The sequence below is a fragment of the Oncorhynchus tshawytscha genome, linkage group LG13 (genome assembly GCF_018296145.1).
Source record: "Oncorhynchus tshawytscha isolate Ot180627B linkage group LG13, Otsh_v2.0, whole genome shotgun sequence".
Classification (NCBI taxonomy): domain Eukaryota; kingdom Metazoa; phylum Chordata; class Actinopteri; order Salmoniformes; family Salmonidae; genus Oncorhynchus; species Oncorhynchus tshawytscha.
The window spans coordinates 72,584,792-72,728,970 of record NC_056441.1 but is presented as its reverse complement, the minus strand read 5'-3'; the positions used below and the strand labels follow the sequence as shown (position 1 = coordinate 72,728,970).

General features: G+C 42.3%; 7 protein-coding genes across 14 annotated transcripts in view; 3 read left to right on the top strand and 4 right to left on the bottom strand.

Annotated features, from left to right (window-relative positions):
* Window positions 1–23,140, bottom strand: part of LOC112265662 (glycerophosphodiester phosphodiesterase domain-containing protein 5) — a 72,290-nt gene extending 49,150 nt beyond the window's left edge. The window contains exons 1-2 of one of the 3 annotated variants that reach the window (XM_024443193.2): window positions 22,754–23,140; window positions 19,004–19,097 (exon numbers count right to left, since the gene is read on the bottom strand). The gene's annotated coding sequence lies outside the window, so the exon portion shown is untranslated. The remainder of the gene's footprint in view (window positions 1–19,003; window positions 19,098–22,753) is intronic. The other 2 variants (XM_024443191.2, XM_024443194.2) reach the window with 2 other exon arrangements.
* An 8,376-nt stretch (window positions 23,141–31,516) lies between these two features.
* Window positions 31,517–36,391, top strand: LOC112265661 (serpin H1). Of its 2 annotated transcripts, XM_024443190.2 has the most exons (6): window positions 31,566–31,665; window positions 32,666–32,709; window positions 33,823–34,445; window positions 34,588–34,686; window positions 34,811–35,043; window positions 35,211–36,391. In XM_024443190.2, the coding sequence occupies exons 3-6, from the start codon at window positions 33,860–33,862 to the stop codon at window positions 35,511–35,513; spliced, it is 1,221 nt and encodes a 406-aa protein (XP_024298958.1). In that variant the 5' UTR covers window positions 31,566–31,665; window positions 32,666–32,709; window positions 33,823–33,859; the 3' UTR covers window positions 35,514–36,391. The 2 variants fall into 2 exon arrangements, with proteins under 2 accessions (XP_024298957.1, XP_024298958.1); XM_024443189.2 differs by lacking the exon at window positions 32,666–32,709 and having other exon boundaries at window positions 31,517–31,665.
* An 815-nt stretch (window positions 36,392–37,206) lies between these two features.
* Window positions 37,207–71,055, bottom strand: LOC112265660 (retinal guanylyl cyclase 2-like). The gene is made up of 19 exons (XM_024443188.2): window positions 70,454–71,055; window positions 69,434–70,255; window positions 61,065–61,366; window positions 60,440–60,794; window positions 60,260–60,344; window positions 58,852–58,948; window positions 58,631–58,765; window positions 58,426–58,506; window positions 57,974–58,150; window positions 57,538–57,694; window positions 56,798–56,947; window positions 56,329–56,477; window positions 42,907–43,070; window positions 42,502–42,694; window positions 42,181–42,355; window positions 40,588–40,686; window positions 40,069–40,163; window positions 39,886–39,971; window positions 37,207–38,927 (listed from the first exon to the last, which is right to left on the bottom strand). Exons 2-19 carry the CDS (start codon window positions 70,176–70,178, stop codon window positions 38,843–38,845), a joined length of 3,330 nt encoding a protein of 1,109 aa, XP_024298956.1. The 5' UTR covers window positions 70,179–70,255; window positions 70,454–71,055; the 3' UTR covers window positions 37,207–38,842.
* A 6,010-nt stretch (window positions 71,056–77,065) lies between these two features.
* LOC112265659 (WSC domain-containing protein 1-like) lies at window positions 77,066–85,436 on the bottom strand. Its single transcript, XM_024443187.1, has 9 exons — window positions 85,093–85,436; window positions 81,263–82,074; window positions 80,931–81,045; window positions 79,536–79,720; window positions 79,231–79,352; window positions 78,892–79,066; window positions 78,501–78,665; window positions 78,098–78,298; window positions 77,066–77,894 (listed from the first exon to the last, which is right to left on the bottom strand). Exons 2-9 carry the CDS (start codon window positions 81,690–81,692, stop codon window positions 77,542–77,544), a joined length of 1,746 nt encoding a protein of 581 aa, XP_024298955.1. The 5' UTR covers window positions 81,693–82,074; window positions 85,093–85,436; the 3' UTR covers window positions 77,066–77,541.
* Window positions 85,437–109,691: 24,255 nt separating this feature from the next.
* LOC112265658 (E3 ubiquitin-protein ligase TRIM35) lies at window positions 109,692–112,734 on the top strand. Of its 3 annotated transcripts, none has more exons than XM_024443185.2 (6): window positions 109,692–110,354; window positions 110,580–110,675; window positions 110,855–111,085; window positions 111,519–111,541; window positions 111,625–111,743; window positions 111,939–112,367. In XM_024443185.2, the coding sequence occupies exons 1-6, from the start codon at window positions 109,950–109,952 to the stop codon at window positions 112,007–112,009; spliced, it is 945 nt and encodes a 314-aa protein (XP_024298953.1). In that variant the 5' UTR covers window positions 109,692–109,949; the 3' UTR covers window positions 112,010–112,367. The 3 variants fall into 3 exon arrangements, with proteins under 3 accessions (XP_024298953.1, XP_024298954.1, XP_024298952.1); XM_024443184.2 differs by having other exon boundaries at window positions 109,693–110,354; window positions 111,958–112,734; XM_024443186.2 differs by lacking the exons at window positions 111,519–111,541; window positions 111,939–112,367 and having other exon boundaries at window positions 111,582–111,716.
* Window positions 112,668–119,161, bottom strand: LOC112265657 (nuclear fragile X mental retardation-interacting protein 2). Of its 3 annotated transcripts, none has more exons than XM_024443181.2 (4): window positions 118,755–119,161; window positions 115,881–117,517; window positions 115,701–115,733; window positions 112,668–115,582 (listed from the first exon to the last, which is right to left on the bottom strand). In XM_024443181.2, exons 2-4 carry the CDS (start codon window positions 117,457–117,459, stop codon window positions 115,527–115,529), a joined length of 1,668 nt encoding a protein of 555 aa, XP_024298949.1. In that variant the 5' UTR covers window positions 117,460–117,517; window positions 118,755–119,161; the 3' UTR covers window positions 112,668–115,526. The 3 variants fall into 3 exon arrangements, with proteins under 3 accessions (XP_024298949.1, XP_024298950.1, XP_024298948.1); XM_024443182.2 differs by having other exon boundaries at window positions 118,834–119,161; XM_024443180.2 differs by having other exon boundaries at window positions 118,863–119,160.
* A 15,083-nt stretch (window positions 119,162–134,244) lies between these two features.
* Window positions 134,245–144,179, top strand: part of nlk2 (nemo-like kinase, type 2) — a 99,182-nt gene continuing 89,247 nt past the window's right edge. The window contains exon 1 of the mRNA XM_024443179.2: window positions 134,245–135,876. Within this exon, the coding sequence (XP_024298947.2) occupies window positions 135,422–135,876 (455 nt within the window). The 5' untranslated portion in view covers window positions 134,245–135,421. The remainder of the gene's footprint in view (window positions 135,877–144,179) is intronic.

Sequence of the window (144,179 nt, the reverse complement as noted above, 5' to 3'; positions counted from 1 at the left end):
AATCGCAGCACTCCAACGGATAGCAACTTTCGTCAAGTCCGATATCTCGGACAATCTCAAGTTTTAAATCGCATGAAACTGGAAATTAACCAATCCTCTGTTGTTCATGCAATGGAATGGTCAAATGCTTTATATATATATATATATATATATTTTTTTTAAGTGAATGGGTGACAGAAACAAAATGGTACAGTTTGAGGCATATGTGGCAGAAAGTGATAAGAGCGCTGGAGATAATCGTGGGGGCTAGTGGGTCTGGGCAGGTGTGATGTAGTGATGTGTGTATGATGTAGTCGTATGCATGTGTGTTTTGTATCGTTTATAAAAGATGAAATTAGATTTTTATTATAATTGCAGGAAAGCTATAGAAAAACAGTTCTTATAAAATCAATGTTAAAAATGGCTAAACAAATTGTACAGTGCACCAGGAGTACTTGCTACTGTGATTCCTGATGTGCAGAACCTGAGTATTTTTCTAATCCGAAATTGTTACATTGTTTGCTAGCTCAGATGGTTAGCTAGCTCAGTCTCATTGACCCCCAAGCATTGCTAAAGCTAGCTAGCCACTTAATATAACTTGTTTTTTTTCTAAAATGTACGTTAGCTAGCTAAGCTAGCTCCCATGTGCTGTCGCCCTCAGGATATGATTTGAGAACACTAGTTAGCTCCAAAAGTAGTTATAGCTTTGACTGCATGCTGACAGTGACTTAAGAGCCATTCAACATTGTAATGCAGTCCACCACAACATACCCAAGAGTTTCCCGATTAGGAAAGGGTAGTCGGTGTTAAATTGGGTATTAGAAACAGTTTGAGATCAGGGGATTTCGCAAGTGGTTGAATGGGGAATTGGGCTTCCCGGGAAAATGATGTCTGAGGTTTCAACAGTAACCAAGGGGGGCGGGGCTTAGCAAAGGGTCAATTGTTTAGAAGGAGCTCTGAGCTCCAAGCATGGATTCCATTTTTCAATTGATAGACGACTTTGGTCCATTTATTAGTAGCAGGCTTTCTATCATAAGACTACTGTACCTCAAAGGATTTTATTGGCTTTAATAAATCTCTCCTCGTTGCAATTAAAAACCACCACCATCTCCTTGGAGAATTGAGCTATGGCCATCAAGCTCATAGATGAATAGGGGAGGCTTTGGTTAATTAAATGCCCTTTGAGGAGTCCATTTTAACGAGCAGGCTGATAGTGCTCAGATCACAGACGTTTAAAGCAGCTCAATCTCGGGCAGAGTTGATCCATCAGCTGAGTGATGACAGTCTCACCCTGTCACTCAGTGCAACGTCTGCCTTCTGTGATTCATCAACACATTTAATTAACAGATGGTTGGTTTTCATTTGGTCAAATGAGAAACAAGTTACTTCCGAGTCAGTCACTCTCCCACACGGCTCCAAAACGCTGACACAGCTCCTTGTCCCACTCGCTCTAAAACCCTCGCCAGGAACTGTGACGCATATTCATGAGCCAGAGAGCTCACCGCGAGGCGCGGAGTGGCATGCTACGACTGCCTGTTTAGGTGTGTGGGCTCCAGCCTCACTCTGTGCAGAGTTCCATGTGCAGTGGGTGGAAATATTTGGTCTCTCCATTTCCCATCCTGTATTAGACTCTTCAGGCCTAGTAAAAGGCACCCAAGAATACATTAGGGAGTAGATATAGTGGAAGTATTCATGAGTGCCTACACACTCCACATCAACCCACTGAGGTACAAAAGCACCAGCAATGTGGTTTATTTATAATAATATGACAAATTTCTTCAAGGAAACATTCACTATTCTGCATTTAGGCATTCCATTTTGAAATAAAATTTGAACTTTGTCTATAATGGGACCACTTATAATGAAACAAGGGGAATCTCAAAAGGCACACTGAAACTTAGAGTAATTTGCATAAAACAGCAGATTGAGTGACACAGTGGAGAAAGCTATTATGTAGCCCATCCTCTCATATTTCAAATCCTCTTCCTATTTCAGGGGCAATCATTCTAGGTAAACCCTGTTTAGGGAATGTCCTTGTTTTTGTCCAAAATAACATCAAATTGATCAGAAATACAGTGTAGACATTGTTAATGTTGTAAATGACTATTGTAGCTGGAAACAAGAGGTTGACCGATTAATCGGAATGGCCGATTAATTAGGGCAGATTTCAAGTTTTCATAAGAATCAGTAATTGGCATTTTTGGACACCGATCATGTCCGATTTACATTGCACTCCGGGAGGAGACTGCGTGGCAGGCTGACTACTTGTGAGTGCAGCAAGGAGCCAAGGTAAGTTGCTAGCTAGCATTAAACGGATCTTATAAAAAACATTCTTAACATAATCACTAGTTAACTACGAGGTTGATGATATTGATAGTTTATCTAGCGTGTCCTGCGTTGCATATAAATCGATGGGGAAATTGTGTCACTTCTCTTGCGTTCATTGCACGCAGTGTCAGGGTATATGCAACAGTTTGGGCCGCCTGGCTTGTTGCGAAATAATTTGCCAGAGTTTTATGTAATTATGTCATAATATTGAAGGTTGTGCAATGTAACAGGAATATCTACACTTATGGATGCCACCCATTCGATAAAATACGGAACGGTTCTGTATTTCGCTTAAAGAATAAACGTTTTGTTTTCGAAATGATCGTTTCCGGATTTGACCATATTAATGCCCTAAGGCTCGTATTTCTGTGTGTTATATTATAATTAAAGTATATGATTTGATAGAGCAGTTTGACTGAGCGGTGGTAGGCAGCAGCTGGCTCGTAAGCATTCATTCAAACAGCACTTTACTGCGTTTGCCAGCAGCATTGCGCTGTTAATGACTTCAAGCCCATCAACATCCAATAGTCAAAGGTAAATGAAATTCAAATGGTAGAGAGAGAAATAGTCCTATAATAACTACAAGCTAAAACTTCTTACCTTGGAATTTAAGACTCACATTAAAAAGGAACCACCAGCTTTCATATGTTCTCATGTTCTGAGCAAAGAACTTAAATGTTACACATGGCACATATTGCACTTTTACTTTCTTCTCCAACAGTTTGTTTTTGCATTATTTAAACCACATTGAACATGTTTCATTATTTACTTGAGGCTAAATAGATTTTATTGATGTATTAAGTTAAAATAAGTGTTCATTCAGTATTGTTGTAATTGTCATTATTACAAATAAATAAAATGTTTTAAATTATCGGTATCAGCTTTTATGGTCCTCCAATAATCAGTATCGGCGTTGAAAAATTATAAATGGGTCGACCTCTAATTAAAAGCATCACTTATCCCATTCTTCTCAATTATGATGCCAGAGTTAGTCAGACAATTATAATTGTCAAAAAGAAATACAAATAGCTTTTTAGCAAAGAGCCATTTTTCAAGCAAGAATTTCACTAGGACTGTGAGTGTGGAGGGGAAAACTGAAAATGTGCTATTATTGGTTTGGAACCCTTATTGGTCCACTAAACAATTTATCACATGGTGATGTCACCATTGAAGGTCAAATCTCCACCCCACTAAAACAGGTGGAAAATTCAGGCAGTCTTTTCAAACAGCTTTTACACTTTAAAAGGGGCATTATCATTTTCATAATTTCATGTATTATCCCACCCTCTGTTTGAATTTTTTTTTAAACTCAAAATTCAGTGTTGACTGAACTGGGCCTTTAAATACTCACTGTAGATAACTATACTAATTGCACCTTACGTTTCAAGTGGGAATAATTACAATCTCACTATTTCAGCAAATTTTGAGAATGTCTCAGAAATTTGAGAACCTTTTGAGAATGTCACAGTAAGGAAAATGAATCACAATATGAACATCTTCAATATGAATAATTAAGGTTATGAGTCGTGTTTTGCTTGCTTTCCTTGAAGTGGTTGACTCATTACAAAGCTTTTCCTTCAAAACACAATCACATGAATGAATACAGATTTTATGTACAGTAAGACCGGTGGCATGGCAGTTCAAGGTACCTCAACTCTCTGACGTCTATACCCCACAACACTGGGTTGAAACAACAACTCAGTATTCAGAGTATTCAACACCAGCTTGTTCAGAAAACCCGGCTGTCAGAACAAGTTGGCCTCTATTGGAGGCCCATATAAAGTTGCATAATATGTCCTCCTGGATCTGTCAACATGTACAGTCTGCACATTTCAACAAGCAACGAGTCATTTTTATTGATTACTTATTCATAATCATGACCATTAGGTGAGGCTACAAGCCATAGTCTATTCTACCTGAGATCTTGTGCAAGATATCTAGTAGTGCTATTACCAAGTCATTTCGCTCACTGTGCACGCCCTGCAGACAGGAAAGAGCAATAAGTGCTTTAAGAGCTGTGTGCACTGTAAAGAATGAGTAACAAGCCTAATAGTTACTCGTTTGTGGATTGCTGCCTGGCATATTGAAAGCAGGCGAACAGGCTGTTGCCTTCAATATGCCAGCAGAAGATGAATCATACATCAATTCAAACTAACAGAAAGGCTTGTAGTCGAGGGAAATCAAGCCTCCCAGTCAGACCGTTGAGGGATAGCTATCTACTAGCTGTTACCAGGGCCAGGGCTAGCTAGCTACTACCAGAAGAATCAGGAAAGTAGAGTTTAGGCCGCTACCTGAAAGCAAAATATTCACCACCACTGCTCCTCATAGTGCCTATCCACACAAGCACAAAGGAGCCAGGGAACACTCTTCAAAGCTCAACTTTGTGGGTAAAAAAAAAAAATTACAAAAAAAAGAGGAATTGACTGAAGTGAAGATTTTGCACCGACTGCAGTGCTTGTGAAACACCTTTTTAGGAAGACTTGAGACGGCAGGGTCTCAAAAGTCAAAAAACAAGGGTGCCTGATGGAATAGGCCCATCTTATCGTGTGATACTGAAGGGTGACCAGATGATATAGACATGTTGATCTGTTTAGCTTTTGGTGAGGAAGGCAAATGTGATTGAGTCACACACACACACACACACACACACACACACACACACACTATATTCAATATAAGCATGTGAAAACAAAGTTCAAAGAGGTGGTGGGTAATTAGTTGTTTTGACACAGTTACTCAATATTGTTCACCACTGAAAAGGTGCAATGTTGTCCAACAAGTTTCCAGATATCTCTGCTAAAATTGTGAACATGAGACTTTAAGCACCTGTATTTACTCAAGATGAACTAATGATCCAGTCTTAGAACATCTCCAAAAATAGAGCATGTTAACCTCCATTTCGTAATGATCTAGACAGATATTAAATATGCAAAATCCTGCAAATTAAAGATATTCGAAGTAAAATAAATATTTTTTCAGCTACAGCTAAAAAAAAGGAAGTAGGCTAACAGTAGATTAACATGTGTGAATGCATTTGAACTCCACAAATGGAATATAAATGCACAATTTGTTTTCAAGTGTCACTGTCATAGGCAGGCATCCAGTGAGGAGAGTCAGGAGACAGACCGCGAGATGGTACATTCACTCAAATATCATTCCACAACTAACATCAAGCGAGGCATTACAGAAAGAGAACGTCCGAAAGGCACCGTCTTCAGATTGCCAGAAGGCACAGGAAACATCACAGTAACCTGAAGCACAGTCCCTCTGCAAGTAAAGCGTAATATTGCACAGAGTAGTCACAGGGAAACTTTCCAAACTGCTGACATCTGTGTGCGAGGGTATAACCTAATGTGTTGCAAACAGTGTCATGAGGATAGCTGGCAGCAACGTTTTTCCCTTGGCAATAATAACACTGAAGCAAGCAATGAAGAAGCATCTCCATTTCTTAAGATTTACAGTCAATTAGGTTTGTCTCATTAACAGATTCAACATTTGCAAGCACTGAATTTCCCCAGCTCTAAATTCTTCAAAAATACTGTACAGCATTGAAAGGCAAGGCTGAGACTAAACCAGATACATCATTCTGATAAATGGTTCAGTGCTAAGTCTGCCAAGTCTAATAATGTTTTGGTATTACTGAGAATGATTGAGGGTGTGCCACTGGGTCATTCATTTAATTTAATGTTAATACAATGAATCAATAAAGGAACAGCCGTCACCCAGCTCATTGGGAGCATGATGGCACGCTGGAAGTCTGCCAGGAAAGGTCAGCATTGGGATCATGATAGAGCACCAAAAGTATGCCAGGACAGGAGAGGTACAGTAGAATTGGGTCAAATGCCATAAAGAGATCGTCCTCTCAATTTTTATCAGAGAAAAGGATAAATCTCAGAGGAAGCGATCAGGACCGGTCTCCTCTCATGGGCCAAGGAGAGGTGTGATCTGACGCAGGCAGGAAGAGAAGAGCCGAGTCAGCCAGTTGGTAATGCTCGGTTATACTGCATCCAGGGTGCAATTGGAGTCTGAGCTCCAGAAGGTGATTGATGGAGCTCAGATCAGACAATAGACTTAGGTAAATATAGCCTTCTCCTTGGGGAGACATCACTTGCTGGGGCACCAAACAATCCGTTACAACAGGCGTCCTCATATTGCTGTGGGCATACACAGGCAGGCATGCAAGGCAAATATGCTGTAATCCAGAATTACCTTCCATATTTTCAAGGATAACATATGAAGATGAAAATTCTAAAATACGCACTAGAGTGGAGACAGATGGAGAAAAAAAAAACATGCAAAGAAGAATCACACACTGCTAGGTTTCAAACACAGTTTAGTTCTCCTTGATCAAACGGCCAATTAAATCAGACGGGCATTAAATCAGCAGTAGTGCACTTTCAGCCTGTAAAGTGGTGGTGCGTTTCAATGAGTCATGCAGTCTCAGTAACAGTGAGCCCATCCCTCCCAGCAGCCTCTCGGTTATCATGTGGGCACAACGTGTTTGCAGACACCTCGTCTCCCTGAGAAGTGAAAGCCTGTGATTAAGGCTACCACAGAGATAGCGGAGAAGAGCAGCGCTAACCAACAGGATGGTGCTAGGGAACACGGTGGAATGTTTGATTATCACATATTCTAAGTCAGAGCCGTCCAGAGTAGTGATGCTGGACGGGCGGGCAGGTGCGGGTGCAGTGATCAGTTGAAGAGCATGCATTTAGTTTTACTTGCATTTAAGAGCAGTTGGAGGCCACGGAAGGAGAGTTGTATGGCATTGAAGCTCGTCTGGAGTCTGTTAGTTAACAGTGTCCAAAGAGGGGCCAGAAGTATACAGAATGGTGTCGTCTGCATAGATGTGGATCAGAGAATCACCAGCAGCAAGAGTGACATCATTGATGTATACAGAGAAGAGTGGGACCGAGAATTGACCCTGTGGCACCCCGATAGAGGCTGCCAGAGGTCCGGACAACAAACCCTCTGATTTGACACACTGAACTCGATCAGAGAAAGTAGTTGGTAAACCAGGTGAGGCAATCATTTGAGAAACCAAGGCTGTCGAGAATGTGGTGATTGACAGAGTCGAAAACCTAGGCCAGTTGATGAATACGGCTGCGCAGTAATGTCTCTTATCGATGGCGGTTATGATATCGTTTATTAGAACCTTGAGCATGGCTGAGGTGAACCAGGATCAGCTCTGAAACCAGATTGCATAGCAGAGAAGGTTTATTTGCAAATTATGGTGGAAAATAAGTATTTGGTCACCTACAAACAAGAAAGATTTCTGGCTCTCACAGACCTGCAACTTCTCCTTTAAGAGGCTCCTCTGTCCTCCACTCGTTACCTGTATTAATGGCACCTGTTTGAACTTGTTATCAGTATAAAAGACACCTGTCCACAACCTCAAACAGTCACACTCCAAACTCCACTATGGCCAAGACCAAAGAGCTGTCAAAGGACACCAGAAACAAAATTGTAGACCTGCACCAGGCTGGGAAGCCTGAATCTGCAATAGGTAAGCAGCTTGGTTTGAAGAAATCAACTGTGGGAGCAATTATTAGGAAATGGAAGGCATACAAGACCACTGATAATCTCCCTCGATCTGGGGCTCCACGCAAGATCAAGGCTGGGTCTTTCAGCATGACAATGATCCCAAACACACCGCCCGGGCATTTCAAGGTCCTGGAGTGGCCTAGCCAGTCCCCAGATCTCAACCCCATAGAAAATCTTTTGAGGGAGTTGAAAGTCCGTGTTGCCCAGCAACAGCCCCAAAACGTCACTGCTCTAGAGGAGATCTTCTTGGAGGAATGGGCCAAAATACCAGCAACAGTGTGTGAAAACCTTGTGAAGACTTACAGAAAACTTTTGACCTCTGTCATTGCAAACACAGGGTATATAACAAAGTATTGAGATAAGTATTTGGTCAATAACAAAAGTTTATTTTCCACCATAATTTGCAAATAAACTCATTAAAAATCCTACAATGTGATTTTCTGGATTTTTTTTCTTCTCATTTTGTCTGTCATAGTTGAAGTGTACCTATGATGAAAATTACAGGCCTCTCATTTTTTTAAGTGGGAGAACTTGCACAATTGGTGGCTGACTAAATACTTTTTTGCTCCACCGTAGGTCTGTAGCAGTTTGGGTCTAGAGTGTCTCCACCTTTGAAGAGGGGGATGACCGTGGCAGCTTTCCAATCTATGGGAATCTCAGACAATACGAAAGAGAGGTTGAACAGGCTAGTAAAAGGGGTTGCAATAATTTCAGCAGATAATTTTAGAAAGAGGTTCCAGATTGTCTAGCACGCCGGATTTGTTGGGGGTCCAGATTTTGCAGCTCTTTCAGAACATCAGCTATCTGGATTTGGATAAAGCAGAAATGGTGGGGGCTTGGGCGGGATGCTGTGGAGGGTGCCGGGCAGTTGACCGGGGTAGGGGTAGCCAGGTGGAAAGCATGGACAGCCATAGAGAAATGCTTACTGAAATTCTCAATTATAGTGGATTTATCGGTGGTGACAGTGTTTCCTAGCCTCAGAGTAGTGGGCAGCTGGGAGGTGCTCTTATTCTCTATGGACTTTAGTGTCCCAGAACGTTTTTGAGTTTGTACTACAGGATGCAAATTTCTGTTTGAAAAAGCGAGCCTTCGGAACAAATATACAGACAGTTAGGAACGCCAACTTCCCTGAAAAGTTGCATATTACGGGGGCTATTCGATGCTAATGCAGAACGCCACAGGATGTTTTTGTGCTGGTCAAGGGCAGACAGGTCTGGAGTGAACCAAGGACTGTATCAATTCCTGGTTCTACATTTTTTTTAATGGAGCATGCTTATTTAAGATGGTGAGGAAGGCACTTTTAAAGAATAACCAGGCATCCTCTCCTGACGGGGTGAGGTCAATATCATTCCAGGATACCCCGGCTAAGTCAATAAGAAAGGCCTGCTCGCAGAAGTGTTTTAGGGAGCATTTGACAGTGATGATGGGTGGTCGTTTGATCGCAGACCCATTACGGATGCAGGCAATGAGGCAGTGATCGCTGAGGTCTTGATTGAAAACAGCAGAGGTGTATTTGGAGGGCGAGTTGGTTATGATGATATCTATGAGGGTGCTCGTGTTCACGGATTTGGGGTTGTACCTGGTAGGTTCATTGATAATTTGTGTGAGATTGAGGGCATCTAGATTAGATTGTAGGATGGCCGGGGTGTTAAGCATGTCCCAGTTTAGGTCACCTAGTAGCACGAGCTCAGAAGATAAATGGGGGGCTATCAATTCACATATGGTGTCCAGGGCACAGCTGGGGGCAGAGGGTGGTCTATAGCAAGCGGCAACGGTGAATTTCTGGAAAGGTGAATTTTTAGAAGTAAAAGCTCAAATTGTTTGGGTACAGACCTGGATAGTAAGACAGAACTCTGCAGGCTCTCTTCGCAGTAGATTGCAACACCGGCCCCTTTGGCAGTTCTATCTTGGTGGAAAATGTTGTATTTAGGGGTGGAGATTTCAGGGTTTTTGGTGGTTTTCCTAAGCCAGGATTCAGACACGGCTAAGACATCCGGGTTGGCAGAGTGTGCTAAAGCAGTGAGTAAAATGAACTTAGTGAGAAAGCTTCTAATGTTAACATGCATGAAACCAAGGCTTTTAAAGTTACAGAAGTCAACAAATGAGAGCACCTGGGGAGTGGGAGTGGAGCTAGGCACTGCAGGACCTGGATAAACCTCTACATCACCAGATGAACAGAGGAGAAGTAGGATAAGGGTCCGGCTAAAGGCTATACGAACTGGCCGTCTAGCACATTCAAAACAAAGAGTAAAAGGAGCAGGTTTCTGGGCACGATAGCATAGATTCAAGGCATAGTGTGCAGACAAAGGTAAGGTAGGATTTGAGTACATGGAGGTAAACCTAGGCATTGAGTAATGATGACATAGATAGAGTCTGTAGAGATGTTTTAAACCAGGTGATGTCATCGCATATGTAGGAGGTGGAACAACATGGTTGGTAAAGGCATATTGAGCAGGGCTAGAGGCTCTACAGTGAAATAAGACAGTAATCACTTACAAGAACAGTAATGGACGAGGAATATTGATATTAGAGAGAGGCATGTGTAGCCAAGTGATCATATGGGTCCAGTGAGTGTTTGGGCTGGCTGGGGACACGGCGATTCAGACAATTAGCAGGCCGGGGCTAGCAAGCTAGCAGACCGGGGCTAGCAAGCTAGCAGTTAGCAGATCGCTGGTCCTTTTGTGGCAGGGCTGAAATGCAGTGGAAATGTTTTGGGGGGTTTCAGTTTATTTGCATGGCAAAGAGGGAGTTTGCAATTCATCTGATAACTCTTCATAACTTTCTGGAGTGCAGTCGTGGCCAAAAGTTATATGAATGACAAATAAGAATGACAAATATTAATTTTCACAAAGTCTGCTGCCTCAGTTTGTTTGATAACATTCTGGAGAAAATGCAAATTGCTATGAAAAGTGATCAGATGAATTGCAAAGTCCCTCTTTGCCATGCAAATGAACTGAATACCCCAAAAACATTTCCACTGCATTTCAGCCCTGCCACAAAAGGACCAGCTGACATCATGTCAGTGATTCTCTCGTTAACACAGGTGTGAGTGTTGACGAGGACAAGGCTGAAGATCACTCGGTCATGCCGATTGAGCTCGAATAACAGACTGGAAGCCTCAAAAGGAGGGTGGTGCTTGGAATCATTGTTCTTCCTCTGTTAATCATGGTTACCTGCAAGGAAACACGTGCCGTCATCAATGCTTTGCACAAAGAGGGCTTCACAGGCAAGGATATTGCTGCCTGTAAGATTGCATCTAAATCAACCATTTATCGGATCATCAAGTACTCAAGGAGAGCGGTTCAATTGTTGTGAAGGCTTCAGGGTGCCCAAGAGGACCGTCTCCTAAAGTTGATTCAGCTGCGGGATCGGGCACCACGAGTACAGAGCTTGCTCAGGAATGGCAGCAGGCAGGTAGGTATGAGTGCATCTGCACACAGTGTGGCGAAGACGTTTGGAGGATGGCCTGGTGTCAAGAAGGGCAACAAAGAAGCCACTTCTCTCCAGGAAAAACATCAGGGACAAACTGATATTCTGGAAAAGGTACAGTGATTGTACTGCTGAGGACTGGGGTAAAGTCATTTTCTCTGATGAATCCCCTTTCCGATTGGGGCATCCGGAAAAAAGCTTGTCCGGAGAAGACACGTCCACATGCCAGCAGCATACCACCCTGCATACCACTGCTGGCTTGCTTCTGAAGCTAAGCAGGGTTGGTCCTGCTGGAAGTGGTGTTGGAAGGCCGGTAGGAGGCACTCTTCCCTCTGGTCTAAAAAAATATCCCAATGCCCCAGGGCAGTGATTGGGGACACTGCCCTGTGTAGGGTGCCGTATTTCGGATGGGACATTAAACGGGTGTCCTGACTCTGAGGTCATTAAAGATCCCATGGCACTTATCTTAAGAGTAGGGGTGTTAACCCCGGTGTCCTGGCTAAATTCCCAATCTGGCCCTCAAACCATCACGGTCACCTAATAATCCCCAGTTTACAATTGGCTCATTCCTCCCCCTCTCCCCTGTAACTATTCCTGAGGTCGTTGCTGCAAATGAGAATGTGTTCAGTCAACTTACCTGGTAAAATAAAGACAAGGTGAGCGCTACCATCAGTCCTGTGTCATGCCAATAGTAAAGCATCCTGAGGCCATTCATGTGTGGGGTTGCTTCTCAGCCAAGGGAGTGGGCTCACTCATAATTTTGCCTAAGAACACAGCCATGAATAAAGAATGGTACCAACGCATTCTCGGAGAGCAACTTCTCCCAACCATCCAGGAACAGTTAGGTGACGAACAATGCCTTTTCCAGCATGATGGAGCACCTTGCCATAAGGCAAAAGTGATAACTAAGTGGCTCAGGGAACAAAACATCAATATTTTGGGTCCATGGCCAGGAAACTCCCCAGACCTGAATCCCATTGAGAACTTGTGGTCAATCCTCAAGAGGCAGGTGGACAAACAAATCCACAAATTCTGACAAACTCAAAGCATCGATTATGCAAGAATGGGCTGCCATCAGCCAGGATGTGGCACAGAAGTTAATTGACAGCATGCCAGAACAGATTGTAGAGGTCTTGAAAAAGAAGAGTCTGCAAATATTGACTCTTGGCATCAACTTCATGTAATTGTCAATAAAAGCCTTTGACACTTATGAAATGCTTGTAATTATACTTCATTTATTATTTAACTAGGCAAGTCAGTTAAGAACAAATTCTTATTTCCTATGGTGGCCTAGGAACAGTGGGTTAACTGACTGTTCAGGGGCAGAACGACAGATTTGTACCTTGTCAGCTCGGGGGTTTGAACTCGCAAACTTCCGGTTACTAGTCCAACACTCGAACCACTAGGCTACCCTGCCGCCCCATTGACTCTTTCCATAGTAACATCTGACAAAAATATTTAAAGACAGACACTGAAGCAGCAAACTTTGTGAAAATGTATATTTTTGTCATTCTCAAAACTTTTGGCCACGACTGTACTTGAGGAAAATAGGCACGTTTCTCAACATATACCGTTTGAGAAAGGATTGCGTGACGCAGCTTGATAACATGAATGAGATTGTCGACCAGTCTGCTGGGTGGGGCATTATAAATTCCTTCATTGGATTCCTATGTCCTATAATATCTCTGGCAACGGCACCATGCAATGCACCCTGGATTAAAGGGGCAGACAAATAGGAAAAATGTGCTAGACCCGTTAAATTACATATTTCCCATTCGAGAGAAGACATCCTCCCAAATTATGACAATGAACAGTATTGAAATCTGACATGTACGATAGACGTTTCCGCGGTCCTACGTCATACTGGACAAATTTATGCCTGCTTGAATGCCAATAACTCACATACACATGAAAACATGAAATGACCCATGGAATTGACAGAATATCACTTAGAAATGCACAAAAACAATATAACATTCCAAATGGGTGAACCTTTCCTTTAATGATCGTTACCCTCAGGTATTTTATAGGCCGTTTCTGCCTGCAGGCTTATATGAGACCTGCAGCCTTCCTCAGCATCAACCAGACATGATGTAACATGCGCTGCTGGCTGGCAAATTCCATGCAGAACAGAAGTCAGTCTGGTGTGTTCAAACACTGTCCTGCTGGCCTGTGGGCAGGCTGGCATCTGCCTCTGTGGCTGCTTCTCTACTATACCAAAACTGACAGCAGGTGCAGGCCATCTGGGGATCCCTCCTCTCCACCTGAGCTTCATAACAAGGCTTGTATTTATATATTTTTTGCAGTCTCAAGAAGCTATGAAGTATTTGAAATCGTATTGCTACAGTAGCAGCAGTTTGTGTGAGGGGATGTTCACCGTGGTTGGTTTTAGAACTCTTTTAGATACGGTGGAGGATTAGGCTACATGGCTAAAGGAGACTTAATAACACGTAAAAATACGTGTCATGCACCATGAAGTTTTAGGTTTGAAATTGAATCCGAAATTACACTTGTTTTTGGATACGCAGGACATAGATAGTGGAATGGAAATTAAATCATTAAATTATGCTATGGTGGGGCCTCCCAGGTGGCGCAGTGGTTAAGGGCACGTTAAGGGTTACGGAAGCCCACTGCACCAATGTGTCGGAGGAAACACCGTGCACCCGTCAACCTTGGTTAGCGTGCACTGCGCCCGGCCCGCCACAGGAGTCGCTGGTGCGCGATGAGACAAGGATATCCCTACTGGCCAAGCCCTCCCTAACCCAGACGACGCTAGGCCAATTGTGCCAGCTGTGCCACCAGAGACCCTGGGTTCGCGCCCAGGCTCTGTTGCAACCGGCCGCGACCGGGAGGTCCGTGGGGCGACGCACAGTTGGCCTAGCGTCGTCCGGGTTAGGGAGGGCTTGGCCAGCAGTTGTCTCATCGCGCACCAGCGACTCCTGTGGCGGGCCGGGCGCAGTGCACGCTAACCAAGGTTGACGGGTGCACGGTGTTTCCTCCTCTGACACATTGGTGCAGTGGGCTTCCGTGTTGGATGCGCGCTGTGTTAAGAAGCAGTGCGGCTTGGTTGGGTTGTGTATCGGAGGACGCATGACCCTCAACCTTCGTCTCTCCCGAGCCCGTACGGGAGTTGTAGCGATGACAAGATAGTAGCTACTAAAAAACAATTGGATACCACGAAATTGGGGAGAAAAAAGGGTCAAATTCAAAAAACAAACAAAAAAATGATGATATGGTCCATTTTATAAAACTACAAATTATATAGCAATTCATAATGTGTAATTGCAACAATTTGCCCAGCCACTCCAGGACTGAAGCAGTAGGACTATTGTTCAGCAAGAACTCTTTACAATTATCGATACACTCTTCCCAACGGGCGATTCGCCTCTCGTTTTGACCTTTCTCCACATAGCTGGGGATTCTTACCTAACAAATCCTTAATGCTCGTTTACAACAAAAAAGGCCCTTGGTTATGCCAGCAGAGAACCCCTGTCAAAGACTGTAGAGATGTAGTGTCTCAGTGACTGGGTTATACCTCCACATGAAAAAGAACCCCTAGAAAAATCTTCCAGTTTTTACTGCCTCTAGTTCATTGGCTGAAGCAGCATCTCAGATGAAGGAGCAACAGAACCAGGCACTCCGTCTGAACAAACAGTGCTTTGACTGGCCGGTCTCAAGTTGCATACCACCCCCTCCCCTCCACCTGGGGCGCTTCCTCAAACCTTGTCCTGTCTGCCTCACACAATGTTCCCAGTGTCTCCTGCTGGTACTGCCTGCTCAGTATTAAAACAATGGCTCAGCTCTCCCTCCCAGTTCGAGCTAGGACAGAGAAAGTAATTCTGGTGTTCGCGCCTAGTCATAGGTGCTGATACTATGGCCTAGAAAGGAAACTGCTGACAAAGGCCTCCGTGGCATGCAGGCACCAGGGGAACTATTGTTGTGTGAATGAATGAAAGCCATTCGCCGTTGGTGTTTTACGGTTCTCATTAACTCATTGAGTGCTCTACAGTACAGCCGTGTTTTACTGTACTGAATGTAGGACGCAGGCAGTATCTGTTTGCCTGGGTGATAGATGGTTGGTCTGTACGGTAGCCATCTGTCTGTTTTTGGCATCACACAGAGCTATGTCCTCATCAGGTGACTTTCTCCTCAGAGTTGAGGAAGACAGTCAGGGACAAACAGACAAGCCCAGTCTGTGATGCAGTCCTTGTTCATCTCCCTCTCCCCCTTTCCACTGGTCCCATGCAGAGAAAGATGGGGCACTACTGACTGTTCAATTCATTGGAAGGTTCATTTCATCCTTGTTTTACAGGATAAACATTTGCATCTGCAAAGACAAGGAACACACTTGGCTCAGACTTACCATATGGTGGGAATTTTACCACACTCCTTCTCAGGGTGAAATAAAAACAATTATCCTTGATATTCTGTTGAACTAGTGTTGCCTTTCACCTTGGGGGTAGAAATATGACATAATTGGGTGCCTCTTGCTTTGAGTCTAGCTAATATTCTCATTAAGCTATGGAGACATGAAAACATGTCGATTAGTGATGGGTGATGGGGAAAAAAAATCTATACAGAAACATATCAGGATATTATTTGACAATAAATCGTATTGACAATATTGCAATATTATTTTTGCGCTAGTTGGCTATACCTGCAGCAAAACTCCAGCATTTTTCCTTTGTCCTTCGAGCCAATTTGTTTTTAGCACTTTTATTTCCATGACAGGTGAGAACTAATTTTCTCATGGCTCTCGTCCTTGTGCAGTAGACAGGTGAGCAATTTGTTTAGAACATCAAAACGCAATAAAAATCATAGTATTGAATCACAACATATAGAAAGAGGGAATCGCAATACATATATTGTGAAGTCCCTGGCAATCCCCAGCCTTAATGCCAATGTCACGGTTGTTCAAATAAGCTTCAATTTCTGGCAAAAAGCAGTGCAAACTGTACTGATCTAATAAGGTAAAGGCTTAGAACCCCCTACTTTTGACCAATCACCAACGAATGGGCATACACTTCGCTTGCCTCAAGAAAAAAAGTGTGTAGATTGCTGAGGATTACCATTATTTGTTATCCATTTTTGAATAAGGCTGTAATGTAAAAAAAAAAATGTGGAAAAAGTCCAGGGGTCTGAATACTTTCTGAAGGCACTGTGTGTAGCCTAATTGAAAATGGACTGGAAATTCAATGACAGCTAATTTGAATTCCTCACCGTATGTGTAGTACTTTCAATCATATAGGACTTCTATCTTTGGTTTTTGCTCTGAGACAAACAGCCTGTCTTAAGGCGTCCGCTTGCTTACCAGCCGAAACAGTTTGAAAGAGTTCCTGCATATATTATGACAACATTTTGTGACATTGTTTGTTTGTTTTGACTTCAGTGAAGAGTTGTGTGTCTGTTCGGGCACAGATTTTTTTCGAGGCAAGCCGAAGTGTATGCCCCTTCGTCGGTGATTGGTCAAGAGTAGGCGGTTCTTCAAAAAAGTATTTGTCATGCAACGAGAAACGACTAGTTTTCTTACAAATTCTTTCATTGAAAAATACTGCACCAAACATCTTAGACGTAAAATTGTGCGACTAATATCTCCTCGGCAAAAAAAAATCAAGAAATCTGTCATTCATTTTATCTTAGATTAATTCTGACCATTTTGAAGAAACACGCAACGAAGGAAGCCTTAAATTTTAGAATTTGGCTGTAAATGTAACAAAATGTAGAAAAGGGGTCTGAATACTTTCCGAATGTACTGTGTGTATGCATGCATGTATACTCACACTACCGTTCAAGGTTTGGTCACTTAGAAAAGCACATTTGTCAATTGAAATAACATCAAATTGATCAGAAATACAGTGTAGATATTGTTAATGTTGTAAATGTCTATTGTAGCTGTAAACAGACGATTTTAATGGAATACCTACATAGGCCCATTATCAGAAACCACCACTCATGTGTTCCAATGGCACATTGTGTTAGTTACTCCAAGTTTATAATTTTAAAAAGGCTAATTGATCACTAGAAAACCCTTTTGCAATTATGTTAGCACAGATGGAAACTGTTGTTCTTATTAAAGAAGCAATAAAACTGTCCTTCTTTAGACGAGTTGAGTATCTGGAGCATCAGCATGTGGGTTCGATTACAGGTTCAAAATGGCCAGAAACAAAGAACTTTCTTCTGAAACTCGTTAGTCTATTCTTGTTCTGAGAAATGAAGGCTATTCCATGCGAGAAATTGCCAAGAAACTGAAGATCTCGTACAACACTGTGTACTACTCCCTTCACAGAACAGCGCAAACTGGCTCTAACCAGAATAGAAAGAGGAGTGGGAGGCCCTGGAGCACAACTGAGCAAGAGGACAAGTACATTAGTGTGTCTAGTTTGAGAAACAGACACCTCGCATGTACTCAACTGGCAGCTTCATTAAATAGTACCCGCAAAACACCAGTCTCAACGTCAACAGTGAAGAGGCGACTTCAGGATACTGGCCTTCTAGGCAGAGTTCCTCTGTCCAGTGTGTGTTCTTTTGCCCATCTTAATATTTTATTTTTATTGGTCAGTCTGAGATATGGCTTTTTCTTTGTAACTCTGCCTAGAAGGCCAGCATCCCAGAGTCACCTTTTAAAATAACAAACTTGGATTAGCTAACACAGTACCATTGGAACAGGCGTGATGGTTGCTGATAATGGGCCTCTGTACACCTACGTAGATATTCCATTTTTTAAAAAAGTGCTTTTCTTTTAAAAACAAGGAAATTTCTAAGTGACCCCAAACTTTTGAACAGTAGTACACGCGCACACACACAATGAAAATATAAACCACGTAAAGTGTTGGTCCTGTTTCATTAGCCGAAATAAAAGATCCCAGAAACGTTCCATACACACAAAGTGTATTTTTCTCAAGTGTTACGCATAAATGTGATTACTTCCCTGTTAGTGAGCATTTCTCCTTTACCAAGATAATCCATCCACCTGACAGGTGTGGCATATCAAGATGATGATTAAACAGCTTGATGATTAGAGGTGCACCATGTGCTGGGGACAAAAGGCCACTATAAAATGTGCAGTTTTGGCACACAACGCCACAGATTTATCAAGTTGAGGAGAGTGCAATTGGCATGCCTAATGCAGGAATGTCTACGAGAGCTGTTGCTAGAGAATTAATGTTAATTTCTCTATCATAAGTCAACTCCAACTAAATTTGAGAATTTGGCAGTACGTCCAACTGGCCTCACAACCGCAGACCACGTGTAACCACGCCAGTCCAGGACCTCCACTTCCAGCTTCTTCACCTGCTTAATCGTCTGAGACCAGCCACCCGGACAGCTGATGAAACTGAGGAATATTTGTCGGTAATAAAGCCCTTTTGTGGGGAAAAAAAAAATCATTCCAATTGGCTGGGCCTGGCTCCCAATTGGATGGGCCTATCCCTTCCCAGTCCCACCTATGGCTGCACCCCTGCCCAGTCATGTGAAATCCATATATATATTAGGGCCTAAAGAATTCATTTAAAATTGACAGATTTTCTTCTATGAACTGTAACTGCATAAAAGCTTTGAAATTGTTGCCTTTATATTTGCTAAGGGGGTGTGGTTTGGCAAGCTGTGACTCCCTTCTTACATTAGGCCTACTCATCACACCAGGATACATGGGGGGGGTCAAAAAGAGGGTGTGTCTAAACTAGAGATAGGGGGTTGGAGAGAGGGTGGGTGGTGGAGGGCTTACCTCCCACAGGACAGGCTGTAATAACAGGCTCTCACCGTCTTCCGCTCCCACATGTTAATTAGGATAATACCACACTGCCATTTCATCTCGCCTGCTAAATTGAGGGAAACAGTTGTCTTAGTGATAGAAGCTTTTATTATAGATGTAAGACCAACAGCAGATCTTGACTGTTGTCTTTCTCAAAGAACACACAATGGCGATAAACAAAAACGAACGGTGGCACCATTTATGGGATGAACATTCCTCCGGCAGTTTGCGTCCCCAAAAGCAATTATGAAAACAAGATGGGCTGCATGATATTCTTAGATAAAGATAAATGTTGAGAACCGCACAAGTGCAATGAACACGGCTCAAAATACAGAAAAACCTATAGTCTGAGAAAAGGCTCCACATATTAGTCCATCATAACATTTCATGTAATCTTAACATTTGTATTATGATATTTATAAATAAACAACGGATAGTGAGACTGATACTCTTCTTCAGAATCAATTACTGTGAAACTCAAACTGTGACTCAAACTCCAGTCAAGGAGTGGGCTTTGGGCACCCCTATCAGTGTGTCTGGTGTGTGTGTGTGTATGGAACACATAATAGCAATAACTGTTGAGGACACCGGTGCATTCCATGGAATGTTCTAGTCCAATCTCCTACAGCATGTCTGTTCTAACCAGACTGCTGCAATAATACTGAGTTAAGCATGAAAAACGAAAGATTTCAGCATTTAAACACAAATATCTATAATAAATGTTTTATGTTACGTTTTGACACCCGCCAATAACTTTAGACATCTGGTCTGTTTTCATCTGGAGTGGAGAAATTGCCATCAAACACCTGAGTTGTGTGCGTCAAAATAAAATGCATTGCTTCACACAACAAATATGATGACTCACTGTCAGTCAACGCTGATAGCATTCTTGACAGAGTATATATCGCATAGCTTCAAAAGCTCACAGACAGTTTTATAGCCATAGATGTGTGGTTGGTGAACTCTGCAGTTTGTTGTTATACATTTTGAAATTCTCCATATCTTAGTGGTGGCCGCTGATTGGCTGAATACCCTGGGCGCGATGTGGTTGGAGTTGTCAACAAAGCATCATGACAGAAATATTATGCCAAGTTTTCAAACTACTGGAAGTTTGAGAAGATGCATAAAGCGATCTGTGCATTTGAACAACAGCATAAATACACCTATTTCACGTTTGCGTGTCAAAAACATAATGCTCACTGCTGCCACTGTTTTGAACAGATTTAGAACGAGCAGCCAGCAAACGGGTGCACCAGGTAGAACACAATAAGCATGCAAATACAATAACTGAAAACACATTATCTAAATGGGGGTAATTTTATTTATTTATTTTAGCTTTATTTAACTAGGCAAGTCGGTTAAGAACAAATTCTTATTTTCAATGACGGTCTAGGAACAGTGGGTTAACTGCCTGTTCAGGGGCAGAACGACAGATTTGTACCTCGTCAGCTCGGGGTTTTGAACTTACAACCTTCCGGGTACTAGTCCAACAACTAGGCTACCCTGCCGTAAACTCGTACATCGCCTTGGTCCGTACAATTGCCCTTATTTTAGTGCCCCAAAAACGTAATACTTCCAGATAAACTGTAATGTCAATACCATTGTAAAGCACAATTTCTCCCCTTTCCAACAGAATCAATTACATTACCTAAACACTGCCCGTTTCTGCATAATTCAAGCAGGCAATGAGCCCTGTCGGGTCTTTTAAAAAATGGCAGTTGGGGAATCGAAACTAATGCGTGATAGTGAGAAGGAGAGATGTCGTGTGGGAAATGTGCTTTTTTTCACTCAAACTGTCCAACTTATCACAGTATCGCCTCTAAAATGTAAATAAAACGTGTCATTACATACCTATTTGAAGGTTTGTGTTGAATTTGAGTCTGGTTTTTAGGACGGTGCTAAAGTGATCTTAGAAGTAATCAGCAGCTTTGAGAATGATGATCGCATGCAAGTGTAGTCGATGTGAAATGGCTAGCTAGTTAGCGGTGGTGCGCGCTAGTGGCGTTTCAATCTGTGACATCACTTGCTGAGACCTTGAAGTAGTGGTTCCCCTTGCTCTGCAAGGGCGGTGGCTTTTGTGGAGCGATGGATAACGATGCGTCGAGGGTGACTGTTGATGTGTGCAGAGCGTCCCTGGTTCGCGCACAGGCCGGGGCAAGGGGACGGACATAAAGTCTATACTGTTACACAATGATGATGCAAAAAATGGACTAGGTATCCCCCCTTACCCCTGTCCATTTCTTGTTTTTAATCGATGAGAGAAGTGCTACACCTGGTGGAGAGAGATTGTAAGACAGAAATAGTAGCTTTATGCGTACTGTACATTATGACATGACACGTCAAGATGTAACGGAGGGTCCGTTTTTTCAACTTTTCTCCAATACTATAGAGCCATTACCATGTTGATCAATGCGTGAATAGAAACCTAGTTCACACTAGTCAACACAGTCCCATTAGTTTTCTTTGTAGCCTCGTTTGAATGTTACGGTTGTGCACATTTGTACAGAATGGGGTGAGTTTAAGTTAGCTAGCTAATCATGTCACAAAGCATTTTGAAATAACTTCATATTTCCGAGTTAGTCAAATATTAGTTTTGAAAGACTTGAAATTGGCATGGTAGCTAGCAAGCTACCAACTAGCTAGCTGTTTATCAAAGGTAGATTAAACTAAAACTTTAAATAACATTTTTTTATTTATGTTTCTCAAAATTACTGTAGCTGCCTAATTAATTTGATCATGCTTTGTGATACACCCGGTTTTATGCGGTTTTAGTCCACACAACATGTCACACTGTCACCAACAGTACAACCTGATGAGGACTAGAGCCGACATAGAAGTTCTGACTAAACGCCCATTTGAGCGACGCAGGACGGTCCATTTACTTTGTGCGGTTATAATTTATACTAGCAGTTCCCTCCAAAGCAAATAGCTGGCATAACAATCCAAGCAATGTTCGCACGCACAGCCTATGCGCCCGTTGAGGCAGAACTGCTGCTGCTGGCAGTCACTGAGCGGCAGTAACTGAACAGCTTGTTTGAACCATATATTTTTGAAACAGGAAAATGTACACATTTACCACACTTGTATAAGCATTTAAACCAGAATCCAAGAATGATATAATATATAGATTTTGCCATCACAAGTGGGGCGCCGCACCTAACGAACTAATAGGCGTTAGGATAAAAGCCACCACCTGACAATATTTTATTGCTGCTTCATAACATCCATAGATCTGGAAGTGAAACCTGCATGTTCAAGAATAGTGAAAGTTGCTGCCAGATCAATTTGACTGTAAAATGGGCAGATGAAAATGCCTGTATATGCTGGTTGTCTGAGGTGGTGTGTAGCCTATAAATAGATACATAATACATCCATAGCTTAATACAGTCAGTGTTTTCCACCCATAGGCTATGTCTCGCCATACACGGGCGTGTCCTTTGTAGCCTATTGGGTTTATACAAGGTGTGAATTAATTTAATGATAAGTATACCCTGCATGTAAACTTCTGAATTACAGAAATAAAAAGGACATTTGTGTGAATGGACGAATAGGTAGGTTATTTTGTCACAAAGTAAATAACCACCGTGTTTTGTTAATTTTCAATAACAAACTACTTTTTTAAAGTAAGTGTTTCATACCATGGCATGGCAACCACTTACTTTAACTGCTCAGATACTCTAGTACTTCAAACGCTACACGCCGTTTGGATATGACAAGTCTTACCTCTTATCAATTATTTCAGGCTTTTTCTCCCAAGTGAAGTTGTAGGAAAATGTTACGAAGTCCTCCGACCAACTGCCCTCACACCACTCAACAAATGGGCTGCTGCCTGTGTCAAACGTGTTGAGGTGGGTGACCGCCAAAGGTTGTTAAATACTACCGAGGACAAAAGGAAATGTGTCCAGCCACAACAAAGGTAAAAACATTAGACCCAGAGTTATTCTGTTAAATTCCACTTCGTGGGTTTATGCTACATTGAAGTGTGTATCAGTTTAACATAATTATCTCAGTAAATATTCCAGGGTCAGTCCTCTGAGTTTAACGCATGCCTCGTCTATGAACACCGGGCGAGTAAATCAATTGAATGACTAGCAGTGGGCGGAGTTGTAGCTTTCTCGCCTGCCCTCTTGTAGAACTGGTATTTACAGTGAAAGAGCGTCCCCCCTCTTCCGGCACGCGACATCTCCCTTTGTAGGAAGCTTCAAAAGGCAAAAAAACAAAACAATGGATGGGGTTATGTTAATGTTAAACTAATCAAATATAGCTCTATAACCCACAACATAGATACAGTACAATTTTATATAAAGTGTCTCTGATTGTGGCTCTGGTGGGGCATTGCCAAAATCATCACTGACTCAATATCCATTTAATAAAGAAAAGGGTTAAACACATCCATGGCCCGATTCAGACCCAAGTTAAGTGTGTTTAAATGGAGAGTAATTACCTTTTTATGTGCTTTTCTCACTATGTGTATTCTGACCATGAACTTCAGCATGAGAATAGCATTTTATTGACCCACTATTCGTTTGAGGTGAAGTTCGAATAAATGGTGTGGCAGAGGTGTCTCCACTACAGATACCTGTATTCCGACCTTGACTTAATTCCCTCATATAATTCCACCACCTTTACACTGAATAAATCATAAATAAGGTTGAGTGAAGCTGCTGGTTCTAAGTGGGAAATCATCTACTATATTTTTCTCATAGAAATAACACCATTCTCCATGCACTATAATTTATAAATTGATAAGAGCTACTGATAAGAGCAAGGTAAAGGAGTAATCCGATTGGAGAAGGGGATTGTAAATACACATCGCAATTGTTTTAGATTATTTTTTCCTAATGATCCCTGGAGATTAATGTGAAACCAGCCATATGGAAACAAATGTATTGCGGACCCTTTTGCACAGTGAAATAGAATATTAATAGCTGTGCCGTAATTCTGAATTTTAATTGTGTGGCCTCATAATTTGCGTGGATGAAATGGAGACCCAAGCTATTGGCTTCTATAGGGATCTGCAGAGTTGATGTATGCGCTTAACAATGTTTTGATTATATGCCTGGGCTTTACTCTGTTTTCTTTTACAATTTGTATCATGTTAACTGTTAGCCACTATCAGGAGCCACAGTCACTAATACCTACATGCATTTCTTTTTTAATCATTCCATTCCATTCTGTTTAAATCAAATCAAACCACATTTTATTTGTCACATACACGTGTTTAGCAGATTTAGCAAAATGCTTGTATTATCTTTCTTTCCTCTGTGTAGTTGTTCCTGAGGGTCGCTAGCATTAGTGGATCATATTAGGCTAACGTTGTGCAATAATTTGGGACATATAGCCTTTTGAATCATTATGGAACTCATACCACACGTAGCAGGTTAAACCTGGAGCCTGGCGCACGGTTCATGAAGATTGGACTGTTGTCATACAGTTCCATGATTAGTGAGAATTAGGGTGGATTTGTAGGACTATTGTTCAACCCCTATTGTACACTTTTTTTCCACCTTCCAATATTTTATGGATTGAGCTTGAATATAACCATTTTCAGGGTGAATCAAACCACTGTATTTTTTATTCCTAACCAAAAAAATGTGCCTAAATAATCTACAAGATCAGAGTATTTTTAAATCTACCAGTTGGTGCTAAAACAGACAAATATGCATAGATGGCTTTTTTTCATTGATCCTTATATTCTGACCTCGTTTTCTCAATGTATTCTTTTGAGTCTGTAGACAAAATTATAATTAATGGTACACCGTATTCAAAGGGATGGCTTAAAGCCACATTGAATGAAAACTCCACAAGAAAATCTGTTGGCCAGTAAGGGTGAGAGTTTTCAGTGGTTGAATGAAATGTATTCAGGATGTTCAAGGTAGCCAGAGCTGCAGGGCTCCCTTACACAACTAAAAAACATAAGTCTAAATACCAAATACTGAGAAGTGTGTAGGAAAGGTGTATGTAGGAAAGGCATAAATTCCTAAGTCGGGATAAGGCCCATCATGCAGGATTGGGTGGCAGTGATTGAAAGCTTTTTTTATTCAAAATGTCCACAACCTCAAACAGTCACACTCCAAACTCCACTATGGCCAAGACCAAAGAGCTGTGAAAGGACACCAGAAACAAAATTGTAGACCTGCACCAGGCTGGGAAGACTGAATCTGCAATAGGTAAGCAGCTTGGTTTGAAGAAATCAACTGTGGGAGCAATTATTAGGAAATGGAAGACATACAAGACCACTGATAATCTCCCTCGATCTGGGGCTCCACGCAAGATCTCACCCCGTGGGGTCAAAATGATCACAAGAACGGTGAGCAAAAATCCCAGAACCAGGAGGACCTAGTGAATGACCTGCAGAGAGCTGGGACTAAAGTAACAAAGCCTACCATCAGTAACACACTACGCCGCCAGGGACTCAAATCCTGCAGTGCCAGACGTGTCCCCCTGCTTAAGCCAGTGCATGTCCAGGCCCGTCTGAAGTTTGCTAGAGAGCATTTGGATGATCCAGAAGAAGATTGGGAGAATGTCATATGGTCAGATGAAACCAAAATAGAACTTTTTGGTAAAAACTCAACTCGTCGTGTTTGGAGGACAAAAATGCTGAGTTGCATCCAAAGAGCACCATACCTACTGTGAAGCGGGGGGGGCATCATGCTTTGGGGCTGTTTTTCTGCAAAGGGACCAGGACGACTGATCCGTGTAAAGGAAAGAATGAATGGGGCCATGTATCGTGAGATTTTGAGTGAAAACCTCCTTCCATCAGCAAGGGCATTGAAGATGAAACGTGGCTGGGTCTTTCAGCATGACAATGATCCCAAACACACCGCCCGGGCAACAAAGGAGTGGCTTTGTAAGAAGCATTTCAAGGTCCTGGAGTGGCCTAGCCAGTTTCCAGATCTCAACCCCATAGAAAATCTTTGGAGGGAGTTGAAAGTCTGTGTTGCCCAGTAACAGCCCCAAAACATCACTGCTCTAGAGGAGATATGCATGGAGGAATGGGCCAAAATACCAGCAACAGTGTGTGAAAACCGTGTGAAGACTTACAGAAAACGTTTGACCTCTGTCATTGCCAACAAAGGGTATATAACAAAGTATTGAGATAAACTTTTGTTATTGACCAAATACTTATTTTCCACCATCATTTGCAAATAAATTCATTAAAAATCCTACAATGTGATTTTCTGGATTTTTTTTTTCTAATTTTGTCTGTCATTGTTGAAGTGTACCTATGATGAAAATTACAGGCCTCTCTCATCTTCTTAAGCGGGAAAACTTGCACAATTGGTGGCTGACTAAATATTTTTTGCACCACTGTACTTGATTATTCTCAAAGAGTTGAAATTACTATAGGATCGTAAAATGAAATGATCTTAAGCCAACACTCTACTGACGAAGACTCTTATAATGCCTTATCATTTTACTTCATAAATCCCTGCAAAAAGAACACCATGTTGTTGAGTGTCAGATTGTTGGTGGACAGGCAGCACCAGCTAGAAGAGAAACAGGAACCCTACTGCCGTCACTACAGCCATGAGTATTTCTTCATATTGTGGTAATATGAAGTGCTAATAAGCTGTCAGCTCTCTTCATTCATTATGTAAAACATGAATGTAGACCTTTAGAAAACAATAGATGATGCAACTCTCAGGACAATATTATGCTGTTTTATTTGGATAATGAGGTTAATAAAAGCTTTTGTCATTGATTCTCACTCACCCAAACGGAACTGATTGTAGTTAACAGAACCGGGCTATGATAAACAGCAGCTTCTGTTCTGGTTGGGGCTCAGCTGTTAATTTCAAACCATGCCATCTCTGTCCAAATTGATTCATGCAATTGCACACATCCAGATTTCCCACACAAAGAATAGCAACATTAGAATGCCCTAAAAAGTGCAGAATAAAATTATCTCTATGTTTCATCTTATATGTTTTCTATATGTTCGCAGTGTTTCATTTTCCATCATAGTTAAGGCCTGAAGTTAGACGCATCACTACAGTCCCTGGTTTGAATCCAGGCTGTATCACATCCGGCCGTGATTGGGAGTCCCATAGGGAGGTGCACATTTGGCCCAGCGTCATCCGGGCTTGGCCAGGGTAGGCCATCATTGTAAATAAGAATTTGTGGTCAGAAAAGGAACATCTATTTATATGTATCTAAGCAAACAGCAAATGCTTCCATTGCTATCATTCTGACATCAATTCAATTTGACAGAGGGAGAACCTTAAATGAGAACTGCAAAGTGATTGTTGTCAAGACATTTACAAGTGGATGGCACCCAAAATGATTGAACTTCATGTTAGTACTGTAGTAGTGTAGATCCTTTATGCATCCATCTGGTTCATTTATACTTTGTAATTCTCAATTAGCCAGAGGATTAACAACCCTCGGATGGAAGTAATGGAAAATAAATAATTGAAATCCAATTAATCTCCTCACATGAAATTATGCATGACAGCGAGTGGATCCCCCATCTACATTTCACAACACACACACACACACACACACACACACACACACACACACACACACACACACACACACGGCTCCACTTACTGGCTGGGAGCTTGCAACGGCACAGGGGACGGGAGGCAGAGTGGTGTTCAGACTACTTCCTGTGACATTTCATGTGTGAGGGAGCTTCAGCAGAGTAGCAGACCCCCTGCTCTCCCTATGCAGGCATTAGTCAGAGACTCCAGCTGGTTTGATGATTCTGTATGTCTCTCCTCCAAAAAGCCAAGCAGCAGGGAGGGTGGCTGGGTGAGGGAGGCACTGGGGAAGTCACAGACTAGGGTCTTTGTACAGGTGAAGGTGTGTGGAGAGAGGGTAAAATTATAACGTAACAGCTTGTGATCGCTCAGGTGATGGAGAACTGGGCTCTTTTTCAATCGTCCTTCCTTGATTTCTCACGTACTCTCTCCTGACCTCTTTCTCAAAACGTATTAGAGGAGAAGATACAAGGTTCCTTGACTCTGACCTTCTCCAATTGGATCAAAAGTGATGTCTCAGTGCAAGAAACTTCAGATCAGACAAGGCATTTATTTGTTTTGATTGCCATCTAGTGTCTATGTATAGAATTGCATGGGATTAGTCCCATTGTGAATATTTACACGTTCATTTTGCCACCCTCTTTAATTTGAATGCTTATCTAAATGGGAAAAGAAACAGATTAACGAGTATAATTAATCAAATATGAAGTCCATATTTAGAAGACAGATAATGAGAATAGGAGTTCAATCAGAGCTAACCTCAGGGTTATATTAAAGCCGCAACAATATATTGACCATTCTTTTAAACTGCCAAAATGTGACCTCAATTAAAAATTAGCAAAACTTGAGTCTCCCTCAAGTTTAGCAATTGCACTGTTAGGAGGAAACTTTGTTTCCGTTTATGGAAAATGTGAACCTCTTTAGACCACCAGAGTGCATGCTAATCCAATAGCCAAGTATTACGAGCCCTTCCCTAGATGACTATTTTATACAGTCTTTGAACCCACCCCCAGGCAGTTATTAGCCTATTCTGCCAGCTCAGCACAGTCACAGACCTGAAGAGGAGTTAAAGTGAATCAAATCATAATTAAAACAAATCAAATGTAATATGTTGAGCTCTAGAGTTTGGATGAAGCGCTGGATGTTGGAAACATTTTTACTTGATTGATTCTAAGCGATGGAAGTTTAGTTACTTACTTGACAGACATTCAATAGTTGTTTTTAAAACGTATTGTTGTTGGTCAATGATTGCACATACTATCAACCACAGTATAAACATTTATTGATATGGCATCAAAATGCCTCCTGAAAGATATCCAGTACATAGATGTGTTATTCATGGTAGACTATTCGCGATATGTGAATTGCATGATTGTGATATTCTTTAAACATGCTGCTCTCTACCCATCTTCAAGACGCAGATCTAAAGGTAATGCCACAGAAATTTACATCATTCGGCACCGTGGCAACATCACTGAGGTCTGACATCATACGTTAGTCTTGGCAGCACCCCCCACGTTTCCTTTAACTGAATAGATCCCTGGTGTCTCTCATGTCGCTGAATGAAGGTACAGAATCCTGCACAGCGATACTGTTTCACATATCCAATCATGTTGAACATCTCAAGCACCAAAAACACCGTTAGTGTATCTGTAACGGCCGTTGGTGGAAGAAGGTGAGGACCAAAGCGCAGCGTGGTACGTGTTCGTCATTTATTAAATACAACTGAACACTAAGTACAAAGTAACAAAAAGAACAACCGAAACAGCTCCGTCGGGTACAAAACAGAAAGCAACAACCCACAAAACCCATGTGGGCAAGAGCTGCCTAAGTATGGTTCTCAATCAGAGACTACGATAGACAGCTGTCCGATTGAGAACCATACCCGGCCAAAAACAAAGAAATACAAAAACATAGAAAAAGGAACATAGGATGCCCACCCTAGTCACACCCTGGCCTAACCAAAATAGAGAATAAAAGCCTCTCTATGGCCAGGGCGTGACAGTATCTAACGTCAAACAAGCATGAGAGCAAAATTACAGTTCAGCTGGGTTGTGCATGGGAAAAAAATATGACACTGAAGAACATTAAGATTAAACAGGAAATTAAATGTTTAGGAAACCTCTTCAGTAGCAGCTGCAGACTTCTGTTTCTTGTCCTGAACCATTTAACTTTGTGGGTTTAGTAATAATTAGTATCACCCCAAAGGCCTTTTAATTTCCTATTTAAGTGTTGTGTACAGAGCTACAGAAGAGCGACATAAATATGTTTTTTTTTTAAATGCCCCTATCTCCACCAGGCATACTAGTCTCTCCATCCTTTCACAGGAGTTTCCAGTTGTATTAGTCCTATGTACAGGATACACATGGTATACACTGGCCAACTAAATGCCCCTATCTCCACCAGGCATACTAGTCTCTCCATCCTTTCACAGGAGTTTCCAGTTGTATTAGTCCTATGTACAGGATACACATGGTATACACTGACCAACTAAATGCCCCTATCTCCACCAGGCATACTAGTCTCTCCATCCTTTCACAGGAGTTTCCAGTTGTATTAGTTCTATGTACAGGATACACATGGTATACACTGGCCAACTAAATGCCCCTATCTCCACCAGGCATACTAGTCTCTCCATCCTTTCACAGGAGTTTCCAGTTGTATTAGTCCTATATACAGGATACACATGGTATACACTGGCCAACTAAATGCTTACGTGAGGGTTCCTTCTCTACAATGCAACAACAAGAAATAAATTATAAGAATATGAACATAAAGTAAATGGCTCAGTAGAATAAAATCAACAATATTTCACAGGAGCACCTTTCAGTCCATGTTGGTTTGCTGAATTAAAATGGATTATGCATGTATGAGGCCCTAGTGAGTTTTATAGAGTTCTCACTAAAAAACGAATGTATTGCTAATCAACAGGATAGGGGCATCTTTGCATTAGATAAGATCCATTGGGGATTGGACCAGGCTAGTTTGAACTAGGCCTGGCCTGCCTCATGCAGGTGCTGAGGAATTTCAGAGTATTTAACTCCTACAGAATTAAAAAACGGAGCCTGGGGGAAGGTGTGGGGACATTCTCAGTGCATGGGTGGCATGGGTGTGGGAACGAGGTTACGTTTGTAGAAGCTTCAGGGAACCTTCTCCCCCGATCACCAAAAGGCAAGGCTCTCATCAGCTGGCATGTGAGGGCAATTTAAAATAGGGTTGCAAAAAATGTGCGTTTCTGGAGAAAAACTAGCTACACACACAGTGAAATGATGTGAACTGATGGCATCAGAATTACATTTCACTATATCTATTTCAGAGAAGTTATTCATGGTACCGGCAGAATTTCACATTGTATTACAATAAAAGATTACTTTTCGTTTAAATGGTGTAAAAAGCCATTTCAGTTGCTTGTATTCGGACTGGTGAGGACGTGTTTAGGACAGAGCTTGATTTCTACAGCACTGTTGCTATAGCTCCTACTCCACAACCCCCATCCTAAACAAGCCTGCAATCAGCTGAGGAAGACGTGGCAGTATGGGGGAGGGGTGTGTGATGGAGAGGCTGAAACTGTAACTACTTTTACAAACTTATAGTAACTACGGTTACAACTACTGTTATAAATGCCATGTGTATTCCCTTCCATAGTCATTGCTTTTGAACAGGATTATTGAAAATACAATACACGTATACGCATGTATATGAGCATTGTGCCCGGTGTGCCTATTCACAACTACAAGAGGAAGCCAAAGGGATATCATCACTGACATGCACGTATCCACACTATTGTACTGTACTTTTCTTGCACTTTTCTGTATAAAAACAAAATGACCACATTCATACCCATATCTATTGTGCTGGTGAAAGTTAGAAAATGTGTGAAAGTTAATATGATGAAAGCTGTGTGTGTGATTGAGTCAGCCTACAGCATTAGGACCATGCAGAGCACTGCATCAAATGGATCCAGGGGGAGGTCTGAAGTCTCCGCTCCAAGACACATAGGTTTTTACATTTGCATAGCCCATTCCCAACTTCCAGAAGTTTCTTTTCCATGGTCTATAAAGGCCAGAGAAAAAAGTGTAGGATCAGTCAACAGACGAGCGAACCCAGAGAGTGAGGGCTGAGAGAGATCGTGCCAAGCTCTGCCAGGTAAGGATTGGGAGAGTCTGGGAGAAGGCTTTCTTTTGACCATGGTTTGTTGGGAAAGCTGTTTTGTTTTAATGTTTAAAGTCAAAGTACAGTGCATGCATTAAGGTTCTGAAATGGCACTCTTTTTAACATAACTCTGTGGAATGTATTCTGATTCAGTCTTTACGTTTAGTAAAATGACATATTTCCTATTATCTCAACTGTTTGGTGAGAACTGGAGTAGCTGATAGGATGCCACATTGATGTTCATGCAATGTATCTGTAAAGGGTATTAGATATGGCAGTTATACGTGTACTTTAAGATAATATCGTTGCTTGATGATGCATGTTGATTGTTTTTTAAATTATTCAATAAATTAAGAGGGAACTACAAATCATTGCATTTACTTGATTAACTATATATAGTTAATCAAGTTATAGTGAATGCAATGATTTTTGGTTCTCTCTTAATTTATTGAATAATTGTAAACCAAACATCAACATGCATCATCAAGCAACGATATTATCTCAAAGTACAGTTATAACTGCCATGTATGTATATATATGTATGTGTGCCAGTAATTTATTGGGTAAAACACCAACGTTTCAGCACCACTGTGCCTTTTTGAGGGTAATTGCACACACAAACAAGCAGAACTGCTACTGACTAACATTGCATAGATGATTTTGGGAGTGGTGGGATGTTATAAAAAATCCAAACTTGGTTCTCTGTGGAACTGATGCTGTTCCACTGTGGCATTTCTGATTGGATGGATGTTTTTCTGGGACATGCACTGACCAATGAGAGAAGTTTTGCGTGTGTGTATGCATGATATACCTAACTACGGATCATTATTCAAGAAAATATAAAATACAAAATGTTTTCAACAATGGACCCTATATCAAGGGAAGATGGAAAGAATATTAAAATTTAGAAGTAATAAAATAACTCCGTATGAGTCTGACTAATGCTTTATCACCTGCTCTATGGAGATTACCACATGCACCTCTTTTCTTTCAGAATGAAAAACGAAAACCTTGACATCAGTATGAAAACATTTCAAGGTATCCCAAGAGAATGATGTAAAGACATACAAAGTGAAAAATTCAGAATCTGTGAAAAAAAGCTACACAGCCTATATACTGCCATGTTTTTGAAGGCAGGAAAGGAATTTACAAGTAGTGGAAAATCAAAGGATTGATCAGAAGCCACTCCTCCACATGTATCCTGAGGGCTACATATTTGTTCCTTTTGTTTGAACAAGTCGGGCAAAGAAAAGAGGGCTCCTGTTAGTAACAGCTAAAAAGTACCTCCATAGGTTCTATGTTGACATGATCTATTGACAAATGTGCTGTAATGATATCTCTGAGAAATTCTGAATATCATATTTTATTTTAGAAATTGTGTGCTTTTTTGTTCTACAATTAACAAGAGCACAGAGAGGAATCAAATTACACGCTCAGTCAGAGCCCAGCACTCCTGGCTGCTGCTATAGCTCAAGATTTCTACAGCTGCTGACGTGGCTAGAAACATGGCTGCCTAAAATTGGAACCCATTCATTTATGCAGCCAACGTGGTGGCTAATGTCATTTAATTGCTGAATATGTGGGACCTCATTCTAAAAACACACTGTAATAACACATTACACTCAGTAAACAAAACATTAAGAACACTTGCTCTTTCCATGGCATAGGTTGAACAGGTGAATCCAGGTGAAAGCTATGATCCCTTATTGATGTCACTTGTTATGAAGAGGAGACAGGCTAAAGAAGTATTTTTAGGCCTTTAGACAATTTAGACATGGATTGTGTTTGTGTGCCATTCACAGGGTGAATGGGCAAGACACGATTTAAGTGCCTTTGAAATGGGTATGGTAGGTGCCAAGAACACCGGTTTGTGTCAAGAACTGCAACATTACTAGGGTTTTCACACTCAACAGGACATCCAGCCAACTTGAGACAACTGCAGGAAGCATTGGGGTCAACATGGGCGGGCATCCCTGTGAAACGGTTTCGATGCCTTATTGAACCCATGCCCTGACAAATTGAGTCTTTTCTGAGGGCAAAACCTCAACATACTCAGCGTATACAGGCTATACAAAAATAGACCCTTTGAAACAATGGCCTCAAATACCAACACAGGATTTCCAACATTATTGTATTTTTGTCTGCTTTCAGGCTTCTATAGCTGCTCAACAACCAGAAGACAGAAAGGATGTGGGTAACCAACGTTGTAGTTCTGTGCCTCCTGGCCGTTGCGGCCTCCGGAGAAGACAAGAAGAAGCTGAGCAGCCATGCCACCACCATGGCTGACAAGAGCGCCAACCTGGCCTTCAGCCTCTACCACACGGTGGCCAAGGAGAAGGGCCTTGACAACATCCTGATATCCCCTGTGGTGGTGGCCTCCTCCCTTGGCATGGTGGCTCTCGGGGGAAAGGCATCCACCGCTTCCCAGGTCAAGTCTGTCCTCAGCGCTGATGCCCTGAAGGATGAGCACCTGCACACAGGCCTGTCAGAGCTCCTGACTGAGGTCAGCGACCCAAAGACCCGGAACGTCACATGGAAGATCAGTAACCGCCTCTACGGCCCCAGCTCGGTCACCTTCGCCGACAATTTTGTGAAGAGCAGCAAGAAGCACTACAACTATGACCACTCGAAGATCAACCTCAGGGACAAGAGGAGCGCAGTGAACTCCATCAACGAATGGGCGGCCAAGTCGACAGACGGCAAGCTGCCTGAGATCACCAAGGATGTGCAGAATGCTGACGGAGCAACGATCGCCAACGCTATGTTCTTCAAGCGTAAGTAGAGTTATTCAAAAACACACAGTAGCCTAGTAGTTAGTACCTTTGACTACTGTTATTACTGTTTATATTGGGGCGTATTAAACAGTAAGATTGTGAGATGTGAATATCTTTAGTAAACATTATCCTCTGTCTCCAGCTCACTGGGATGAGAAGTTCCATGAGAAGATGGTAGACAACCGTGGCTTCCTGGTGACCCGTTCATTCACAGTCTCTGTTCCCATGATGCATCGCACCGGTAGGTTTCACTAACCTTTTGAATAGAGACATACCGTACTATAAGCCTTAATATAAGACATTATCTACATCATTATCAAGAGAACTTGACTCATCTATTCTCATCCCATGACTGTGTTCCACAGGTCTCTATAAGTTCCATGATGACACAGAGAACAGGTTGTTTGTGCTGGACATGCCACTGGGCCAGAAGCAGTCCAGCCTGGTGTTCATCATGCCCTATCACCTGGAACCCCTTGACAGGCTGGAGAAGCTGCTGACCCGCAAGCAGCTGGAAACCTGGATGGGCAAGATGGAGGAGAGGGCCGTGGCCATCTCTCTGCCCAAAGTCAGCATGGAGGTTAGCCACAACCTACAGGTAATTACATCATTGCAATTATATTGTTTGCAATAGATTTAAGGGTCATTAAAGACTTATCTCATAAACTATGACTCAACTCGCAAGCTTGACTTTGAAAGAACATATTTGACTTACATATGAAACGTTTCTCCATATTTCACTGTCCATTGTACACTTCTCTCCAGAAAACTCTTGGTGAACTTGGTCTGACCGACGCTGTGGACAAAACCAAGGCCGATCTGTCCAACATCTCCGGCAAGAAGGACCTGTACCTCTCCAACGTGTTCCACGCCTCTTCAATGGAGTGGGACATCGAGGGGAACCCCTTCGACACCAGCATCTTCGGAAGTGAGAAGCTGAGGAACCCCAAGTTGTTCTATGCTGACCATCCCTTCATCTTCCTGGTGAAGGACAACAAGACCAACTCCATCCTCTTCATCGGCAGAATGGTGCGACCCAAAGGAGACAAGATGCGTGACGAGTTGTAATAGTTAATGGACAGTTTGAGAGATACGGTTACTGATTGAATCATGCCAGGAAATAGTATGTGTATTATGGTTTGACTGTTACTCCAAGAACACATTCCAATAGGGCATCTGTGGACTGAATATCTAGACCTACTATTGTATCAGACACATTAAGCACTCCCAGGGAACAGGAGTCTATTATCGTATGACTGTTACCCCAAGAACACATTCCAATAGGGCATCTGTGGACTGAATATCTAGACCTACTATTGTATCAGACACATTAAGCACTCCCAGGGAACAGGAGTGTATACATTCAAATAAATGCTGTTTGGCCTTTACAATGCGCCATAATCAATAACATTGTCAGTCTGCATTTCAATACATTTCAGGAAAAATCCGAACACCACAAGTGCCTTTTTAGAGTACCTGAACATTGAATAGCAGACGACCCGACAGCATGCTTATATTAAGTATGATCTCTCTGATTTTTGCCTTCCATAAAATCAGACATTTTCCACCATTCTTTTCACCAGTATAGGTTTGGCTTCTCTCTCTTATTGGGTTTGTGATATGCATGATTAGTTGCATTATCTTTAATGTTTAAAGAGAAAAAGTTTGTTGCACAAGTGTACTACAAGCTAATTTCATGTCATACTATTTTCCACTTTCCACCCTGCAAAGTACATTTCTCATGCTTTCAGTTGTTTTTGCCTCCCAGCTGCACTGAAACTGTTCCTCTGCAATCTTTGATTTGATTGAATTATCTATGCCATTTGCCAACCAAACTGTATGACTGTTGTAGGCATTTACCACTAAACCTTGGAATGTTGCCATAATGCAACGTGGTGTCCTTTTTGACTCTTTTTTTTTTTCAATAAAAAGAAACCTAAAATAAACTTGGTGTCTGCTTAACATTGAGTTTATCCAAGTAAGACTCTGGTCAGTTTCCTCAAACATACTGATACATCATGATCAAGAAAGGGTTAATGTTGCATAGTAAAGGGGCCATAATCAGGATGCAAGCCTCTGAAATGAACTACATTTTGCAGTGAGTGTGCAATTGTGCAGAACGTGTCTTAACTGTCTGGGTTCAGTGAGGAGAATGATACTCGTTCCAGTCGGCCTGATGGCCAACATTCCTCTGTCTACAGAATAGATGTGGAGATTCTTTCCCCGGAGACCCTAAGTTGCAAACCTGCGAAAGGCACACAATTCCAAAAGATTCCCCAATCTTACAGACCATACCCACTTTTAACACAGTAGTTAGTACTGTCAGAGTTTAAGTTTTGTATAGAGCTCACTAAGTTAGGAAATCCCAATTATAGAGCTAATAAACCTAGCTGGGTGAGATTGGAGTGCAAGGTTAACATGGTGAACAGGGAGAAAGAGATCTACTCAACAAGGAAGTCAAATTTATGACACATCTCTATTGTCAATTGACAGACCTTAGACACGAAACTGTTTCAGAAACTGTTCATCAACCATAAATAATTATAAAAAACAGACATTTAGTAGAATCTGGGGTGTTAGAAACAAAGTTGCACTCCATCATCATATACCGTAAACAATGTAGAGAGTAAAGGACAAAGAGAATGGAGGGGACAGAAAGAGCAAGAGGTTATCTCAGCGCCATCTCCTGGTGAATAGAGGAACCATGTGGAGAATACTTTCCCTTTCCTTGTCTGGAAGAGCCATTGAAATAAGTGTCACATACATGTAAATAAAACAGATTTAATTAAATATATAATATTTACATTAGTCTTTGTGTCTCATAAATATCCAAGACTTATAACATAATGAATACATCTTTACGTTACTGATTACAGATTACATGATTGATTACTTTAGTCATGTGACTGTAATCAGTAACAAATGACATTTTTCAACACTGTACATCTTGAAAATTAAAGTTGCATACTGTATATTATTTTAATTCATTGTTCTCATAGTCTATGAAGTAGATGAAATAATAGAAGACAATAAAAGTTCACCAATATGTATCATCAAACATCCATCTGCATAGATCATTGCTCATGTTATTTGGGAATGATCTATTCATGTTTTCAGCTGCATAGGTAACCCTAAAGTATGAGCTCATAGCGCCTGTAATGGACGCTCATTCATTTTCATTTATACAAGTCATACCTTCAACCAAACAAGAGATGGTACTCTTGTCCATGAAGGCGTAGACATCAGACATGACAATTCTTTGGAGAATCAGTATACTCCGTGGCTCCAAATGCCCTGCTTAAAGGAAAGACGTTTTACAGAAACATTACATAGACAATCTATAACAACGGGACACAGCATGCATATACTAATTATGTTTTGAATTTCTAAGTCAATGTAAAACATAGAAATCCAGTGTCTGTCCTTAGTTTTTGCATTGTATCATTGTCCTCAAATAGCACTCTTTTTTTTCATACAAAAAAACATGATTAATATAGGGAATTATTTACCTAGATGCCAACAAACTTGTGGTCCATTAACAATACAGTAGATATATATCCGGTTTCCTTTCACAACTGTGGAACGCTAATCTTACACCCGTACAAAGCTTTTCGGCCATAACTTAAAAATTGAATATCATATTTTGCCATAACTAACAAAATGTCTTATTTCACCCCACAACTCTCATCAAGTGGAGAGAAGTGCTCCTTTAAAAACGTTTAGAAGAGTGATAAAATATATATATTTTTTTATTTGACATAACTCCTATTATGCATGTGATTAAAAGCTACAGTACAGTACGGGAGTGGAGTGATACAGTAGTACATCCTGTTGAGCACTGGGGCCTCAACTCCACTGGCCATGGGATACAATTTATGTCACATTGACGTCCATAGTTGATATGTTTTGGATTTTAGCTAACCATAAACCTAACCCTTTTCCTAACCTTAACTTAATTCTCCTTAGCTGCTACATTAATTATCCTAACATGCTGCGTAAATTCTCCTAACCTGCTACGAAAAGTCCATTTTGACATAAACTGTATCCCATCTAGACAAAACCACTCCACTGACACAAAGCCACTTAGTGGCCAATGGGAGACCAGAGACATAAGTGTATGGTTCATTAAGAAGACACGCACTATCCCTGTCGCAGGACGGTAATACAACAACCTTCATTTCATTAGTGCTCTCCCTTTCTGCTGTGCTGGCCACAAGCAGATTACACAGACAGAAGCCAGGAAATCCTATTAAAGGAGGCCACGTAATCTGCAGTGAGCAGGCCGGTCCATGCCCTCTGTCCTCCAGTTCTTCATCATCCCTTTCTCTTCCTCCCTCTCTCTCTTTGGATGTGTCCTCTTCTCCCCGTGTTTGTCTCTCTCCATCTGTCTCATCTGCTCATATTTTAGGCTTGTCCACCTCCCGGTTGGCCTTGCGAAATATCGTCTTGATCTCATCTGTCACCATCTCTTGCCAGTTGTCCCTGAGAATGGAAGATCAAATAACATTTAAAAATATTTCCACTTAAAACAGTAGTCTAGTAGGCCTATCAGATCATAGTAGACAAGACAGCTGGTGAGATGAGACGAGAGGACATGGCAGAAGAAACATGACTAAGAATGTTAATTGTCTTAGAGAACAAGAGGCTGGAGAGGGAAGGACAGCTCATAATAATGTCTGGAATGGAGTGAACAGAGTGAATTCCATTAATTCCGTTCCAGCCATTTCTATGAGCCCGTACTCCCCAATTAAGGTGTCACCAGCCACCAGTGTCTCAGAGGTGCTGCCTCAAATGAGAGGGTGAGAAGAAAGGAAGGACGGAAATGAGGGTGAACCACTCACAATGGAAAGAGATTATCCAAAATGAATAGAGCTTTTCTGGGATGGTCAAGCTCTGCTTTAACGGTATTGAAGGTGATAAGATCAGAATATTAGAGAAGAGATCAAATCAAGAGACTATGATTAGACAGTATAGGGGGCGGGGGGGGGTAGTGGAGGGGGCTCAACAAAATCCCATAGATTGAGAAATCCACAAACTCCATGCAACAGAAGAACCCACACAACAACAAGCATTCCACCATGACACAACAGAGCACGGCATGCAAGTTGCTAGCTACCTCCTCGAATCAAGCTTTTTTCTCAGTTTTTTTCCCCTTGTACGCAGCTATATCCTCTGGGTTCAGTCCATGATTGTCATCCCTAAAGTAGGCAAAACATGTAATGCCACCATAACAGCCTCAATCCCATCCTAGTTTCCAATGGGGTTCCATTTTGCTCATGTAGTGAATGATGAGAAAATGTGTGAAATGACTACACATAAAACTGCTGTATAATCAATGCAAATATTCACCAAATGAAATGTAGACATGTTAAGATTCACTTAGGGTGGTTCTCGCCAGGGTGTCAACATAAGGTACTCTGTTGTGAGTGTGAGTTCTTACCCTGGTTTAATCTCTGGAGGGTTCGGTAAAGGCTTTGTGAAGTTTTCTTTCCCAACCAGCCAGTATGTCTCTTCAATGCCTTTACCCTGTAAGAACACATCATTATTCATGATTTATTTATAAACAGTTGAAAGAGATCCTACAGGTGAACACAGAGGATAATGTATTGTGAGGTGTTTATACCTTCAGCTCTGTCATGCCCCTGACGTCTATCTTGTAGCCCTCGTTGAGGGAGCGCAGGATCTTCACAGTGCTCATGTTCACATGAATTCTATAAGCTGAACGGAAATAACACTGTCACTACAAACCATACCATAATGCAGACATCCTGAGCAGAAATACACTGAGTGAACAAAACATTAAGAACTGTTCTTTCCATAACAGACTGACCAGGTGAATCCAGGTGAAAGCTATGATCCCTTATTGATGTCACTTGTTAAATCCACTTCAATCAGTGTTGATGCAGGGGAGGAGACAAGTTAAAGAAGGATTTCTAAGCCCTGAGACAATTGAGACATGGATTGTATATGTGTGCCATTCAGAAGGTGAATGGGCAAGACAAAATATTTAAATCCCTTTGAACGGGGTATGGTAGTAGGTGCCAGGCCAGGTGCACTGGTTTGTGTCAAGGGGGTGCAACTCAATATTAAAAAGGTGTTCTTAATGTTTTGTAAATCAACACCAATAACCTCTGATACTCACGCAGCCCAGTGGATTCCATACGAGAGGCAGTGTTGACTGTGTCTCCAAAAAGGCAGTACCGAGGCATGGTCAGACCCACCACCCCAGCAACACATGACCCTGTACACACACAACACACATGTGCATCACATCTCAGACATCACATTGAGAAACCAAACCTTGGCCTGCTACTGTTTCAGCCATCCTCATTATGAATGATGGATCCCCACATACAGACAGTTAGAAAAGGAAATAGAATCAAAGCGATTGATTGTGATATGAAGAGTTTATTTCCAAAACGTTATATCCACACATTTTTCACGTTTTTTTCAGCAGAAATGATTGCTGGTTATGGGTACCTTCATGTGTGTGTAAAATATGACTGTTTCAATTAATAGATTTTAAGTGTGCATTCAAATGTAGATATTTTTTTTGTTGCAAATCGCTATATCCATTGTTTAGCTAGAATGGAATGTTTTCATACTGTATATTTGACTGTGATATTTGGTTGTCTCACCTACAGTACCAGTCAAAAGTTTGGACATACTTACTCATTCAAGGGTTTTTATTTGTACTATTTTCTACATTGTAGAATAATAGTGAAGACATCAAAACAATTAAATAACACATATAGAATCATGTAGGAAGCAAAAAAAAGTGTTAAACAAATCAAAATATATTTTATATTTGAGATTCTTCCAAGTAGCCACCCTTTGCCTTGATGACAGCTTTGCACACTTGGCATTCTCTCAACCCCAGCTTCATGAGGTAGTCACCTGGAATGCATTTCAATTAACAGGTGTGCCTTGTTAAAAGTTAATTTGTGGAATGTATTTCCTTCTTAATGCGTTTGAGCCAATTAGTCGTGGTGTGACAAGGTAGGGGTGGTATACAGAAGATAGCCCTATTTGGTAAAAGACCAAGTCCATATTATGTCAAGAACAGCTCAAATAAGCAAAGAGAAACGACAGTCCATCATTACTTTAAGACATGAAGGTCAGTTAATGCGGAAGAAATGTCAAGAACTTTGAACATTTCTTCAAGTGTACTCGCAAAAACCATCAAGCGCTATGATGAAACTGGCTCTCATGAGGACGGCCACAGGAAGACCCAGAGTTACCTCTGCTGCAGAGGATACGTTCATTAGAGTTAGCTGCACCTCAGATTGCAGCCCAAATACATCTTTACAAATGTATCACAGTTCTTTATTAAAAATGTATTTATTTGTTACAGTACATTTGACTGTGTAAAACCTGGCAATACTACTTATTTATTTGTGAGTGAGGTGCAAAAAAACATGATTATTTGTCTCTGAAATGAAAACATCAAGTGATAGATTTCAAACAAATACATGTGTCATTGAACAACCCAATGTCATGATTAGATAGTGAAAAAACACACCAATCGCTTTCATAAGTTCTTTAAAACTGTAGAAGCTAATTTACCAAGATTTCTGAAAATGTATATATAGCATTTTGGAAAGAAACTCTTCGTCTTTATTAACAACTCACATTGGGATTCAGCCATTGAGCAAGATTGATCAACTAGCTAATATATGTGACCTAACTTCAGAGTATGTCTGCCAGGCAGGGACAACCCAATGCCCTCTCTCACCTGAGTGTATCCCTATTCGTATCCTGACGGGAATGCCGGGCATGTGGCGCATCTGGAAGGTGCCCACAGAGCTCAGGATGTTCAGGGACATGTTGGCTATCTCCGCTGCGTGTTTGTTGCCATTCCTCTTGGGTAGACCTGACGCCACCATGTAGGCGTCACCAATGGTCTCCACCTACACAATGAAAACAAACAGGCATACAGTAAATCATTGCCACATTGATACTCAGTGATGCTTCCCTTGCACCGCAACCCAACCCGCAACTATGATGCTCAGCTTATTTCGGTTCAACTCAGTAGTGTGAAAATAGTAGAACTGACCTTGTATACGTCGTGGTTGCTGAGCACAGCGTCGAACAGCGTGTACAGGTCATTGAGCAGGTCCACCACCTCGATGGGATCACTGAGGGAGGAGATGGTGGTGAAGCCTACTATGTCACTGAAGTAGATGGTGACCTGGTCAAAGTACTCTGGCTCCACTGTTGCACCCGTCTTCAGAGCCTCTGCCACAGAACTGTATTGTGACATGGGACATTTTGTATTTGTGGTAATGTGACACAGAGCAACAAACAATCATTAAAAGTCAAAAGTATGGTACTGTATCATGTTATGAATGGATAATACCCTTGGCATTGTACAAGAATGATATCTTGAAATAACAAAATGGGCATTGTCTTCTTTAGTTGTCTGTGTGTGTGTGTGTGTGTGTTATAACATGAAGCTCACGGAGGCAGCATCTCAGACAGCAGTTTCTCTGTCCTCTGTTTCTCCACTTCCAGCTCCTCTGTCCTCTCTCTGATCAGGTCCTCCAGATTAGATGAGTACTGTTCCAGCATCCGCAACATGGAGTCAATGATGTTGGTCTTCTTGCCCTTGTTGATCAGCTTGAACTGTGACACAACACCACCATCATCATCATTGGTGCACCACTACATTATGTAATATTATGTATGACTTATGCTCTCTGTAAAAATCTATAAAGCTATAAGCCAAGACTTTTCCCGTGTCTGAATAGCCATACTAGCGATTGCATTTTATTTGTATTTATTTTTTATTTATTTTTTAGGGGTGGATCAGCTTTAATATTGAGGATAGATTGTTGCTTCCATCAATTTAATTGTCTGCATCATTTCCAATCCCCCAGATATTATTTGGGTAAACACACATACATTACATTACATTACATTACATTACATACATACATACATACATACAGTGGGGCAAAAAAGTATTTAGTCAGCCACCAATTATGCAAGTTCTCCCACTTAAAAAGATGAGAGAGGCCTGTAATTTTTATCATAGGTACACTTCAACAGACAAAATTAGAAAAGAAAATCCAGAAAATCACATTGTAGGATTTTTAATGAATTTATTTGCAAATTATGGTGGAAAATAAGTATTTGGTCAATAACAAAAGTTTCACTATACTTTGTTATATACCCTTTGTTGGCAATGACAGAGGTCAAACGTTTTCTGTAAGTCTTCACAAGGTTTTCACACACTGTTGCTGTTATTTTAGCCCATTCCTCCATGCAGATCTCCTCTAGAGCAGTGATGTTTTGGGGCTTTTGCTGGACAACATGGACCTTCAACTCCCTCCAAAGATTGTCTATGGGGTTGAGATTTCAGCACTGCCACAAAGGGACCAGCTGACATCATGTCAGTGATTCTCTCGTTAACACAGGTGTGATCTCCAGTTCAAGGCTGGAGATCAATCTGTCATGCTGATTGAGTTCAAATAACAGACTGGAAGCTTCAAAAAGGGGGTGGTGCTTAGAATCATTGTTCTTCCTCTGTAAACCGTGGTTACCTGCAAGGAAACAGGTGCCATCATCATTGCTTTGCACAAAAAGGGCTTCACAGGCAAGGATATTGCTGCCAGTAAGACTGCACCTACATCAACCATTTATCGGATCATCAAGAACTTCAAGGAGAGCGGTTCAATTGTTGTGAAGAAGGCTTCAGGGCGCCCAAGAAAGTCCAGCAAGCGCCAGGACCATCTCCTAAAGTTGATTCAGCTGCGGGATCGGGCACCACCAGTACAGAGCTTGCTCAGGAATGGCAGCAGGCAGGTGTGAGTGCATCTGCACGCACAGTGAGGCGAAGACTTTTCGAGGATGGCCTGGTGTCAAGAAGGGCAACAAAGAAGCCACTTCTCTCCAGGAAAAACATCAGGGACAGACTGATATTCTGCAAAAGGTACAGGGATTGGACTGCTGAGGACTGGGGTAAAGTCCGTAAAAAAGCTTGTCAGGAGAAGACAAGGTGAGCGCTACCATCAGTCCTGTGTCATGCCAACAGTAAAGCATCCTGAGACCATTCATGTGTGGGGTTGCTCCTCAGCCAAGGGAGTGGGCTCACTCATAATTTTGCCAAAGAACACAGGCATGAATAAAGAATGGTACCAACACATCCTCTGAGAGCAACTTCTCCCAACCATCCAGGAACAGTTTGATGACGAAAAATACCCTTTCCAGCATGATGGAGCACCTTGCCATAAGGCAAAGGTGATAACTAAGTTGCTCGGGGAACAAAACATCAATATTTTGGGTCCATGGCCAGGAAACTCCCCAGACCTGAATCCCATTGAGAACTTGTGGTCAATCCTCAAGAGGCGGGTGAACAAACAAAAACCCACAAATTCTGACAAACTCCAAGCATTGATTATGCAAGAATGGGCTGCCATCAGTCAGGATGTGGCCAAGAGGTTAATTGACAGCATGTCAGGGCAGATTGCAGAAGTCTTGAAAAAGAAGGGTCAACACTGCAAATATTGACCCTTTGCATCAACTTCATGTAATTGTCAATAAAAGCCTTTGACACTTATGAAATGCTTGTAATTATACTTCAGTATTCCATAGTAACATCTGACAAAAATATCTAAATGCACTGAGGCAGCAGACTTTGTGAAAATTAATATTTGTGTCATTCTCAAACTTTTGGCCACAACTGCATATATAAATATATACATAAACATTCATACATATACACATACATACATACATACATACATACATACATACATACATACATACACACTTTTTTTTTATATACCTTCATTATTCCCGCAATCCCCACCACCCCTCCCCCAATTGGAGTAAACAATTAAACAATAACACGTAGGCTTCTACCTTAAGTTTATACATATTATACACATTTTACAGACAATCTATTTTTCAATAGTTATATTTTGTTTGTTTTTAGTCCTTCCTCTATTTCTGATGTCCATCCAGTTTGATTTAGATTTGTAACTGTGCTATTTCACAATATTTCTGAACCTATTTTACATTGGTTATCTTGTAGTTATTAGTCCCACCCTTCAGCTACATTCAACCCCTCCCATCTATCTCTTAACACCATCCATTTTGGATTTATATTTTCCATACATTTTTCAACTGTCCTGTGATGCTTCACAACAGTACTGAACCTTTCTATTCTCCTATCTTTAATTTACAATCTGTAGAAGCTAACATGTTTTGCAAAAATAATTATTATATTATTGATCGATAATGACTTTTCAAATCAACCAGAATTGCTATCTGCAGCGTTAGTTCTAGGTAAATGTTGCAATTCTTCAGCCATTCCTGGCTGGACCTGTGACATAAAAATGAGCTACAAATGAAAATAATTGATCTAATGCCTCCTTGTAGCAAAATCTGCAGAGGTGGAAAGATTGTATCCCCCATATACAGTTGAAGTCAGAGGTTTACATACACCTTAGCCAAATACATTTAAACTCAGTTTTTCACAATTCCTGACATTTAATCCTAGTAAGAATTCCCTGTCTTAGGTCAGTAAGGATCACCACTTTATTAAAAAAATGTAAAATGGCAGAATAATAGTAGAGAGAATGATTGATTTCAACTTTTATTTATTTCATCACATTCCCAGTGGGTCAGAAGTTTACATACACTCAATTAGTATTTGGTTGTATTTAAATTGTTTAACTTGGGTCAAACGTTTCGGGTAGCCTTCCACAAGCTTCCCACAATAAGTTGGGTGAATTTTGGCCCATTTCTCCTGACAGAGCTGGTGTAACCGAGTCAGGTTTGTAGGCCTCCTTGCTCGCACAAGCTTTTTCAGTTCTGCCCACAAATTTTCTATAGGATTGAGGGCAGGGCTTTGTGGTGGCCAATCCAATACCTTGACTTTGTTGTCCTTAAACCATTTTGCCACAACTTTGGAAGTATGCTTGGGGTCATTGTCCATTTGGAAGACCCAATTGGGACCGAGCTTTAACTTTGCTTCAAAATATCCACATAATTTTCCTTTCTCATGATGCCATCTATTTTGTGAAGTGCACCAGTCCCTCCTGCAGCAAAGCAACCCCACAACATGATGCTGTCACCCCTGTGCTTCACGGTTGGGATGGTGTTCTTCTGCTTGCAAGCCTCCCCCTTTTTCCTCCAAACATAACGATGGTCATTATGGCCAAACAGTTCTATTTTTGTTTCATCAGACCAGAGGACATTTCTCCAAAACGTACGATCTTTGTTCCCAACCATAGTCTGGCTTTTTTATGGCGGATTTGAAGCAGTGGTTTCTTCCTTGCTGAACGGCCTTGCAGTTTATGTCGATATAGGTCTCGTTATACTGTGGATATAGATACTCTTGTACCTGTTTCCTCCAGCATCTTCACAAGATCCTTTGCTGTTGTTCTGGGATTGATTTGCACTTTTCACACCAAAGTACGTTCATCTCTAGGAGACAGAACGCGTCTCCTTCCTGAGCGGTATGACAGCTGCGTGGTCCTATGGTATTTATACTTGTGTACTATTGTTTGTACAGATGAACATGGTACCTTCAGGCATTTGGAAATTGCTCACAAGGATGAATCAGACTTGTGCAGGTCTGCAATTTTTTCTGAGGTCTTGGCTGATTTCTTTTGATATTCCCATGATGTCATGCAAACAGGAACTGAGTTTGAAGGTAAGCCCTGAAATACATCCACAGGTACACCTCCAATTGACTCAAATGATGTCAATTAGCCTATCAGAAGCTTCTAAAGCCATGACATCATTTTCTGGAATTTTCCAAGCTGTTTAAAAAGGCACAGTCAACTTAGTGTATGTAAACGTCTGACCCACTGGAATTGTGATACAGTGAATTATAAGTGAAATAATCTGTCTGTAAACAATTGTTGGAAAAATTACTTGTGTCATGCACAAAGTAGATGTCCTAACCGAATGGCCAAAACTATAGTTTGTTAACAAGAAATTTGAGGAGTTGTTGAAAAACGAGCTATAATGACTCCAATCTAAGCGTAATGACCGACTTCAACTGTATGTAACATTCTAATTGTTTTTTTAAAAATTCTCTATTAATTTAAATAGAAAAATTAAAAGTTTTGAATCCGCTGTTGTTTTATGTGTCAATTCATAAACCATGTGCCATGGAATCGGTACATCAGCAATATCTTCCCAACTATTCTGCAATTGATATGGCACAGCTGTCCATTTTTTGGTCCTTAAATTAAATTGGTATATGTTTTTATTTCTCACAATTTTCTATAACCATTTATGGTCTTTAAAGCAGGGCCGACAGACAAGTTCCTTACTTTTTCCCACTTCTACTTGCCACTTCCATTTTTGTGGTAATGCTGAAATTAGTTGGTTGTAATTTTGGGTGGAGCAGTGTTAGCTGCATGTGTGACATAACTCCACCAGTCCTATTTGTGATATAATTTACAAAAATTACACCTTTTTTTTAAATGTTATCGAAAAATATGTTTTTTTTTAATCAATTAGTATATTTGAGATTAACCACAATATTTGTTGTATTATTTGTTCTGTCTTTTCAGGTGGATTAAACTGAAATTGCAGCCAACTTTCATTTTCAAATAACCCGAAAGTGAGTGGTTGTAATCTGAATAAAGGAGAAAAGGCCATTATTGATCATGGGGTGAGACGTTCTTACTAATATACTAGTGAACCATTTCGGATTTAAGTATAACTTTTGTATGACTGATGCTTTTAGTAAGAGGTCTAATGCTTTAATATTTAATCATTTCTGTCCTCCGAATTCATATTTGTTATATAAATAGGCCCTTTTCATTTTGTCTGGTTTGCCATTCCAAAATTGAAAAGGTTTTGTTCATATCATTTAAAAAGTAGGAAACCTTTGTAGGCAAAACCATAAGCAAATAGGTGAACTGTGATATGACTAAAGAGTTCATAGGAGTGATTTTTCCACAAATAGACAGATATTTTACTTTCCATGGTAGCAAGATCTTATCTATTTTTGATAACTTTCTCTAAAAGTGTATTGGAGTGAGATAATTTCTTTCTTTTGGGATTTGTATACCGAGTACGTCCACATCTCCGTCAGACCTTTCTATTGGGAAACTACACGGTAATGTAAAAGTTTGATTTTATTGTGATCCAATACGTAATATAGTACACTAATCATAATTTGGTTTTAATCCAGAGAGGTTAGCAAAAGTATCTAGATCTGCTATGAGGCTGTGGAGGGATTCTAATTGTGGTTTTAAAAGAAAACATGAATCATCAGCGTACAATGACACCATTGTTATTAAGCCACGGATTTCTAATCCCTTAATATTATTGTTGCCACGGATTTCTAATCCCTTAATATTATTGTTGCCACGGATTTCTAATCCCTTAATATTATTGTTGGACCTAATTTTAACAGCTAACATTTCGATGGCAATAATAAATAGACATGCCGATAGTGGACAATATTGTTTTACAGTTTAAAACTTTCTGAGATGTAGCCATTTTTTTGTATTTTACACCTAGGGTTACCATACACACCTTTGACCCATTATATAAGAGATTCTCCAAAATTGAAATATTCTAGGCATTTATATATAAACTCCAGTCGTACTTTATCAAAAGTCTTTTAAAAACAGCTATGAAAACCAGGGCTGGTGTCCCCGATATTTCATAATATTCTATTGGTTCCAGTACTTGTCTAATATTATCGCCAATGTACCATCCATGTAAAACCTGTCTGATTAGGTTGAATAATATCTGACAATACCTTTTTAATTCTATGGGCCAAGCATTTAACTAGAATCTTTGCATCACAACATTGAAGTGTAAGAGGACTCCAATTGTTTAAATGGAATGGAACTTTATATACAGTGGCTTGCAAAAGTATTCACCCCCTTGGCATTTTTCCTATTTTGTTACCTTACAACCTGGAATTAAAATATATTTGTTGGGGGTTTGTATCATTTGATTTACACAACATACCTACCACTTTGAAAATGCAAAATGTTTTTATTGTGAAACAAAAAAACAGAAAACTTGAGCGTGCATAACTATTCACCCCCCAAGTCTCTTGGGGTATGTCTCTATAAGTTTGGAACATCTAGCCACTGGGATTTTGCCCATTCTTCAAGGCAAAACTGATCCAGCTCCTTCAAGTTGGATGGGTTCCACTGGTGTAAAGCATTCTTTATGTCATATCACAGATTCTTAATTGGATTGAGTTCTGGGCATTGATAAAGCCATTCCAAGACATTTAAAGATTTCTTCTTAAACCACTTGAGTGTTGCTTTAGCAGTATGCTTAGGGTTATTGCCCTGCTGGAAGGTGAACCTCCGTCACAGTCTCAAATCTCTGGAAGACTGAAACAGGTTTCCCTCAAGAATTTCCCTGTATTTAGCTCCATCCATCATTCCATCAATTCTGACCAGTATCCCAGTCCCTGCCAATGGAAAACCATCCCCACAGCATGATGCTGCCACCACCATGCTTCACTGTGGGGATGGGGTTCTTGGGGTGATGAGAGGTGTTGGGTTTGCACCAGACATAGCGCTTTCCTTGATGGCCAAAAAGCAACATTTTTGTCTCATCTGACCAGAGTACCTTCTTCCATATGTTTGGGGAATCTCCCACATGATTTTTGGCAAACACCAAACATGTTTGCTTATTTTTTTCTAGAAGCAATAGCTTTTTTCTGGCCACTCTTCCATAAAGCCCAGCTCTGTGGAGTGTACTGCTTAAAGTGGTCCTATGGACAGATACTGCAATCTCCGCTGTGGAGCTTTGCAGCTCCTTCAGGGTTATCTTGGTCTCTTTTTTGCCTCTCTGATTAATGCCTTCCTTGCCTGGTCTGTGAGTTTTGGTGGTTGGCCCTCTCTTGGCAGGTTTGTTGTGGTGCCAAATTCTTTCAATTTTTTTATAATGGATTTAATGGTGCTTAGTGGGATGTTCAAAGTTTCTGATATTTTTTTATAACCCAACGCTGATCTGTACTTCTCCACAACGTTGTCCCTGACCCTTGGATTGTGCCGTGGCGGAGATCTTTGTGGGTTATACTCGGCCTTGTCTCAGGATGGTAAGTTGGTGGTTAAATATATCCCTCTAGTGGTGTGGGGGCTGTGTTTTTGCAAAGTGGGTAGGGTTATTTCCTGCCTGTTTGGCCATGTGTGGGGGTATCATCGGATGGGGCCACAGTGTATCTTGACCCCTCCTGTCTCAGCCTCCAGTATTTATGCTGCAGTAGTTTGTGTGTCGGGGGGCTAGGGTCAGTCTGTTATATCTGGAGTATTTCTCCTGTCTTATCTGGTGTAGCGGCTTCATAGCAATATGCATGCACCACTTTTCCGTTTACAATATATATATATTTTTTTAAACAAGATATATTTTTCATTTCACTTCACCATTTTGGACTATTGTGTATGTCCATTACATGAAATCCAAATAAAACTCAATTTAAATTACAGGTTGTAATGCAACAAAATAGGAAAAACGCCAAGGGGGATGAATACTTTTGCAAGGCACTGTATATCACTTGGTTCCTGTTTCAGTAATAATGAAATCAGACCTTCTTGTTTGCGTGTCCGATAATCTACCATTTAGATAGGAGTGGTTAAAACATTCTAATAATGGTCCTCTGAGTATATAAATTAAACTTTGGTGTACTTCCACTGGTATGCCATCCAGCCCTGGAGTTTTCCCAGCCTTAGAGGCTTTAATTGCATCAATAAATTCCTCCTCTGTAATTTGGCCTTCACATGAGTCTTTCTGTACAGATGTTAATTGGACATTATTAATAGGAAAAAAATCCATACAATTAGCTTCGGTTAGTGGAGATGGAGGCGACTTAAACGAAAACATATGCTTAAAGTACTTCCTCTTCCAAAATATAATTGTGTGACTATCACTTGTAACAAGTTTCAATAAAACAATTTGGTAGCATTTCTATGTTGAAGATAATGAAAAGTAATTTGGTGCATTTTCCCCTACATTTCATCCAGGTCGACTTATTTTTTTATAATATATTACACTGGATCTTTCTTGAATATGTTCCTCAATTTCTTTTTGTTTTTCCTCTAACTAATTCTGTGCCTCTATGGTACAGTTTCTATTGCTATCTATCTGTTCCGTTCGTCCTTCAATTTCCTTTGTTAATATGGACTCTTTCGATCTAAATTGCTTTTGTTTTATAGATGAGTACTGAATTGCCTGGCCTCTAAAGGCACATTTATAAGTGTCCCATACAATAAGGGTACCTATGTTATGTCGGAAAAAGTCAGTTATAAATGATTCTGTCCTAGTTATAAACATGCTATCATCCAGTAGGCTTTGATTAAATTTCCAATATCCTCGCCCATGTGTAAATTCTGTAAGAGTAATATATATGACAATTATGTGATGAGGCGGCAGGTAGCCTAGTGGTTAGAGTGTTGAGCCAGTAACCGAAAGATTGATCTAGCAATCAAATCCCAGAGCTTCCAAGGTAAAAATCTGTCATTCTGCCCCTGAACAAGGCAGTTAACCCAATGTTCCTAGACCGTCATTGTACATAAGAATTTGTTCTCAACTGTCTTGCCTAGTTAAATAAATAAATGTGATGATCTGACTGCATTCTGTCCCCTATCAACACTTTTTAAACTTTTGGTGCCAGAGAGAATTACATAAGAAGGTAATCGACACAACTAGCATGACTGAGCCTCCGCCATGTATATCTCACTAGTTCACAGTATTTAAGCCTCCATATATCCACTAATTCCAATATATCCATGACATTCATGATTTCCATAAATGCCTGAGGGTGATAGTTTGTAGCGTGATGTCCTTTACGGTCCATAGAGGTATTTAAAACTGTAATAATATTGTGGCTTGTAGAGTTGATAAATTCTTATATATATTTTCAAAGAAGCTTGGATCATCATTATTTGGACCATATAGTTTAATAAGCCATATATGTTTATTGTCCAATAACATATTATTTAAAATGATCCATCTACCTTGATGATGTTTGGACAATTTGCATATTTGGATCAAAATTACTGTTAATTAATATCATCACCCCTATTGAATTTCTTTGCCCATAGGAGAAATATATTTTGTCCCTCCCCCCCAGTCCTTTTTCCACAAAACTTCATCTAAAATTGTTGAATGAGTTTCCTGTAAGCAATAGATATATTCCTTCTCTTTTAGCCAGTTAAATTGTCACATTCCTCATAACGAGGAGACCAAGGCGCAGCGTGAGATGAATACATTCTTCTTTATTTAAACGAAGAACACTAAACAAACAAAATAACAAAACGAACATGACGCTATAACACGAGTGCTGACATGCAACTACACATAGACAATAACCCACAAAACCTAAATGGAAAATGGCAACCTAAATATGATCCCCAATCAGAGACAACGATAAACAGCTGTCTCTGATTGGGAACCAATTCAGGCCACCATAGACCTACATTTACCTAGACAATACCAAAACCCCATAGATATACACAAAACCCTAGACAAGCCAAAAACACGCATACCACCCTCGTCACACCCTGACCTAACCAAAATAATAAAGAAAACAAAGATAACTAAGGTCAGGACATGATCCCGGACTGTGGCCCGGCGGCGGCGGCCCCGGACTGTGGCCCTTCGTCGGAGGTTACGGACTGTGGCCCTTCGTCGGAGGTTACGGACTGTGGCCCTTCGTCGGAGGTTACGGACTGTGGCCCTTCGCCGGAGGCCCAGGAATGTGGCCCGTCGTCGCAGGCCCCGGACTGTGGCCCGTCGTCGGAGGCCCCGGACTGTGGCCCGTCGTCGGAGGCCCCGGACTGTGGCCCGTCGTCGGAAGCCCCGGACTGTGGCCCGTCGTCGGAGGCCCCGGACTGTGGCCCGTCGGAGGTGGTTCCGGACGCTGTCGCCGGATGCTCTGGACTGGGTACTGTCGTCGGACACTCTGGACTGGGTACTGTCGTCGGACGCTCTGGACTGGGTACTGTCGCCGGACGCTCTGGACTGCCGAGGTGCACAGTAGGCCTGGTGCGTGGTGCCGGCACTGGTGGTACCAGGCTGGTGACACGCACCTCAGGGCGAGTGCGGGGAGGAGGAACAGGGCGTACCGGACTGTTCAGGCGCACTGTAGGCCTGGTGCCGGCACTGGTGGTACCGGGCTGGGGACGCGCACCTCAGGGCGAGTGCGAGGAGCAGGAACAGGGCGTACTGGACCCTGGAGGCGCACTGGAGGCCTGATGTGTGGTGCCGGTACTGGTGGTACCGGGGACACGCACCTCAGGTCGAGTGCGAGGAGCAGGAACAAGGCATACTGGACCCTGGAGGCGCACTGGAGGCCTGATGTGTGGTGCCGGTACTGGTGGTACCGGGCTGGTGACATGCACCTCAGGGCGAGTGCGGGGAAGAGGAACAGGGCGTACTGGACCCTGGAGGCGCACAGGAAGCCTGGTGCGTGGTGTTGGCACTGGTGGTACTGGGCTGGTGACAAGGATACACTGGACCGTGGAGATGCATTGGAGATCCAGAACATAGAGCTGGCTCAATACGTCCTGGCTGGATGCCCATTCTAGCCCAGCAAATGCGAGGAGCTCGAATAGATCGCACCGGGCTAGAATAGCGCACTGGAGACACCGTGCGCATCTCTGCATAACACGGTGCCTGACCAGTTACACGCTCCCCACGGTAAGCACGAGGAGTTGGCTCAGATCTCCTACCTGAATCCTGCAATCTCCTCGTGTGCCCCCACCAAAAAAAATCTTGGGGCTGCCTCTCGGGCTTCCGGGCTAGTCGTGTACCTTCACATCGTTGCCGTTCCTTTATTCTCCGGTATTTATCCTCGTAGTATCGCCGTTCCACTTTCGCTGCCTCTAACTCCTCCTTAGGACGGCGATACTCCCCCGGCTGTGTCCAGGGTCCTGCTCCATCTAATATCTCCTCCCAGGTCCATTTCCCCATTAAGCACTGTTCCTTCTTTTCACGCTGCTTGGTCCTGGTTTGGTGGGTTATTCTGTCACGTTCATCATAACGAGGAGACCAAGGCGCAGCTTGATATGAATACATTCTTCTTTATTTAAACGAAGAACACTAAACAAACAAACAAAATAACAAAACGAACATGAAGGTAAAACACGAGTGCTGACATGCAACTACACATAGACAATAACCCACAAAACCTAAATGGAAAATGGCAACCTAAATAGGATCCCCAATCAGAGACAACAATAAACAGCTGTCGCTGATTGGGAACCAATTCAGGCCACCATAGACCTACATTTACCTAGACAATACCAAAACCCCATAGATATACAAAAAACCCTAGACAAGCCAAAAACACACAAACCACCCTAACCAAAATAATAAAGAAAACGAAGATAAGGTCAGGGCGTGACATAAATACTGATTGTTTTTTCTTATTATCTGCTAAGCCATTCCAATTATAACTGGCTATACTTATTTCACCACTTACCATAATGAGAAATAACTCTCAATTCTATTTATCAAAATATATGTTTGTAAACGTAACATTAAAAAGTAAAATGATGATTGAGTGTCTATATAGCTGTACCATGATATTTGCATTGCTACTAAGTAAACCTCCAATTGGTCCCCACTATCCCACTCGCTAAAAGCCCTCCTCATCCCGAGTTGGGTTGTCATCCAACTATCCTGCAGACCACCCCTGACGCCCCGGATCCCATAGCCCCGGAGAGACACAGTGCCACACACAGAACAGAAGCAGATCAACCACCAGATGCATTTCCATCGCCCTCACCTCGATTTGTATTATATATAGCCATTTAAAAAAATATATATATATATACACACAGATGCATACATTCAAAATCCTGTTTATCTTATTTTCCATAATGAGCTATTAATATTTGTAGTAATGTAGACAATTTATGCAAAGGATTTTTACCTCTCACAAGACTCACCATTACCAAAATTACATTATGGCAAGCAATTATTATATTAGCAAACAGTTAGTGAATGATCCTATATTGTCCCTAACATATTTTACCCCCGTCGCAACAGTTGCGGGATACAGACACACACACACACACACACTCAACCCCTTTCCTCACAACAACCATAGACTCATATTCTCAACAATTGCACCATCCTAGAGCCCAACTCAAGAAAGGTCTTGATTTACAAATGCATATACAGTTGCAGCTGTAAGAGAAGGCCTGCAAAACTGCGCAGCGGTTGCATTTTAGGTATACAAAAATAAAACGTTTTATAGTACTTGAAATGTCGAAAATAAAGTATGCTTTATACGCCAGGATGTTAAACTATATGGCTTTTCATCTAGTAGAATACGCTGCACACTTTTGAGGAAGAGAATTGTCTTTTCAGACGAGGGTTGCACAATCCTGTGAACTTTCAATAAATTCTCTGGTTTTCCAGAAATCCTGGGTGGAGGATTCCGTATTTCCTGCTTACTCCCTCCTGATTCAGTGAATCCTCCAACCGGAATCTCAGGAAGACAAGGGAATTTATTGAAAGTTCTTTTAATTTTGCCTTCCCTATTCCAGACTCATGTGTGTTTGACAAGAGCTGATAATCAGCTGATAATGAGATAAGGGAACACGCTGTACCAAAATAAATGAATGATTGGGAATCAATGCAATTGAGCATTATTAGATGACATTCTCAGGATGGGTGAGAAAAGATGGTAATATTTGTTGCTTACTGCATTCATTTTTCCTAAACAGTACATTCTGAACAGTATGTAATATGATTAGTACACAGTATATTGTTTTATTAAGTAGTAGGCAAGACAGATTTCGGACATGGCCAATGAGTGCTGACAGACCAATTTCTGCTGTCCACAGCTCATAATTACCCAGACATATTCCCTGCATTACCCTTCTATGAGACTGGCAGCAGATAACCATGGAGACAGTTGAGGGTTTCTGACCTGGTCAAAGATCTCATCGAAGGCTGGTCTGCGGTCAGGCTGTTCGCTCCAGCACTGTTTCATCAGCTGGATACACTCCAGAGGAGCCTGATCTGGGGCCACCGTGGGCCTGCACATGGGAGGAGGCTTCTTCACCTTACGGATGATCTCTGATGGTGAGGGAGAGAGGTTATACTGTACAGCAGCAGCACGGGAGCATAACAACTCATTACACAGTTTATTGTCTGCTGGTACTAGACAGCTTGTCAAAGCAAAGCAGAAATTCTGTATGTACAATATGTAGCTACATTATACACTGTAGATAGGGGAATTATTGTGATTTACAACTTACTCAATAGATGCCAGTATAACAAGTCAATCAATTGATGTTGATTCACAGATGACAGAAAAATGACCTCAAGCTAAAACAAAAAAATGCCTCTAAGAGTGGATTGTATGTTTTTACTTGTTTTGTATCCCCCAGACCTACCCGCAGGAGTCAGACCCAGCATGCAATATGGAAGTCCTCGGACAACCACCTCTTGGAGTATAATGGCAAAACTGTACACATCTCCTTTATAGGTCCCCTTCCGAGAGTTCTCCACGTCTCGGAGGAACTCTGGAGCTGTCCAAAACTGATCTGAGATAGAGGCACAGGGTCACGATATTGGCATGGTAGTTAAATGCAGCACCTGGGAAGCATATAGAATCTAAATGACATAGATTATACTCACAAACTTGAAATACAAATGAATGTGTGTCAAGTCCATCTTTAAAGGTCCAATGCAGCCATTTTTATCTCGATAACAAATCATTTCTGGGTAACAATTAAGTACCTTACTGTGATTGTTTTCAATTCAAATACTCAAAAACAAACAAAAATAGCTTCTTAGTTAAATGCTATTTCTAAGCAAGAATTTTGCTAGGACTGTCATGGAGTGGTCTGAGAGAGGGGCCTAACTGGAGGAGCCTAGTGGGAGGGATGTGTAACCTGCAAACTAACTGCTATTGGCAGAGAGGAGGGCAAACTCTCTTTGTTATGATGTCAACGAGTGGTCCAAAACCCCACCCATGCAAAACAATCTGAAATGTAACTATCAATTATTTTCAAACAACTCTAACAAGCCATTAACAAAAAAAAATTGTTGTTGACCACACCGCTCCTTTAACGTGATATGGAAGAGTGAACATTTTCAAAAAACAGTGTGCAGATCTAGGCATAGATGTTACCTTCAGGTGGAACTAGATTTTTGGGAGATTTCTGGGATTCCAGCAGCTCGTTAAAGCCGTAGTCTGTGATCTTGAGGACGAAGCGACCGTCCACCACACAGTTCCGTGACTTCAGCCGACCGTGAGGGAACTCTCGATGGTGCAGATACTTCATACCCTGAGAGGCCAATATGATCAGAACTGGTAAACCATTGGTGTTACTTATGACAAAGTGCCAGAAAAACATTTTAAACGTTTGATCTGCTGGCTGAAACATGATCTGCTGGCTGAAACATGATCTGCTGGCTGAAACATGATCTGCTGGCTGAAACATGATCTGCTGGCCGAAACATGATCTGCTGGCCGAAACAGTTTTTAGATTATATTTTTTAACTTATTGGGACAAATTAGACTTGTGGAACTAGTTTTGCAACATGATGTGTCAAACATGTCATACCTTGATTAGGTCCAGCAACAAAGAAGACTTGAACATCCATTCCAGCTTGACGTCATCGTTCCTCAGGAGGTCCTGCAGGCTGCCACGGGAACAATGCTCCGTCACCACGGCAAACATGTCACAGTCTGTGAAAAACCCCAGGAACGGATTGATGTTCTCATTTCGCAGATCCTTCATCTGGACACATTCACACAAAATGAAGACCCCAAAGTTAACAAAAACAAACTCACATCCCAGACATGAGTCTATACATTGTAAATATGGTATTGGCACTGACCCTGTATATAACGAAATCTCTTATTTCTCATGATTTCTTTATTTTTTATACACAGTATATATTTATTTTAGATTTTTATACTATTTTAGATTTGATTACTGCACTGTTGAGTAGAGGTCGCAAGCAATTCACTGTACTTGTGCTTGAACTTACTGTTGTTATGTTTTGGTTTTACCTTTGTAAAGATCTTGGTGGTGCTCTGCTTGACTTCCTTGAAATGGCCTTCTTCAAACTTTTTCAGCCACACCCAGTCGCCCTTTGAAGCCATGAAAGAAAATGTGGTTTTATTCTGGCTCCATTCTCTACAAGTCACATTGAAATATTTTAGGATAGGGATGAAAAGTCGACTTGTGGTTCAACGGTCAACGTCGTCAACCTACCTCATAGACAGCTACATTTGTGGTGTCATGTGTTGCGGTAGTGATGCTGTTCACAGAGTGGTGCAGGTCTCCTGAATGCATACCGTTGTTGTCTATTGCACTTTTAGATTCACTCAGGTCCTCTAGAGTGATTTTCTATGAGGCATAAAATAGATGACTGAACATACAGTATATCAGAAAGAAGTCATGTAGTAGAGAATCACATGGGAAAATATATTTACCCTCTTGCTAAGTTGAGGGTTGATGAACGTGAGGTCCTCTAGAGTCAGTAGGATCCGATTGGGCCCCTTCACCAACTGGATCTGCTGGATTCTCCTCCTACCAGCCAATCAGAGAGCATGTCAGCCATGTTAACAGAAAAGCAATAGCAACTATCTCTGTCTAGGTTTTTAGTCTCTATGTATCTAAACAGCAGAGGTGGGACCAAGTCATTATTTTACAAGTCACAAGTAAGTCGCAAGTCTTAGCACTCTAGTCCCAAGTCAAGACCGACAAGTCTCAAGTCCTGTCTCAAGTCCTAAACTTTGAGTTTAGAGTCCTAAACAAGTCATAATGTGCTCTTCACCAAGTGTAATACCACTTCATATTTTTAACAAGAGAAATAGTTAGTATATTACATTGACACAAATCATGAATGCTTTAAAAAAAAATATGTATATTTATTACTTTCCAAATAAACTTTATATTTTCACGGAAATGCATGGTTAACCATGAGAAAGACCCCCCATAGCGATCAACTATTGAGGATCGTTATGGGGCGCAATCGGGCGATGTAACACACACACACACACACACACACACACACACACACACACACACACACACACACACACACACACACACACACTCTCTCTCTCTCTGTGTGTGGTTACAGTAGGCTAACCTATGTCAATGGTTTTAGGAACAGCAGTAACATCAGGCAGGATTTAGGCTACCAACTGCCGAGCCAGTTGTAGCTCAATCTTGGGTGCAATGTTTACGTTCCCGCACTGACTGACTGTGTGGAGGCTCATTGATGTAATGTTATGTTAGCCTACATGCTACACTAGCAAATATATAAATTATATAGCTGTCTGCTATATTAGCCACGACTTACCGTTTTTTGTGCAGCTTCAAATGTTGAACGAAGTTGGAAGTTGTTGCGCCTCCGTCTGTAATTTTCTTCCCGCATGTTTTGCAAGTTCCAATCCGTTTTTTATCGATACAGCGTAGTCTTTATATCCCAAAATAATCATTTGGGGTATCAATCTTTCCAAGGGCTCCATCTGAATTCACCGTTCCTCTGCACTGCCACGCGCAACTTTTTCTCAGCTGGCACAATTTGATTGGCTGCTGTCCGATTCAAACTGTAATCTGTTAAATGAAGAGTTGATGCGCTGCACACTTTTTTTTAATAGCATCATTTTTAATATCTGGGCTTGGGGAGGATATCAAATCAGGTCGAGTCAAAAGGCTCAAGTCCAAGTTAAGTCACGAGTCATTGGTGTTAAAGTCAAAGTCGAGTTGCAAGTCATCATATTTGTTACTTGCGTCTGACTCGAGTCCAAGTCATGTGACTCGAGTCCACACCTCTACTAAACAGCATACAAATACAGTAAGAAACATGAACAGGACAGTGAGAAGAGTTACCTTACGAACAGACTTAGACCAAGTCCTCCCACGATCAGAATGAAGATGATCACAACCACCACTATGACGTAGGTTATCTCCACACCTGAGACACAGGTAAGACATGGAGACTAAATACATAGTTTGGTTGTGTGATGGAAGAAGGAAAGACACAAACTAACAGGCAAACAGGTTCTCTACCTCCAGTGCAGATAATGTTTGGTTCAAACCAACAGCTGGAGTCTGAGGGGGGAGGGGAACCCCCAGGGAAATGAATGGATTTGCCTGCGAAGCGGACCATGTCAGCGCTCAGGTCCACCAGATAGGAGCGGTACAGCTGACCCTCCCATCCGTCGGAGTCCAGGATGACATAGTTGGTCTGGCTCTCCCCTTCAGTGTCTATCTGGATCTTCTGGTTGAAGCCAGAGAACGTCATGTTCCTGGTGAAATAAGCTAGGTTGGTCCCGGAGAGCCACTGGCCAGCTCTCCTGGCATTGTGCATGGCTTTGGCAAGGAGGTAAATACCGTTGTAGATGGTTCCAAACAGGGGGTTGACCTGGAATGCAAGGCCATTGATAAATCGTTTATTTGGTTTAAATTATTAGCTTTTCTCAAACTGATCTAAAACTCACCCCCAAAACAGTTATATATCAAATGGCCTGAAGACTATGGTGTTTCTCTACATAACAAATGTTCAATAAATACAATCAATGACATATTTATAATACTATTGTAATAACAATGTAATAACATAACAATCAATTGAAATTCAGATGGAATCCACTCACATCCCACAATTGAAAATATCAAGAAACACCCTCCTCACCTGCTGTGGGACCAGTGATATGGTGAGTTCCTCAAACTTCTTGGCCATGTTGAACGCCTCGTTGAATGACATCAGATCTGAGGACACAGTGATGGTGAGCACGGCGTCGTAGGCCTGCCGCAGCTTGGTGTTGTTTTGCAGGGGGAAGTAGGATGTGTTGGCATAGGGCAGGCTATAGAGGAGGGTGTCGTAGGGGACAAAAACATAGCGGCCCTTCGTCAGACCCATCTCATGGGCCTTCAGCAGGAAGGCTGTCTGCTGCTCCCCACCAATCAGAGCAGAGTGCATGCACATGATGATCACTGGAACACACAGGACAGAGACAGTGAGGGATCGCCACCTTAAAGGGGCAATCTGCAGTTGCTACATAACATTAGGGACATGAAAATAAATTATATGTACAATGCCTTGCAAAAGTATTCATCCCCCTTGGCGTTTTCCTATTTTGTTGCATTACAACTTGTAATTTAAATTGATGATTTTTATTTGGGTTTCATGTAATGGACATACACAAAATAGTCCAAATTGGTGAATTGAAATGAAAACATTTACTTGCTTCAAAGAATAAAAATAAAAAAATGGAAAAGTGGTGCGTGCATATATATGATGCCCCTAAATAAGATCTAGTACAATAAATTACCTTCAGAAGTCACATAATCAGTTAAATAAAGTCCACCTGTGTGCAATCTAAGTGTCACATGATCTCAGTATATATACACCTGTTCTGAAAGGCCCAAGAGATTGCAACACCACTAAGCAAGAGGCACCACCAAGTAAGTGGCAATATGAAGACCAAGGAGCTCTCCAAACAGGTCAGGGACAACGTTGTTGTCACGCCCTGATCTTAGTATTTTGTGTTTTCTATATTTATTTGGTCAGCCCAGGGTGTGACATGGGTTTATTTTGTGTTGTGTTTATGTATGGGGGTTTTTCGTAGGTTTTGGGATTGTGGCTTAGTGGGGTGTTCTAGCAAAGTCTATGGTTGCCTGAGGCGGTTCTCAATCAGAGGCAGGTGATTCTCGTTGTCTCTGATTGGGAACCATATTTAGGCAGCCATATTCTTTGAGTGTTTCGTGGGTGATTGTTCCTGTCTTTGTGTTAGTTGTCACCAGATAGGCTGTATAGGTTTTCACGTTCCGTTTGTTGTTTTTGTATTGTTCGTTTTTTCTTCGTTATTAAACATGTATCTAACTTACCACGCTGCATTTTGGTCTGACTCTCCTTCGACGGAAGAAAACCGTAACAGTTGTGGAGAAGTACAGATCATGGTTGGGTTATAAAAAAATATCCGAAACTTTGAACAGCCCACTGAGCACCATTACATCTGTTATTAAAAAATTTAAAAAATATGGAACCACAACAAACCTGCCAAGAGAGGGCCAACCATGAAAACTCACAGACCAGGCAAGGAGGGCATTAATCAGAGAGGCAGCAAAGAGACCAAAGATAACCCTGAAGGAGCTGCAAAGCTCCACAGCGGAGATTGGAGTATCAGTCCAAAGGACCACTTTACACTCCACAGAGCTGGGCTTTATGGAAGAGTGGCCAGAAAAAAGCCATTGCTGAAAGAAAAAAATAGGAGACTCCCCAAACATATGGAAGAAGGTACTCTGGTCAGATGAGACTAACATTTAGCTTTTTGGCCATCAAGGAAAACGCTATGTCTGGCACAAATCCAACACCTCTCATCACCCCGAGAACATCATCCCCACAGTGAAGCATTTCTTGTTTTATTAAGTAAGGCATGCTGTGGGAATGTTTTTCATCAGCAGGGACCAGTCAGGGAGGGCATCAATTCTGAAACTGGTCAGAATTGAAGGAATGATGGATGGCGCTAAATACAGGGAATTTCTTGAGGGAAACCTGTTTCAGTCTTCCAGAGATTTGAGACTGGGATGGAGGTTCACCTTCCAGCAGGACAATGACCATAAGCATACTGCTAAAGCAACACTCGAGTGGTTTAAGGGGAACATTCAAATGTCTTGGAAGGGCCTAGTCAAAGCCTAGACCTCAATCCAATTGAGAATCTGTGGTATGACTTACATATTGCTGTACACCAGCGGAACCCTTTCAACTTGAAGGAGCTGGAACAGTTTTGCCTTGAAGAATGGGCAAAAATCCAGGTGGGTAGATGTGCCAAACTTATAGAGACGTACCCCAAGAGACTTGCAGCTGTAATTGCTGCAAAAGGTGGCTCTACAAAGTATTGACTTTGTTGGGGTGAATAGTAATGCACGTTCATGCGGTTTTGTCTTATTTCTTGTTTGTTTCACAATAAAAAATCATTTGCATCTTCAAAGTAGTAGGCATGTTGTTTAAATCAAATGATACAAACCCCCAAAAAAATCTATTTTAATTTTTGGTTGTAAGTCAACAATATAGGAAAAATGCCAAGGGGGATGAATACTTTCGCAAGCCACTGTACAACTGTTGTACCCCATCAGAACCCCAAATATAAGCTTGTTGTTTCATGCAGACCACCTTAGTCCCTGTGCCCAAGAACACCAAGATAACCTGCCTAAATGACTACCGACCCGTAGCACTCACGTCTGTAGCCATGAAGTGCATTGAAAGGCTGGTCATGGCTCACATCAACACCATTATCCCAGAAACCCTAGACCCACTCCATTTTGCATACCGCACCAACAGATCCACAGATGACACAATCGCTATTGCACTCCACACTGCCCTTTCCCACCTGGACAAAAGGAACGCCTACTTGAGAATGGTATTCATTGACTACCTCTAGCGTTCAACACCATAGTGCCCTCAAAGCTCGTCACTAAGCTAAGGACCCTGGGACGAAACACTTCCCTCTGCAACTGGATCCTGGACTTCCTGACGGGCTGCTCCCAAGTGGTAACGGTATGTAACAGCACATCTGCCAAGCAGATCCTCAACACAGGGGCCCATCAGGGGTGTGTGCTCAGTCCCCTCCTGTACTCCCTGTTCACCTATGACTGTATGGCCATGCACAAATCCAACACCAACATTAAGTTTGCCAATGACACAACAGTGGTCTGATCACTGACAACAATGAGACAGCCTATAGGGAGAAGGTCAGAGACCTGGCAGTGTGGTGCCAGGACAGGAACCTCTCCCTCAACATGATCAAGATTAAGGAGATGATTGTGGACTACAGGAAAAGGAGGGCCGAGCGCGCCCCCATTCTCATCAACGGGGCTGTAGTGGAGCAGGTTGAGAGTTTCAAGTTCCTTGGTGTTCACATCACCAACGAACTGTCATGGTCCAAACACACCAAGACAGTTGTGAAGAGAGCACGACAACACCTATTCCCCCTCAGGAGACTGAAAAGATTTGGCATGGTCCTCAGATCATCAAAAGGTTCTACAGCTGCATCATCGAGAGCATCCTGACGGGTTCATCACTGCCTGGTATGGCAACTGCTCTGCCTCCGACCGCAAGGCACTACAGAAGGTAGTGCGTACGGCCCAGTACATCACTGGGGCCAAGCTTCCTGCAATCCAGGACCTCTATACCAGGCGGTGTCAGAGGAAGGACCTAAAAGTTGCCAAAGACTCCAGCCACCCTACTCATTGACTGTTCTCCCTGCTACGCATGGCAAGCGGTACCGGAGCGACAAGTCTAGGTCCAAAAGGCTTCTTAACAGCTTCTACCCCCAAGCCATAAGACTCCTGAATGGCTAACCATTACGTTGCTGCTAATCTCTGTTTATTATCTATGAATAGTCACTTTACCTCTACCTACATATACATACATATTACCTCAATTAACCGGTGCCCCCGCACATTGACTCTGTATCTGTACCCCCTGTATATAGTCTTGCTACTGTTATTTTATTGTTAGTCTTTAATTATTAGTTATTTTCAATTTTCTTCTTTTTTTTTATTTATTTATTGTTTACTTCAGTTTATTTAGTAAATAATTTTTTCTTAAAACAGCATTGTTAGTGATGGGCTTGTAAGTAAGGTACAGCTGTTTTATTCGACACGTGACACATTTTATCTGATTTGTTGTCAGTGGCGACCTGTCCTTCATACCTGTTTTGAGCCCCACCTGTTGTTTATTTATTGTGTGTGTTTTACATGTTATTTAATTTGTGTGAAATTGATTGAATAAAGCTGCATACGAACAAGGTCTCTTTCTTGTTTTATTTAGTAAGGCAGCTCCAAAAAGCAGGTGTTTCAGCCTAGCTCAGTGCTTTCTGTGGTGGAGGGGCAGCCAGCGGAAAATACAGAGCGTTGGTATTGTTAATCTTCTCTAGTTGCGCCATGATTGGCTCAGGATTCTGTCACTCATGGGGGGACACAATGTCTCTGCAGAATCTACAGGGAGAGCTAGCCAGTTCAAGCCAATTTCAAATCAAATCAAATCAAATTTTATTTGTCACATACACATGGTTAGCAGATGTTAATGCGAGTGTAGCGAAATGCTTGTGCTTCTAGTTCAGACAATGCAGTAATAACGAACAAGTAATCTAACTAACAATTCCAAAAAAAAAACTACTGTCTTATACACAGTGTAAGGGGATAAAGAATATGTACATAAGGATATATGAATGAGTGATGGTACAGAGCAGCATAGGCAAGATACGGTAGATGATATCGAGTACAGTATATACATATGAGATGAGTATGTAAACCAAGTGGCATAGTTAAAGTGGCTAGTGATACATGTATTACATAAGGATGCAGTCGATGATATAGAGTACAGTATCTACGTATGCATATGAGATGAATAATGTAGGGTAAGTAACATTATATAAGGTAGCATTGTTTAAAGTGGCTAGTGATATATTTACATCATTTCCCATCAATTCCCATTATTAAAGTGGCTGGAGTAGAGTCAGTGTCATTGACAGTGTGTTGGCAGTAGCCACTCAATGTTAGTGGTGGCTGTTTAACAGTCTGATGGCCTTGAGATAGAAGCTGTTTTTCAGTCTCTCGGTCCCAGCTTTGATGCACCTGTACTGACCTCGCCTTCTGGATGACAGCGGGGTGAACAGGCAGTGGCTCGGGTGGTTGATGTCCTTGATGATCTTTATGGCCTTCCTGTAGCATCGGGTGGTGTAGGTGTCCTGGAGGGCAGGTAGTTTGCCCCCGGTGATGTGTTGTGCAGACCTCACTACCCTCTGGAGAGCCTTACGGTTGAGGGCGGTGCAGTTGCCATACCAGGCGGTGATACAGCCCGCCAGGATGCTCTCGATTGTGCATCTGTAGAAGTTTGTGAGTGCTTTTGGTGACAAGCCGAATTTCTTCAGCCTCCTGAGGTTGAAGAGGCGCTGCTGCGCCTTCCTCACGATGCTGTCTGTGTGAGTGGACCAATTCAGTTTGTCTGTGATGTGTATGCCGAGGAACTTAAAACTTGCTACCCTCTCCACTACTGTTCCATCGATGTGGATGGGGGGGTGTTCCCTCTGCTGTTTCCTGAAGTCCACAATCATCTCCTTAGTTTTGTTGACGTTGAGTGTGAGGTTATTTTCCTGGGTGCTACCATAGATTTACATTAGAAGTGCCCATCCAGCATGACTTCTGCCACATTGAAAACATCTGGAAACTCGGAAATAAGTGAGTTCAAGACAACTGGGAACTTGGAAAAAAACGAGCTCCGACTGGGAAAATATGCTTTGAGCGGACATCCAACTCGGAATTGCAAGTCGGGAACTCTGGTCTCTTTCTAGAGCTCTGACCTGAAGATCACTTACATCATTTCGACCTTGTTTTTTCAGAGTTCCAGGTGTCTTGAAAGCACCACAAATCCAGAGAATGTCAGACTTTGATAACAAAGTTTGAAGACAAAAGAAAGATCACCACGCCACCTTCCTATTTAAGTGAGCACAGCACAACAACTCTGAGTTCAAAAATGTCTTGTATGCTGCTGCATAAATTATGTAATATGCCAGGGGGATATTGGGGGATGTTTTTCAGAGGCAGGGACTGGGAGACTAGTCCGGATCGAGGGAAAGATAAACAGAGCAAAGTACAGAGATCCTTGATGAAAACCTGCTCCAGAGCGCTCAGGACCTCAGACTGGTGCGAAGGTTCACCTTCCAACAGGACAACAACCCTAAGCACACAGCCAAGACAACACACAAGTGCCTTTGGGACAGGTCTCTGAATGTCATTGAGTGGCCCAACCAGAGTCCAGACTTGAACCCGATCGAACATATCTGGAGAGACCTGAAAATAGCTGTGTAGCGATGCTCCCCATCCAACCTGACAGAGCTTGAGAGGATCAGCAGCGATAACAGGTGTGCCAAGCTTGTAGCATCATACCCAAGACTCAAGGCTGTAACTGCTGCCAAAGGTGGTTCAACAATGTACTCAGTAAAGTGTCTGAATACTTACGTACATGTGATTTGTTTTTTATTTAATAAAATGTGCAAAAAAATTCAAAGAAATGTGCTTTGTCATTATGCTGTAGTGTGTAGATTGATGAGAGGAACAAAATGTAATCCCTTTTTGAATAAGGCTGTAACATAACAAAATATGGAAAAAGGGGTCTGAATCCTTCCCGAATGCACTGTACTGTATTACACTAATACTAAGTGTCTGTTGTGTAGTAAGCTGTTAGTAACCCATGTGCCTATTTTGGTCCCTTTCCCCCTCAGAACTTAGCCTACTGTTCTTACTTGGTGGTGCACATGTAGCGGGTAATCTGTTACTGAGAAATGTAATTGAATACTATAAGAGCTTTTATTTTTCTGCTTATACGCCCCCTATTTATCCTACAGTTCTGACTTGGTGTACAGAGAGAATAGTGTAAGAACGGCCCATGTTCTGAATTCTGTCGCTGTACATTTCAAAAGTGCTGAACAAAGTTATATTGACTAGTCCATCTTAGCTTACTCATTAATGTCTTTATCAAAATTATGGATTGCCTCTTATGCCCTCATCGTTCCCTTATGCCCTAGTTTGTACATCTCAATTGTTATAGGCCTATTGCTTATATAGGTCTCTCACTAGTACCTTGTTCATCAATTTAGGCAATGTTGGAATGATTTCATTGTTTAGCTTACTTTATGTATTATAATTAGCTCATGTGCTTTTCTTGAGGAGATACTATATAATGTTGTTGGGTCTGTAACCATGTTTGCCAGTGACATTCTCACCGTTCAAATATTTGTTATAAACACTAACAGACCCATGTAATTCCAGTTGATATTGCAAGGGTTGTTTTGTTTGCGCAATATGCTGTGATACAACCTGGTTCAAGATAGTAACAAACAATGGGAAACCACACACTGAGTAACAACATGAATTAATTCCATAAATAAAGTAAACACTCAACAATAATCAGATGAGGCATGGAGGTCAGTAAATTAGGTCTCAACTGCCAAAGACACAACGAAACAACCAAAGGTATGCATGGAGAGAGGAATCTCTTGCTGAATGGGGAAACAGTGGCTTTATGTCACAGCTGAGCTTTCACAGGTGTGCCGCCTCAGCAGTGACAACCCTCCCATCTCACACACCTCTCCTAAGCTGCACAAATGTGTGTGTGGTGACTTAAAGCAGAGTAAAGTTAAGGCCTCAACATCTTGTTGAATTTATCTGAAATAATAATCTGAATTTTTGTTGGTGTCCAACTTGAAAGTGCTGAACAAATAGGCCTAGCTCAGCTTACTGAACATAAATGTAATCATTTTCGTGTATGGTTCAAAAGTCTAAACTCATTTTTGAGTTTGTTATTATTGAAGGAGAATGTGGTTCTTATCGACTTACACAAATCCACAAGGAGTCAGTCGTAACCACATTTGTTTAAGCAAGTCAGCCATATCAGCTATGGTTTTTAAAAGGCAGTAAATAATAAGGCTCCACTGATAGCCATGTGTAGCAGTGGTAAGGATTCACTCCATGGTGCTGAAAGGAAAGCTCTGCTGGTGGGATAGCTTTATGTAGGCCATAACCGTTTTGGGGCACCTTGGTCACCGTTATAATGCAATTAATGTATTGTTTAGTGTTGTGTAGTGGCTTTGCTGACATGCATAAAAAGGTTTGCCCCACCAAGATTTACATGATAAAATCACCACTGCTTGTTGTACTCCAATGTTTGTAAACAAAGTAAACAAACACTTTATAGCCTCAACATGGTTAAAACTATAAAGTTGATATCATATCTTATAACCATTGCTCTTTCTATGAATTTGAGAGTGGTTACAGTTCTCCAGCCCCATCCCTCAGTGATTTGTTATTGTTTCAACTGTGGATTACCCCTTTAAACTGATCAGGCTCAGATCTTCTGTTGCCTAGTTAAATCAAATAAAAATAAAAAGCAGTCTTGTGAGGCTTGATAGCATAGCCTGCATTTATTTCACTTGTATCTTTTCAGTAAACAAAACATAATATAACAAAATAGAAGGTAAATATGTTCTTAAAAACACTTGCCTTTGATCTCTCCAGCAGCCTGGATTCTGCTCAGTGTGCTTTCCATCTCCGTCTCGTTCATTCCCGCCGAAGCTACTATGCCAACGGGAAGTCCCTGGCTCCGCAGGGAGTTGGCCACTTTACCGGCGGTGTCTATCCAGATATCTTCATTGGAAGACACGATGCCGATGTTGGCCCAACTGAAATACTTCAACACGGTGAACAACACCCGTGTAGGTGACGGCAGTGTCCGTGCGAAGGTTGGGTAGCTCTTGATTCGATCCAACTCATAGTTAATACATGCCCAGGAAAAGATAGCTTTATCCCAGTTTTTGCCCAAAAGTGAGGCTGCGTCACAGTATCCTGGATTCGTGGGTCCGACGAAACCGTCCACCATCTTCTCGTAGTACACAAATGTTGTCAATGCTTTAGACGTTTCACATGCTTCTTGCAGGATCACAAAGTCCAATTTGCTGCCCAAATCTAAACTGAAATCCTCGTTTATCCTGCCCACGGCCAGTTTAGCGGCCAGCGCAGGTAGGGCCTTGGAGTAGACCGGGTCGCAGTTCCAGGGCCCAAGGACCCCAACTTTGAAGATTAAACACTGGACACAGCATGGAAACGTCAAAACCCCGAGCAGGACCCATAGCAGAAAGTTATAGAATGGCAGAGTTGCAAGGCTATGTCTGCTCTTGAAGATGGGGCCATAGGGATAGTTGGATAAGTCCCATAGCACACCTCTAACATTTAGAGGAATATGTTGCATTATCCTGCTGGAGTATCCGTATTGGTGAGCTGTGATCTGATCCTACATCAAAGCATTATACACCAAACCAAAAACACCTGCAAAAAAAGATTAGGTTAGCCTATTAATTTTAACATAATTTATAACAAGGGTTAGGCTACTTCAAAGTTTTATAAACTGCATAAAGTTAACACAAAGTAGGCTATGTGAGAGTGAGATCACTGTATTTGATAGCATGTTATCTCAAAGAGACACTCTTGAATAGCATAGCTTTAATCATAATATGTTGCACTTACCATTGCTTTCTTTGGCCTTTTTGTAAGCTGTGAAGTCTGAGGATAGTTTTTTTTCACACTCCTGTTTTTTTTGCAGTAATCCTCACCTCACCATTCCAGTATTCTCTATATTTTCACTCATGTGAAATATCATACTGTTGCCCAGTTGAAGCCACAACACCTCATTATCTTTCTGGTCTCTACCATAAAGTGAGGCAGAGGCAGGAGCCTCAGGAGCGCCGTTGTCAGTCAACTTCAGCACCCTGGAGAGATCCTTACATGCTGTTGTTGGCGCTTGAAGAGGCTAGCGCACCTTACACAGGTCTGCTCCACCACACACAAGTAACATTTTTCTCACCTTATAATGTTAGCTCATTAGAATCAAACAGACTAACATTATGTATCCGTGTAAAGTATCCTTCTTGACAAGCAAAGGTTACCTGATGCTCAACAGGTTGCAGAAACGTAGACTACAAAAGCATGCAAAATAAAGCGATATTTTCTTCAATGTAAAACGTATTTATATTCAATGTCTAATGAATATATATTATAAATTATAGCAGGCCAAGATCAACCACGCCAATTCAATCAAAGCCCTTTCAAAGTGACCTGTAGGCAAAATGGGTGCTGCACCCGGACCTAATCCATATTCGGTAAGGCACACTATAAGAGGATTGTCAATGTACGTTGGAGTCTCAGAAACACATAACCCTCGCACAACGCCTTGTCAAGATAGTAGCCTAGGCCTATATTCTGCAGAAAATCACATTTGAATTTAAATAGAGGGCTCTAAAGAAATATAATTATACGTTTTCTATTTGGCACTAATAACAGTGATGAAGATGAAAAACAAAGTATTTTATCTAGGGTCACATAACTTATTTATTTCCTTTGCCATGGAGACAGCTTGTTGCATGAACACTATGCACCGAACAATAATTGGTCAGATGTGTTTATGTGACAATGATAGGCCCCCCACTTAAGTTGAATTTGCTCTTAGGTGTAGAGGGAATAATTAACGTTAACGAAGGGTTTTCCCTGCGCCTGTATCCCCTGAGCTCCTCAATATTTGCCTGTGTCAGTCATTTCAGCTGTTTTGACGACGTGTTTCAGGAACCCAGTGCCAATTTAGACAGATTAGGCTAGTGGCAGGACCCCCAAAAAAAAAAAATTATACCCCTACCAGAGGTCAATCAAAACACAACCATATTTTTTCACACCTCTAATGTCTCCCATGTATGAAATGGATGGTTGTGTAAAAATATTTGACTCCAAAACTAAACAAAAGAATCTCATCTCTCCATAGAGGGGTCAATGGTATTGCGGCAGCCATATTGCATTTTGGACTCCATTATGGATTTGGAGACAACTCTAGGGGGGCCCCCTAACATAATTGCAATAGGCTAAACATATAAAATCCAAAGAGGAATATTAGACTGAAAAGAAATGACCGTTTTCACCATCTCAGCCCACTTGTTTAACTTAAATCCGATAAGATTACAATAGTCACAACATCAAAAAACCTGTAACTGTATGTATTTTTGTCAGGCAGGATCATACAGCACTGAATTAGAGCAAATCTGACTTGGCAAGTTCTCTATCAAAGATATTCTCTGGTACTTTTGTAAACTTTTTAGCCAGTAGTTCTGAAACTAGTGCCCACTAGCCAAAAGTGGTCCCTGAAAATTTCACACTACACCACGCATTGCCAGTTGTCACTCAAATAGCGAGGGGCTAAAGCTCATTGGTTGGAACTCGAATTGCTAGTGGGCTGGCCCGCGTGGGGGAAAATGTAGGGAAATTGGCGCCACACAGCTTCCAGTAAACAATCACTTTCAAACTAGGGATTTTGTGGCTAATTGAGGTAAAACAGTAATTCTGCTCATAGATTATGCATGTATGAACCACAACCCCCCACCACCTCCAGCCAATATTTATTCTGCACTTACCTAGTTTAACGGGTGTTTTCCTTAGAGATGATTACAATAACCACAACATCAAAACACATGGGTAACTATGTATTTTTGTCAGGCAGGACCATACAGCACTGAATGAGATCACATTTTTAGCAATATAGCAATATCTTGCAATATTGGGTTACATGAGTTTGTGGCCCATCTCCTCTTGGCCCCTGTTTTGCACTTTTTTACACAACCATCCGTATCCTAAATGGGAGACATTAGAGATGTAAAAAAAATACAGTTGTGTTTTATCCTACCTTTGGTAGGAGTATTTCAAAAGCTAAAGCCCTTTTTGAGGATTGGCCCTAGCCTAGATACAAACATCTGGCTTTTGGCATCGGGACTCGCTAAAAACACTGCACTTCGAGTGACTTTTCGTAGGCAGGTCAGGAGAGCATTTTTGCTAACCCTAACCCTTTTCCTAACCTTAACATAATTCTCCTAACCTGCTACGTTAATTATCCTAACCTGCTACGAAAAAGTTGTATCATGTTTTTAGGGAATCTCTTTTGACATGACAACATATATTTGAATATGGACAGGCCTACTATATTTGAACCCGGATAAATATAATGGATTATCTCCTATGACTAGATAAGCCTTTACTATTTCATTTGAATCCTGGGTGGTAGGCTATGGCTGTGTGTGAGTGTGTTTACGTTTGAGAGAGAGACACACAGAGAGATAGATCGAGAGCGAGAGAGAGAAAGCGAGTGAAAAAAAAGAGAGAGAGAGACAGCTAGACAGAGAGAGACAGTGCTGGGAGGTGGGTCGAAAAGCAACTCCACCTTTGCTGACCCATATCCCGAGTAAGCTGATGAGCCTCTTAAATGCAACACCTTGACACCTCTCTCCTGCTGCCAGAAATAGGGGAGAAAAATGACGCTCAGCAGAATACACCATGCAACTAAACATACAAAATCACCACACACAAATCATACTCATGAAATTAATGTGTACACATGCTTTTCTATCGTGCAGTTCTGTCAAAAACTAGTCCATGGATACAACTAATATTTATTATTGTCATACCTGGACAATGTATGCCTATGGAATGGCTATAGTGTGCATTACTTGTCCTGTTCGAATGCTCTATAGGTCTTACCCTGACCCAATCTGGTGGATTTTATATATAATCACTGATAAAGACAGGAGAATGTGAACTGGTGAGTTAGGTCTGATGTCCCTGGGACAGCATTTAGGTATATATATTTATTAATGTTGAGGTAAATTGCAGGTTCAGACATAACACGTCTTAGTAACCTCTTGATTAAACGTTTGCTTATTCTTCCATAGTCACAGTAGTGGTATGGCGATGGTGAATCGACCACAGACAAGATAAGCGGAAAAAAGTCTATTTTGATAGAACTATCCCATAATCCCAAAATATTATTTAATGTCCACATGATGGCGCCAAGTGTACATTAGACTGGAAAAACAACAGACTTGCACATACCAATACCAATCTCCAATCTGTATATTAGCATTCCATTTCACCAAGTGGCACTGGATAATATTAACCTGTAGCGGTGAGTGACTAAAATCACTGGGGAAGCCAAGCCATGTTACAACCTACACTGTATGTGTTGTGATAATTGTGTTGTTTGCTGTCAAATCATATGCCTTACAGCCGTGATATATAGGCCTATAGGCCGAGACAGTAAGAAGACAGTGGCAGAATAAATTCAACCACACCTTTGTTTTATGATGAAACCGGATAGCAACTTCTGTCCAGTGAAGTCCACGACACATATTGCGTGTAACAGACAGTTAGTTACATGACAGTCAATCATTCAATCAAATGTATTTATAAAGTCCTTCTTACATCAGCTGATGTCACAAAATGCTGTACAGAAACCCAGCCTAAAACCCCAAACAGCAAGCAATGCAGGTGTAGAAGCACGGTGGCAAGGAAAAACTCCCTGGAAAGACCAGAAACTAGGAAGAAACCTAGAGAGGAACCAGGCTATGAGGGGTGGCCAGTCCTCTTCTGGCTGTGCCAGGTGGAGATTATAACAGAACATGACCAAGATGTTCAAACGTTCATAGATGACCAACAGGGTCAAATAATAATAATAATCACAGTGGTTGTAGAGGGTGCAACAGGTCAGCACATCAGGAGTAAATGTCAGTTGGCTTTTCATAGCCGATCATTCAGAGTATCTCTACTGCTCCAGCTGTCTTTAGAGAGTTGAAAACAGCAGGTCTGGGACAGGTAGCACGTCCGGTGAACAGGCCAGGTTTCCATAGCTGCAGGCAGAACAGTTGAAACTGGAGCAGCAGCACGACCAGGTGGACTGGGGACAACAAGGAGTCATCAGGCCAGGTAGTTCTGAGGCATGGACCTTGGGCTCGGGTCCTCCGAGAGTGAGAGAAAAAGAAAGAAAGAAAGAAAGAAAGAAAGAAAGAAAGAAAGAAAGAAAGAAAGAAAGAAAGAAGGAGAAAAAGATAAAGAGAGAGAGAGAATTAGCGAGAGCACACTTAAATTCACACAGGACACCGGATAGACAGGAGAAATACTCCAGATATAACAGACTGACCCTAGCCCCCCGACACATAAACTATTGCAGCATAAATACTGGAGGCTGAGACAGGAGGGGTTGGGAGACACTGTGGCCTTGAATGGCATTGGTGGTACAGCATGGTTAAGCAAGTTAATGTTTCAGACATTTTCAGACCACTAAACAACTATTGATTTAGAACCACAGAGTTACCGCAAGTCGCAAAGAAATCAGGAGATGCCTCCACTATTCCAGCACCATTTCAACTTCAACATTTAAACATCATCAAATCACCTATGCTTAGTCTAATACAAATGAAAGAAAAAAACATGTTGACTCACCCTATGGTTCTGTTTCTGTTTGCGCGTGTGGGCGGGAAAAACATGTTGACTCACCCTACTTGTAGAGAAACACCAATGCCATCCTCCTCTCTTTCATGCTGATGAAACAGTCTTTCACTCTGTCATATAGTACACACTTTTATTTTATGTTGTCCTAGGCTACCTGGCTAAAATGCTTGCTCACTACTGGTAGCCTAACTTCCATTCATGGGCAACATTAGCTAGTTAACATTAGCCTTCTACATCTAGCTGCATATTGTATTTGGATCCTCTCAGGCCAGGGGCACAACAATGTATGAATAAATGGTGGATCAGAATTGCTGTTAAAATCATTGGCCAATACAGAGAATGAAGTAAAACTACAAGTCCAAATCCCAATCTCCATCCATGGCTAATTTAGGAATAGCCACAGGAGGACAACAACACAACTAGATGCAACAATTCAAGTTGTTTCTATTAATGACGTATGCTCTCACAATTCTTTTTCACTGCCACGACCATTCACAGTTGAGCTCGCACAGATCAACACTGATTGGAAATTTTTTATTTTTCGTCAAGGGAGGCCAAATTCTTGTTGGCTTCCCTTGCATTCAATGCTACGTGTGGCAACAATGTCATACTCGTTTGGACCAGACAGCATCAGATAGATGGCCTACACGTAGAGAGACAGAGGGGCGCTGTTCACTCACTCTGATGCTTTCTCCTGTGAGATACATTCAGCCTCTTGCGAATTGAAGGAAAATTATGAAAGACAGAAAGATTGTATCTTTTGTTTGTACTTTGTTTGGGAAGCCTGGCTTTCCTTGGCATACATGAATACACACCACTGATAATAACAACCTTACTTCGGCCCCCAATAGAAAAATGCGCTCAGCATGTATTCCCCATTTCCCAGAATCCCACGTTAATATTTTATACCCAAGGTTTCTGCTTAAATATACCTTTTTATTTTCAGGATATACACACGTTATAATGTGTATTTGTGTAATAAGGCCTAAAAGGAATACAACATGTAGTTCTGTATTTTGAACTATCACTTTTATCTCTTTTCAAAAAAACATTTAGCAAAAATATTTCCCATCAGTGTATCGAATATATGAGAGAGAGAGAGAGAGAGAGAGAGAGAGAGAGAGAGAGAGAGAGAGAGAGAGAGAGAGAGAGAGAGAGAGAGAGAGAGAGAGAGAGAGAGAGAGAGAGAGAGAGAGAGAGAGAGAGAGTGAGTGAGTGAGTGAGTGAGTGAGTGAGTGAGTGAGTGAGTGAGTGGTGAGAGGAGAGAGAGAGAGAGAGAGAGAGAGAGAGAGAGAGAGAGAGAGAGAGAGAGAGAGAGAGAGAGAGAGAGAGAGAGACAGAGAGAGCCATAGAGAGCCATATTACACAATTGTAAATCCAGACACTCTGGTACATAGTGCATCGCCCACACAAGTAGTGCTGCTGCGCTTATCAGCTCAGTACAGATTAGTATAGAGGACTAGAGACTCGCCCCTCTTCCCTGAGCTAAACCTGCAGGCTGGGACTGTATGTCTGGTCTTGTCCAGGGCTGCTCTCTTGAGCTGGGACAGATCATTCTGTCATGGGCCTGCTCACTCTCCCTCTCCCTCTTCTTCTCTCTGGGGATGTAGCCCTCAAAATACAACCTGACATCATTTTCCCACTTCCCTTGTTTGTAGTGTAGTTGATCCCTCAAGATAGTTTTTGAATAGTGGTATATTTTGTCTAATTCGGTTACTTTATGGTCTAATTATGCTTATGTATTAACACCACCTTGTAAACACTCCAATGTTAACTCATATTACAACAGTATCCCTTTCTGAAGACGTTGCTTGCATTAAATAATTTAAATGTCACTTTATTATGTTGTAATCCAATATATAGTTTGTATATTTTAATCACAATAACAAAATTCAAAAGTGGGTTGAACCACAGGATGTAGCCTATAGTTCTTATAGGATGTACCATTTATTTAGAGTTTATTTAAAACAGAGGAAACCGTTTCCATTGTTTGGTACACTTATAAGTTCACCCCCAATGAGGCAATGTCCCAAAAAGCCTAACAATTCTAAAACAGAAAGACAGTTCTTTGATAAACCAGTGCTTCTAAAACATAGAAAGTGTTCTGTGAGAATAGCCTCTGTGTATATGACTATGTTTCCTTTGCATGGCACGCTCCTGATATGAAACACTTTCTCTTGGGTTGGATAGGTGGTACCCATCCATCCGTGCCACCACAGCTAAAAGGCAGTGTAAACCGAGGAGGGACAGGGTAGTGGACGAGGTGGAGATCAGGGTTATCAGAGTTTAACTGTCCATCATCTGGGCAGGTACTCCAGTGGAAGGCCTGTGTGGTTGCTGTCCCGGAGAGCCTGGTCCACCGCATGGATCAGTCCATCTATCAGTCCTCTCATGTCGGGTGTGAAAGGGTCGAAGGTGGGCTGCCGGACCCCGGAACGTTTGAAGTGTCCATCCTGGTTGCTCTCGGCACACAGCAGTTTGTCCTCTGTCACTGTGGTGTTGAGGAAGGAGGTGATGGATCGTAGCTGGGGCACCAACGCTGTCTGGAGTTCCTCAAAGTGGACCACTAGGACCCGCCGGCCGAACCGCAGCCAGTCCAGTACGTGCGACGCCCACCAGGAGGCGTAGCTGCCTACAAACTCAGGCCACTCTACAAGGGGGGGAGCATATTATTGTGCAGTACTTTTCAGAAAGAACAATGTCAACTCACACAATGCAGACAGACACACAGACCCTCCCTCCTGCAATAAAAAAAAAACGGTCCCAGGAGATCTCCTACTTTGGCTGGTGTACTATACTGTACATGACTAATACATGCCACAATCAAACCCAGATTCCAGGCTGGCTCTGTACCTTTGGTCTTCCAGTGCTGATCAGAGGCGTATCCCAGATGTCCTGCACACTTCCTGTTGAACTCAGCCATGAGGGAACGGTACGGGCTCCTGATCAGCAGGATGACAGAGTCATACATCTCTATCTCTCTCCTCCCACTCTCATGTGTTTTCACACAGATGGTCCGACCACTCTTCCAGTAATCCTTCTCGCCTTTGAAGCCTACACAACACCAAGACACAGATACACACACCATATGGGAAATATTTTGTTTTCGTCATTGGCCGTATAGGCCAAGCCAGACAGAGGGGTATGGATGATAACTTCATTTTTTTAAATCTTGAATTTATTATGGACTGAGGCAAATAGCTGGATCTGCACAACAGGCCAAGGACAGAAGTGGCTGTACAGTATAGGAGCTGACCTCTGTTGTAAAGGGTTCCATCAAAGTAGTAGCTGCCTGTGTAGTATCCTGTGGCCAACTCTATGAGGTGTCTGACCCAGGTGTTGCCTGCTCCTGGGAAGCTGGAGAGCGCTACCAATGAACTGGACTTCTCCGGTAGGAACTTCCTCTCTGTGCATCTGGAGTCTGGGAGAAAGAAGGAATTTAACATTTTAAATCAGGATGGGAATTGTACATAGTCTGCTCAGAAACGTACTGAATTGCAGAAACACAATTTTAACATCTTGAGTGGAATTGCGTGGTGCAAAGTGGAGTTTGGTGTCATGCCGGAGTGGTGCTTAAAATTATTTCACAAGGTTGGCTGTATTGGATTTGAAGGAAGAATGCTTTTTTGGTTGTCTGACTGTGTTACCTTGGACAGGTGTCTGGTAGACCTGGTAGAAGCGCTGGAGGGTTGATGGTAAGGAGGCCTCAGTGGTGTTGCTCTGTGAACAGTGCTCCTCCTCAGCCGGCTCATGGAGAGTGAAGTCAGTAGTAGCGTAACCACAGAAACAGTCCGAACTCCTCAGCATAGCCAGAGGAAACTCCTAAGGCCAGGCAAATGTGGTCACACTTCAAACAAACTAAAACGTATAATGGGTTTATAAGACATTCAAAAAGTCTTCATAAGCACGTCGTAAATGCTGAAACAATGTATTTATAAGCATCGTTATACTGTAATATCCTGACAACGGCACCCTAGGGGTCCAACCTTGTTCATGCAGGCCTCTATGCAGGACTGGGAGGTGAGGTTGGGCTGGAGCACATGGACCAGAGATGTAGAGGAGCTGTTCTCAGGCTCCCTGAAGCAGCCGCGGTAGCGCACGTTCCTGTCTGCAAACACAGAAGAGGTAGTTTGCATACCTGAACATTCCCTGTAAGCAGAGCCCTAGACGTGTCTGTGTGGGTGTGTAACAGATGTGTGTTCTCCTGACAATGAATGCGATGCTTTATCAGCTTGACTCAATCTCCTGCTGTTCCCCAGCTCTTAGATTGGACCAGGTCCCTGATACTCACATCTCCTCTGGCCTGGAAGCACATCCTCCACCGTGAACACTGACAGGCGCCCAACACCTCCACAGGGGGAGCCTTTCTCCCCTTTACAGTCCAAGTTACACTCCTCGTCTCTCACACGCAGGCTGGTGATGTGGTTGCCACAGTAACACTCCGACCCATACTCCAGACCAGCAAACTGGTAGCCACTGTAATAAATGACATTCAGATAGATATAAAACTCTGGTAAAAGTTAGCATCAACTCACAAAGTATTCACAACACATCCGTAATCACTAAATAATCTGGTTCTTTGTAAAAGAAACGTATTTCATGTATTGACTTCCTAAAAAGTATTATTTTTCAAGAGTAATCTTTGTCTATAACTATGCTGAACCATACGTGTATCACGAGAACATACAGTATGTTAATAATGAATTCAACAGCAATGCAAATGCAGCACGCTCCTCAACCCTAGGGGTTAATTAGGGGAGCACTGAATGTCTCGCTCCCTTTGCTCTGCTGCACAATTAATACTGACAGAGACTGAAGCAGTCTGCCTGCCTGTCGCTCCCTAGTCCCTCACTGATCTCTCCATCTCTCCAACCCCCCCTCCTCAACTCCTTCAACATCTTCCCTGGGAGACCAGAGACTACAACACTCCTCACTGCTCCTCTGCTCACACATCCTTAATTCGGAGGCTTCAATTTCTCACCCTGGGACAAACCAGCTAGTGCTCTGCTCCTGCAACTGTAGGTCTGTGCTCACTCTCTTCCCCCCAAACTCTCTTCCATTACTAGTTAATACAAGTAAAGTATTGTGGAACTCCTCGGGTGAGTCTATGCCTATGCTATGCTAATTGTATGGTCTGCCTACCTGTGGGTGCATTCCAGATACACCGATTCTGTGCAGTTTAATCTGCAGAGATTATAGGAGGGGAATGGGGGTTATATAATTGTCACGTTCTGACCTTAGTTCCTTTGTTTTGTCTTTTGTTTTAGTATGGTCAGGGCGTGAGTTGGGTGGGTTGTCTATGTTAGTTTGTCTATGATTTTCTATTTCTGTGTTTGGCCTGGTATGGTTCTCAATCGGAGGCAGCTGTCAATCGTTGTCCCTGATTGAGAACCATATTTAGGTAGCCTGTTTTCCATTGTGTTTTGTGGGTGGTTGTTTCCTGTTTAGTGTTTTTGTTTCACCTTTCAGGACTGTTTGTTTGTCGTGTTTGTTGTTTTGTCTAGTGTTGCATATTTCATTAAATAATATGAACACTTACCACGTTGCACCCTGGTCCTCCTCTCCTTCCCCAGACGACAAGCGTTACAATAATGTTGATGATATGCTCCTCCTGAGATGTGAAATACTTCCTGTGTTATGAAAGATCTGATAATAGTGTGTTGAGGCAGGATGGAGAGACAATTACCTCGCTGAGCAGGTATCCTGGCACATGGTGCTGGTCATTTTGCGGAAATCAGTGGATACAGATCCTCTCAAAGCCCGCTCCTTGGAATTGTCCAGGAAGCAGCCCATGTAAGAACCTTGCCATGAGAGCAAACAAACACACATACATAAAATAGCAAATCATTAGTTACAGGTTAAGTCATTTGTCATTGTGTTACTTCATTTTGCCAACCACTTTTTCAGATAATGTCTCCAAAACTTGAGACAGCTAATTTATAGAATACAATAGCCCTTCAGAATCTCCATTCTCAATGGCAGAGAATAATTTTCCTAATTTCTGGGATAGGTAGGTACCTTTCTGAGGCACATTCCTCCTGGGGGTGCTCCTCTCCACCTGTGACATATCCTTCTCCGTCATCAGGCTGTGGAACCAGCGCCGCCGCAGGTGTCGGATCTCCAGATTCCTCGACATGAGCCAGCGTGTTCCAGTCCTGTCATCCAACGGGCTCCCAGGCTGGTACCCCTGTCCCCTGGAAATGATCTGTGAGCTCCTGCCCCCGTAGCCTCCTACCCTCACGGGTGGCATCCTCAGGGTCCAGGGTGGTGAGGGTAAGGAGGGCAGGGAGGACAGTGGAGGGCTGGTGGCCCCTCGCTGGGTCACCACCAGGTTGGCCCGTTGGAGCAGCAGGACGCTCCCTGCCATGATGTAGGCCACACCCAGGAAGAGCAGGAACAGCTGGGTCCTCCGGAGGAAACGCTGCAGTCTGTAGAGGGGCTTGGCCATCGATCCCCTCTATTTCAGCCTGCCGCTGGCTTCAAACATATACAGAGCTCTGGTGTAAACCATTCTATCTCAGTAACATACTCTCTTGTCTAGTCATCTCAGCAATACGATTATTGTGGACTACAATACTTCTCACCACGAGAGGAATAGGAATCAGGAGTTGGTGGAGCCTAGTCCTTAAATGTCCTTAGATGTACCTCGACCATGATCCACTCAAGCAAGAGGTTCCGCTCCATAGCTTGTTGCTGTACGTATCTTGACTGTAATGCGAAGACACAGCCTCTTGAATCAGGATGATTCAGCCCACCTTCTCCAGAGCCAATGGAAGGCAGTCTGAATAAGGTCAAGGTTCAGCTTTCTCTTCTTATCCTCAAAGATGAAACTACAGATAGGAGACACAGGAGAAATATTGTGTTACTGAGGCAGAGTGGTTATGGTTGTATATGTCTCTATTATAAAGGAGAGGAGGTGAGCCTAAGTAAGTCACCAATTCCTCCTCTACAAGTTGGCAAACTATAAGTTCCATGTCTACTTGTTTACAATACGTAGTTGACATGCATGACACACAACCAATTGCCTGAATGGTCTCAAAACTAGATCCTTCTCTTGTACGCGTAACCTCTCACCTTCATCTCAGACTCAGCTTTGGAATACGGCCCAGTCCTAAACAAAGGCTTGACATGTGGTGGCTTTCTTTCTCGCCAACACCAAGGGAGACCAGGGTGGAATGGAAATAAGCTTAGAGAAACATTCTTTTCATGAGTTTATAGAGTAACTAGCAGATGCAAGTTTTCCTTCACAAAAAGAATAGTTTTAGTAGCGTTAGCCAGTGATGACATTACGTTTTTTTTACAAGAATGACTTATTTCCCCCACAATGCGAGATTCTCTGTGTCATCATCTAATCCATTACTTTCTGACATGAACCAACAGTGTGAGGTCAACACATTTAGCTCAGTCAGCTTTTCAACCCCCTCCCTTTCAGCAATAACATACTTGTGTTTGCAGGAACCAGATTGCAATCGTCAATCTCAACTGGGCCATACAATACTTTTAAACCTTGTGTTTCATTATAGAGGTAATGCCAGTTTTCCACTGAGGTAACACTGAGTTGTGGGTAGCATCTTCTTTCTTGAAAATTAATAAAACATAGGAACCCTGCAGTTTAAAGCTAAACCTTTCACTAATGAATGTAGATTATTTCTCAAACAAAGCACATTTTAACCAGGACTTTGTGTATAGCATTTACAATTTAAGGCATTAATCACATGCAAAATAGGCTACTTTGAAATGGAGAATAAACTTTAAAACCATATTCAAGAAGTATAGGAAGGCTGGCAATAAAGCACTGTCGTGACTAAGAGAGTCTTTACAGACAGATACATTTATCCTTCCAAAAACCAGCCAAATCTCTTAATAAGTTTCAGGACAAGATAAATCTCTTGCAGGGTCAGACAAATCTCTCGAATTTTCATCCAAATTCATATCCTGATATGCCAGACAGAGCTCCCTCTTACACATTTTATTTGTTTTGCCTCAGGGGAACTGCCTCGCCTCAGAGGAACTGCCTTGCCCCAGGCAAGCACTGAGGCACTTCTTTAGTTGCTCTTCTTTGTTTTTCTTTTCATGTTGCTCCATACTTCCTGGAACCCACGGACTGTCTTCAGGTGCAGTACAGACGAGGTGATGATCATAAACATAGTCGAGCTCTAGAGTAAGCGCCCTTTCATATGCTTTAGCCTACTTTCACATCTTAGACAATCTTGTACATTTTGCCAGTTTGAATTTTGTTTTTTCCAATAAATAAACCTTACTGTTGCAATCTGACCCAGATTTTAGGGTATGAGCCGAGACTATGCTAAGCCAAGGACAGCCTCTGCATTCGTGACCTGTGTGGAATACACTCAGCCACTCCTGAGAGTGGTTCAGGGCCGGCACTTACCCATCCTTTAAGAGCCAGCCAGAAAGGGATATATATGTAGTGCTGCATTAATATTTTGTTAGTAAATGGAACATCTTGGATTATTTACACTTTGTTTTTCATTTCCATTTCCAGATTGATGGGCCAAGCCATAAACAAGCCACACTCACTAAAAAACACTCAATAAATGGCTGCAAAAATGATTGCAAATGCCACATCCTGAACACCTTTTTATTGACTACTGAAATAAAATGGATCCATGTGTAAAGAATGAGTATCTGCACCAAGCTCTGTTGCAACGAGACTTGTAGTGTATTTATTGAAGAACACATACCTGCAAGTGTGTTTAGCAGAAAGCTTTAACTGCAGTTACAGAATGTTCTGTTGTAATATTTTGCTTCATCTGTCTATAGCTGATGTTGGAAATGGTATGAATCCCCTACTGGGACTTCTATTGAATTTGTATTGAAGATGAGTATTTTTGTAAATCTATGATCCAACATAGCACAAAGTTGTTGTTTTTTCCTTCATCCTTTATATAGCCAGTTATGGCTTTGAGGAGGACATGTTTGTCTTCTGTCTACTCCACATGTGACTGGTGGCATGCTGGCATAATACCTGATCCTCTGACACATTCATTTTCCCAACCCTGACAACTAGTCTCCAACCATTCTCCCTTGCAACCTTCCACCATTCCCCTTTTCCTACCATGGCCCCAGCTGCTGAACCCAAATGCCCAGGAGGCTGTAGCTTGTGATCCACCCTGGAACACAAATCAGCTCACACAAACAGCCCACTGAATACCCCATTCAATACTAGATTGGATGGAGAGGTGTGTGTGTGTGTGTGTGTGTGTGTGTGTGTGTGTGTGTGTGTGTGTGTGTGTGTGTGTGTGTGTGTGTGTGTGTGTGTGCATGTGTGCGTACAAGAGAGGGGGGTCTATCTCTTGGTCTTTGTGGAAAGAAAACAGAGGGAGACATTCTCCACTGAGGGCTATGTAATGATCTGCTGTGTCTTGGGCATCAACCTAGCACCAATAAGGACTCAAACTTCGATGTTGTATCATATTTAAATTGGTTTTGAATTGAGACTATGTGGTGGAGCCCTTTCTAAATGCCATTATAAGTTGGGGAAAAGTGGGACCCTTTATATGGGGAAAGATTTGCCAAAAAATCATAGGTTAAATTTCAACTGATCAAAAACAATCTACTATCTATAATTCCACTTGTTTGCATCATGTAGATTTTCGCATGGCCTCGATGCATTATGTATGCATCACATCAATTTACAATAACCTACAACAACCCTTTTAAATCACCAAAGTCACATTTGAGGCTATGTTTTCAATTGCCTTTCAGTAGTCTAAAAAGTTCACGGGTTAGACCATGCACAAATGACTTATTAACACGTTAGAACATCAACATATAATAATTCCTAAATCAATACAGCTCCACAATTACAAACATACTATAGGTCTTACCATAACGCCAGTATCTCGATAGTAGGCTAGGCTAAAACAAACGAATGAAAAACGAATCATTAACAAAAGCTACAAAGGTTAAACAAATTCTGCACATCCTTCATAAATGGCATCCGAGTGTTCAGTCCTTCAGTGTTTCTGAGTCGAATTGGCGCTCATCATTGTATGTGGCGATGTTTATGTCTCTTCGTCGGCCTCATCTCATTCTTTTTATTTTCACATGTAATGCCTTCTAACGCGAAGTCATTATAAAAACATTAATCCCAATATGTTAATCCTCGCCATGTCGCCTCGGTCACACACACAGCAGAGCAGCATCACGTTTGTCTCTATTCGCGCACAGACCCAACTGTTTAACCGGACAGAGACAGGGATACAGAGCGCATGCTCTTCAAGGATACTCCTCACAGCTCACTGGGGGTTCGATGTGCACTGTGCACGTTTTCCACATTGTCTGCCTAATACAGCGTAATCCTTCATTCTATTACATTCGATAATATTTACATTATTTGTAAGAATCATATCAAACATTTAAAAAAAAGTATATTTACTTTCTGTCATCACATTCATTGTGATATCAATTAGGCTCCATCATGGAACATTGTCATTAATTTGTTTAAATACTGTGATTCTAGATAGGTGCCCCTGGTTTTACAGACACCTATTATTAATGTCTGTGAAATATCGGTGAAAATAGAGATTGGCTTCTGATCTTTTTTTGCTGTAGACTGGAAGCTTCCGATGGCAAGGGAATATGTGTGGCTTGAATTTGAAATATGAGACTCCAACAGCTGCATCGGTGTTATGACATCGATGGATCAATGAGATCAGCGCTAAGCCTGAAATTACAAACGGGGTGGAAGGGGTGCAGCTGTGGATGCTACATTGTCAGTTTGTAGTGCTAGTCTATTAGGCTAGGTTCAGGCCAATTCTGATATTTTTTCTCACTAATTGGTCTATTGGCCAATCAGATCAGCTCTGAAAAAGATCTGATGTGAAAAGATTGGATGTGATTGGTCAAAAAACCAATTAGTGGGAAACATATCAGAATTGGGCTGCCTGTGTAAACACAGCCTGACTGACCTGTTAATGAGAATGGTTAGGACATAGGAGAGGGAAGACTTTCTGCTGGCTTCACTTGTTTACCTGAAAAACAGAGGAGAATAAAATAGAGTTATTTTTCTCTCTCTACACACACACACACACACACACACACACACACACACACACACACACACACACACACACACACACACACACACACACACACACACACACACACACACACACACACACACACACACCAGATGATTGTTTAACTGAATTCTACAGTGGGCTTGGTGCTAATCAATAGGCTTGGTTTTACTGTTGATGGAGAATATAGTGGCTGGAGAAGGAACAGGTCTTAGCGCAATTAGAAATGGATAGTCATAGTACTGATCAGATAGAGCATCACACTGCAGCTCTGGCCATTGCTCCCTGTCTCCCCTGCTAGATGGAACTAGTTCATCCCTGTGTGGTTGGGTCGTAATGAACACACTGATTACTTTTCCTAATTAGAAACAGACACACGGAAAGGGTCTCTGTATAGAACAGCAGGTGAAGTATTACTGTAAAACATCTCATCCGTCACAGATCGTCACTGCAGTGCAAACTCCCACACACCTCTCCCATGGGTATATGAGCTTCATGCTGTATGACCTTCATGCTATCTTGAGCCTTTGGAGAAGCTCTCGTATTTACACTTACATTTCACACTGTACAGTCATTCTGCTCATATCGACAAAAAAGCTCATTTATTACCCAGAGTGCCTTGTGTCAATGTGCACAACACCATGCAAACTACAAGTACTGTAATTACAGCTGACGCTGCCTGGCCCCGACCACAGTCTTGACAGAGGTATGCAGTCATATAAAACCTAATTAATATCAGATGCTAATGGATGCCTCTGCTTTGCCCTTGATGCAGATGAGAAAACCCTATAACTGTCGCAGGGACAGAGAATTAGCATAGCTCCTGATGTACCCCAGGCTGGAATGAACTCTCCAGAACTCTAAGGGTTCTAATTAAATCAAGAGGCAGAGATCTGTTCCCAGTTTTTCTACAGTTATCTAACTAGATTTCGCCTATCGAATAGGATTAAATGCATAGAAATAGAACAAATAGAATGGGAGTCCCCATTCAATTCAATGATTCGTCTATTCTATTCATTCAATTTCTATGCATTCAATCCTTTCCGATGGGTGAAATTCAGATAGATACATTTAGAAAAACTGGGCCCAGGGGATAAAGAGGATTAATGTTAGGAGGCCTCTGTAAAGTAGACTATACCTCACCCTGGGTCTGGATTAACACCTTCTATACACTACAGGTTACCATCCATGCATGCAGGCTGCATATATAACACGGATATAAGACACAAAGGCTTATAGCATGACATTCCTGTGTCCTTTCCTTGGCTTTATATTAGCGTCTATAAGCAAATAGAGTACAATGCATCTGACTCTAGTCTGTACACGGACTGCCTGCCAGTGACAGATATATTCATCAGTTTGCCGTGCAGTAATGTCCAAGATAATGTGTTTGTCATCTGGTCCGGACATACAAATCAGCTTATCCCCAGGGGCTAAACTGAATGAAGCAATGCATATTAGTAATGAATGAATCCAGGGCTGACTCAGTTCAACATTGACCTCCTTTACTATATGAAATGTCAGGAGTTGACATATCGTGGCAGTTCGGAGTTACAGGATATGTTTTTATTATGTTTGTTTTTAGCCCCCCACCCCCCCCCACCCCCCCACCCCCACCCCCCACCCTCCTCACTCAACCTCCATGTTTGTTAGCATCCATTGGCTATTTCTCTCTGCCCTTTCCACTTGCTTTGTTTGCATTCAGTCAGAGTACATTCACACGCCAGGAATGAAAGGGAGGGAGAGTTTTTGCCCTCTAGTTACCTGCAGGGATGGATTGAAACAGTGTCGCTTGAGTTGGCCTTTTATCATACAATGAGCCAAGAGCGATATGTCTGTCTATTGGTGCCAAGGGCGAAGGGGGAACTGAACTTTAGTCAGCTTTCCACACTCACTTGACCATAGAGCAGTCACTTGGACGGAGCTGAGTGATTGGATACTTGAAAAATACAGCCTCAGTCCATGCTCTAATTTTGCCATTTAGACTCTTCTCCTCAGACTCTGTTTCATCACTGCCTGCCTGGCCTGCACTCTTAGTGTAATGTTTTGTTTAGGATAATCTAAAATGTAAAAGGGATGGGTGCGTTGCAAATAATGTTTTTGTTGTTGCTTGATGACTATCATTTGTAAACTCTGGCATGCGGGCCAGAGATGCAATTTGTTTTATGGTGCCTTGTTACTTAGCTTTACATTTTTTGCTGGTAAACACATTAGTTGCAATGAGATGAAATGACATTGCTATAAATTGCTATTACATGTACCTCTCATTAGTGGGGGAGATGAATGCTGCTTTTAGTGGAGCTGGCTTAGTCTGATAGATGTGTCCATGTTGTTGATCCAGCATTAATGAAGTTATTAGTCTGGACACTGGTAATGCAGGCTAATTTCTATTTCTACTGTGACATAATGGATTTGAGGCTCTGGATCAAGAAACTATAACGAATCTGATTGTGTCACATTTATTTTGATGAAGATATGCTGAGATAATGAAGACATCATTCAGCTCCCTGAAATCACTCAGAGCTTAGTTCAAATACTCATCCCCCTTTCAACCCCACAATTGCTTTGATTCTAGATTATACAGAGATTTATCGTTATAGAGACATTCAGATGGAGCCATTTCATAGACCAGCTGACTCATAGAGACAGAGAGAGGAAAGAGAGCTGTGCGACTTTGTCGGGATGTGAGGGTTGTGCTTGGTTACGGAGAAGCCTGAGCTGTCACCTCCTCCACTGACATGGTCTCAGGGCAGCAGGGCAGGACTCAGAGCTGGCTGACTGGCTCGAAGTTGGCTGACTGGCTCAGAGCTCAGAGGGTGCGGGGGGGGTGGAACCAACAGACCCCGATCTGAACGTCCGCGGGCAGCCAGCAGGTTATCCAGCCGGATCGACAGGTCCACTATCTGGTCGAACGGGAGGGTGGTGTCTCTGCAGGCCAACTCCTGTCGGACGTCCTCGCGCAGACTGCAGTGATAATGGTCTATCAGGGCCCTGTCGTTCCATCCCGCTCCGGCAGCCAGTGTCCGAAACTCCAGGGCGAACTCCTGGGCGCTCCTCGTCCCCTGCCTCAGATGGAATAGGCGTTCACCCGCCGTTCTACCCTCGGGCGGGTGGTTGAAGACTGCCCGGAAGCGGTGGGTGAACTCCTCAAACTGGTCCAACGCCCCATCTCCCTCTCTCCACATGGCGTTGGCCCACTCCAGGGTTTTCCCAGTGAGGCACGAGACGCGGGCGGACACCCTCTCACGGCCCGAAGGAGCCGGGTGGACGGTTGCCAGGTACAAGTCCAGCTGCAAGAGGAACCCCTGGTAGTTCGCAGCCGTCCCATCATATTCCTGGAGAAGGGAGAGACAAATCCCACTGGGACCAGGAGAAGGAGGGGCACGTAGTGGAGAACCCAGCTGTGCTGATGGAGGCGCTGGGAGAACTCCCTGTCTTTCCCAGCGGTCCATTGTCTGGACAACGCGGTCCTTGGCGGTGCCAAGATGGTGGAGCATTGTTGCGTGCTCCTGGACGCACTCCTCCACCCCTATACCCGGGGTACCTGCTCCTGCTGACTCCACAAGTTGGTTCCGGTATTCTGTAAGGGGTGCGTACTGACGGCAGTTGTGTCAGACGCAGGAGAGCAAAAACTGTATTTCCAGTTTAATAATAAAAACTCACCGGAAAACAGAACAATCAATAAATGGGTACATAACCCGACGTACACCTGACATAACGTGCACAAGCACTTACAATAAACAATACCAGACAATGACATGGGGGGGAACAGAGGGTTAAATACACAACATGTAATTGATGGATTTGAAACCTGGTGTGTGGGAAGACAAGACAAAACAAATGGAAAATGAAAAGTGGATCGGCGATGGCTAGAAGACTGGTGACGTCGACCGCCGAACGTCGCCCAAACAAGGAGAGGGACCGACTTCGGAGGAAGTCGTGACAGGCTCAGAGCTAGCTGACTGGCTCAGAGCTCCGCACTCGCTGACAACTGACACTCTCACTTCACTGGCTCACTCAAGCAGTGAGACATGGCAAGGGGACATGGCAGAGAGAGAGAGAGAGAGAGAGAAGGCTGTGGGGGGATACCCTGAGAGACTATGATGGAAAAGGTCCAGGAGTCATCACATGACCAGGGTTGCTTTCTTCCTGTCATGAAAGGTAGCTGCTACCTCTGGGAAAAAAACTTGAAATGTGTATATATCTTGTGGATTGTCATGAATAAAATAAATGACCACCTAGCTGTTTCCAACACTACTGTGTTCATCCTGCCAGCTCTACTTTGGTTCTCTTTGCTGAGTTGGACACTGTCATGGGAATTGTTCTGCTTGTTAGATCCACTTAAGAAAAAGCCTGGGGATTCATTTATCAATATTGTGTAGAAACTATTCAAAAATACTACTGACCAATGGAATTTAGAATGTTCGTAAGCATAGAAAAAGTGTGATTTATCAATCCTATGAGTGTCATACATACAGCGATAGGAGATAATTGTTGATAAATACCAATTGTTCTCAGCCTCAGTGCTCATGCACAACCTTGGCTATTTGTATTTGAAATGTCTGTAATTAACCACTTGTCACGTCCTGATCTTATTTCTCTATTTGGTTAGGTCGGGGTGTGATTTGGGTGGGAATTCTAGTTTTTCTATTACTTTGTTGGCCGGGTATGATTCCCAATCAGAGGCTGTCTATCGTTGTCTCTGATTGGGGATCATACTTAGGCAGCCTGTTTTCCACCTTAGTTTGTGGGATCTTGATTTTGTATAGGTGCTGTGTAGCCTGCAGAACTTTACGTTCGTTTTGTATTCTGTTGTTGTTTGTCGGTGTTCATTTTAAATAAAGTAAGATGTTCGCCTACCACGCTGCACCTTGGTCTAATCCTTCTCTAAATGATCATAACACCATATATGATCAAAATCATCCCTTTAAACCTATGGAGAACATACAACGCCGTATCATGAAATACCCTACAACGGTGCAACCCCCCAAAAAGTTGAAAAATAAACATTTTCCGAGATTGAAATAGAGGTGCTAGTGTCAGAGATTGAGTACAACCAAAAGACTGAAATAGAGGTGCTACAAATAAATTTACGTCAAATCACATTATATCTACAGTAGCTTTGATCGGAATGATCATGTCAACATCATACATTCAAAATCTTAGCTAGCAGTCATCATCATGAATCAAGTCGACAATCTACTCGCAAATCCTTTTTAATCCTTGTCACAATTATAGATAAAACGTATCGGTGCTCATCGGCCATTGGACATAAACATTACACAAGTTGGAAGTCGCAAATTCAACAATGAGTGGTTTGGAAGGAATCAGTGTGGCTAACTGCAAGTATTGCAAAGCAATCATTAGCCTGCTATTCAGTGGAGTGGCTGTGTGGTCCCAAGTCTAAGATTAGGGGTCTCTTATCCTAGTTTAAAATTATAAACATTCAAAATTGGCCATGCTGTCAATAAAGCATGTTTTGTGCCGCGCTCAAAACAACTGTTAACTTGGAACTGCAAAATTGGCCTTTAGTGAGTTCAAGACAACTGGGACCTCAGGACAAACGAGCTACACCTGGGAAAATACGTTTTGAACTTTCATCCATCTAGGAATTGTAAATGTGGAACTCGAGCCTCTTTCTATAGCTACAACCTGAAGATCACTGACGTCAACATGATTCAACCTTTTTTTCCCCCGAGTTCCCGGTTGTCTTGAAAGCACCCTAAATCCAGAGAATGCCAGACTTTGATGACAAAGTTTGATGACAACATTTCCCCACGAAGGACCAAGGCGCCACCTTCCTGTTCAAGTGAGCACAGTACAACAAGGTGAGTCCAAAAATGTATTGTATGTTGCCGCATAAATGATGTAATATGAGAAAAGGGTGGAGACCTAGTCAGTTGTACAACTGAAATGGGTCTTCAGCATTTAACCCAACCCCTCTGAATCAGAGAGGTGCGGGGGGCTGCCATAATCAACATCCACGTTTTCGGTACATGGATAGAACAACAGATTTTTACCTTGTCAGCTCAGGGATTCGATCCAGCAACCTTCAGTTACTGGCCCAACACTCTAACCACTAAGCTACCTGCTATCTGTCATTCATAATTTGGTCAGATATACTTCGATGTTTAGTGTCAGCATTTGTTGCTGGCATCTCATGCCTAAACTTGCTAATCTTGCCAATTAAAAAATTATTAAAGTAGTTGACAATATCAGTTTTGTAGTGAATGAGCGACCTGATTCAATGAATGATGGAGCTGAGTTTGCCTTTTTTCCCAACATTTCATTGAAGGTGATCCATAGCTTTTTACTATTATTCTTTATGTAATTTATCTTTGTTTAATAGTGTATTTTATTCTTCTTTTTATTAATTTTAGTCACGTGATTTCTCAATTTGCAGTACTTTTGCCAATCGGTTGTGCAGCCAGACTTATTTGCCATTGCTTTTGCCATTTTTTCAATTCTTCATCAATCCACTGGGATTTAACAGTTTTTACAGTTGTTTTCTTAATGGGTGCATGCTTATTAGTAACTGGGATAAGCAATTTCATAAATGTGTCAATTGCAGCGTCTGTTTGCTCCTCATAACACATCACAGACCAGCAAATATTCTTCACATCAACAACATATGAATCACTACAAAACTTATTGTATGACCTCTTATACACTATATTAGGCCCAACCTTTGAAACTTTGGTTTTCCTAGATATGGCTACTATATTGTGATCACTACATCCGATGGATCTTGATACTACTTTCAAGCACATTTCTGCAGCATGAGTAAAGATGTGATCAATACATGTTGATGATTTCATTCCTGTGCTGTTTGTAACTAACCTGGTAGTTTAACTGATAACCTGAACCAGGTTGCAGGCACTGGTTACAGTTTGAAGCTTTTTCTTGAGTGGGCAGCTTATTAATAGCCAGTCAATATTTAAATCACCCAGAAAATATACCTCTCTGTTAATATCACATACATTATCAAGCATTTCACACATGTTTTCCAGAAACTGACTGTTAGCACTTGGTGGTCTATAGCAGCTTCCCATAAGAATGGGCTTTAGGTGAGGCAGATTAACCTGTAGCCATATTACTTCAACAGTATTTAACATCCTCTCTAATCTTTACAGGAATGTGGTTCTGAATATAAACAGAAACACCTCCACCACTGGCATTTCTGTCTTTTCTGTAAATGTTATAACATTGTATTGCTACCACTGTATCATCAAATGTATTGTCTAAGTTAGTTTCAGAGATCCAAATATGAATGTCATCTGTTACTAAAAAGTTATTCATTTCATTAACCTTGTTATTTAAGCTAGAGATGTTAACGTGTTTTGTTTCGAAAAGGTATCGAAATTGTCAACAAAAGTTACACCCATTGAGCTGCAATAATCACATAGCCAGTTGTAAAGAGAACAAATCCTGCTAAATGTTCATGTTACTGTCACGACTTCCGCTGAAGTCGGTACCTCTTCTTGTTCGGGCGGCGTTCGGCGTCACCGGCCATCTAGCCATCGTCGATCCACCTTTCATTTTCCATTTGTTTTGTCTTGTCTTCCCACGCACCTGGTTCCAATTCCATAATGACATGTTTGTGTATTTAACCCTCTGTTTAACCCCCATGGCCTTGTCCGGAAATGTTTATTGTAAGTGTATGTGCACATTATTGCTGGCGCGCGAAGGGGTTTTGTCCCATTGTATCTATTGTTTTTGTTCACAGTGATTTTTTATTATTAAACTGCGCCGTTGTAACAGTCTTTGCTCTCCTGCGCCTGACTTCTCTGCTGCGAGTACGCACTCCTTACAGTTACACTCAATACCATGATTCAGAGAGGGCGCAGGGCCAGATATGATGGGTCTTTTGTTACTGTCTAGCGAGTCAATCAGCTCTTTGAAATCCAGTTTCAGCTGTTCAGAGCTGCCCTTCATGATGTCATTAAAACCCACATGGACTACGATAGAATCGATGTCCATGTTCTGGCATAGTACATTCGGGAGCAGCTTAGTTATGTTTTTTACTCGAGCTCCGGGATAAGAAATTGTTTTTGCACCAGGAACAGTTACATTTCTTACCATGATGCTGCCCAAGGACGAAGACATCCACCCACTTCCACGTTTCATAACATGGTGCAGGCCTCCGACAGACAGAGAAACCCGCTCGATCCAGAGCAGGGACAGAAGATTGCTGACGTTGTAGGGGAAGGAGTAGGAGTAGGCTCAGTGGCCGCAGACACAGGCCCTTTACCCAGAGCCACGAAGGTGCAGGAAGGCTCCAGGGCATTGTTATTCACAATACCAGAATATGTATATTTATATTAGGTTCAGTATGAGCTGACAGCACTACTAATGCTGTGTGAGGCGAAGCTCTGAGAGGGGGCATGGCATTATAGCTGTGTCTGAGAGCCACGGGCCGATGGGTTCGTTGGGCGGGGTCAACTTTATGCTGTAATTTTATCACAGGTGAAGGATTCAGAACGGGAGAGAGGGAGTGAGTGGCCGTCCGGCAGGCAGACAGGTAGGAGCTGGAAGGCACAGTGAAAAATCGCTTCCCATCTCCCACTGGTCAGGACTGGACTAGCGAGCCAGTGGAGAGCGGGCAGCGGAGTGGAGACAATGAGACAATCGTCTAGGACGGGTGTTTTTTCTGCACTCCTTTTCCCAAGTGTAACTGCCACACTCCACAGCATTAATCAGGGCTGGGGTGACAGTGACAGGGAGCCAGCCAGCACAACTGCTGATCTGTCACTGCGGAGAGGCAAATGACAGCGATAACTTTGAGCATCCTGCAGGAAGGACAGACACAGACACTCTACACACCATCCTACTGTTAAAAAGGACATTCCCTCCCCTCTGAAGGCTCTCACTCTGACTGCGTAACAGAAGAGATGGAAAGTACCATGGACATTGTGTCTCTCAGCCTGGAATTCACATTAAGCAACATTCACATTTGACCAAAATGACTCCATATGAAGGAGTACTTCAAATGTAGGTATTTTGGTTTGTCAATATTTCAGTTTTAAATCTGAAATGAAATACCCCCATTCAACACAAGGCCTGTTTTTTTCCCTGTGGCACTGTTGTGTCTGCTTTCTTACCTGAGGTGCGTTCAACAAGGGAAATAGTTTGCGAACGTTGGGCAACGTTAGCTTACATATTCCATTTGTTTTATGTTAGCCACGACCTTTTGAGAAGATAGTGTGTTTCTGGTCTAAGCTGCCGCTAAAAATAATCAAGTGGCCATGTAGACTTTATACTATATTTAGTTGGAATAGCTAAGTCGTTTTCAGTTTTAATACTGTTGCTAAAAAGCCACAGTAATCCTTACAAAAAGTAGATGTTTGATGTTTCACTGTAACATTTTGGAATGTTGATTCAAATTGTTACTCTGGTAACATGTTCGCTGCAAACAGGTTTGTTGCAAAATATCTGTAGGTATGAGTGTTCATAGCCTTACAGGTATGGGGTTGCTTGGGCAACAGTCATTTTGCAGGGTCACCCTTCCAAAACTTGTGTTGTTGATATGAGTGAATCCTTGGTGGGTGGCCGAGGAAAGGGCAACACCAATGTAGAACTGTAAAAGTAAACCAACTGATCAGATTACTCAAAATCACCATCGTAATAGTAACAGTGAAACCGCATCCTCCATATCTGTATCTATAACGCTACACAACATTTTCAGGATTCAGACTTATATGAACTGTACAGTAGTAGGTATGAATGATGTGACTGCCCTCTGGGAGGCACTAACAGTACAAACTAAATGGTTGATCAGGTTTTTGTACTAGAGATGATGTAAGTATCCATGCTTGTCAAGTCATGTTATGGAGACATACTAAATTACAGCTCATATATAAAAGGGCACACAAGTTCACAGTTTAGGTCTGCCTGTCTGTCTGGGTAATACAGTGTTTCACATCCCTAGGAAACGGGAGGGTGAGAAGGGGGGAGAGGAGGGAACTAGGAAGGGAGTACGGCCCTTGGCCCTAGTAGACTAAAGCCCTTTGCCTCTGTTCCTCTTCCTACTCGATTTGCTTCCTGATTTGTCTTGCTTTTACTGGAATCAGTTTGCTATGATCCTGACCACAACCTACTGTATTCCTGCCCCTGATCACATCTCTCCTGCAGCCCGTTTCCTCTGTTGGCACACCTCAGGCATTCATTCACCAGTGAGTTTCCTTGCTTTGTGACAAGAGAAGGCATGCTGCCAATTGCTCATCCACTCACAAACACTTAGAGGTCAGAGACTTTACGGCACAGGCCTATCCTACTACACACAAAAGCATGCACCCAGGCAGGCACGCACACACACACGCACGCACGCACGCACGCACGCACGCGCACACACACACACACACACACACACACACACACACACACACACACACACACACACACACACACACACACACACACACACACACACACACACACACACACACACACACACACACACACACACACACACACACACATTTGCAATTTTCTGGTGAGAATCAGAAATGGGGGCATTTGATTTGCTCAAAACAGCTTAGTTCATGGTAAATTATATTGCAAGGATGTCTACATCCAAAATTACTTCATTCATATCATTTCAAGTTGAATGACAGTCCTTGACCGAAAAGGAATGCGGTTGGCAATGCTAATTATAGGATGAGAGACAGAGTGTGACATTCAATGTCTCGGAGAAGAGCCAAGGAGGTGTATTGTAACCTACTCATTTCAAAGGAGAGAAGCAGGGGTAAAAAACCAACCATGCAAATAATTATCAATAAGTTCCAACTGTATAAGTAATCATGGAAAATAACTATCTTATGTTAGAAATATTGATTGTAATGCCTCTATTCATTTTCAAAGAAGTATGGGGGATTCATAATGTTCAGAACATGATTTATTCTCTTTAATATTACATAATTATCTTTCAATTCTTACAAAAATACAAATTGCATAGGCACAATTCTGACACTTTTATAATAATAAGTTGCTTTCTGAGATGTGTGCTGCCGGGGAAGGAAGCACTATGATTCTCTCATTAAGAAAACAGTCATCTTTCTCATGCTCTGTTTTAAGACTAAACTCATACAGCTCATTCAGTAGCTATTTTTATGACATTATATTCTGAATTACAAACACATGTTGGAATGTTAAACACATTCCTTTCACTTTTAGAGACTATTGGATGTAAAACGTATACTGTATCCTACAAAACGTATACTGTATCCTACAAAACGTATACTGTATCCTACAAAACGTATACTGTATCCTACAAAACGTATACTGTATCCTACAAAACGTATACTGTATCCTACAAAACGTATACTGTATCCTACAAAAGGTATACTGTATCCTACAAAACGTATACTGTATCCTACAAAACGTATACTGTATCCTACAAACCGTATACTGTATCCTACAAAACGTATACTGTATCCTACAAAACGTATACTGTATCCTACAAAACGTATACTGTATCCTACAAAAGGTATACTGTATCCTACAAAACGTATACTGTATCCTACAAAACGTATACTGTATCCTACAAAACGTATACTGTATCCTACAAACCTCTCCTGTAACATTTCATTTCAACAATACTTTTGTCAATCTGTTTAAACAAGTGTAAGACATTACTAAGAAATCCACTTGCAAAGCCAAATAGCCTAAGCCATCATTGCAATCCCATACATACAGTACATATATAGACATATACACACATCAGCTTCACTCTGTTTGACATCATTGTAGACATTAACGTTGGTGCCCTACAGTAGAGCTCATGTCTTGGGTTCACCCAGAGTCAGTACATTGTAAGGAACTGTTGGTAGCCAGCTGATCCTTGCAGGTAATCCGGCTGCCACTTGAAGGGCACGGCAGGATAGGAGTCTGAGAAGCTGTCAGTGTGGTACGGATGACAGGTGGCCCTCATTCCAAATGGGTACCCTGACCCCCATCTCCACTCACAGCTGCTGAAGTACAGGGGGCTGCTCAAGTCCTCTTGAGGGTGTGAGGGTGTGTAGAGCTGGGTCCCAGTGGGGGAGAAGTGGGCATAGGATGGGGAGGGCAAGCACGATGGGCTGGGGTGTCCCCCTCCTGAGGTGTCTGTATAGAGCTGGAGCTCTGGAAGCAGAGTGATGGGAGACTTGTGGGCACCGTGATCCAGCCGGGACTGCTGGTGGTGTTGAGGCTTACACTGCAAACAGTAAGTCTCCACCGGGGTCTGGAGGCCCCTGTCTCTCTCCCTGTCCTTCCCCAGGTCCAGCATGGCCTCTCCAATCCCAGCCGAGGGCTGCTCTCTGAGGCATTCTGTGTGGGTGCAGGGTGTCTGTCCTCCTGGCAGGGTGCTAGGGCTGGGGTGGGAGAGCAGGAAGCCTGTCAGCAAAGAGATGTGATTGATGGCATGCCTCAGAGTGGCAACCTTGGACAGCCGTTTGCCATTGAGGTCATGTTTGAGCACAATGAGCAGCGCATTGAATGACTGGTTGTGGTCCAGGATGCATTTATGCTCACGAACATTGGCGTCCACAAGGCGGGACGGGACTTGGAGCGGACGGGGCGACTGGGTCTCTTCTCATCCTGGCAGCTGCCGGCCGTGCCCCCCTCGCTTTCTGGAGAAGACTTCTTTGAAACAGCCTCACTGTCCTCGCTTCCACTGTCCTCCTCTTCCTCCTCCAAACCCAGCAGACTCCCCTATTGCTCCTCCTCAGAGAACTCTGACTGTAAGAATGGCGTGGCTGCTCATGGCTGGCCTGGTGCCCCCACTCCCCCTGTGTACAGTACTCTGAGAAGACAGGCTCAGGTCTGTCACTGGTGCCTCATTCTGCAGACACTGCAGATGTTTATCTTCCAAGCTGAAGTAAAACTAGTGAAGTTCCAAGTTCCTGTCCTATCCTACGTGACTCCAATGCTCGGCAGACAGTGTTCAGCCATACCTCAAGCCCAAATCTTTCTACTGTCTCTTAGCTCCTTTCAGTGACTCAGTCCATACCTCTGGCTGGCTCTGACAGGCAAGAGCAGCTTTTAAAGACTTGTCTTTTTGTATGTGTCACATTGTAGGAATGTCTGCCTAAAAGCAAAGTTGTATTCTGTTTACAAGGGCCCTGGAGGCAAACAGGAGAAAGATTAGTCAACTGCTCCCCCCCCTCTCCACCCCCTCCCCTCCTCTCCCCAGTCATGCAGGATCTCCTCCGCTTCTAAGGTGCATTATTAGCATGATCAGTGTCATAATGGAACATGAACATGTGATGATAAGTGGCAGTATTACAACATTGTGAAAAAAACATGGTATGTTGGTGGATGGAAGCCATTTGTGACATTTCTGGAATATTTCAGTCAAAATACTTTCTTAAATGTTATCTTAAAAATAACGAGTACCCCAAAAATAATGTTGCGTAGAAGACGTGTGAAATTTATGTAGGCTAATGTTTGAGTATGAAGATCTTGACAGATAGGAATGCTATCTTAAAAACAACGAGTCATGTTTTAGGTCTCTGGAATATTATTTTTTTAGGACTGAGAATGCATTGCAGAAGTAGGCATTGTGATTCACCAAGTCTCGCCTGCCAGGAATCTCAAACACACAGTTGTTGAAAGAGATTAAAATACAATTCCTCTTTACACCTTATAGCTGAGAAAAGAGAGTAAAAACACTTATCATCACGTGTAAGCTATATCTACGGCAACAATTAGCCTATTATTAATATTATTATTATTAATTAGTTATATTGAGTGATTCTTACCTTGCCATGGCTGGACTAAGGTACAGTGTAATTTGAATGTCTAGGTTGGGTGTTGGGTCATTGTCCTGTTGAAAAACAAAAGACAGTCCCACTAAGCGCAAACCAGATGGGATGGCGTGTCGCTGCAGAATGCTGTGGTAGCTATGCTGGTTACGTGTGCCTTCAATTCTAAACAAATCACAGACGTCAACTCCGGTTACACTGACATGGTGAGAGCAATGTGTTTTCCCCATTGCAACTCAATAGTAAAAGGCTGATAGTTATTGTTGGTGGAAAAAAAGTTGTTTAGGTGAGAATTATAACATCACCCTTCCTTTTCTTGTTCTGCAATTAATGCATAATGTATAGGTTTCTTAAACACAGGTCTGCACACTCTTGCATGGTGTGCTCTCTATAATTTGAAATTAGTTGTAAAAGCAATAACTTTCCATGCTAATCATAGGTTAGGTTTTGAAAATGTGGGAGGGTCACAACTTCACAATTCCAGTCAGAGTTTTCCCTAAAGACTGTTATGCCCATGTCTTCATATCTTATCAATGTTTACCCATAACAATATGACCTTCTCAGTCACAATGACGTCAGTGTTAGACTTTACCCTCTCTTTTCCCTGATTCCTATTACTCACATTTCTTTCTTTGGCCCCTTGGTTTGATTGCAGACGAGGATCCTCACAAAATGGTCCTCGTCTGAGATCTGAAGGGAGGGGGATAAAAAACATTCCACAATCATCTTTGTAAATAAAACTATCCATCTGCTGCCATAATTATCTTTTTTTATCAACGTTATTTTCATCCATCATTCTCCCTCACTTTTTACATCATCAGCCACCACTAGTTTGATGTCATCTTAGCAGAATGATCCCAGGAGAATCTGAAGAATCTACTTGGTTAGCCACATCCTGGACTAACAGAGTCCTTTGGGTGAGAGGAAATGAAAGGGAGGATGTAGGACCTGTACAGGTAGAGTGTCTGATGAACAAGTCGGAGATAATGCAAGACTATTTGAGGACTTTGAGCGTGGGAACTGAAGCTCAGTGTTTTGGCAGGACTGGCTCGCTGGAGTCTGAGAGAACACAGTGGGAACTAGGCATAATACAGTAGCCTAATCTTGTGAAGTAGGTTTTGGTGCAACTTTAAGCTTGCCTTATTACACTAGGCAAGTTGTCATACATTCTACATAGCTTCTCTATTCTTAGTGTATGAGACAACAACTATTTTAAATAATAAACTGTGAGGCTAGTGTAGGCATAGTGGCCTAGGCTTTGACCAAAATCTACCTTTGGTCAAGAGGTACCTTTGAGCAAGACACTTCACCTTAATTTTTCCACCTTAAATCATAGCATTATTTACGCCCTCTAAACCAACTGAGATTGCCGGTTCAAGTGGACTCAAATCAAATTATGATCAATCGATTGTTTCATTTTTCACAAGGGGTTAGAAAGAGTAATGTCAGCAGAGTTACTGGAGCTGCTGTCCCAAGCCGTCTTAAATTATGAGGACAGACTCTGGGAGATGAGAAGCAAGTACAGGGAGTGAATATTTAATAAATAATGGACAGGAACAAAACAAGGACAGCGTCTGGACAGCGGAAACAAAACATAATTCATGCAGAAACGTGGAAGAAACTGAGGAAGTGACAGATATAGGGGAGGCAATCAATAAAGTAATAGAGTCCAGGTGAGTCCCATGAAGCACTGATGCGCATAACGATGGTGACAGGTGTGCGTAATGATGGGCCGCCTGGCGCCCTTAGGCGCCAGAGAGGGGTAGCAGGAGCAGGCATGACAGTATCCTCCCCATCTAGGGGCGCCACCCGGCGTCCCACCTGGGCGAGCCGGACGAGTCAGCTGAGGCGTGGAAGCTCGATGAGCCGGCTGAAGCGTGGAAGCCCGATGTCATGACTGTCCTGATCAAGTCAGGTTACAGGAGACCACAACCCTACAGATTATTTCTCAACCCCAACAGAGGAGTAGAGATCTAGGAGTCTGAAGATGTGAGGGTTTTATGACCCCTAACGACACCGGTAAATCTTAGGCCACAGACAAATTCCTTTTGTCCTGTTACTATGGAGAACCAGCCTCAGAACATTAAACATGAAATAAAGGGACTTTGGAACAATGGTGTCCGTCAGCCGCAATGGTGGTCATGACGATAGATGGATTATAAAAATGTATGTCATTATTGTTTTGTTATTAAAGGTTAATAGATGACGTTATTAAGAAAACATTGTAACGTCAACAGTTTACCTAGTATATGTTTGATGTTTATACATTGTACGTTGTATGGAAAATGTCCAAATCAAAGAGAATGTTTTGGTAAAGATGAAATGTGAAGTTAGTTGTCTAAAATTGGATTTGAGTAAAATCTAGACCTTGCCTCTTAACGAGGTACGCCCAGAGAATTGCCCTAAAGGCGGTTACGCCCACTTCTGACACGAGGGTATAAAACCTGTGGATAAAGAATTTACAGATGAGACTAAGTGACCCAAGCTGCAGCCAAGGTCTAAAAAGTCAACGAACCCAAAACGCAACACAAGTTTGAAGTCAAAGAAATCTTTTTCTACCCAAGCTATGGATGAGTAGCTGTGTCTAAGCGGGTGAATTCAAGTCGAACCACCTAGCCTCCACCTCCCATCGAATTGTGGTATCTACACTGTTTCATTCCTACGCTGTGAGCTCTGAGCTACAGAGCTGTCTGTCCTCAGAAGAGCCCTTCCAGAACAAGGGTGAGGGAACAGGCTCCTAAGCCAAAAGGACACTGACATCGTGAGGATGACCAGAGAGGTGCGCCGGAGAAGTGCGTCATTGAGCAGCCTGAACGGTCCACGCGGAGAATCCACAGACACCTTCCCCACGTAATTACATCATTATATTCTGACCCATAAGAGCGGCAGTTTGGGGCAAGGCTAGGGTTAGAATAAGCATAGCTGACAAATTCACTCAAATGTATATTTCTCTCGTGTACTTTCTCTTTTTCTCTCTCTTTTAAATCCCCATTTTGGGTAACACGTACCATAGTGTGTTGGCCCGTTATACTAATTCTAATCAATAGCCTATAATGTGTTTTTGTGTATGTGTATCTTTTATCATCGTTTCAGCTTTCTAGTAAATAAATACTCAACTAAGATTGGTGTGGTACGAACTCATTGGTGGGACCAGGGTCCGTGCAGATTCCCAGATTATGCGACATTCAGAACGAGACTGTAGAGGTAACTGGTTAATTAGCGGCTGTTGTAAAAATCAATATTCTGATATTCTTTGAGTTAATTTGGGAAATAGAAACTCAATAAAACTAATTTTCCCATGGTGCCCCAGGTTAATGAGTTAATCATTGCTTGATTCAGTTAATCACGCAATTAGAAACCTTTAATCATTCGATGAGCAACAGTCGTCACATTAACTAATACAACGTCACGACACCGACGAGCCGGCTGAAGCGTAGAAGCCTGACGAGCCGGGATGGGAGCCTGATGAGCTGGCTGAGGTGTGGGAGCCCGACGAGCCGGGATGGGAGCCTGATGAGCTGGCTGAGGTGTGGGAGCCCGACGAGCCGGCTGAGACAAATGTCAGCGTGGTTACTGGAGCTGCTGTTCCAAGCCATCTTAAATGTCAGCGGAGTTACTGGAGCTGCTGCCCCAAGCCATCTTAAATGTCAGCGTGGTTACTGGAGCTGCTGCCCCAAGCCATCTTAAATGTCAGCGTGGTTACTGGAGCTGCTGCCCCAAGCCATCTTAAATGTCAGCGTGGTTACTGGAGCTGCTGCCCCAAGCCATCTTAAATGTCAGCGGGGTTACTGGAGCTGCTGCCCCAAGCCATCTTAAAAGTCAGCAGGGTTACTGGAGCTGCTGCCATAAGCCATCTTAAATGTCAGCAGAGTTACTGGAGCTGCTGCCATAAGCCATCTTAAATGTCAGTGGAGTTACTGGAGCTGCTGCCATAAGCCATCTTAAATGTCAGCGGAGTTACTGGAGCTGCTGCCCCAAGCCATCTTAAATGTCAGTAGAGTTACTGGAGCTGCTGCCCCAAGCCATCTTAAAAGTCAGCAAAGTTACTGGAGCTGCTGCCACAAGCCATCTTAAAAGTCAGCAGAGTTACTGGAGCTGCTGCCCCAAGCCATCTTAAATGTCAGCAGAGTTACTGGAACTGCTGCCCCAAGCCATCTTAAAAGTCAACAGAGTTACTGGAGCTGCTGCCCCAAGCCATCTTAAATGTCAGCGTGGTTACTGGAGCTGCTGTTCCAAGTCATCTTAAATGTCAGCATGGTTACTGGAGCTGCTGTTCCAAGCCATCTTAAATGTCAGCGTGGTTACTGGAGCTGCTGCCCCAAGCCATCTTAAATGTCAGCGTGGTTACTGGAGCTGCTGCCCCAAGCCATCTTAAATGTCAGCGTGGTTACTGGAGCTGCTGCCCATCTTAAAAGCCATCTTAAATGTCAGCGTGGTTACTGGAGCTGCTGCCATCTTAAATGTCAGCGTGGTTACTGGAAGCCATCTTAAAAGTCAGCAGGGTTACTGGAGCTGCTGCCATAAGCCATCTTAAATGTCAGCGGAGTTACTGGAGCTGCTGCCATAAGCCATCTTAAATGTCAGCAGAGTTACTGGAGCTGCTGCCCCAAGCCATCTTAAAAGTCAGCAGAGTTACTGGAGCTGCTGCCCCAAGCCATCTTAAAAGTCAGCAGAGTTACTGGAGCTGCTGCCCCAAACCATCTTAAATGTTAGTAGGGTTACTGGAGCTGCTGCCCCAAACCATCTTAAATGTCAACAGAGTTACTGGAGCTGCTGCCCAAAGCCATCTTATTTGTAAGGAAACTGACATACAGAGCCAGTGGATTATGGTCTGCACTAATAGCTCCGTTCTCTCCTCCACTTGTGGGGTGGTACTGTCTTTGATTAATTTGTAACAGAAAGGATTTGGGGCTAGCACAGCAGTGTGCTGAGTCATGTAGCCTATAGTCCTACATATGTAGGATCTTAATTTGACACTACATGTTTTAAAAGTCCTGCTTTGCAGGGTGATCAATTTAAGATTCTACATCCATATAGTGCACAAATAGGCTTCCTCAGAGGCCTGGGATTTATAGCAGAGCTTGACAGATTTATGGTCCGAACGCAAAAAGCTTTGACTGTAGTTTGAACCCTTGGCCCAGTGTTTCTGACAGATGACAAAACACCAGCAATTATCTCTCGCCATGAATAACATATATTTCTTTACCAATACATATTTACACAGAGGTCATTTGAGATAATAAGCAAGGAGGAAGACTTGTGGTCCAGTATGTTGACTGAATGGTGAAGGAATTTTCACACTACTTTGAGAACAGATTTTTTATCATCTATTTGTAATCTAGCAAAGGAAGAAAAACAGTTTCCAGTGAAGACGTGTATTATTGATGGTATTGTTTTAATTCATGTGTCAAACCAATGAAACCATAATTGTGCTTGTCACGTCCTGACCTTACTTCCTTTTTTATGTCTCTGTTTTAGTTTGGTCAGGGCGTGAGTTGGGGTGGGCATTCTATGTTTTGTATTCTAGGTTTTGTATTTCTATGTTTGGCCCAGTATAGTTCCCAATCAGAAGCAGCTGTCATTAGTTGTCTCTGGTTGAGAACCATACTTAGGCAACCTGTTTTCCCACTATGGGTTGTGGGTAGTTGTTTTCTGTGTCTGTGTTTTACCATACAGAACTGTTTCTGTTTTCATTTATTTCTCTTGTTCTTTTGTATTCAGTGTGTTCAATTAAATTTCATTAAAATATGGACACTTACCACGCTGCGCATTGGTCCGATCTTTCCTACTCCTCCTCAGGAGAGGAGGAAAACCGTTACAGTGTTCTTCAACAACAACAGAAAAATGGAGGTAGACAGCATAATGGGCATAATGTATCTGGGAAGTGAGATGTTATTTTACACTTTGTAATTCAATGCGCTTCACAAGATCTCATTAAATACAGGGAGTCTGTCTGGGTGTGATAGAAATAAAGTCAGTATAGCAGCCAGGTATTCTTTTTCCCTGCAGCTGTAAATGTGTAAAGGTGGAGGACACTGCTGGTCCAAGCTCTCCCCATCCAGCTCCAACCCTCTGCCTTCATACACTGGCAGAGCTGCTTGACCTTTAGGAGGACAGTGATGTCATATTTCAACAGGATCTTTACCCTGTGGAGGGAGCAGGTGGAGGTGGATCCCCTCTTCTAACGCCCCTCCCTCCCTGTCCCGCCTCCTCAACCAGACTGACACACCCACAAGGGTCTGTCTGCATGCAGGGCTCTACCTGTGGAAAGAGAGAGTGACCCAATGGCACATGGCTGAGTCACAAACACACCAAAAAACAGGTCTCTTTGCTTCATCATTTTTAAAAATTATTCTATTCAATTGTATACATTAAATGATTGATAGTCCCAAAGTACTCTGTTTAGAGCCTACTACTGTAAATGCAGTATCTACAGTACATCAGCATCAATCACCTGTCATCTTCAATCCAGCCGTGTCAATGGGAGGTTTGTGAGAACATTTGTAACGATCACAGATCTGAAGTTTGGATTGGGCCATGAGTGCCCGTTAAAACTGTCTGTCTGCCTATCATCAAGTTAGATGACACATCAGTCTGTGCACATACATAGCCAAGTCGTCATCACTGTGTGAGTTGTATTGTTGTATTTCTGTTGGATTATTTTCCATGGTGAGAATATGCAGCAAACATCCCCATCTGCCAAGAAAAGAACACTTGCAAACAAAGATAATGATAAAGATCAGAAAGATATTAGATAAATTAGCCTTTCCTCATTCCAAATATGCCCAGACCTTCCAGTTACATGCAATAACTAAAGTAATACCTGGCTGGCCAAAGCCTTCACATTGAACAAATGATTTACCTTTACAGTGTACTGTTTCAGAGACGGCCTCCTATGCCTGGGCTTTCAATGAGAAAGCCATGCATTCCAGCAGTGAAATATGACCTGTTAATAACACAAATCTTCCACACATGAGAGTCTGTCATCAATACACAAGGAGAGTTAAATCACTAGCGTCCCACTGGTGTACTAAGTGAAGTGCCACGCTCAAGGTAAACTGGCCTACATCAGCTATGTTCTAGCATTGCACATCCCTCGGTCTAGCATTATTCATTCAAGCGCTCTACAATTCAAACCCTGCAGCTTTTCACTCAAGGACAATATTAGAACCCTGATAAGTGATAAGTTATGCTTTCACTGACACCATGGCAAAACCTTCTTTGTCGGGACTACAGTAAGATGCTCTGATCTGATCACAAGACAAGTCCTGTAGTTTACCCCTGTAGTGGTGCAGGAATCTTACCATCTCTGCCCCTATCCATGTGTAAAGGCACTGGCCACCAAACAGCACCTTGAGCATAGAGGCTCTGAGGAAGTCAGAAACCAAGTTATATTTTATCAGAAGTTGAGGCAATTAAGGCTCACAAATATTCATGTTCACAATTAATAGGATCAACCATTTAGTGACAGTTCTGTGTTCAGAGCTTAATCTACTGTATGATAAATATTCATAATGTATAAATATTATTGTTATGACAATGGTTTGAGGTACGACAATGGTATGATATTTTATTGTTTTATTGTTTCTTCAAATGTATTTATTTTATTTATTTATTTCACCTTTATTTAACCAGGTAGGCAAGTTGAAAAGTTCTCATTTACAATTGCGACCTGGCCAAGATAAAGCAAGGCAGTTCGACAGATACAACGACACAGAGTTACACATGGAGTAAAACAAACATACAGTCAATAATACAGTATAAACAAGTCTATATACAATGTGAGCAAATGAGGTGAGATAAGGGAGGTAAAGGCAAAAAAAGGCCATGGTGGCAAAGTAAATACAATATAGCAAGTTAAACACTGGAATGGTAGATGTGCAGTGGAAGAATGTGCAAAGTAGAAATAAAAATAATGGGGTGCAAAGGAGCAAAATAAATAAAATAAATACAGTAGGGAAAGAGGTAGTTGTTTGGGCTAAATTATAGGTGGGCTATGTACAGGTGCAGTAATCTGTGAGCTGCTCTGATAGTTGGTGCTTAAAGCTAGTGAGGGAGATGTGTTTCCAGTTTCAGAGATTTTTGTAGTTCGTTCCAGTCATTGGCAGCAGAGAACTGGAAGGAGAGGCGGCCAAAGAAAGAATTGGTTTTGGGGGTGACTAGAGAGATATACCTGCTGGAGCGTGTGCTACAGGTGGGAGATGCTATGGTGACCAGCGAGCTGAGATAAGGGGGGACTTTACCTAGCACTGTCTTGTAGATGACATGGAGCCAGTGGGTTTGGCGACGAGTATAAAGCGAGGGCCAGCCAACGAGAGCGTACAGGTCGCAATGGTGGGTAGTATTTGGGGCTTTGGTGACAAAACGGATTGCACTGTGATAGACTGCATCCAATTTGTTGAGTAGGGTATTGGAGGCTATTTTGTAAATGACATCGCCAAAGTCGAGGATTGGTAAGATGGTCAATTTTACAAGGGTATGTTTGGCAGCATGAGTGAAGGATGCTTTGTTGCGAAATAGGAAGCCAATTCTAGATTTAACTTTGGATTGGAGATGTTTGATATGGGTCTGGAAGGAGAGTTTACAGTCTAACCAGACACCTAAGTATTTTTCCACGTATTCTAAGTCAGAGCCGTCCAGAGTAGTGATGTTGGACAGGCGGGCAGGTGCAGGTAGCGATCGGTTGAAGAGCATGCATTTAGTTTTACTTGTATTTAAGAGCAATTGGAGGCCACGGAAGGAGAGTTGTAATGGCATTGAAGCTTGCCTGGAGGGTTGTTAACACAGTGTCCAAAGAAGGGCCAGAAGTATACAGAATGGTGTCATCTGCGTAGAGGTGGATCAGAGAATGAAAGATGTACACCTTAACACTGCTTCTACATGCATTACAGACCTGCCTATTTGGGAAAAAGGATAACATAAATAAATATGAAATAGATATTTTCACAAATCCTCCACCCTCAACATGACAAGAGTAGGGAGATGCTTTGGAAGTCCCATACCAGCCTGCCTCACACCATAATTACACACAGCAGTCATTATGGCCTCAAACACTTACACGGTGGTCCAGATTAAAGGGCCAGGACCTTGTCCTCTTCCCACACAGAAACATGGCAAAGACCCTCTGTCCCTCTGATGGTGGTAATAGGGAGACAATGGGTCAACCCTGAGACAATAGATGTAGTTGACATCCTGCAATTAAAACAATTAAAACAATAAAAACAATTGACCTCTGAACAACCTAACCTCCAATCAAATTGCTAAAATTACATGATGCAAAAATAAAAATCTGCTCTAGAGAATAAAAGTTGTATTTTCATTCAGATTCCGTTCCAGATGATTCGAATGAATTAAGTTGTTATACACAAAAAGCGTTATAAGGTAAATTATTCATTGTAAAGGACAGTGTGTCTTCAAAACACAAGCTCTGTGAAACCTTGACTGCCCTCCAGTGGTCAACTTGGAAATAAACAAGGAACTTGAGGCCTTCACACACAAACCCTCAACATCTACCACTAACATAATTTAGGGGGTAGTCAGCCCCTCTTCACAATAATTGAAGCAAGAAACATTAACAAATTAGTTTCTTTGCTATGATATATTATGTACAGACTTTTGCGTAAGTGTGTGTAGCTGCGAAGCTCCTCCCCTCATACACATGTAATATACAGAATGCAGGAAGTATTTTTTACAGGAAGTAAACACAGCACTCTTTGACAGAACTCTATTTATTTGCCTGTTTTGTACAACAAAGGGCAATGTACATGATACAGGACCTTTCAGATCACTTACTGGAGGAGATGAGGACATCCTTTAGTTTATAGTCGTATAGTAGATGCCTGCTACCAAACAACGGTGAGTCTTTAAAAGTGAAAGTTAACTGATTCCTAACAGTGAGGCATTACGAGTGTGACTGAGAAAATGGCCTCCCGACGGTCTCTCCCAGAAGACGATCTCTCCTGTCCTGTGTGCTTAAACATCTTCAGTGATCCTGTCCTCCTATCATGTAGCCACAGCTTCTGTAAAGCCTGTCTACAGGAGTACTGGAGACTGAGAGGATTTCAGGAATGTCCCGTTTGTAGGGAAGTATTTGCAATGGGTAATCCACTCTGTAACCGGGCTCTAAAGAACCTGTGTGAGGCTGTTTTAAAGGAAAGGAGTCAGACCGTTTCAGACGGGTCTGAGGTGCTCTGCAGTCTGCATGGTGAGAAACTCAAGCTCTTCTGTATGGAGGATCAAGAGCCCATTTGTGTGGTTTGTCGTGATTCAAGGAAACATAAAAAGCATGACTGCATCCCCATACAGGAAGCTGTACAGGAACATAAGGTAGGATTATTTGGTAGTTGCAAAAAAATACCTTGCAGTAGTTTGTAGTAGTTGTTTCTATTTGGATTATTTTGTAACATGTAGCACTATTTTGTGGTACTTTACAGTAGTTGGTGCTAAGATACAGCTTGTGAAATCTGTTAGTTTTTTACTCTTAACCAAATGTCTTTCCTACACAGCAATTTCACAGAGTAACACGTTTGTGAATCCCATGTTTAATTTCAGGTGAAACTCAAGACTATATTGAACCCCCTAAAAGATAAACTGAGGCTTCTTAATGAAATCAAACTCACCTGTTCTAAAACAGCAAAACATATCAAGGTATGAAATTTCAGTATTGATGCAACAACATTGTACTAATTTCGGCTAGTTTGTTGTCAACTCAGTTCTAGATCATCATCATACTGTAACAGAAGACTGAGGTGAAGCCATTTTGATTGGATGCCGTCAGCGGTGGGGGGGATACAGTATGTCTTAGATTTTCCTCTCACTGTCTCCAGATCCAAGCCCAGTACACAGAGAGGCAGATTACGGAGCAGTTTAAAAAGATGTACCAGTTTCTGCGAGAGGAAGAGGCCGCCAGGATAGATGCAGTGAGGATGGAAGAGGTTCAGAAGAGTCACGGGATGAAGAACAAGATAATAGAGATGAACAGAAAAATATCATCACTTTCAGACACAATCAAAGCCATCGAACAACAGCTGAGAGTTGAAGACGTCTCATTCTTGCAGGTAAAACAGCTGATTTTATGAGTCGATATTGTATATTGTAGCAATCCTTCCTATATGAGCCACGTTACAATTCCCACCAAGTGGGTTAACCCTATTGGTGCAATGTGTAGAGTTTGCCTTTCATGTCAGAGACCCAGGTTCACTTCTCTGCGCCCCCATTCACTACATTGGTGTCAGAAGTGGGAATGCACAGTCCAGAATGTGTGAGGGGACTAAGTAGTCAATGCATGTTCCTTCCTGTTTGGAGGGGGCAATATAGCAATCCTCACTATATGAGCCAATTTACAATTCCTACCAAGTAGGAATACATAGGTGCCTTTCACACCGGTGACCTGTTTGCTTCCCTGCCCTGCCGTTCTCTACAGTATTATTCACTGTTTATTTTATTGATTACACTGATTTGCATCTCACCTGCTTTCTTGTTCCTCTTCAGAACTACAAGGCCTCTGTGAAAAGGTAAGTAATCTTAATCCTGTATCTCCTCTCTGTGGTTCAGAACCCATCATCAGAGCAGTATTGAACACTAAACGTTCTTCCAGAGCACAGCACCCACTGCCGGATGCAGAGAGGGTTTCCGGAGCACTGATAGAAGTGGCCAAACACCTGGGCAACCTGCAGTTCAGAGTCTGGGTGAAGATGCAAGGGATTGTTCATTACAGTGAGTGTTTTACAGCAACAACAAAAAAGTTTTAGTCTGCGCCTTGTTCTTAGTCCTAGAACAGTATCTGTAAAAGGCCAATTCAGATGACGTCCAGTAGTGTTCTGAATAATAATAAAAACAATATTATTCTTTCTATTGCAATGCTCATATTTAGATGTTAGTATCTCAATTAAACTTGTGGGTAATTTCCAGAGTTAAAATCTCTCATCAGCTCCTGTAATCCTGGACCCCAATACTGCAGGCACACGTCTCATTCTGTCTGAGGACTTGACCAGCTTAAGGGATGCTGATAGAGCACTACAGCTTCCTGACAACCCAGAGAGGATTGATGGATGTGTTCTAGGCTCTGAGGGTTTTAACTCAGGAACACACAGCTGGGATATTGAGAATTTGGATGGTCACTATTGGGCTGTAGGTGTGACCACTATGCATGCCAACAGGCCTAATAATTGTAGCGGTATGCCAAATGAATCCTGGGGTGTTTGGACTACTTGTGATGTATACCTAGAAATGTCCCCACAGCCAAATTGCCATCACCTCACAGTAGATCACTTTCCCCAAAAGATGAGAGTGCATCTGGACTGGGCCAAGGGAAAGCTGTCATTCTTTGACCTTGATAAAAACACACACATACACACAATCACACACACCTTCACAAAGACAGTCTACCCTATATTTCGTCATGATAAAACATTGAGGATCTTACCAGTGAAGACCAGTGTGACAACAGTTAAATAGAGCACAAACTGATGGAATAGTTTAACTGCCACAACACTTTCTTAGCACTCTACTCATAGTCCTTAGTGTTGAAGAGGTGTGCATTGGTCTTTTCTCCACTATCTTTGACACACACTCGGCTCTATAACAATGGATTCTGACCCTGGTCTTATCAACAGGTGAACCAATCAAATTGTTCATGTATCACTCTTTATGTAGCCTAATGTTGATATTTTGTATTGATTGATCCAGTAAAAGCATTTTGATTGGTGTGGATGTTTTTCTATTGTCAGAATGCTGTGTGTATGGTAAATCTGTATTCTTGCTCTGTCTGGTCAGTCACATCTGTGATGTTGACCGTCATTCATTATCAGTAAACTATATTTTACTTCCTTACCAAAAGCATGTCTAACTGCATACAAATGTCAACTAGGTTTTATTAATACAATGTGAAACAAATTGTGTTTCTCTTATTTATCTCATTAAGTTTCACAATTTCCAGTATGTTAGTCTCCAAACATCACATCTAACAGGAGGCACCAACAGCAAGAGAACAGAACTGGTCTCTGTTAAAGTACCTCCATTTTCAGATGTCTGTCCTCTTTCTCACTAACACACTCATGCCATTGGTAAAGGGGGGTGTTGAGCTATGACTCAAACATCCTTGTCTAACCACTGTAGTGGAACATGCACAACATGTTTAGAAACTGTTAGGTCCACTAGTATTACTCTATACCACTCAAACTCAACTCTAAACCTCAACACCAGTTCCACTGGTGAAACTGTGGAACTGGCTTCAAGGTCCAGAGTTGGTAAGAGTTGAATACCCCTGCTCTATACCTTCCTGGCTTTGTGAGAGTCTCTCTTAATCCATTCAAACCTCAGATCTTGAGATGAGGAAAAACTGCTAATGTATGGAAATGAATGGGACTGATTTCATTTATAAGGTAGTTATTGTAAATAGACTTGAGTGTGTAGCCGTAAGTCATTTAAAATAACAAGAATACAGGAAGTTTCAGCTAATCACATTTTTAATAGATTTAGAAACTGACAACTTGTTAATCCTTAGCATAACTACAGCAGGAAAAGAAAATTGAGCAACAATTAACGTAACTTAATACATGACAGTATGAACAGTCCACAACATGGCACAACTTCTAAATACACTGTACTGTAGTATAATTTTAGTACCAAATGCAAACGTCAGAGCTATTAAATTTCTTTCTAATATTTGAATTGCGATTTAGAGGGACACAAACTAAAGGAATTAAGATGCCATAAATTAACCATTCAGTCAAATACAGACTTATATTTTCACATTAACCCTGACAATTAAAACACTGACCTAAAAAGCGTGACCCAGTCTGAGAAACCAACCTAAAGAAAGTTAGTTATAATTCTCAAACTGATCGCAGCCTGACAATCCCCAGAAGTGAAATTAAGAGTAAGTAAAGATCTAACTTAAAACCCAAGGATAGACAGACTGTTCAAAGATGTACTCTGGCTTAGTTTGGCATGGTTGAGTATTAACATGGACAAAACTTGTCAATAACTATATTACATCAAACAGACTGTCCTACTTAAAGGTGCTGTAATTGTTAGGGGCCAAAGAGTTGGCTGGTATAGAGATTTAATTTAGTTAACTAAATTTGACTAATTAAATCGATAAATCTACATTTAAAGTGGTGATCAGTTATCATAATGTAGGCTGATTAAATTCACGCATGGGGACTCGGGAGGGAAAACTCCTCAACTAACAGTCTCAGAAAGGACTGTTTCTTTCCCTATGAATAAGAAATACTAACAATTCTCCTCTGAAGGTGAAACAGACTTGAGAAAATCGGTCCTAAATTTACACTAAATCCTGCATTGATGTCAATAGGAGATTTGTAACACGAACATTTGCATAGTTCTGGTTAAAATACTGCCCTGTATGAATCTATAGAGAGTTCCTACAGTGGTCACTGCCTAAGTGCCAATCCTGTGCAAAATCCAATGAGAAAGACTCCCTAGAACTTCAAAAGCTAAATGTTAAAAGAAAACGTACACAAATATGGGGCACTCATTGGAGCATTGAGATGGTACGTAGATGTAGCATGTTAAGCATAACCTGGATTTATAAACTGGATGATTAACAGAAAATATAAAAATGAAAAAGTATAGCCTCTGCAGTGTTGGTAACCACCACCACACATCCTGAGAAAAACCATCCCAAAAAAAACTGTCCGGTATTAACAGAGCCCAAAGAATTTAAACAGAACTTTGAGCCAGTACAGACCTAGGCCTCAATGGGAGAGGGACGCATATTCTCATAATTTGAACAAGTTCCATCTATCTACCCACCCAATGACCTGGGATTTCAAATGTGTAATTCTGTTATAAGGTAAAAATAACATGTGAACCAAAAGTCCAAAATATATGTTTTGCAGGAGCTTACAAAAGCCTTCCCCATGATATTTGGTTGCTTGCATTTAACCTAGAATACAAGCAGAAAACCCCAACTTGTTTTCACCTTGCAGCACACGGTTTACACATCTAGAAGGCAACCATTCTAAAACGTTCAAACCTTTCCCATTTAATTCAGTCTGAATTCAAAATTACACACCTGTGATAACTTAAAGGTCAAATATGAACATTTTGAATTCCTAAAGAAATCAAAATGTTTCATCTTCCAAGACAGGCTGAGAGTATCCTGTGATTCCAAAGATGTGGCGGGAATGCCGAGGTGGTGATTGACTGTCTGAGCATCCCACGTCACTTAATGTCCTCAACAAGCCTCTCTCTGAACATGGGAATTGAGAGCGAAATGTATGAGTCACTCTTGCTGACACGTTTCCTGTCAAACAGTTTTGTTCCCCCACTGTTCAACCAACCTGTAATCTCCCGAATGACAGCATCCCTGTAAGAGGCTCATTGTGGTCTCTGTCGCTGCTATACTGTGCCTGATCCCCCCCCCCCTCTACAGCACAAGCTGCTCACATCAAGTTAGTCCTGCACATGAGTCTCAGAAAGGAGAAGGAACCAATTCATGAGGCAGCGGCCAGGAGAGGGCGTAGCACTCAGTCATGACTTAACAGGCCCATCCTTGGACTGCTCATAGAACACAACTCCTTTTGAATCTAGACGGAGGGAAGTAGGACACGTCAGATTTGCTTAGCTCAGACATACTATACCAATAAGGCTTTTTGGGTTCTTGAAAATCTCTCCACAATCATACAGCAGGAATTACAAGCTTACCTTGTTTTTGTAAATTCTGAATATATTCAATCTCTGTAAAAATATAAAAACAATGTTTAGTACAGTGTGAGAGATTGATAATACAGTAGTTATACATGCACCATTCTCTTTCTGTTCTAAGGACCAGCCATAGCAGGACAATTTTTTTACTTTGAATGATCAGAGGCAACAGCTACCTACCTTTAGTGTGATAGATAACAGCAGCTTTTAGATCGAACGCTCCCCAAGATCTTGAGTCACAACCCTTGTGGTGGCTGTGCTCCTTCACCAGAGCAGACACAGGATGAGCAGGGGAGGCAAGAGGCAACTCAGCACCAGGGTCCTTAGAAGAGGACACTACGGCACATCTACTCCCAGCCTCACCAATCAGAGTGTCTGTGCCAGAGGCTTGGCCTCCCAGCGCAGCATCAGGGCCAGGAGCCAAGTGAGGGTCTGATTTCCCAACACTGCTATGGACTTGGGACATAGTTTGTTTGTCCTGCTTGTAAGCTCTTGGGAAGAGGGGCTTGTCAGGTCTCAGAGAGGAGGCGGCAGAGACCTGCAGAGGCAAAGCTGTAGGGCCACCTCCCTGAAAGGTGATCTCCACGATCTGGCCTTTCAAGGCTGGCTTCCCCACTGCCGGCCACACCTCGGGCCCTGCACTGGGCTCGTTGATGAACGACAGCCCCCACTGGTTCTGGAAAATGTCCACCAGAGCTTTGGGATTTGTCTTAGAGGCAGGTGAGTCCACTTGGTGGGTGCTGGGGAGGGCTGGTTGCATATTTGAAGTGGCCAGGGGGTAAACAAGGAGACTGGGCTTTCTCAGTTCTCTGGTAGTAACGGAGGAGGTGCCCGACATATTAGTGCCGTTGCTGGACAAGGATGATTCGTTCTCCCACTTGCGGGGAAGGGAGACATGCATTGCTCCAGTGCAAACAGTAGTGGTGAAAAGTGGCACAGGGAGGGGGCAGCTATCCCCCTCTCCAGATAGGAGTCCATTGGTGAAGCTAGGGGAGGTGATGGTTTTGACAGCAGACATGGGGACTTGGGAGAGTCTGGTGGGCACCTGGGACTGGGGAGGGGAGGTGTCACCTGCTTTGTTTAGATTCTCTTTCACTTTACTTGCATAACTGACCTTGGGCACTGTCTTGGCACTACTATTGTCCACAGGAAAGACAGGGGGTGGTTTAAAGAGGGTCCATGAATCCTTTGTGGAGGTAAGCTTAGCTTTGCTTAGTCTGTCTTCCAGCTTTTTAACAGAGCCTGCAACAGCCTTGCCGTCAGAGTTGTTACAGTGTAGTTCACCAACCTGAGCCACAGGTGGGACACTTGTGATGGAAATGGGAGACTGTGAGCCTGCTGCTGTATCAGCAGCCTCTGGAGTGTGAGGCTCCGTGTCATGTTTGTTAGTGACCATAACTGCCTGAAGCGTAGCCTTCTCCTGCCGAGCAGTCACACTCTCCTCTGCCATTGCACTCCGCTGAGCCCAGCGTTTCTTGGGAGTGATGTATCCACTCTCAGAACCACTGCCACCACTGTCTGGTCCAGGCATGCTGGGGTAGCCGTTAGCATACAGGTCAGGTTTGAGGAGCACAACGCCATTTGTTAAAGCAATGGACTCGCTCTTGCCATCATGTGTTTTCAACTCTGAAGGCGTGTCATTTTTGCAATTCATACTGTTCTTAAAATGGTTATTGCTACTGCCTTTTGTGTGAGTGGCGAGGAGCTTCCAGGGAGGTTTGGGTTTCAAGTTGTTTGCTGCTTGAGTAATGAAGGGCATCCACAGGAACAGAAGGGGTGTTCTCTCTCCACTGGGCTTCCATTTATTTTTCCATTACCTGACGACATGACAAGAAAATACACAATAACAATCAAATATACTGTACTTGCATAGAGTAGACCTACATTTGTTAAACCATCTTCACCCAAAAGAATACGCCTGTTTTGTCTATGTCCATAACAATACAGGCTATCCAATGAAGTCGTACGGGTAAACTGATGCCACATTTCCTGCAGACAATTCAAAATCTGATATTGAAAGTGTTAATGAGTATTTTTTAATTTATTTTAAACATGAATACATTTGAAAGAAAGTCAAGCCCGCTCACATGACTTGATACATGTCATTGCCAATACTAGCCAGCAGATCTGATCTTGCTTACAGTGGCACTAGGGTCAGACAGCATTCCTCTGTATATTAGGAAAAGTTACCTCAATCTAAGGATGAAAAATGCTTTGTACTCCAAAGTTCCATTATCCCAACTGCTACACCAAGAAGATTCAACAACAGCTAGTTTAGTAGCAGTCATTCAATCTTCTCGTGGAACAGTTGGGATAATGGGACAATTCTGAGTACAATGCATTTATCATCCCTGGATTGAGGTACATTTTCTGAGCTATATCTTCAGCGGCTCCTTGGGGTCCTAATATACACAGGAATACCCTCCGACCATAGACATAGTACAGCTGTAAGCAAGTGGGTCGGATCTACTGGCTGTGCCAATGATGCCAGAGAAGATCAAGTGACAAGAGCAACAGGCCCCAAAATAACGATAGCTATTAGCTAGCTACGATAGAATTGAAAAACAGCTGATCAAACACATTTACCATTGATGCCAACTCAGACCATAACTCTTACAATTACATAAACGTAGGAAAAAGTTACTGTTTACCGTAGCTAGCTAATGATAATAGCCAATGTTACTTAATTAGCTAATGTTAACGGAACATTCCAGAGAAGCCGGTTCGTGTTGCAATGACGTTAGATAACGCATTATCTACATTAGCAAAAGTGACACTCAGCTGACTAACGTTAGTATCAGGTAATTACATCGGATTTGTTCGCTGGCACATTTCTTAAATCATTTCTGGCTTACAATGCTGCCAACTAACGTCAGCTAGTTAACTACGTTAGCTGTCCGGTTATTAGACCGTGCACAAGGTCAATTTCCAGCGAACTGTCGTTAGCTAGCCAACGTTCACCAATTTAGTTAACCGTACCAATCTAGATAACTAACTAAACACTCACTAACAACGTTCTCTAAAAAAAACTAATTAGCCAACGGACTAGCTCACGTTTTATATAATAGCTAGCTGTGTAGTTAGCTAGCTGCAAGCTGGCTAGTGACGGCTCAAAAGTTTGTTGCTACAGTACTGTAGTAGATTATGGAGGGACATTCGGACCCGTTTTCTCCGTCTGCGCTTCCTCGTACTGGTGCTGTTGATCATTTTCTACCCATGCGTTCGGTGGCCCGGGGTGACTCTCGTCTACATGCTTCAAACATCCCTCAGATAACCATCCATCGGTCCGGTCCTCCATTGAAGTGCAAATTAAATGCAAATCCACGAAGGCTGCTTCCCCTGTTAAACTAGCTAGCTAGCTAGCCAGTAGCATAGCCAAAACATTCCCAATCAACGCCCATGACTTCATTTCTGAGCTACGTTTGGGCGTGTACAAGCGGATCATTTGTATCAAGTCGGTGACCTTTCACTGTGTTGCATTATGGGGTTTAACAATTGTCCGGCTGGCGCATAATTTTTTTTTAAACAAAAATTGTGTTGTAAAAAACATTGAGTTTTGACTGCAAGTTTTTACAGTTTCTCTTTACCAACTTAATTCTACAGCCATTGCCTGCATTGTGGGAGGCTCCATTGCCATTCAATCATTAGGATGTTTTTGTTTGACCCACGCGAACGTGACTGAAACAGGAACCAACTTTGCTGCGATTCATGTATACAGTGGACACGGACAAATGCATGTAATAGTTGATGCTCTCTCAATCACTCATTGATTGTACAATGTACACAAGTGTGACTTCAGTAGGTATAATTTCAGTTTGTGAGTGTGTGATATTGGGGTTGGAACCATTATTGGACATTATAAAGAACAACAAGATATATTATAAATATATCAAATTTCAGCCAGACCGCCCAGCCAATCCGAGCCACCTACACGCCCGAACCCCACCAGTTTAGTCAATAACTGAACTCTCTCACAACACAAGTTCCTTCCCAAGGTATGGGAAACAAAAGTTTAATGAAAACACACAGAAATAGTACACCCTCCATATAATTCATATCATATGACCAATAGTACTGTAGATATATTTTTACTTGTACACAGTATAGCTGGGTCACCCTGCCCTGCCCCTAGTGGTCCATGGCCCTGTAGTGCCCCAACCCAAACACACCCCACTCAGCTTTAGGATCTTGGTGAAACATTCATTATTGGTTTCAGGTGTGTTAGGCCAAGGCCAGAGTGACCACACTGGACAGCAGACCCCCAGGACCAGGACTGAGCAGCCCAGCGGCTAGGGATTGCCTAAATAGGTACACTACTGTTAAAAACTTTGGGGTCACTTAGAAATGTCCTTGTTTATGAAAGAAAATTATTTGTTTGTCCATTAAAATAACATAAATTTGATCAGAAATACAGTTTAGACATTGTTAATGTTGTAATTGGCTATTGTAGCTGAAAACGGCAGATTTTTTATGGAATATCTACATAGGCGTACAGAGGCCCATAATCAGCAACCATCACTCTTGTGTTCCAATCTCACGTTGTGTTAGCTAATCCAAGTTTATCATTTTAAAAGGCTAATTGATCATTAGAAAACCTGTTTGTTAGCACAGCTGACAACTGTGGTGCTGATTAAAGAAGCAATACAACTGGCCTCCTTTAGACTAGTTGAGTAGCTGGAGCATCAGCATTTGTGGGTTCGATTACAGGCTCAAAATGGCCCAAAACAAAGACCTTTCTTCTTCACAGAACAGCACAAACGGGCTCTAAACAGAATAGAAAGAGGAGTGGCCCCGGTGCACAACTGAGCAAGAGGACAAGTACATTAGAGTGTCTAGCTTGAGAAACAGACACCTCACAAGTCCTCAACTGGCAGCGTCATGAAATGGTACCCGCACAACACCAGTCTCAACATCAACAGTGAAGAGGTGACTCCGGGATGCTGGCCTTCTAGGCAGAGTTGCAAAGAAAAAGCCATATCTCAGACTGGCCAATAAAAATAAAAGATTAAGATGGGCAAAAGAACACAGACACTGGACAGAAGAAGATAGGGAAAAACGTGTTATGGACAGACAAATCTAAGTTTGAGGTATTTGGATCACAAAGAACATTCGTGAGAGGCAGAAAAAATTGAAAGATGCTGGAGGAGTGATGAACGCCATCTGTCAACCATGGTGGAGGCAATATTTTTATTTATTTTATTTTTATTTCACCTTTATTTAACCAGGTAGGCAAGTTGAGAACAAGTTCTCATTTACAATTGCGACCTGGCCAAGATAAAGCAAAGCAGTTCGACACATACAATGACACAGAGTTACACATGGAGTAAAACAAACATACAGTCAATAATACAGTATAAACAAGTCTATATACGATGTGAGCAAATGAGGTGAGATAAGGGAGGTAAAGGCAAAAAAAGGCCATGGTGGCAAAGTAAATACAATATAGCAAGTAAAACACTGGAATGGTAGATTTGCAGTGGAAGAATGTGCAAAGTAGATATAAAAATAATGGGGTGCAAAGGAGCAAAATAAATAAAATAGGGAAAGTAGGGAAAGAGGTAGTTGTTTGGGCTAAATTATAGGTGGGCTATGTACAGGTGCAGTAATCTGTGAGCTGCTCTGACAGTTGGTGCTTAAAGCTAGTGAGGGAGATAAGTGTTTCCAGTTTCAGAGATTTTTGTAGTTCGTTCCAGTCATTGGCAGCAGAGAACTGGAAGGAGAGGCGGCCAAAGAAAGAATTGGTTTTGGGGGTGACCAGAGAGATATACCTGCTAGAGCGCGTGCTACAGGTGGGTGATGCTATGGTGACCAGCGAGCTGAGATAAGGGGGGACTTTACCTAGCAGGGTCTTGTAGATGACATGGAGCCAGTGGGTTTGGCGACGAGTATGAAGCGAGGGCCAGCCAACGAGAGCGTACAGGTCGCAATGGTGGGTAGTATATGGGGCTTTGGTGACAAAACGGATTGCACTGTTATAGACTGCATCCAATTTGTTGAGTAGGGTATTGGAGGCTATTTTGTAAATTACATCGCCGAAGTCGAGGACTGGTAGGATGGTCAGTTTTACAAGGGTATGTTTGGCAGCATGAGTGAAGGATGCTTTGTTGCGAAATAGGAAGCAAATTCTAGATTTAACTTTGGATTGGAGATGTTTGATGGGACTGGAAGGAGAGTTTACAGTCTAACCAGACACCTAAGTATTTGTAGTTTTCCACATATTGTAAGTCAGAACCGTCCAGAGTAGTGATGTTGGACGGGCGGACAGGTGCAGGCAGCGATCGGTTGAAGAGCATGCATTTAGTTTCACTTGTATTTAAGAGCAATTGGAGGCCACAGAAGGAGAGTTGTAATGGCATTGAAGCTTGCCTGGAGGGTTGTTAACACAGTGTCCAAAGAAGGGCCAGAAGTATACAGAATGGTGTCGTCTGTGTAGAGGTGGATCAGAGACTCACCAGCAACAAGAGCGACATCATTGATGTATACAGAGAAGAGATTCGGTCCAAGAATTGAACTCTGTGGCACCCCCATAGAGACTGCCAGAGGTCCGGACAACAGACCCTCCGATTTGACACACTGAACTCTATCAGAGAAGTAGTTGGTGAACCAGGCAAGGCAATCATTTGAGAAACCAAGAAACCAATATGATGGTCTGGGGGTGCTTTGGTGGTTGTAAAGTGGGAGATTTGTGAAGGGTAAAAGGGATCTTGAAGAAGGAAGGCTATCACTCCGTTTTGCAATGCCATGCCATACCTTGTGGACGGCGCTTAATTGGAGCCAATTTCCTCCTACAACAGGACAATGACCCAAAGCACAGCTCCAAACTATGCAAGAACTATTTAGGGAAGAATTCTGGTATTCTGTCTATAATGGAGTGGCCAGCACAGTCACCCTATTGAGCTGTTGTGGGTGCAGCTTGACTGTATGGTACATAAGAAGTGCCCATTAAGCCAATTCAACTTGTGGGAGGTGCTTCAGGAAGCATGGGGTGAAATCTCTTCAGATTACCTCAACAAATTGACAACTAGAATGCCAAAGGTCTGCAAGGCTGCAATTGCTGCAAATGGAGGATTCTTTGACGAAAGAAAAGTGTGAAGGACACAATTACTATTTAAATGTAAAATAATGATTTATAACCTTGTCAATGTCTTGACTATATTTCCTACTTATTTTGCAACTCATTTCATGTATGTTTTCATGGAAAACAAGGACATTTCTAAATTACCCCAAACATTTGAATGGTAGTGTATCTCCCTTGATCTCCCCTGACCTGGGAAATTTCAATACAGACTCCTTTTCTCGTACTATATTCCATATAAGGCATCCAGACCTTATGAAAGTTGCACAGTATACCCTTAATCTTAAAACAAATCTAGTGATAATGTACATAGCTTGACATGTATTACATACATTGTGGGAAGATAACCAATGAATGGCAATGCATTTATCAGCCACTATAAATGCTAAGTTACACAGATTCTTCTGATAACAGTCTCCAGTATCAACATTTCCAAACAAGCAAAAACAGGGAGAAGAGAGAATATTTAGACATGCTGAGATAAAAGAACATACTCTTTGCCAGAATTCAGCCCGCCTTCACAAGACCACAACATATGCAAATATGTCCCCTTTTGTGCTTTACACCTCCAGCAGAATAATACAATTTCCAAGGGAATAATATTCAGTTTCACTGGAATATAAACTCAGCAAAACAAGAAACGTCCTCTCACTGTCAACTGCATTTATTTTCAGTAAACTTAACATGTGTAAATATTTGTATGAACATAACAAGATTCAACAACTGAGACATAAACTGAACAAGTTCCACAGACATGTGACTAACATAACTGGAATAATGTGTCCCTGAACAAAGGGGGGGTCAAAATCAAAAGTAAAGGTCAGTATCTGGTGTGGCCACCAGCTGCATTAAGTACTGCAGTGCATCTCCTCCTCATGGACTGCACCAGATATGCCAGTTCTTGCTGGGAGATGTTACCCCACTCTTCCACCAAGGCACCTGCAAGTTCCCAGACATTTCTGGGGGGACTGGCCGTAGCCTTCACCCTCCGATCCAACAGGTCCCAGACATGCTCAATGGGATTGAGATCCGGGTTCTTTGCTGGCCATGGCAGAACACTGACAGTCCTGTCTTGCAGAAAATCACAAACCGAATGAGCAGTATGGCTGGTGGCATTGTCATGCTGGAGGGTCATGTCAGGATGAGCCTGCAGGAAGGGTACCACATGTCTTCCCTGTAACGCACAGCGTTGAGCTTGCCTGCAATGACAACAAGCTCAGTCCGATGATGCTGTGACACACCGCCCCAGACCATGACGGACCCTCCACCTCCAAATCGATCCCGCTCCAGAGTACAGGCCTTGTTGTAACACTCATTCCTTCGACGATAAACGCGAATCCGACCATCACCCCTGGTGAGACAAGACCGAGACTCGTCAAAGAAGAGCACTTTTTGCAAGTCCTGTCTGGTCCAGTGATGGTGGGTTTGTGCCCATAGGCGACATTGTTGCCGGTGATCTCTGGTGAGGACCTGCCTTACAACAGGCATACAAAGCCCTCAGTCCAGCCTCTCTCAGCCTATTGCGGACAGTGTGAGCACTGATGGAGGGATTGTGCGTTCCTGGTGTAACTTGGGCAGTTGTTGTTGCCATCCTGTACCTGTCCTGCAGGTGTGATGTTCGGATGTACCGATCCTGTGCAGGTGTTGTTACACGTGGTCTGCCACTGTGAGGACAATCAGCTGTCCTTCTTGTCTTCCTGTAGCGCTATCTTAGGTGTCTCACAGCACAGACCTTGCAATTTATTGCCCTTACCACATCTGCAGTCCTCTTGGCTCCTTGCAGAATGCCTAAGGCACGTTCATGCAGATTTCTTATGGTGTTTTTCAGAGTCAGTAGAAAGGCCTCTTTAGTGTCCTAAATTTTCATAACTGTGTCCTTAATTGCCTACCGTCTGTAAGCTGTTAGTGTCTTAATGACCGTTCCGCTGGTGCAGGTTCATTCATTGTGTTTAAACCCTTTACAATGACGATCTGTGAAGTTATTTGGATTTTTACGAATTATCGTTAAACGACAGGGTCCTGAAGTTTCTTTTTTTGATAAGTTTAGTACGTTCTATGGATGGTCTTAAACTGCAGTTATTTATGTGTGAGATTATATGAACATGACTGAGCATTCTAACATATCTGTATCCATTGATTATCACCAATAGCGTAAATCGACTTTGGAGTTTTGTCAGACTGTCTTAAAATAGCATCTGGCTTGTCCAGTGTTTGCTGGACAAAGGGAATAGAGTGTTGTATCTGCAAAAAATCACCTCACCTCTGTTACAGACTGGTCTTGCCTGACCCTGCTGAGACCCTTGTCACTATCTGATCCTCCTAAAATTTGGCATGACAAAGAATAACCTTGGTGTACATTTATACATTATCCAATAATAGAATCAATGGTTCAATAATTGAAATTACCATTATTCCCAGATCCCAAACTGTAGCTTTAAGCTTAAACTGCTGTCATGTAGCTACGGTAGGTCTACCCATCAATTCAAGATGGAGCTTTGTATCATTCACAAATATACTGAACACTTCACCTGAGCTCCGTAGACTGGTCTACCCTGGCTGTCTGACCGTGCTGGGAATCTTCCCACTCCTAAATGGTAGGCTATAAGAAGTCTCTCCAGCTCTGCTCTCTTCAAACTACATCTAGCATATTGGCTGATATAGCCCAGTAATACAATGTAAGGGCCATGTGAGAATCTCCGGTAAGTTGACCTATTTCTTAAGTTATTTTTGCACATTTGATATTGCCTATAGGGTGCATAATTTCTGGGACATGGCTGCCAAGTGAGCTGCGTAACATACGCCCTGTACCGCCCCAACCCAAACACACCCCACTCAGCTTTAAGATCTTAGTGTACAATGGGGTACTGTGGTGTCAACAGCACCCCCTATATTTAAGGACAGGTATTTACCTTAGTCCACTAGCTCCATTCACTTCACCAGAGAGGAAGAGGCCACAGAATTTGTAAACCATCTTTGAGTTTATTGGTGAAAAAAAAAACATATGACTAGACAGTGAACAGGTTACCAATCGGCTCTCTTACAATAGCAATTGACATCTTTCCCATCCAATCAAATGATTGAAAACTCAAATAGGCCTACTGTGGGAAGAGAAATCTTTGCTATAGTGGGCTACATGTATGATTCAGATGATGAGCAGAAAGCATAGAGTTACAGGACTCATCTTTGTATCTGTGCCTTTATGGTGACAGCATTGGTAGCGCCATTGAGGTTATCTCCATTTTATTGTAGTCAAATTAAATGATTTCATCCATCCTCTTCAACTACACAAGTCTAATGCCTCCACTGGTGTTTGCTATGTGTTGTTTTTGTCCCAGGGACCTCATTCAGAACAAATCAAGTACTATAGATACTGGTAGGTACTTTAGAGCTCCCTAAATGTTGTCCCAGTAGGCATCTAATGGAACTATGGCATCACTGGCATGCCATCCATCCCACTTCAGACACAAATGTAGTGAATTCGGACTCAAACTCGGGTCCCTGCTACTGTCCTCTCCACGAAGTTGCTAGGTGTTTCTTGTGTCGCTAATGCTAACACATCGTGCATGCCACCTGGCACAAATTTGCCATAGTTTCCGAGCATCAATCTGACAAGTCTTTCCAGGATACACTTTTGACGGCCTCATACACTATCCCACTTCTCACCTCAGTATTGAGAAGAGTGGAGGAGAGCAAATGTGGTAAGTGGATTCTCTGGATATTACGTACCCAGGATAATGTAATAGATCTAACCTACCGGTAGGTGGGGGAAAAGTCACTGAAACAACAGAATAGTGTAAAGCTGCCACCATCTTTCAAAAACAGGGAGCTATAGTAAAGATTTGTATAACTTAACCAAGGTAGACCACAGACTGTCATTTCAAATAGGAACAAATGAGTCATAGTGGGCAGAACAAGCAAGGAGTTGGGCAGAGGCAAGCAGGAGCCAGCAATGTCCTATTGGCACGGTCTAGCATGCATTTGCATATTTCCGTTAAGGAACGCCTCCTCTGTGAAGTGCGCGTGTGCAATAACTCAATTTGCCTTTGCACTCCTAAACAATGCAATTTTCTGAAACTTTGGCAAAGGGTAAAGTCTACAAAACTTAGTCCACTCTGTTTCTAACATATTGCAGTTTTTGGAGAAGAAAACAATATTGAGATCAAATGTTTAAGCGATGGGAAAATTAGCAGAATGTCGGCCAAAATCCATCTCGTTCGATCTTCTCCCACTCCCAGCCACTGGGCTTCCTCCTGGAAACACCAAGCGAATGCTTTACATTTATACATACGGTGAAATATCTGTCTCATTGTTCTATCTGTGGTTATAGGGTGACAAGAAATTGGGAGATGAACCTATACACTACCCATAGCTCAACATTATTTATCTAGATTTACAAATGGAGACCGTCTGAAACCAGGGAATGGACTGGCAAGCTGTTCCATGATGAAGGGGCTCTGCACAGGAAAAGGCCCTGCCCTCAGCTGTGCTTTAAGATATTCTCGAGGTGACTTAGGTCAAAGTCTGGTGATTAAATCGAGCATGTTGGTTTATATTGTGTGAGCATGTCCTTGAGTAAGTGGGAGCATATACATGTAGGCTATCCAACTTGCACATCCCACTTTTATGATAATTACTAAAGACCGATGTTTTAGAATGCTCTCAATGTTGTTATGTTAGTTATTATTATATCCACAAATAACATATTTTGCATAAGTCTGAGACAATTAACTCACACTGTGTGTATGTGTGTGTTTGTGTGTATGTGTGTGCTTGTGCTTGTGCTTGTGCTTGTTGATGTCAATATAAAATAATGTCTGTGGGTGATTTGTTAGTCAAATGAGTTTGGTGATAATATGCAAACCATTCATGCCCATAATCTGCATTTTATATGTAAATTTTTTAAAGTTTAATTTTGCAAGAAATTCTATCCTTCTTTTTCTCACAGGAGTCTGTTTTAAAACATTTTAATTCACCCGTACCTTTTAAATGCATACAAAATGTGAATTCTCTCTGAATTCAACACTCACACAAATTGTTGTTAAGACTGTCTCTTTAAGCCTCCCCGAGTGGTGCAGCGGTCTAAGGCACTGCATCGCAGTGCTTGAGGCGTCACTACAGCCCCAGGTTTGACGCCAGGCTGTATCACAGCTAGCCGTGACCGGGAGACCCATGAGGCAGCGCACAATTGTCCGTGTTAGCTGGATGGTGTTTCCTCCGACACGTTAGTGCGGCTGCCTTCTGTGTTAAGCGAGCAGTGTGTCAAGAAGCAGTGCGGCGTGGCAGGGTTGTGTTTTGGAGGACGCATGGCTCTTGACCTTCGCCTCTCCCGAGTCCGTAGGGGAGTTGCAGCGATGGGACAAGACTGTAACTACCAATTGGGGAGAAAAAGGGAGAAAAGTTTTAAATACAATTTTTAAAAATGACTGTCCCTTTAAAGGCCCTAAGCTGATGATACTGTTCTTATTGTAAATACTAATCTTTACTTTATGCACATTGCACAAATCATGGATGGTTTTTTTCATATTTATTTAGGAAGCTCAAGCTATCTACTGTGATCTATCGTGGCCTCAAAATTTCTGCATCTCAAAAGAATATAGCATGCTATCCCACTATAAAACATTCAGTGGCCAATGCTTGTGCTCATGCTACTACTCCACCCATCAGGAGAGAGTGCTCTGAAATACATTAGTGATGAATGGATCAATGTCCCTAACTCCCAGAACTCGCAACCGATATACTCTTCTCTTCTGAGAACCTTTATATGATGAAGTTTAGAGCAGTATAGATATGGACTGGAGACAGACGTCAGCAAAGCTTGTCCACATACAGTTTATAGAGTCACACTTCAGCAAAGCTTGTCCACATACAGATATGGAGTCACACCTCAGCAAAGCTTGTCCACATACCGATATGGAGTCACACCTCAGGAAAGCTTGTCCACATACCGATATGGAGTCACACCTCAGCAAAGCTTGTCCACATACCGATATGGAGTCACACCTCAGCAAAGCTTGTCCACATACCGATATGGAGTCACACCTCAGCAAAGCTTGTCCACATACAGATATGGAGTCACACTTCAGCTAAGCTTGTCCACATACAGTTTATAGAGTCACACTTCAGCAAAGCTTGTCCACATACAGTTTATAGAGTCACACTTCAGCAAAGCTTGTCCACATACAGTTTATATAGTCACACTTCAGCAAAGCTTGTTCACATACAGATATGGAGTCACACTTCAGCAAAGTTTGTCCACATACAGTTTATAGAGTCACACTTCAGCAAAGCTTGTCCACATACAGTTTATAGAGTCACACTTCAGCAAAGCTTGTCCACATACAGATATGGAGTCACACCTCAGCAAAGCTTGTCCACATACAGATATGGAGTCACACCTCAGCAAAGCTTGTCCACATACAGATATGGAGTCACACCTCAGCAAAGCTTGTCCACATTCAGATATGGAGTCACACCTCAGCAAAGCTTGTCCACATACAGATATGGAGTCACACCTCAGCAAAGCTTGTCCACATTCAGATATGGAGTCACACCTCAGCAAAGCTTGTCCACATACAGATATGGAGTCACACCTCAGCAATGCTTGTCCACATACAGATATGGAGTCACACTTCAGCAAAGGTCATCCACGTACAGATACTGTATGGAGTCACACCTAAGCAAATATTTTCCACATACAGCCTGCTCTTAATGAGCATCCACCATTTCCCCACTTCCCATAAAAATGTACTTTCAGTGTGGCATCGTGACTGACTCGGCTGATAAATGAAATGGGCTACGGGAGCTACTGATTTTCCAGTGTGATAGAAATTGTCATAATTTGGCCGGGTTTTACATCTCATTTCCTCTCCTGTGAAGTCTCTTAAGAAAGCGAGTTCCTAAAAACAGACTCGGACGGAAATGACCTGCTGCTTTAAATAGACCTGTCTTCCACAGAGAGAGACAGAGAGAAGACAGGGGAACAGTGAAACTCTCCCATTGTAGCTACCTCATTAACTCTGAAGGTAATGTTGGCACTAGTCTTCATGGCAATGCACATATTTGACTTTGTAGTATATAGAATTTTATAATGTTACATCTTGTTTATTGATATACACGTGTGGGATCGGCAGGTAGCCTAGCGGTTAATAAGAGCTTTGGCCCAGGAACCGATAGGTTTCTGGTTCGAACCCCCGGGCCGACTAGGTGAAAAATCTAAATGGATCTTAATTTTACCAGTTTCATTGCAGGAGTAAAACAAAAGAAGGTGATAAATAAAAGAAGGTGATAATTTCTGATGGGAAATTAATTTTGATAGGCTACAAGAAGCTATAGTTTGGGTGTAAGCTACGGATGCATTTCGGATACACTTGTATGTCGTAGTAGAGACCAATATATATCTTGTGTTATTAAGCTATATAAAACAACATTTCAGATACATTTTTGTACATTTGAATGTTGCAGTTGTAGGACCTACAGTAATAGGACATTTATTCTGTATGGTGCTTTAGCATTTGAGCGAGTGAGAGAATTTATGTAAGTCACAAGGCAATTTTTTTCAGCAACAACAGATTGATCAAATTAAGATACAGCATCTGTACAGTGCCTTTTTAGAAAGTAGAGTACATCACCACTTTTCACAATTGTAACATTTTTTTTCAGAGCTGTGTGTGGTAAGTCTAAATGAGAGCGGCATTACCTAATGCCCCAAATCAACAGTAATATAACTGAAAGTTGATTTTTTATTTTGATTTTTTGGACTGGTCAACAATGAGGTGTATTTGTGTCTCCTTTCACCATCTTCTCCAATATTTAATTTTTATCATGATGTGCGTGCTGCTGACCATCTGTTTTCTGCTCCAATTACAAACTATGGTAGCCTCCTCTCTGCCAGGCACATTCCCCCCAGCATTCCTGTGCTGTGACCCCCTCCCCTCTTCTCCTGTGCCTCCAGCAGCACTGTCCGCCCATGTTGCAAACTAATTGGGTGATTGCTCCCCATTAGAGTCGCCATAGCTGGGTCACTCTGCTGTGCTGTAGAGGACAGAGGACATCCCCACAGTAAAAATTTAGCTGGAGCCAGATTTTCAATGATTATGTAATACCTTTCTCATTCAATTGAGATCTGTCCAGACTTTTGTGAGGTGAGAATTAGAAGATCAAATAATGTATATTTGAATTGGGCCCAGCCAGACATAGAGGCCCTGTATTGATGTGGGAGATACTTAACTCCTGGCCTTCATTTAGCAATAGGCCTAATGACACTTTAGCCATGTAAACAAACTGAAATCTTGAGTTGCTAACTTTCCGGGTTGCTACTTTCTCATTTTTAGATTATTTTCCCGGTGTCCATAAAATTAGGTTAATTAATAATCTGGGTGGACCATCCTTGTGGGGCCTTTTTCTGTCAGAGGGATTATCCAGTCTTGAGGGGGAGCCTATAGTAAGTCTACTCCCCAGACACAGAGAGAGACTATAGTAAACTGACACAGAGAGAGACTATAGTAAACATACTCCCCAGACACAGAGAGAGAGACTATAGTAAACATACTCCCCAGACACAGAGAGGAGAGAGAGAGAGAGACTATAGTAAACATACTCCCCAGACACAGAGAGAGAGACTATAGTAAACATACTCCCCAGACACAGAGAGAGACTATAGTAAACCGACTCAGAGAGAGACTATAGTAAACATACTCCCCAGACACAGAGAGAGACTATAGTAAACATACTCCCCAGACACAGAGCGAGAGAGAGACTATAGTAAACATACTCCCCAGACACAGAGCGAGAGAGAGACTATAGTAAACATACTCCCCAGACACAGGAGAGAGACTATAGTAAACATACTCCCCAGACACACAGAGCGAGAGAGAGAGACTATAGTAAACATACTCCCCCCAGACAGAGCAGAGAGAGAGACTATAGTAAACATACTCCCCAGACACAGAGCGAGAGAGAGACTATAGTAAACATACTCCCCAGACACAGAGAGGAGAGAGACTATAGTAAACATACTCCCCCTAGACAGAGTAAACATACTCCCCAGAGAGAGAGACTATAGTAAACATACTCCCCAGAGCTATAGTAAAGAGAGAGACTATAGTAAACATACTCCCCAGACACAGAGAGGAGAGAGAGACTATAGTAAACATACTCCCCAGACACAGAGAGGAGAGAGACTATAGTAAACATACTCCCCAGACACAGAGAGGAGAGAGACTATAGTAAACATACTCCCCAGACACAGAGAGGAGAGAGACTATAGTAAACATACTCCCCAGACACAGAGAGGAGAGAGACTATAGTAAACATACTCCCCAGACACAGAGAGGAGAGAGACTATAGTAAACATACTCCCCAGACAGAGCGAGAGAGAGACTATAGTAAACATACTCCCCAGACAGAGCGAGAGAGAGACTATAGTAAACATACTCCCCAGACAGAGCGAGAGAGAGACTATAGTAAACATACCCCCCCAGACAGAGCGAGAGAGAGACTATAGTAAACATACTCCCCAGACAGAGCGACTCCCCAGAGAGAGAGAGACTATAGTAAACATACTCCCCAGACACAGAGAGAGAGAGACTATAGTAAACATACTCCCCAGACAGAGCAGAGAGAGAGACTATAGTAAACATACTCCCCCCAGACAGAGCGAGAGAGAGACTATAGTAAACATACTCCCCAGACAGAGAGAGAGAGAGAGACTATAGTAAACATACTCCCCAGACACAGAGCAAGAGAGAGACTATAGTAAACATACTCCCCAGACAGAGCGAGAGAGAGACTATAGTAAACATACTCCCCAGACAGAGCGAGAGAGAGACTATAGTAAACATACTCCCCAGACAGAGCGAGAGAGAGACTATAGTAAACATACTCCCCAGACACAGAGTGAGAGAGAGACTATAGTAAACCGACACAGAGAGAGACTATAGTAAACATACTCACCAGACACAGAGAGAGAGACTATAGTAAACCGACACAGAGAGAGACTATAGTAAACATACTCCCCAGACACAGAGCGAGAGAGAGACTATAGTAAACATACTCCCCAGACACAGAGTGGAGAGAGACTATAGTAAACCGACACAGAGAGAGACTATAGTAAACATACTCCCCAGACACAGAGCGAGAGAGAGACTATAGTAAACCGACACAGAGAGAGACTATAGTAAACATACTCCCCAGACACAGAGCGAGAGAGAGACTATAGTAAACCGACACAGAGAGAGACTATGGTAAATATACTCCCCAGACACAGAGCGAGAGAGAGACTATAGTAAACCGACACAGAGAGAGACTATAGTAAACATACTCCCCAGACACAGAGAGGAGAGAGACTATAGTAAACATACTCCCCAGACACAGAGCGAGAGAGAGACTATGGTAAATATACTCCCCAGACACAGAGCGAGAGAGAGACTATAGTAAACCGACACAGAGAGAGACTATAGTAAACATACTCCCCAGACACAGAGCGAGAGAGAGACTATAGTAAACCGACACAGAGAGAGACTATGGTAAATATACTCCCCAGACACAGAGAGGAGAGAGACTATAGTAGCCTTCTCCCCAGAAACTAATTAGTGGCAATATTTAATGAGATATGTTTGACATATTTACTTGGACTGCAGGTGTCTATGGCTGCCCACCTGCACTTGTCAGACCATGATGTTCACAATCTCTCAAAGCAATGTACCTGGATCTTTCTGCAGGGATGTGATAGTTACACCACCTCAGAGAGGGGCAACAAAAATGACATTTTATTTGTTGTTATGCTTTTGTCTTTTAGGAATGATTATGGTAGAACTAACACTGCATTAAGAAACCGTTTTTGATGGGTGTGTAAAAGGGTTTTCAACCTATAAAATGTTTGTAGAAAGTTAATTATTGGCCTAGTTCGTTTATAAATCATTAATAGCCTGAACAGGCAGTCGATAACGCATTTGCTAAAGTTGTGTGATCGTGATTTTGATGGGTAACACTGTTACCAAGTGTCTATAATAACAACATGTAGGCTATACAATAAATCTATATTTTTCGGCATGTGTATAGATAGCATATAGGCTAGGCTACTGAATGCAATTTTCAAAACCCTTGCAATATATGAAGAGACGTAAGCAGTTACTGGTTACATCTTATGTCTATCACTGTGCGTAAAAGATAACGTTCTTGTTGAGCGGATAATGATTGGGTCGCGCTCCTCGTGTAATTTCTACGAGCAACTGGAGCCCGTGTTTTCCATTCGGGTTCAACTGTTCTATTCATATTTCACTGCGACCTACAAGTCTAGGTCTCCACAATGGCGGTAGTTTCAAGTGTCCACAGGCCTTGACTTTTGTGGTAAATCCTCGGTTGATATCTGGATGCAACTGATTGGCTAAAAAACATAAAAAACGTCAAACTCGTCTTTTGATTGGAGCCACAGCCTTCCATCACTGAGTGGTTGGGTTCTCTGGCTGTGCATGTTTCCTAGGTCCTGACAGCACCATCCGGCTGGAGGGAGTCGACACTGGCTGCTTGTTTTCTAAATACAAGGGACTTTTGGATATTTTTTGTTTTTATTCATATTTCCTTTAATGGATTTATGTGTGTGCTGCGTAGGGAGATAGTGTGCGGAACAAGCTGAACACACGGGATCCAATGGGGAAAATAAGTTGACTGTGCTGTCGGAAGAATTTGTTTTCCTCGTTATCCAGAAAAAAATATAGCTAATTTTATCAACATGATTCGGATTTCTGGAGTCTGGGGTTGCGGGAATTGTGACATCTGAGGGAGGACAACGGTCCGTAGCCTATTTCTACAAGACGTCGTAAACGGCAACATTGTATCACATCTCGGTAGCGTTCTCGCTTTGCTTGGGTCTATTTGTTCTTGCAGTCAGTCTACTGCTACATAATATTGGAATTGTTGTTATATGCGGAACATTTGAAGTCTCCCATACTGTTCTTGCAACGCCTACTACAAGTGGCTATCAAGCAAACAACGGTAGCTCGACCTAAACCCGAATAACTTCTGCAAACTGCATGCAGCACAGGCGGTGGGAACAACGGCGGTGCTGGACCAGACAATATGGCAAACTTGAGTAATGAAAGATGAATGCTGTGCTATTTCCCATGTGATACATATCAGTTTCCCTTTTAATATCAAGAAGGGGAAATTGACCGAGTTTCGTCAGTGGAGAGGGGGACGCCACTTCCAACATGAGGGAGACCTAGGGCCGTGGATAATTTATTTATTGTGGGGGGTGCGGGTTCTTTTCTGTCGCATTTTTTATTTAAAAATTTTAACAAAATATACTTCATTTACATTTTAATTATTGCAATAGTTTAGTGGCCTATCTGCTATCGGTGCATGCGGAAGAAAATGTAATTACGAGAAGTAGGTCAGATCCGTGTAATGATAAAGCTTTCAGGGAGAGTGAGGTTGATCTCAGAATTATAGCTGACGTGTTTATTTAATTCAAACCTTTTCAAGTTGGTTTTGTTGATTGTATGCATCGGGTCACAACCAATGACCAGTTAAACACCATCTGCCCAATCCTATAGCCTACCTTCACCTGGGATATTATTTTGGCGTAAAATAAAAGGCGCATTTTCACCTATATCCCTCCTTTCCTTTCTTTTTTATTGTTATTGAGTGAATGGCTTTGTGCGGAACAACGGCTGCCAATGCCGCAAACATGATGGCTGCATACAACGGTGGCGCCTCGGCAGTTGCTGCCCATCACCCGCACCATCACCACCAACTACCGCATCTCCCACCTCCCCATCTCCACCACCATCACCACCCGGGCCAGCATCACTTGCAACACCCCGGATCTGCCGCCGCTGTCCACCCTGTACAACAACACGCTTCTACAGCAGCAGCTGCAGCGGCAGCCGCGGTAATGCTGAACCCGAGCCAGCAACAACCATACTTTCCCTCGCCAGCTCCTGGACAAGCCCCCGGTCCGGCAGCGGCAGCGGCACCTGCCCAAGTTCAAGCTGCGGCTGTCAAAGCTCACCACCACCATCATCAACACTCGCACCACTTACAGCCGCAGTTGGACATAGAGCCCGACAGACCCATCGGCTATGGAGCTTTTGGGGTGGTCTGGTAAGTGTTACAAATATGTTTACCTACCTACTGGATGAGGCAAAGAATGTGTGATGCCATGCGCTCTCTCTAAGGAGGCCGTGTGCACGTGACCTGACCTTGTGTAGTAGTAGGCTGCAAAGTTAGGTATGAATCAATATGTAGGCCTATGTTGTGATTATGTCAGTAACAGTTACAGTTATTCAACATTTTGGTTCCCATTAGGTGGAATCACAGGCCAAAAATCTTCAGAAGTGAGACTGAACTCACCTCCCCTATATCCCCCAATACTCAAAATCTAGGTATGTTTATGTACTGTTTAGTAGCTTATGAAGCATATCCAATTTCCAAGGTTGAGGTGAAAAAAATGTGAGTGTGAAGGTGGGGGGGTAAATAGCTTTTGATACACAGCTCTCTGATCCAGGGACCTGTCCTGGGGGTAACATCCCCAGATTTAACCATAAGCTGTTTTTAAGACTTGGGATTAGGCTTTCATCTGTTTCTGGGCTCTCTTCAAGGGGCCAAGGCTCCCAACCTGGCCATGTTCAAGTGCCTTAGTTTTGGAAATACATTAGTTGGCCTATAGAACCACATTGCGTTCTTCACTTCTTCAAAGTACAGAGCACATGTGGATTCCGAGGGGCCTTGATGTTGCTACCAGTGCAATAACATCGTAATTACTACTACAGTATTACTGCAGCACTGTTATCACTCAGCAAGTGTCCTGTTTGTCAGTGATCAGTCATCTCATGGACCACCTCAGTCAAACTCTACCTGCCATTTTCTTTTCTCCACTTTAAAAACAACCCATTAATATACCTATGCTACTCCTACTGTACATCTCAAGGGGCCATATAGGGTGATTCCACGCCAGCGGGAGCTGAATCATTTTTTTGTATCTGAGTTTTCGGGCAATTCTTACCTAGAAACTTTATTGGGAGGAAGTATGTTTGAAATGCTTTTTACATTTGTATCATCATGAAAGTGGGCATTTTAGGCCCTTTTTAGACCTATACACTGAGTGTACAAAACATTATGAACTAATCTTTCCATGACATAGACTGACCAGGTGAATCCAGTTGAAAGCTATGATCCCTTACTGATGTCACCTGTTAAATCCACTTCAATGAGCGTAGATGAAGGGGAGGAACAGGTTAAAGGATTTTTAATCCTTGAGACATGGATTGCGTGTGTGTGCCATTGAAAGGGTGAATGGGCAAGACAGAAGATTTAAGTGCCTTTGAACGGGGTATGGTAGTAGAAGCCAGGAGCACCAGTTTGAGTGTGTCAAGAACTACAACCATACATGGTACATGTACCATACATGATACAGACAACATCTTGGTATCTTTATTATTCTTATAGTGTGCGCTAACATAATGGAGTATGTTTAGATTCTGAAATACACATTTTCACAGTAATTTATTCAACATTAAAACAATTAATATGAGTATCTCAAATCTACCATTTTCGAGTTTGGAACAAAATACTCTTCAAAACACATAATATTTCCAGAGTGGGCTCTGCTAAATTATTTTATTGATAGAAATTGACATTATAGGTCATTAACCAATCACAGCCCTCCTTTAGGATTGAACATTCAGCAAATCACCAGCAGAGGGAGTTCCCTTTGAATCCATTTACTATTAACTGTGTTGGTGGTGCTCAATGATCAGAACTTCAGAATTAGCAAAGTCCTCTCTGGAAATGTGATGTACTTGTAGAGTATATTGTTACGAACAATATGTCTTAAAATTAACTAAACCTAAAAGGGTTGTTTTGAGATATTCATATTTTTAATGTTGAATAAATTACTGTGAAAGTGTATATTTCAGAATCTAGACATTACTCCATATGTTAAAGCACACTATAAGGAGTATAATGACACTAATATGTTGTCTGTATCATGTATGGTTCACAAATCGTACGGTCTTACAGGAGGCATGTATAGGTCTAAAAAGGGCCTAAAATGGCCACTTTCATCAGGATTTTCTCAAAAATAATTTGTGATACAAATGTAATAAGCATTTCAAACATGCTTCCTCCCAATAAAGTTTCTATGTGAGAATTGCCAGAACAATCTGAGACCAAAAATATTTTCCGCTGCCATGGAATCACTCTATAGGTACAGTTGAAGTCCGACGTTTACATACACCTTAGCCAAATACATTTAAACTCAGATTTTCACAATTCCTGACATTTAATCAGAGTAAAAATTCCCTGTCTTAGGTCAGTTAGGATCACCACTTTATTTTAAGAATGTGAAATGTCAGAATAATAGTAGAGAGTGATTTATTTCAGCTTTTATTTCTTTCATCACATTCCCAGTGGGTCAGAAGTTTACATACACTCAATTAGTATTTGGTAGCATTGCCTTTAAACTGTTTAACTTGGATCTAACGTTTCGGGTAGCCTTCCACAAGCTTCCACAAGCTTCCCACAATAAGTTCCCACATTCCTCCTGACAGAGCTGGTGTAAATGAGTCAGGTTTGTTCGGCCTCCTTTCTCGCACACACTTTTTCAGTTCTGCCCACAAATATTTCTATGGGATTGAGGTCAGGGCTTTGTGATGGCAACTCTGATACATTGACTTTGTTGTCCTTAAGCCATTTTGCCACAACTTTGGAAGTATGCTTGGGGTCATTGTCCATTAGGAAGACCCATTTGCGACCCATTTACCTTCCTGACTGATGTCTTGAGATGTTGCTTCAATATATACACATAATTTTTGTTCCTCATGATTACATTTATTTTGTGAAGTGCACCAGTCCCTCCTGCAGCAAAGCACCCCCACAACATGATGCTGCCACCCCCTGTGCTTCACGGTTGGGATGGTGTTCTTCGGCTTGCACGCCTCCCCCTTTTTCCTCCAAACATAACGATGGTCATTATGGCCAAACAGTTCTATTTTTATTTCATCAGACCAGAAAAGTACAATCTTCGTCCCATGTGCAGTTGCAAACCGTAGTCTGGCTTTTTTTATGCCGGTTTTGGAGCAGTGGCTTCTTCCTTGCTGAGCGGCCTTTCAGGTTATGTCTATATAGGACTTGTTTTACTGTGGATATAGATACTTTTGTACCTGTTTCCTCCAGCATCTTCACAAGGTCCTTTGCTGTTGTTCTGGGATTGATTTGCACTTTTCACACAAGTACATTCATCTCTAGGAGACAGAACGCGTCTCCTGCCTGAGCGGTATGATGGCTGCGTGGTCCCATGGTGGTTATACTTGCGTACTATTGTTTGTACAGATGAATGTGGTACCTTCAGGCGTTTGGAAATTGCTCCCAAGGATCAACCAGACTTGTGGTCTACAATTTATTTTCTGAGGTCTTGGCTGATTGCTTGACATCATAGAAAAATCAAAAGAAAAGAGGCACTGAGTTTGAAGGTAGGCCTTGAAATACATCCACAGGTACACCTCCAATTGACTCAAATTATGTCAATTAGCCTATCAGAAGCTTCTAAGGCCATGACATAATTTTCTGGAATTTTACAAGTTGTTTAAAGGCACTGTCAACTTAGTGTTGGAAACTTCTGACCCACTGGAATTGTGATACAGTGAATTATAAGTGAAATAATCTGTACCTTAAACAATTGTTGGAAAAATTACTTGTTATGTGCAAAGTAGATGTCCTAACCGACATGCATAAACTATAGTTTGTTAACAAGAAATTTGTGAAGTGGTTGAAAAACAAGTTTTAATGACTCCAACCTAAGTGTATGTAAATTTCCGACCAACTGTATTTAAGTAATATGTTGTTGGCCCCACCTATTCTTCTTGTGGCATTAGAGAACATTCCACCCTATTGCTTACTCCCATCAGTTTCCATCAGATCTGAAAACAGTTAAGGGATAAAAGGTTATTTTGGGTCTGGGCATATACAGTATTTCTAGCTGGGCTTATGTTTGGAGTTGGAGGGTAATGAATTCTGCTTGTTGTAGTCTTTCCTGTACACACCATTGGTCAGGGTCACCGTCTTCCCCCTCCTACTTTTCCTGCTCCCCCTGTTCCGTGCATCCCCAGCAACACCAGACCGCCTCTGTAATCTTAGCCTGACCTTTCCTCAAAATCACTTTCTGTTGCTCATTGTCTGATTTTAATCTGCACCACTGCTGCCCGCCTGTATATTTATAGCGCTGTACTCGCTAAAGGCACAAAGGTTTTCAGGAGCTTGCCCCTCCCTCCCAGAGACCCATCCAGCTGAGCACTCAAGGCCTCTTATTTTAAAAACAAAGTTGCACTCAGACTCAGTCCAATGTGTTTTTAATGTATTTCAGTACTAAATATTAATCTTGAAAATACAGCTTCATAATGAGGAGGGTGTTTACAAAGCTTGGTGGGAGGTTTAGTCTGATCAGGCAAACGTCAGCAATGTAAGGATTTTCTGTTGGTGAAATTCCAATTATTAATTAATCATTAGAATATGACAGTTTCCCGACCAGGTGTTCAAGGAATTGTAGTGTTTATTTATGGTTTATTTGTTCTAAAAAGTGATATAAAATCTCTATATATGGACCCTTTCTTTCTAAAATTATCTGCTGAAATTGTTGCAACCCCTATTACTAGCCTGTTCAACCTCTCTTTCGTGTCGTCTGAATATCCCAAAGATTGGAAAGCAGCTGCGGTCATCCCCCTCTTCAAAGGGAGGGACACTCTTGACCCAAACTGCTACAGACCTATATCTATCCTACCCTACCTTTCTAAGGTCTTCGAAAGCTAAGTCAACAAACAGATTACAGACCATTTTGAATCCCACCATACCTTCTCCGCTATGCAATCTGGTTTCAGAGCTGGTCATGGGTGCACCTCAGCCACGCTCAAGGTCCTAAACGATATCTTAAGCGCCATCGATAAGAAACAATACTGTGTAGTGGTATTCATTGACCTGGCCAAGGCTTTCGACTCTGTCAATCACCACATCCTCATCGGTAGATTCGATAGCCTTGGTTTCTCAAATTATTGCCTCGCCTGGTTCACCAACTACTTCTCTGATAGAGTTCAGTGTGTCAAATCGGAGGGCCTGTTGTCCGGGCCTATGGTAGTCTCTATGGGGGTGCCACAGGGTTCAATTCTTGGACTGACTCTCTTCTCTGTATACATCAATGATGTCGCTCTTGTTGCTGGTGAGTCTCTGATCCACCTCTACGCAGACAACACCATTCTGTATACTTCTGGCCCTTCTTTGGACACTGTGTTAACAACCCGCCAGACGAGCTTCAATGCCATACAACTCTCCTTCTGTGGCCTCCAATTGCTCTTAAATACAAGTAAAACTAAATGCATGCTCTTCAACCGATCGCTGCCTGCACCTGTCCGCCCGTCCAACATCACTACTCTGGACGGTTCTGACTTAGAATATGTGGACAACTACAAATACCTAGGTGTCTGGTTAGACTGTAAACTCTCCTTCCAGACCCACATCAAACATCTCCAATCCAAAGTTAAATCTAGAATTGGCTTCCTACTTCGCAACAAAGCATCCTTCACTCATGCTGCCAAACATACCCTTGTAAAACTGACCATCCTACCGATCCTCGACTTCGGCGATGTCATTTACAAAATAGCCTCCAATACCCTACTCAATAAATTGGATGCAGTCTATCACAGTGCCATCCGTTTTGTCACCAAAGCCCCATATACTACCCATCACTGCGACCTGTACGCTCTCGTTGGCTGGCCCTCGCTTCATACTCGTCGCCAAACCCACTGGCTCCAGGTCATCTACAAGACCCTGCTAGGGAAAGTCCCCTCTTATCTCAGCTCGCTGGTCACCATAGCAGCACCCACCTGTAGCACGCGCTCCAACAGGTATATCTCTCTGGTCACCCCCAAAACCAATTCTTCCTTTGGCCGCCTCTCCTTCCAGTTCTCTGCTGCCAATGACTGGAACGAACTACAAAAATCTCTGAAACTGGAAACACTTATCTCCCTCACTAGCTTTAAGCACCAGCTGCCAGAGCAGCTCACAGATTACTGCACCTGTACATAGCCCATCTATAATTTAGCCCAAACAACTACCTCTCCCCCTCCTGTATTTATTTATTTTGCTCCTTTGCACCCCATTATTTCTATCTTTACTTTGCACTTTCTTCCAATGCACATCTACCATTCCAGTGTTTTACTTGCTATATTGTATTTACTTCGCCACCATGGCCTTTTTTTGCCTTTACCTCCCTTATCTCACCTCATTTGCTCACATTGTATATAGACTTATTTTTCTACTGTATTATTTACTCCATGTGTAACTCTGTGTTGTCGAACTGCTTTGCTTTATCTTGGCCAGGTCGCAATTGTAAATGAGAATTTGTTCTCAACTTGCCTACCTGGTTAAATAAAGGTGAAATAAAATGAATAAATAAATATAAACGGATTATATAGGCTACATGTGAGCAGACCAACACCAGTGCTGGCCTGGCAGGCACATGATCAGGGATATCCCGAAGCAGTGGTGGCTCCCTTCAACACCATCTAAGTTGGAGGTCTGACTCATGTTGTGGAGTTAGTTAAAGCCATAAGTAACTGCATAGCTATCCGTTCCAAACCAGAGCCAAAATACGGGGCAGGAAACCTGCAGTGGGGGGCTATTAGTTATCAGTGGACCGTCTCTCTTGGAGTGCCATCCAGTGCAGTAAATGCATCGAAGTGCTCAGTGATGCGTGCAGTGATGCGTGCAGCTGTGAAATGTGGAGTAAATTGGCTTTGCCCTGGCATAGAGAGCTTGTGTCATGTGCTCAACTGGGTACAGCCCAGATGGAATTCGGCTTCTCAGGTTAAATTTTAATTCCTTTGGCTATCTATACGCTTAAGCCAAGGGCTCTAAAACTAGCAGCACATGGCAGTGTAGCTAATCTCTTCCTATGGGAAAAGAGGATATTTTGTCTTGCATTGAGTGTTTATCCATTGATACTCTTAGTTAGATTATTCATGGACATTCATGCATGTTGCGACCGGACTTTTGACCGAAGAATCTTAGTTCTACAATGGTTGGGAATGATTACTTGTGGTGGGCGAGGGAGAGGTTGTTATTGTAAAGTGGGGGTGACTGGGCCGACTTCACAAAGATAATCAGTCAAATCTTTATTTAGAAATGAATGACTCTAGGAAAGGGCAAACATTTTATTTGAAGAAAATATGAATTCATATCTTCAAAATCCCAGTAGTTATCGACCACCTTTCTTTCATCCATCCTGTGTTTTCAGATCAGTGTACCAAAGGAGATTAGGATAGGAGTCTATAAAAACAACACCTGTTGAGAAGCTGGCTCCACTCTGATTACGTCTGTCTGTCTGTCTGTCTGCTCCAGGAGTGTACTGGACCCAGCTGATCTCTCTCTCTACTTCTCAACCAAACTTTACTCTAAAGTCCAACAGGTATTTGTTGTTATCAAAGCGGTTCCAAAACCAAACCATTTGCTTCTGTAACTAACACAGTTGTAAGAAGCATTAGACATGGGTAAACTGTAACATTATGAATAAAATGATGTTTTTGTGACTGTAAACGAAGGACAGTAGAGCTTGTAGAACATGTCTGTCTTCATATTTTGTGCAGGAGTTGCTGCTTATGTTAGGAATGTACTGGGTCGTTTTATTAATGGCCTCTAAAACTAGCAGCACATGGCAGTGTAGCTAATCTCCTCCTATGGGCAAAGATGATATTTTGTCTTGCATTGAGTGTTTATCCATTGATATTCTTAGTTAGATTCTTCATGTAGATTATTTGTAGCACGCGCTCCAGCAGGTATATTTCACTGGTCATCCCCAAAGCCAATTCCTCCTTCGGCCGCTTTTCCTTCCAGTTCTCTGCTGCCAATGACTGGAACGAACTGCAAAAATCACTGAAGCTGGAGACTCATATCTCCCTCACTAGCTTTAAGCACCAGCTGTCAGAGCAGCTCACTGCACCTGTACATATCCCTCTGTAAATAGCCCATCCAACTGCCTCATCACCATATTGTTATTTATTTTTATTTATTTTGCTCCTTTTCGCCCCAGTACCGCTACTTGCACACTCATCTTCTGCACATCTATCACCCCAGTGTTTAATTTGCCATACTGTAATAATTGCGCCACTATGGCCTATTTATTGCCTCACCACCCTTATCCTACCTCATTTGCACACACTGTATATATCAAATCAAATGTATTTATATAGCCCTTATTAGATCAGCTGATGTCACAAAGTGCTGTACAGAAACCCAGCCTAAAACACCAAACAGCAAGCAATGCAGGTGTAGAAGCACGGTGGCAAGGAAAAACTCACTAGAAAGGCCAAAACCTAGGAAGAAACCTAGAGAGGAACCAGGGTATGGGTGGCCAGTCCTCT

What these genes read in the sequence shown, in the direction of transcription:
- LOC112265661 (XM_024443189.2), top strand. Translation starts at nt 33,860, where the DNA reads ATGTGGGTAACCAACGTTGTAGTTCTGTGCCTCCTGGCCGTTGCGGCC. An exon ending in TCCCATGATGCATCGCACCG is followed by an intron (nt 34,687 to 34,810) that starts GTAGGTTTCACT and finishes TGTGTTCCACAG; the next exon opens with GTCTCTATAAGTTCCATGAT. An exon ending in AGGTTAGCCACAACCTACAG is followed by an intron (nt 35,044 to 35,210) that starts GTAATTACATCA and finishes ACTTCTCTCCAG; the next exon opens with AAAACTCTTGGTGAACTTGG.
- LOC112265657 (XM_024443181.2), bottom strand. Translation starts at nt 117,459, where the DNA reads ATGCCCTTCATTACTCAAGCAGCAAACAACTTGAAACCCAAACCTCCC. An exon ending in TGTTATCTATCACACTAAAG is followed by an intron (nt 115,734 to 115,880) that starts GTAGGTAGCTGT and finishes ATATTTTTACAG; the next exon opens with AGATTGAATATATTCAGAAT. An exon ending in TCAGAATTTACAAAAACAAG is followed by an intron (nt 115,583 to 115,700) that starts GTAAGCTTGTAA and finishes CCCTCCGTCTAG; the next exon opens with ATTCAAAAGGAGTTGTGTTC.
- LOC112265659 (XM_024443187.1), bottom strand. Translation starts at nt 81,692, where the DNA reads ATGGCCAAGCCCCTCTACAGACTGCAGCGTTTCCTCCGGAGGACCCAG. An exon ending in CAGGATACCTGCTCAGCGAG is followed by an intron (nt 79,721 to 80,930) that starts GTAATTGTCTCT and finishes CATTTATTACAG; the next exon opens with TGGCTACCAGTTTGCTGGTC. An exon ending in TGGAACCCTTTACAACAGAG is followed by an intron (nt 78,299 to 78,500) that starts GTCAGCTCCTAT and finishes GGTGTTGTGTAG; the next exon opens with GCTTCAAAGGCGAGAAGGAT.
- LOC112265658 (XM_024443184.2), top strand. Translation starts at nt 109,950, where the DNA reads ATGGCCTCCCGACGGTCTCTCCCAGAAGACGATCTCTCCTGTCCTGTG. An exon ending in AAGCTGTACAGGAACATAAG is followed by an intron (nt 110,355 to 110,579) that starts GTAGGATTATTT and finishes GTTTAATTTCAG; the next exon opens with GTGAAACTCAAGACTATATT. An exon ending in TACAAGGCCTCTGTGAAAAG is followed by an intron (nt 111,542 to 111,624) that starts GTAAGTAATCTT and finishes ACGTTCTTCCAG; the next exon opens with AGCACAGCACCCACTGCCGG.
- LOC112265660 (XM_024443188.2), bottom strand. Translation starts at nt 70,178, where the DNA reads ATGCAACATATTCCTCTAAATGTTAGAGGTGTGCTATGGGACTTATCC. An exon ending in AAACATTATCTGCACTGGAG is followed by an intron (nt 60,345 to 60,439) that starts GTAGAGAACCTG and finishes CCTGTGTCTCAG; the next exon opens with GTGTGGAGATAACCTACGTC. An exon ending in CCTCCAGAGATTAAACCAGG is followed by an intron (nt 38,928 to 39,885) that starts GTAAGAACTCAC and finishes TTCCATTCTCAG; the next exon opens with GGACAACTGGCAAGAGATGG.